Source organism: Taudactylus pleione, unplaced genomic scaffold (assembly GCF_031769625.1).
Source record: "Taudactylus pleione unplaced genomic scaffold, aTauple2 ptg000017l, whole genome shotgun sequence".
In the NCBI taxonomy this organism is placed as follows: Eukaryota; Metazoa; Chordata; class Amphibia; order Anura; family Myobatrachidae; genus Taudactylus; species Taudactylus pleione.
In genome coordinates, this window is record NW_028284419.1 from 9,015,581 (window position 1) to 9,159,759 (window position 144,179).

General features: G+C 43.5%; 2 protein-coding genes and 1 long non-coding RNA gene across 4 annotated transcripts; 2 read left to right on the plus strand and 1 right to left on the minus strand.

The window, feature by feature from the left end:
- Positions 1-50,195: 50,195 nt before the first annotated feature.
- Positions 50,196-72,318, minus strand: ITPA (inosine triphosphatase). 2 transcript variants are annotated; one of them, XM_088482180.1, is made up of 9 exons: positions 72,089-72,318; positions 69,174-69,231; positions 69,023-69,087; positions 68,241-68,314; positions 64,527-64,558; positions 55,168-55,283; positions 52,895-52,971; positions 50,675-50,796; positions 50,196-50,301 (listed from the first exon to the last, which is right to left on the minus strand). In XM_088482180.1, exons 1-8 carry the CDS (start codon positions 72,149-72,151, stop codon positions 50,691-50,693), a joined length of 591 nt encoding a protein of 196 aa, XP_088338306.1. In that variant the 5' UTR covers positions 72,152-72,318; the 3' UTR covers positions 50,196-50,301; positions 50,675-50,690. The 2 variants fall into 2 exon arrangements, with proteins under 2 accessions (XP_088338306.1, XP_088338307.1); XM_088482181.1 differs by lacking the exon at positions 50,196-50,301 and having other exon boundaries at positions 50,384-50,796.
- A 970-nt stretch (positions 72,319-73,288) lies between these two features.
- METTL13 (methyltransferase 13, eEF1A N-terminus and K55) lies at positions 73,289-106,293 on the plus strand. Its single transcript, XM_088482179.1, has 8 exons — positions 73,289-73,532; positions 75,039-75,792; positions 78,513-78,712; positions 79,579-79,774; positions 84,318-84,482; positions 86,178-86,390; positions 104,310-104,441; positions 105,651-106,293. Exons 1-8 carry the CDS (start codon positions 73,377-73,379, stop codon positions 105,923-105,925), a joined length of 2,091 nt encoding a protein of 696 aa, XP_088338305.1. The 5' UTR covers positions 73,289-73,376; the 3' UTR covers positions 105,926-106,293.
- On the plus strand, positions 90,918-92,160 carry LOC148540793 (uncharacterized). The gene is made up of 3 exons (XR_015880172.1): positions 90,918-91,009; positions 91,447-91,755; positions 92,057-92,160. It is a non-coding gene; the product is annotated as an uncharacterized LOC148540793 (long non-coding RNA).
- Positions 106,294-144,179: the final 37,886 nt, after the last annotated feature.

Here is a 144,179-nt window from a genome sequence, read left to right on the forward strand (position 1 = left end):
CGAAGTCTACTGCGCATGCGCAGGACATCGGGACAATAGTGAGGCAACTGGGACTTCAGAGAGGTAAGTATAAAAAAGTATGGGTGCAGGGTGTGTGGCGTGGGACCCCTTGGACCCAGGGGCCCGTGTGCACTGCATACCCTGCACCCATTATAAATATGTCCCTGTATCATTATGTCCATTTTTTTATAAGGGTACTGAGCAGAGTTTAAAGTGGTCCTAGAGAAGCGGTGGAACTTCCCCCCAAAGGGACAGCATGCGGCGTAGGTGTGCACAGAAAAAAGGGCGTGGTCTCAAAAGAGAGGGGCATGGTCACACAATAGTATTGCCAATTCAAATTACGCCGCACAGTAGCACAATCTTATCCACATTACACCGCACATAGTGTCCATTACAACTTATTGTTACAACTTAAAGTGGGTGTGCACTGCTACAACTGAGAGGCATCATAATACTTATTTACATGCAAATGTAAATAAGCCCCAAAGCAGTTAATACAATCTACTTGTTGATGAAAACACTCTGATACTTTTCAGAAAATGCATTTAGCTATAGGAATCATTGTGCCTGATTTTCGAAATCCGAACCTCCCCGAATCCCTCCGATCCGAGTCCAGTTTTCCCGCCACACTCGGTTCCTGGAACAAGGCAAAACGTCAGTATCCGGGCGTTGATTTCTCACAAGACCCGGACTTTGCACATTTTCGTGCCTCCCACCCGCCATCTTCACTCCAGTCCTGGAGAGGGTAGTAAAAGGACGTGTCTCTCTAGTGTCTGTGGGAAAATGGCGTGGCGACCTGCTCTGCTGTATCAGTCCAGTCCAGTGGTGCTGTGCTGCTGTAGCAGTCTGGGGGAGACCTGCTCTGCTGTATTAGTCTTTAGAATGTAAGATCTCACGAGCAGGGACCTCTTCCCTCATGAGCTTCTCTTTACATTTTCTTCTACTCTTTACTCCCCATTAGGGCACCCAACACGTGACTGCCAACTCCCGGCTGCTTACTGTGAGTGCTTTAATCGCTATTGCAGCAATGTATATAAATCGTGTCCTTGTCCTGCACAGTAATGTACTGTAAATTACTTGTTTCTTGTTCACCTATTAGTTCTATGTACTATGTAAGGCGCTGCAGAACACTTGTGGCACCATATAAATAAAGGATAATAATAATAATAGTCCAGTCCAGTGGTGCTATGCTGCTATATCAGTTTGGTGGTGACCTGCTCTGCTGTATCAGTCCAGTTCAGTGGTGCTGTGCTACTATATCGGTCTGAGGTGACCTTCTATACGGTATCGTTCCAGTCCAGTGGTGCTGTGCTGCTGTATCAGTCTGGGGGTGACCTGCTCTGCTGTATCAGTCCAGTCCAATCCAGTGGTGCTGTCCTGTGCTGTATATTCAGTCCAAATAATTTTACAGGGCTGCCCTGTGTGGTGTAGGGCTACGGTGCCCTGTGCTGTGTATTGACTCCTGTCTCAAAATAAAAAGGGGTGATTTAATTCCTCCAAATAATTTTTACACTAGTTATTTAATAAATCCAAATCATTTTTACAGGGGCTACCCTGTGTGGTGTAGGGGTACACTGCCCTGTGCTTTATGTATATTCATTCCAAATAAAAAGTGGTGATTTAATTCATCCAAATAATTTTTACAGGGTTTTTTTAATTCATCCAAATAATTATTACAGGGGCTGCCCTGTGCTGCCATATGTCCTGTATATATTCACTCGAAATAAAAAGGGGTGATTTAATTTATCCAAATAATATTTATAGGGGTTATTTAATTCATCCAAATAATATTTACAGGGGCTGCCCTGTGTGGTTTAGGGGTACGCTGCCCTGTGCCCTCTGCATATTCACTCCAAATAAAAAGAGGTAATTTAATTCATCCAAAAAATGTTTATAAGTATTATTTAATTATTCCAAATACATTTTACGGGGGCTGCCCTGTATGGTGTAGGTGTATGCTGCCATGTGCCCTGTGTATATTCACTAAAATAAAAAGGGTGATTTAATTAATCCAAATAATTTTACAGGTGCTACCCTGTGTGGTGTATGGATATGCTGCCCTTTGCCCTGTGTATATTCACTCCAAATAAAAATGGGTTATTTAACTCATCCAAATATTTTTTACAGGGGCTGCCCTGTGTGGTGTAGGGGTATGCTGCCCTGTGACCTGTGTATATTTACTCCAAATGAAAAGGGGTGATTTATTTCATCCAAATAATTTTTATAGGGGTTATTTAATTAATCCAAATAACTTTTAGAAGGGCTGTACTGTGTGTTGTAGGGATATGCTGCCATATGTCCTGTGTATATTTACTCCAAATAAAAAGGGGTGATTTATTTCAACCAAAAAATTGTTATAGAAGTTATTTAAATAATCCAAACATTTTTTACAAGGGCTGCATTGTGTTGTGTAGGGGTACGCTGCTCTTTGTCCTGTGTATATTCACTCAAAATAAAAAGGAGTGATTTAATTCATCCAAAAAAATGTTATATGGGTTATTTAATTCATCCAAATAATTTTTACAGGGACTGCCCTGTGTGGTGTAGGGGTTCACTGGCCTGTGCCCTGTGTATATTCATTCCAAAAAAGAAGTTATTTAATTAATCCAAATAACTTTTATAGGGACTGCCCTGTGTGGTGTAGGGGTATGCTTATCTATGTCCGGTGTATATTCACTTCAAATAAAAAGGGGTGATATAAATCATCCAAATCATTTTTACAGGGGTTATTTAATTAATCGAAATAATTTTTACAGGTGCTGCCCTGTGTGGTGTAGGGCTACACTGCCCTGTGCCCTGTGTATATTTGTTTCAAATAAAAAGGGGGGATTTATTTCATCCAAATAAATTTTATAGGGGCTGCCCTGTGTGGTGTAGGGATACACTGCCCTGTTCCCTGTGTATATTCACTCCAAAGAAAAAGGGGTGATTTATTCATCCAAATAATTTTGACAGTGTATATTCAATTCATCAAATAATTGTAACAGGGGTTATTTAATTAAACCAAATAATTTGTATAGGGGCTGCCCTGTGTGGTGTAGGGGTATGCTGTGCAGAGCTCTGTGTGTATTCACTCCAAATAAAAAGTGATTTAATTCATACAAATAATTTTTAGAGGGGCTGCCCTATGTGGTGTAGGGGTAGATTTTTTAAAATTAATTCAAATAATTTTTACATTGGTTATACAATTAATCCAAATAATTTTACAGGGGCTGCCCTGTCTGACATAGGTTTATGCTGCCCTATCCCCTTTGTATATTCACTGCAAATAAAAAGTGATTATTTAATTAATTGAAATAATTTTTATAGGGACTGCCCTGTCTTGTGTAGGGGTGCACTGCCCTGTCTATATTCACTCCAAAATGTAATTTAATAAATCCAAATAATTTTATAGGAGTTATTTAATTAATACAAATTAATTTTACATGGGCTGCCCTGTGTGGTATAGGGGTATGCTTCCCTGTGCCCTTTGTATATTCACTCTAAGTAAAAAGGGGTTACTTAATTCATCCAAATTTTTTATACAGGGGCTGCCCTGTGTGGTATATTGGTACATCACTGCCCTGTGCCCTCTGTATATTCACTCCAAAAAATGGGGTCATTTAATTCATCCAAATAATTTTATATGGTTTTTTTAATTCATCCAAATATTTTTTACAAGAGCTGCACTGTGAGGTATAGGGGTATGCTGCCCTGTGCCCTGTGTATATTAACTCAAAATAAATAGAGGTGATTTAATTCATCTAAGTAATTTTATAGGGGTTATTTAATTCATCCAAATAATTTTAGAGGGGTTGCCCTGTGTGGTGTAGGGGTATACTGCCCTATGCCCTGTTGATAATCACTCCAAATAAAAAGGGGTGATTTAATTAATCCAAATAATTTTTATAGGGGTTATTTAATTCATCCAAATAATTTTAACAGGGGTTATACAATTAATCCAAATATTTTTACAGGGGCGGCCCTGTGTGATGTAGGGGTTCGCTGCTCTGTCCACTGTGTAGTGTAGGGGAATGCTGCCCTGTGTCCTGTGTGTATTCACTCCAAACAAAAAGGGGTGATTTAATTAATCTAAATAATTTTAATAGGGGTTATTTAATTCATCCAAATAATTTTTTACAGGGGTTATAATATTATTTAAAATAATTTTACATGGGGCTGCCCTGTGTAGTATAGGGGTACGCTGCCCTGTGCCTTTTGTATATTTAATCCAAATAAAAAGTGGTTATTTAATTCATCCAAATAATTTTTTATAGGGGCTGCCCTATGTGGTATAGGGGTACGCTGCCCTGTGCCCTGTGTATTTTCACTATAAATAAAAAGGGGTGATTTAATTCATCCAAATAATTTTTACAGGCACTGCCCTGTGTGGTGTAGGGGTATGCTACCCCCTTTGTATATTCACACCAAATAAAAAGGGCTGATTTAGTTCATCTAAATAATTTTTACAGGGGTTATTTAATTCATCCAAATAATTTTTACTGGGGCTGCCCTGTCTGGTGTAGGGGTACGCTGCCCTGTTTCCTGTGTATATTCACTCCAAATAAAAAGGGGTGATATAATTCATCCAAACAATTTTTATAGGGGCTATTTAGTTCATCCAAGTCCTGTGTATATTCACTCCAAATAAAAAGGGGTGATTTACTTAATTCAAATAACTTTTACAGGGGTGATTTAATTTATCCAAATAATTTTTATAGGGGTTATTTAATTAATTCAAATAATTTTATAAGGGCTGCCCTGTGTGGTGTAGGGGTTTGCTGCCCTGTGCTCTATGTATATTCACTCTAAATAAAAATGGGTTATTTAATTCATCCCAATAATTTTTATAGGGGTTATTTAATTACTCCATATAATTTTACAGGGGCTGCCCTGTGTGGTGTAGGGGTATGCTGCCCTGTGTATATTTACTCCAAATAAAAAGGGGTTATTTTATTCATCCAAATAAGTTTTATAGGGGTTATTCAATTCATCTAAATAATTTTACAGGGGCTGCCCTGTGTGGTGTAGGGGGTTCACTGCCCTGTGCCCTGTGTATACTCACTCCAAATAAAAATGGGTTATTTAATTAATCCAAATAATTATTATAGGGGCCGCCCTGTGTGGTGTAAGTGTATGCTGCCCTGTGCCCTGTGTATATTGACTCCAAATAAAAAGGGGTTATGAAATTCATCCAAATAATTTTTACAAGAGCTGCCTTGTGTGGTATAGTGGTACGCTGCCCTGTGTATATTCACTCCAAATAAAAAGGGGTGATTTAATTAATCCAAATAATTTTCACAGGGGCTGCCCTCTGTATTGTAGCGTAAGGATACTGGATTTCAACCTCTATACGCACCTACCTATACCTTCTAAACCCTGCCTATAAACCTCTAAAATTGACGCTATTTGCGTACGCAGTCATACAGTAAAATAAAGACTTTAGACCTTGAACATGTGTTCCAAAGCACAAAGTATTATTCAAGTAAAGTACAGTCAGTTACACGCTGTGATCTAAGTACAATTTAGCGCAAAAAATTATACAGACCCAAGATACAGTCATACATACGCACGCACTCTGGACCAGATACCGGCATCAGCAAGAAACCTCCGTCAATCAGCAATCAGCAAGAAGACTAGCAACCCAGGATCAGAGCACACATATTTATAACCCCCCCAGAAATAGACAACACAATAGAGGAGTTTGTTGCTGATCCCATTAGTTCCCAGTGCGGGGCATTTGTTACAGGGCATTTAACAGGTTGATTCAAATGGCCACAGTCCAGCCTCCAACAGCTGGTTGCCTTCGTTTTCCCACCTCATGCAAATCTAGACTTTTGGTTTTACAAAGTACATTTTGGTTCTTTATGTCTTTACGGTCCATAAGTTGCGAACGCATGTTCCGATCTGCACACCGATGATACCGGAAAGCTGTGGATAAAGTGCGGATCAGTATAATATCAAACATGGCTTACTTATCACGTATTAAACCTTAGATACCAAAATAGTCTTTATTTCACGGCATTTGTAATAAATGAATAAAACTTGGATATTTTACTTTATAGCTATTGAACCTTTTGTGTAATTGTGTATTATGTAAGTATTAGGGATATGGGAAAAGACACTAGTTTGGTTTATTTGTTATGGGGTAGATGTGCACGCATGCAGCTAATAAACAGCGTTCGCATGTAGGATATTGTGCATTCGCTACTGTGCGTAATGTGCGGTGTTTATGCATGAGATTCTATTTATGGTGGATGTAACATTATATATATATATATATATATATATACATATACACACATATCTCATTCCTTACTAACAGTTTCAAACTGCAATGCAAATGTGCTATGGGCAGTGAGTTTCATTTCTCAAACAAGGTGGAGACCCCCAGCTGTGAAGCTGGGGCCATTCTGTCTGGGAGTGAGACTAAAAGGATTTAGGATTCAGACAAATTCAATTGTGTAGATCAATGTCTGGGTTATATTACAATTGCCACAACTATACTTGTCTATATACAGGAATTCCCAATTTGTATGTAAAACACTCACAGTATTCTGGTGTATTGTCTATTCTATTTACTTTTCTCAGGAGGCTGTTTTTCTAGTTGTTTTTTGGTATTTCTGTATTTCTCTATGCAAGGTTGTCCCCAGAATGGGCCTGTCATGGCTTCTAAAAAGATTATCAAAAACATTGCCATCTGTACTTAGCTCGTGAGTTGTAACTAAAAATGGCGCTGGTCACAAAATGGCGTCTTGCAGATTCTTATTTTTAAGATGGAGTCTAGCTGCCATTTGCAAAATGGCGTCGCACACGCTAATTTTTACGCTGATTCCGTCTCAGCCACTAATCCAGCTTCGACAAGGGGTATGCTGCCCTGTGCCCTGTGTATATTCACTCAAAAAAGGGGATAATTTTATTCATCCAAATAATTTTTATAGGGGTTATTTAATTCATCCAAATAATTTTTACAGTGGCTGCCCTATGTGGTGTAGGGGTATGCTACCCTGTGCCCTGTGTATATTCACTCAAAATAAAAAGGGATTATTTAATTCATCCAAATCATTTTTATAGGGGTTATTTATATAATCCAATTTTTTTTAAAGGGATTGCCCTTTGGGGTGTAGGGGTACGCTGCACTGTGCCCTGTGTATATTCACTCCAAATAAAAAGGTGTTATTTAATTCATCCAGATTGATCACTGACCATGCCCCTTTGAAGTGGATGTTAGAAAACAAAGACAGCAATGCGAGAATAACGAGGTGGTTCTTGGCATTACAAACCTTTAAATTCACAGTAGAACACAGGCCAGGAAGCCAGCTGGCTAATGCAGATGCTTTGTCACATGTCCATTGCGGTTGTTCCGCCCCACAGGTCGAAAGAAATGGGGGGGATATGTGATACAAGCACTGGAGAAGTGTGGAATGGCATCTCTATCTGTCCCAGATTCCTGTCCTATGTGTTTTAAAACCCCCAGGAGAAGTCTGTTGGACAAAGCAGACTAGAAATGCCGGCTTTTGTGAAAAGTCGGAATGGGGGTGTGGATGTGAGAGGGAGGGCTCCTTCCACAGGTCACTCTGGGTGTTGAGCCTTTCAGCCTGGTACTAGGTCATTAGGGCTTGCACCTGGAAATGGCTGTGATAAGCTAGGTTTACTTGTGGCTGAGTGTCTCATACATGGGAGAGCAGGCCCGTGGGTTAGCTTGCTCTGAGACACTGTTTGCTACAAACCAGGAGGTAAAGTGGACGTGAACTTATTTTAGTGTTTGGTTAGTGAGGGAATTTACTGTCTAGTTAGAGCCCAGACAGGCTAGGATTTATTTTATGTTTATTTGATTATTGATGTTGCACAATAAAAACTGGTGCCGCCAGCTTGCACGAAATCCACGACTGGAGTGCTATTTCCTGGCTGCTGTGTGTAAGGAGGTGTCCATCTACCCCAGGAGAGGGACCCTCTACCCAGATCATATCACTATATATATATATATATATACATATCCAGTACTGTGCAAAAGCTTTAGGCAGGTGTGGAAAAAAGCTGCAAAGTAAAAATGCTTTAACCACTTGCCTGGCATGGTCATATTAGATACGACCATACCAGACTGGGCTTTCCCTGACATGGTCGTATCTGATAAAACCAGTCAGAAAAGCTCTGTGGGCGGCTGCTAGAAAATCATATTCTAGCAGCTGCCAATCACAGAGGGACCTCCTGGTCTCTCTGCACACTGTCCCTCCTTGTGGACCGGCCAATCACTGCTAGCAGTGATCGATCAGTCCAGCGCCGGCGCACCCACCCCCAACGGCTGCCAAGGGGACAGAGCAGCCGCCGGGTAAATTGAAACAGCAGCGCTGATGGCGCTAGCAGCAGCCCGGCGGCTGCTGATGGGGCAGAGAAGGCAGCACTGATAGCTCTGTCCTTCTCTCCCTCCTCCGGAGAGCAGCAGCCCGGCGGCTGCTGACTGGGCAGAGAATGCAGCGCTGACAGCGCTGTCCTCCACTCCCTCCCCCTCTGGCTAACAGCAGCCCGGCGGCTGCTGACAGGACAGAGTAGGCAGTGCTGGGAGCGCTGTCCTTCTCTCCCTCCTCCAGAGAGCAGCATCTCAGTGGCTGCTGACAGGGCAGAGATGGCAGCGCTGATAGCGCTGTCCTTCTCGCCCTCCTCCTCTGGCTAGCAGCAGCCCGGCAGCTGATGGCAGAGCACAGCAGTCGCCGGGCAGAGAAAGACAGCACTATCAGCGCTGTCCTCTCTCTCCACCCCCGCTAGACAGAGTAGCTGCCGGGCAAATAATAGTAGCCGGACAAATAGAAGGTAGCGCTATCAAGGCTGACCTTTTCTCTGCCCCTCGGGACCTTTTCTCTGCTCCCCCGGGACTGAAAAGGGGGACTCATCAGTGGTCCCACTCAGTAAAGCTCCACAGGAGCTCCCCAGCGGCTGCAAATAGTAGAAGGAGCAGCCGCTAGCCAAAGAGCCAACCCCTCCGCTCCCTCCCCCATTTTTTCAAGCCCCACCCCCCATGATTAACAGCAAAGCCCTGACCTATATATATATATATATATATATATATATATATATGTGTATGTATATGTGTATATATATATATATATATATATGTATATGTATATATGTATATGTCAGGGCCGGACTGGCCGTCGGGCAGTTCTGGCAAATGCCAGAAGGGCCGATGCCACGATGGGCCGGTCCGGCTACTGAGATGCCCGGCGAGCATGTCTCCACACCACACAAAAATCCCTCCCAAAATGGCCGCAATGTAATGGCCGGAGGGAGAGGTGGGCTCTAGTGTCCATGAGGGAGGCGGAGCTATTGCTGGAGGTGGAGCTATTACTGGGTAATGCACATCACGGGTGCACCCACCTCGGTCACAAGAGCGCCGACTTTCCCCCGCGATCACAACAGCCCCCCCATATGATCACAAACAGCAGCTCCCCCGCGGGTGCCTGTCCCCGCAGTCACAACAGCCATGCCGTGCGATCACAACAGCCCCAGCCATGGGTACATCCCCCGCGATCACAACAGCCCCCACCCTCCGCGAACACAACAGCCCCCACCCTCCGCGATCACAACAGCTCCCCCGCGGGTGCCCGCCAATGTGATCACAACAGCCCCCCTCGCGGGCATTCCCCCCGTGCGATCACAACAGCCCCCCATCCACGTGATCACAACAGCCCCACACCCACCCCCCTGCGGGTGTTCCCCCTCCACGATCGCAAGAGCGCCCCCCCCCCCACGAGATCACAGAAGCACCCCACTCGATGACCACAGCAGCACCAACCTACAGGTAGGCGCTGATGTTAGAATCCCCTTACAGTGCTTAGTTGATTGTACAGTATATGTATATTTGTGTATATAGGTGTATGTGTATATATATATATATATATATATATATATGTGTGTGTGTGTGTGTGTATAGGTGTGTGTGTATGTGTATATATATATATATGTGTGTGTGTGTGTATATATATATATATATGTGTATGTATGTGTGTATATATATATATATATATGTATGTTTATGGATATATATATATATGTGTGTGTATATATACGTGTGTGTATATATATATATATATATATACTGTATTTATTGTTGTAAGTTATATGTATGATATACTATGTATTGTGAAAGAACCTCCGACTTAGGGGTATATACAATTAGCCGCAGGGTTTACCCCGCGACTAATTGTTGCACTGGTGGTGAGTCAATTAATGGGGACTCCACGCGCGGGTGTCCACGAGACCCCGCGCGCGAGTCCCCCGCTGTGGTGCTTTACCTCGCACCTCATGTAGGTGCGAGGTAACAGCTGCACAAAGCCGCCCTTGTCGGCCTCGCGCGCGTCAGAAAAACACTGTTTCCGCACTTCTCGCGGAAACAGTGTGTTCCCGCGAGCGAGGGCACATTTACCGGTGCGGGGAAAAAGCTATTTTATTGAATAGCTTAACCCCGCGCCGCGGGACTTTCGAGCCCCAATTACTCGCGGGAGAAGTCCGGGACTGGGGGGAAAAGAGAAAACCTGCCCGGGACCCGTCTGCAACCGCTGATTGGTTGCGAGTTAAAGTGGCCTCGATCCCGCGTGACCTGGAAAGAAACTCAGCTCAGTCAATATCGGCAGTCCAGCAGCTGCTGTTGTAGTGTCCTGACACACCGCTAGAAAAAGCGGTCGGTGCTGCCATATGCAGCCCGCTTTCCCCTTCTCTTGTGCCAAGAAAGAATGCGAACAGATAAAGAGTCATACGAAGCAACCTGACAGCCCTGAAGAGAGAAGATAAGGAGTGGGGGTAGTGCTGGAGTGAGACAGGGCACAAGGGCAGGATGGAGATGCTTGAGGTTAGACAGGACATGAGGGCAGTATGGTGGCACTTGAGGGAGATATGGCAGGATGCATGTGCTGGAGGGAGACAGGGTTTGAGGGCAGGATTGTGATGCTTGAGGTTAGACAGGGCATGAGGGCTGGATGGTGGCATTTGAGGGAGTTATGGCAGGATGGAGGTGCTGGAGATAGACATGGCATGAGAACTGGATAGTGCTGCTGGATGAAGACAGGGCATGAGGGCAGGATGGTGGCACTGGAAGGAGACAGGGTATGAGGGCAGGATGGTGGCACTGGAAGGAGACAGGGCATGAGGACAGGATGGTGGCACTGGAACGAGACAGGGCATGAGATCAGAATGGTGGCGCTTGATGGAAACAGGGCATTAGGGCAGGATGGTGGTGCTGGATGGAGACAGGGAATGAGGGCAGGATGGATGTGCTATAGGGAGACAGGGCATGAGGGCAGGATGGTGGAATTGGAGGGAGACAGGGCAGGATGGTGGCACTGCAGGAAGACGGGGCAGGAGGGTGGCGTCTGAGGGAGACAGGGCAGGATGGTGGCAGTGGAGGGACACAGGGCAGGATGATGGCAATGGAGGCTGGAGAGCCTCAGGGGGCAGGAGGTGACACGGGAATCATGAGTCTGGTTCAACTTCTGTTGTACGATGATAACATTGGATATATTTCTACACAAATATAGGCATCTTCCAGACCATGTGATCGTCTACATGAATATTGAATACCGGCTGAAAACACTATCTGTACATGTGTAAGGTGTACTTGTAATGGAATGGAGAGGAATGCTTCCAGAGTGACAAGAAATGGGCTGTGTGTCATGCTGACATGCCCCTTTGTGATGCATGACCACACCTATTTTTCTTGCGCGCCTTAGGCTCGCAATGATGTTACCGCGTTCGCGTGCTTACTACTTGCATCGCCCTCCTCTTCTAAATTTTCCATACCTCCACTTCAAAATTCCCACATATATATATATATATATATATATATATATATACATTAGGGGTTTGCACCGGCCACTTTTCGTGTTTTGGTTTTGGATCTGGATCTGTCTTCGTGTTTTGGATCTGGATTGGTTTTGCCAAAACCACCCTTCCGTGTTTTGGGTTCTGAGTTTTGTGTTTTGGATCTGTATTTTTTTGAAAAAAAGCATAAAAACAGCTTAAATCACAGAATTTGTGGGTTTGTCTGCTCCTATGCAATTATTAACCTCAATAACCTTCATTTCCACTCATTTCCAGTCTATTCTGAACACCTCACACCTCACAATATTGTTTTTATGGCCAAAAGATTGCACCGAGGTAGCTGGATGACTATGCTAAGCGACACGAGTGGGCGGCACAAACACGTGGCCCATCTAGGAGTGACACTGCAGTGGCAGACAGGATGGCAGTTTGAAAAACTAGGCCCCAAACAGTACATACTGCAAAGAAAAAAAAGAGGTGCAAGATGGAATTGTCCTTGGGCCCTCCCACCCACCCTTATGTTGTATAAACAGGACATGCACACTTTAACAAACCAATCATTTCAGCGCCAGGGTCTGCCACATGACTGTGGCTGAAATGATTGGTTCGTTTGGGCCCCCACAAAACAAGCTGGCAATTAATGTGTCCCTGCACAAACTGGCTCTACGGAGGCAAGATGTCGTCCTCATCCACCGATTCCTTGGATAAAACAGGAAAAAGGGATTTAGGTGTCCCTGGACTGCTTACGGTCTTAGCCAAAGTTTCTGAACTTGACAGTAACTTTTTATGAACACGCTGCAGGTGCTGTATAAGGGAGGATGTTCCTAGGTGGTTAACGTCCCTACCCCTACTTATTTCACCTTTACATATGGTACATATGGCAAGACAGTTGTTGTCCGGATTTGGATAGAAATATTGCCAGACCAAAGAGCTGGAATGTTTGGTCTTCTGCCCAGGCATGACCGTGATGGGCTTTTTCATCCCACGGACAACAACTGTCTCCCCCGGAGCCTGATTTAAACAAACCACATCACCATCAGAATCCTCCTCGCCAACTTCCTCCTCAGTGCCAGCTACACCAGTATCCTCATCCTGTTGTACTTCAACAGTGACATCTTCAATTTGCATATCAGCAAGTGGACTGTGGGTGCTCCTTTCAGCACTTGCAGGGGGCGTGCAAATGGTGGAAAGAGCCACCTCTTCCCGTCCAGTGCTGGGAAGGTCAGGCATCGCAACCGCCGCCACACTTGGACTCTTCTTGGGGATTTGTGATATCTTCTTAGAACGCACAGTTCTTCGCTGTGCTTTTGCCAGCTTAACTCGATTGATTTTTTTAGCGGGAGGAGGGCTTCCATCGTCATGTGAAGCTGAACCACTTGTCATGAACATAGGGAAAGACCTTAGCCGTTCCTTGCCACTCCGTGTCGTAAATGGCATATTGGCAAGTTTACGTTTCTCTTCAGATGATTTAAATGTTTTTTTCAAGGTCATTTTCCTGAACTTTGTCATTTGATATTGTATGTGCCCTCTACTATGACATTGGGCATCGGCCTTGGCAGACGACGTTGATGGCATGTTATCGTCTATGTCATGACTAGTGGCAGCAGCTTCAGCACTAGGAGGAAGTGGTTCTTGATCTTTCCCTATTTTATTTTTATCGGAGAAAGTTTGGTCCTCCATTTATGTTATATTGATATATACGTGCGGCTAAGGCGCACACAAACACAGAAAATAATTTTTTATTTTTGTTGGAGACTAGTGCACTTTGTGGGTTACACCACCCTTTAAGAAATGAGCCAGCCGGCCCTTTACTTATGGGACACAGGCGCACGCTTGGAGCTGCTCCTTTGTTGATGCACGTGCAGCTACAGCCCACACAATTCACAAACACAGAAAATATTTTTTTATTTTGTTTGGAGTGCCCTTTGGGGGTCACAGCACCCTTTAACGGACAAGCCAGCCGGCCTTTTACTTATGGGACACAGGCGACACGCTTGGCGCTGCTCCTTTGTTGATGCACGTGCAGCCACAGTGCACACAATTCACAAACACAGAATTTTTTTAAAATTTTGTTTGGAGTGCCCTTTGGGGGTTACAGCACCCTTTAACGGACAAGCCAGCCAGCCTTTTACTTATGGGACACAGGCGCACGTTTGGCACTACTTTGTTGATGCACGTGCGGCTACTGCGCACACAATTCACAAACACAAAAAAATATATATTTGTATTTTGTTTGGAGTGCCCTTTGGGGGTTACAACACCCTTTAACGGACAAGCCAGCCAGCCTTTTACTTATGGGACACAGGCGCACGCTTGGCACTACTTTTGTTGATGCACGTGCGGCTACTGCGCACACAATTCACAAATACAAAAAAATATATTTTTTTATTTTGTTTGGAGTGCCCTTTGGGGGTTACAGCACCCTTTAGCGGTCAATCCAGCCGGCCCTTTATTTATGGGACACAGGCACACACTTGGCACTACTTTGTTGATGCACGTGCGGCTACTGCGCACACAATTCACAAACACAAAAAAATATATTTTTTTATTTTGTTTGGAGTGCCCTTTGGGGGTTACAGCACCCTTTAACGGACAAGCCAGCCGGCCTTTTACTTATGGGACACAGGCGCACGCTTGGCGCTGCTCCTTTGTTGATGCAGCCACAGTGCACACAATTCACAAACACAGAAAAAATATTATTTTTTTTAGCACTTGGGGGGAGCACCCCTGACGGACAGAGCACCCCCTGGACAACACTACAGCACCCCTTTAGGACTGGGACACTGCACAGGACTTTGGAGTGGACACAGCCCCTATGGACAAATGACTGCACAACACAGTCCAGCCAGCCCCTATGGACTTTGAAGTAGTGGACACAGCCCCTATGGACAACAGCAGCACAGCGCAGCACAACACTACACTGCACTACACTACACTACAACACTACACTACACAGCCCAGCCAGCCCTAACTCCCACCCTCCCTCTTCACTGTCTACAGCCGAGTGAGAAAATGGCGCCGACGCGGGTACTTTATATAGGATCCAAAACCCGCGAGACCCGGAAGGCGGGATGATGACGTTTTGCCTCGATTTCAGATCCGAGTCAGGCGGGAAAAGTCGAGCCTGACTCGGATCGGGGGGGTTCGGATTTCAGAAATCCGTACCCGCTCACCCCTAATATATATATATATATATATATATATATATATATATATATATATATATATAAATTTTATATAGCAGTACCAAAGGTGCGGAACTCAGGGCCTGTCCACAGAAGAACTCCAACACAAAATAAAGTGGTTTCAACGTTTCAATCGTTTATGATTGTCATCAGGAAATATACAAATAATCAAATTCACCTTACCTTATACCTTCTCACCCAACATGTAAATGTGTGTGCGTCCCGAGCCAGGATGGAAACGCACAGAGATGACGTCAGCAATGCATCAGCACAAAATCTGGTAGATCACAAATGCTTTGCTAGGTTTAAACTATATGTGTCCATTTTTTACAGCGCTGTATTTGTTGTATCATGTTCCCATGGTAATGTTTTGTCTTTCACTGACGTGCACACCGCTGATGCGCTGCTGATGTCATCTCTGTGCGTCTCCACCCTTCTGAGCTGGCTCGGGACGCACACACATTCACATGCTGGGTGAATATGGGTGCGTCCCGAACAAGCTCAGAATATGCAGTATTCACTTATTGTATTATATTACATAGAGAATAATCAGAGACTTCATATCAACGTTTCGGTCTGATACATGACCTTTGTCAATATAACCACATAAGTGGACCAAACACACTATATGGGGGTATATAGTGTGTTTGGTCCACTTATGTTGTTATCTTGACAAAGGTCCGTGTACCGGAATGAAATGTTGACGCGAAGTCTCTGATTTTTCTCTATGTGATATAATACAATAAAAAAATTACAGAATATCGTATCGGACGGGCAGGACGATCCGACATGCCCGACCAGTCGATATTTTACCCTCGGTCACCCTACCTATGTAATGGTCATGAGACAGGGTGGCAAAAGTTCTAGTGATGGGCTGGAACTGGGATACAGGAGGATGGGTAAAAGGGAATCGGTATGAAATCCCGGTGCCGCATGGCCGGGAGTTCGATTCCCGGCAGCCCGACAAAACAGCAGAGCCCGGCAGCGGAAGCCCGACAGCGCTGGAAATCCCGATCGTCTGTAAGGTAAGTATGTACTATACTAATCTAACCCCCTAACCCTAACCCTCCTTTAGGGTGCCTAACCCTAACCCCCCCCCAAGTGCCCAACCCTAACCCCCCCTCTAAGTGCCTAACCCTAACCTCCACTTCCCCGCTGCCTAAGCCTAAGTCCCCCGGGGGGCTGCCTAACCCTACGTCCCCCCTGGGGGTGCCTAACCCTAACCTTCCCTCCCCCTAGCCTAACCCTAAGTCCCCCCCGGGTGCCCTAAACCTAACCCTCCCCCGCCCCACGGCTGTCCGCTCGTGGCGCCCGGCATCCCTTCGATCGGGATGCCGGGCGCCGGTCTCCCAGCGTCAGATGTGTCCTCCGGGTTCAGCACCAACTGCCCTAAGAATATTCCTACAGTGATCACTATCTAATCCTCTACAACTGCTAAGCCTGGGCATGGTCAATTGGGAAAATGCCTTCCCTTATGCTTGTTTGTGACCTACACCAATGAAGTGCCAGCTTTATATAACAGAACCAACCAAATACCAAATGTCTGACTATGGCAGATGTATGAATCCCCTGCAGGATGAGCTCTGTTGTATGTATTTTAATACAGAGAATGATGTATACTTGTATGTTGTTAATTATTAATGATTTTATTAATTATATTTATAAAAGCATAGACTAAGAAGTAGGAGGAGTCAGAAATAGTAAGAGGAGAGTCTATGCCTGGGGCCAGATGCTGACGCCAAGGTGGTCCTGTGTGTTCGTTAAATGCCAGAGCCTATTTTTAGTCCCAGTCCGGCCCTGGTATATATATATATATATATATATATATGTGTGTGTATATATATGTGTATATATGTATATATATGTATATATACACTGTACATATGTGTGTGTATGTTGATCTAATTCAATCATAAATAAACAACAATTTTGGAGCAGTTTTTTGGGAAAAAAATTGTCAGTTAAGTGGTTAAAAAATAGAAGTGTCAATAGTTTTTTTCTATCAATTTACAAAATGCAAAGTGAATGAACAGAAAATAAATGTAATCAATTGCAGCAGGACAACAACCCCAAGCATTCAGCCATTGTCATTAAGAACTATCTTCAGCGTAAAGAAGATCAAGGAGTCCTGTAAGTGATGATATGGCCCCCACAGAGCCCTGATCTCAACATCATCGAGTCTGTCTGGGATTACATGAAGAGACAGAAGGATTTGAGCAAGCCTACATCCACAGAAGATCTGTGGTTAGTTCTCCAAGATGTTTGGAACAACCTCCCTGCCAATCTTCTTCAAAAACTGTGTGCAAGGGTACCTAGAAAAATTGATGCTGTTGTGAAGGCAAAAGGGTGATCACACCAAATATTGATTTGAATTACAGTTTTCTTCTGTTCATTCACTTTGCATTTTGTTAATTGATAAAATAAAACTATTCAGTTCTATATTTGAATGCATTCTCACTTCGCAGCATTTTTCCACATCTGCCTAAAACTTTTGCACAGTACTGGATATGTATATATATATATATATATACACACAGTACCAGTCAAAAAAGTTTGGACACACCTTCTCGTTCAATGGTTTTTGTTTACTTAAATTATTTTCAACATCAAAGACATCAAAACTATGAAAGAACAACTATGGAATTATGTTGTAAACAAAAAAGTGTTAAACAAATCAAAATATATTTTATATTTTAGATTCCTCAAAGTAGCCCCCTTTTGCTTGGATGACAGCTTTGCATACTCTTTCCATTCTCTCAATCAGCTTCATGAGGTAGTCTCCTTGAATGGTTTTCCAACAGTATTGAAAGAGTTCCCAGAGGTGCTGAGCGCTTGTTGGCTGCTTTTCCTTCACTCTGCTGTCCAACTCATCCCAAACCAGCTCAATTGGGTTTAGGTCGGGTGATTGTGGAGGCCAGGTCATCTGACGCAGCACTCCATCACTTTCCTTCTTGGTCAAGTAGCCCTTACATAGCTTGGAGGTGTGTTTGGGGTCATTGTCTTGTTGAAAAACAAATGATGGTCCCAGTAAGCGCAAACCAGATGGGATGGCATGGCGCTGCAGAATGCTGTGGTAGCCATGCTGGTTAAGTGTGACCTGAATTTTGAATAAATCACCAACAGTGTCACCAGCAGAGCACCCCCAAACCATCACGCCTCCTCCTCCATGCTTCACAGTGGGAACCACACATGCAGAAACTATCCGCTCACCTTCTCTGCGTCTCACAAAGACAAACGGTTGGAACCAAAAATCTCAAATTTGGACTCATCAGACCAAAGTACAGATTTCCACTGGTCTACTGTCCATTCCTTGTGTTTCTTGGCCCAAACAATTCTCTTCTTCTTGTTGTTCATCCTCAGTAGTGGCTTCTTCGCAGCAATACAACCATACAGGCCTGATTCACGCAGTCTCCTCTGAACAGTTGATGTTGAGATTTGTCTGCTACTTGAACTATGTGAAGACTTTATGTGGTCTCTAATCTGAGGTGCTGTTTAGTAGCGGTTTCTGAGGCTGGTAACTCTAATGAACTTGTCCACTGCAGCAGAGGTAACTCTTAGTCTTACTTTCCTTGGTCGATCCTCATGAGAGTCAGTTTCATCATAGCGTTTGATGGTTTTTGCAACTGCACTTGAGGATACATTCGAAGTTCTTGAAATTTTCTGTATCGACTGACCTTCATGTCTTAAAGTAATGATGGACTGTCGTTTCTCTTTACTGAGTAGAGTGGTTGGTGCCATAATATGGATTACAACAGTAGTGCACAACATTAAATTAAAATTAATAAAACATTGAAAAAATTATGGCCGATAGTTACCTCAGACAGTAAACTAGGACTTGGCAACATTGCTTTGATGCCATGTTATACAAAAGGGAAAAATGTAAGTGATATTTTGGTTAAAATCAATTATAGTTCGAAACATCTTGTAGTCCCCACACATTTTTTACAAACGAAACAGATGAGTTGCTTTAGATGTGGCTGTGTGACCTGTAAATTTCTTATATCAGGGAGTGCCTTTAACCATCCCCACACTGGGAAAAGTTTTTCAATTCGCCATCATTGTAATAGTAACTGTTATTTACCAGATCATCTGCCCTTGTGGATTATTATATGTTGGCAAAACTCAAAGAAAATTTAAAGAGAGGATGGTGGTACACCACTCCTCTATTAAAGCAGCATTGTCGAGTAAAAATAGTGATCAACCTGTCGCTCTACATTTTCTTGACCATAACCATCCCTTAACTTCGCTCCGATATAGGATGATTGACTATATTCCCCCTCTGGTATGTGGTAGGGACAGAGGAAAAATGTTGCGTAAACATGAAGCTGAGTGGATTTATAGGTTGGATGTAATATCACCACGAGGGCTTAATGAAATCCTTTCCTTAGGATGCTTCCTGTGAAGGAGGCATGTGAGTTAATGTTTTTTCATATTTACAGCCTTAAGAAAACTATGTTGGAGTCTCCATCCTCTGATACACCATAGATCCCTGTGGGTTTCTTTGGATGGATTTCTGCTCCATATGTGTTGATAAACTAAAATATTTACTATTTAGGTAACCCTATATTGATTGAGTATGGTTAGTTTAGATTTCTTGGATCTGAGAACTTTGCCGATTATTATTGCCTATTAATCTGTAAGTGAGATATAGATGATAAATTTGATGTGGTGCATATTTACATTCTCTTATTTTAGCTAGTGTGCTGGTCTAAAGTGATATACTATGAGGATCTATTGTTGCGATTTAATATTGACATGCTGATCTATGGGTCTCTTTATTTGAAATGATTATGCAAATTTGCCGAAAAATAGGTTTTCTTTCCTATTACCGAGAGTATAATGTTTACTTAGGCTCAGTGAAAGTCAGCCTTTTGTGCTATATGTATCAATTTGTTTAGATTACATGTCTGTTTTATTGATTATGTATTGTAGCGTCCATATAGCAGTATGATGTTTATGGTTGCTAGGTGACGGGTGACTGTTCACGTGGTGTGTGCCGTATGCAGTGCGTCATTTGATGGCATCAGTGAAGTCATCGCCGGGTGCCCCGGCGGGGACGCCGGAATGAACATTTTCTTGCACATGGGGTTGTTTTGGTGAAGGGTGTATTTAAGGTAAGATATTATGTGTGTTTATTATATCCTGAAGACACTTTGATACAGTGAACTGAAACGTTGACATTACACCCTGAGTTTGATCGTTTTTCTGGAGAGCCAGAGTGCCGCATCTGTGGGGTTTGAATATATATATATATATATACATATATATATATATATATATATATATATATATATATATATTAGGGATGTGCAGGCTCGGATAGGTTCGAGTTTGCACGTGGAGTTCGGATTTTTCCCTCCAAAAAAATGGAACTCAGAAAGAGGCAAAACGTCATCTTACATGGACGAACATCATCATTCCTGGACTTTTGTGAAACTATGCAGTTAAATCACATCTTGTTTGTTTCATTTCAAAGCCATTGTGGTGGTGAATAGAGGCCAAAATATGAAAATTCTGTCAATGTCCCAATATTTATGGACCTGACTGTATATCATGCTGAAAACATTTCACTAAATTTAAGTGCAGGATTAGTCTGGATTTCCACAAGATCAGAGTTGGTCCAAAAATCTATATGGCATTGGCAATGTCATCCTCTGCATAGGAAGCAGCACCACTAACAATGTGACAATGTGTCCTTCACTTCAGAGTTGACTCATGACCTTAGTCATGGGCCAAGTTGGTCAACCAAATCTGCATGGTAGCAACAGTTGTCCTTTCCAAAACACGGTTGTATTAAGGCTTATACCATTCAGTTTATAGAAAATACTGTAGATTCCACCTTCCCCAGCTTTCATTTGCTGTCTTGTGTCTGGTTTGGGTATGGGATGCCGGCGCTCGGGATCCCAGCGGGGTTAGGGTACCGACACCTGTCCTAATCCTAACCCTACCACTAAACTTAACCCTCCCTCCTGGCAGCCTAAACTTAACCGTTCCCCCCCCCCCCCCCGGGGAATGCAGCCACCAAGGAAAGTCATTCAACCCCCCCCAGTGTGTATCCCTGGTGGCTGTAGAGTGCAGCAGCAGCCGGGGAATGCCTGGCAGCCCCCTAGTGTGTATACCTGGCAGCTATAGAGAGCAGTAGCCACCAGAGGGAACGCTTGCCTGCCTCCACTGTGCATATAGTGGTGCCTCTATCTTGGGAATGGCCATCGACCATCAATAGTTAACCATCGATAACAGAGAACAAAAGGTTCTCTGCCATTAATGGCAAACTAGGATACCATTTTTTCTTTGTCCGTCGGCATGGAACTTAGCCCCACCCGTTGGCGGCCTGTCCCCTACTCTGTTTGGCCTGCGGCCAGAGGCGTAACTAGGGTCTTTGGTGCCAGGGCAACATGAAGAATGGCGCCCCCCCACACACACTAACTAAACTATGTGCGCGCGCATATGGTGCGTGGCAAAAATGGGTGTAGTCACATACAAGGGGCGTGACCACTGAAAAAGGGGCATGCCAACAGTACACGCCACCCATTTCTTGTCACTCTGGGAACATTCCTTTCCATTCCTTATGCACCTTACCTACAGTATATGTTGGTTTATCACAATGTGGAACCTCAGAAGAAATGTATCCTCCCTGGGAAGACGGCGTCTTCAGTCGGTATTCACTATTCATGTAGGTCACATCGTCTGGAAGATGCCTGTTTGTGTAGGAATATTAACAAGGTCTTTATCATAATATAGCAGTCCAACCAGACTCATGCTCCCTGTGTAACTTCCTGCCCTCTTCGTCTGGCAGGCGTGCCAGTGTGTTTGAACGCCGGTGCAGGGGGGTGCATAAATTATCCATGCGATGCCATACGCAGCTTGAGCTCTTACAGCATGCAGGAAAGTTAGCAATTTAGTTGTAGGGTCCGACCCGCCTTAAATGTGTGAGTGGCTTCGATGTACTTTGAGGTCACCGATGTTCTGGCTGGATTGCAAGGTATTACGGATATGCGAGAGGAGAAGTGGGAGTCTACATGTTTTCAGTGAGAGTGCTTTGTGATTGAAATTATTAGCATACTTTTGCAGCAGAACTGCGTGCGCGATTGCTACCACGATCACAATAGCGATCCTTGCTGAATCAGGTCCACAGTTCCTAGGAGTACAAATCAGAGGAAAGATACAAGAAGATTCACAGTTTGGCCACATCTCCGTAGAGAAGCGACATCATTTCATTGAGATCAGGGCTTTATCTTCTCTGAATGATGTTGTCTACATTAGGGGTAATTCCATGGGCACAATGGAGAATGAGGTGTCTTCATTGGAATATGTTAGAGTACAACAGAAAGAAGCTTCCACTAAGAGGTGTCGTGAAATTGGGACAAGCAGCGAAAAGATCTCTATCCTGGTGGACAGACAAGGAATAAGAAATCAGAACGACTTTGCTTTCACAACCCCAATTTCTAATACTAATAAATAATCATAAACGACAGATGAAAGCTCTTCAGGATGAGGTGCTCACCTAGGGCAGCAAGTGAAACAAGGTTGTTGGTCCTTAAAAGAGAAGTCAAAGGCCCTCATTCAGAGGCGGTCGCAAGAAGCGATCGCTCTCTTTGAATGAGGACGGCCTCTTCTTTTTTTAGTGCGGCCTCCTGGTCGCTAGCTAAGCTGTCGGTTACCACCCACAGCTTAGCGACTGACCAGGGTGATGGTCGTGATGGTCAAGACCATCGCGACCATCGGGGCTTGCGACGATACGCTTAGGTTGGGTCTCGGCAACCGCAAGCCCCAGGGAGCTTCCTGCTCTGATCGAGCAGGAAGCTCCCCACTGACATCACTGCTGATGTCAGTGCGGCCGCCCACAAAACGGCAAGCGTTCCGTTAGGAACGCCTCCGTTTGTGTCGCCACCACCCCCGCCCCGCCTACAAAACGGGCCAAGCTGTTGATCAACATCGACAGCCGGCCCTTTTGTAGAGAGCTCCGGAGCGGCCGCTGCTCGTGCGCAGGACCAAAATATCGACCCGGGTGCGAGTGCGCAGCACTTGCGACCGGGTCTGAATGAGGTCCAATGTCTTCAAGCCTGAAACAAGAGCTGTTTGGAAGGCAATATACTAATTTCAAGATCAAGTAGAGGGAACACATCCTAGATTTTTCTCAGACAATGTAACAGTGGTGGCACACCTAAATCAGCAAGGTGGTACCAAGAGCCATGTTTTAATGAAAGAGACAGCAAGAATCGTGACATTGGCAGAAAAACATCTAAAGTCTTTGTCAGTTCATGTACCTAGGGAACCAAAGGCCCGATTCAGCAAGGAACGCACGGATGCAGACACACACACACCCGGCAGCTGCGAGAATATGCTAATGAATGCATACGCACGGCAATCACAGCACAAAGATGCAGATGCCCAGCACTACATAATGCCGCCCCCTTTACCGTCTACTAACGTCCGTACTGATGCGCAAGGCTGAGAAAACATTGTGAACATTGAGTAACATTGGAGCAGCTTGCAGACTAAGGGTAGACTTGACCCTGCCGCAGGAGTTGAGAAACTTCCTGCACGCAGAGGGACGCCAGGCTGCATCCATCGTCTTAGTGGCTAATTTATGCATGCCCCTGTAATGGGGTGTAAACGCACTGGCACGCTTGCATTCAGCTGACCACTTCCCGTATCCACCCACAAACGGCATTCACTGTCAATCACTTTTCCCTGGGTCTGCGTATTCACTGCGCTCGCTTTTGCGGATTCAGTGAGCAGTTCGCGCACGTGCACTGTGACACAGACGCAAGCGTAGACTGCAAACATCGGCTGATTGTGTGCCTTTGCATCCGTGCGTTCCTTGCTGAATCAGGCCCAAAATGGACTAGCAGATTTCCTCAGCAGGAGGAAGATTCTTCCGGGAAAATAAATAGAAGTATTTCAGCACATTGTGGACAAATTCGGTCTTCCAGAAATAAATCTGATGGCAACACACATGAACTTGACTGTGAAATGTTTCTTCTCCAGAAATTATCTACCAAGAGCAAGCAGTGTGGGCGTATTCTCAATGAGATGAATGTTCCAACCGGGATATGTGTTCCTACCTTTTCCCCTAATAGCTTGTATATTGAAGAAGATAAAAAAACAGTAGAAGTTGTGACAATTCTTCCATCCTGAACAAGCTTCGCAACAGCAATGAAGTTGGCAATCTAGGAACCAAGGATACTGCCAATCAGGCCAGATCTGCTGCATCAAGGGCCAATATTCCATCCAAATCTAACAAAATTTAGTTTGAGGACGTGTAGATTGAGAAGTTATTGAAGGGCAAAGGCCTGTCCGATCAAGTAATCAAAATCCTTGTGAATGGAAGGTAAAAGTTTCTTTACAGCCATATTATAAAGTATGGAGAAAATATATTGTCTGGATGGGATGCACTTCTAATAATATACGTATATGCTTCAGTACATACTTTCTCAAACCACTACACTTTGCATATTATGGGCATCCACTCTGGAGGTCATGTCCTGCAAGCAGCTCTTGCAGAATAAATAGCATTTACATCAGCATATACAGTATCTTGTAGTCCTGATTTATTTTTGTGCCTCCCTGTATTCTGCTTTGGTATATCCCACTGTGATGGCTTCCATGGGGGAGCGTACAAAAAAATAGCTAATTATTCTCACCGATAATTCCATTTCTTCAAAGATACCCCATGGCAGCCTATAGAATAACTCCCTCCCCCCCGTCGGCCATTGTGTTTTATTTTTTTACTGTGGGGACGAACCTAAGGATGGCATGTAATTGCAATCTTATTTTAATATATATTGTCCTATAGCAGTGTTGGCTAACCTTAACACTCCAGCTGTTGTGGAACTATATATCCCAGCATGCCCTGCCACAGTTTTAGCATGCCCTAATAGCAAAACTGTAGCAGTGCATGCTGGGTTATGTAGTTCCATAACAGCTGGAGTGTCAAGGTTAGCCAACACTGTCCTATAGGTTAATGGGGGGGTGTTGTAACTTGTTCTTGATCCAGGCGCCGTGTCTCCATGCTACGTCTGTGAGTGAGCATATAGCATTAAACAAGCCACCAAGATAATTGATCGCAGGCACCAGGTGTTCACATGGGTGATAAACCACAGGTCAGTCCAAAAGACCTAAAACTCATTTAAAGGCTTTTTATGTATATAATATTGCTCTGACTAGCAGATTACTCGGCACAATTGGTAGACAGAAGATATGTGCAGGCATCAGGTTCAATATTTCTGTATCCCGCACTATTTTCAGAGCGGTGTGTTGAGCTGTAATCCATTTGGAACATGATGTGAGAAAGTGCCCTTGTCATAACATGGCCTTAGATTACTCCCTACCTGCCCTGTATAGTCCTCTAATAGCTACAGTGTACAATACATACAAATAATTTTGGCAAAGGCAGTCATATTTTATTTCATGATACAAACATATATGTTTCATTTTATAATTGTCAGACAATACAAGATACAGAATTATACAGGTCTTGGCTGATCAATATAGTAACAACATGTAAATAATCTAAAATTGCATATCCCATCACAAATTCCTCAGGAGCAGGTTAGCAATAAGATGGGCCAAGAAAGTTCATATTTATTTAAATTCCATTATTGACTAAAGGGTCTATGTACTAAGCCTTTCAGAGAGATAAAGTGGATGGAGATAAAGTATCAACCAATCAGCTCCTGTCACTTTACAGTCTGTGTTTGAAAAATGTCAGTTAGGAGCTGATTGGTTTGTGTTTTATCTCTGTCCACTATATCCATCTTCAGGGCTTAGAACATAGGGCCTGATTCAGAGCCGTTCGCTATTTGCGGTCGTTCGTTCAAAAACAAGGGGTGGCTATTCAAATGATCCGTTCGCAAATTGCAGTCTGTTCACACCTCTAAGTCTGAACGAGCGAGCAAAACATACGCTCGTTTATTTGATAAAAACGCCCCCTGGCCGCTTGCACCATACGTCATGTCCGCTATTTATTAGATTAATCGAGTACATCGTACAGCGTATGAACTGCTCGCTATTCTTGTGGTTGGTTTTTTCAACCGCTATTATGCGAGCAGTTCTGAGTTAAAAAAAAACAAGTGACGTGGTCAATGACGCTGCTGTATTAATTATGCACTCCCTTAAAACGCCCGTTTTGACCTTTAAGCACGCCTGCGTTCGGATCTCCACTCCCCGTTTTCAAGCACCTTCCCCTGTTACCACCCACATACGCCTCATTCTGTCACTCAAAATAGCAGGCACTCGCTATATAGCGTACAAATGATTTTCGGCCGCACTGACTGGTTCGCGCATGCGTACTAAAAACCGTACGCATGCGCAGATGTGCGAACATCGCTCGGAACGAGTGTACTGCCGATAGCGAGTGGCTCTGAATGAGGGCCATAATCTCCTAATACTGAAAAAAATTGGATATGGAAGGAGTAAAACTGTGTGAGAGGAAACAACAGATATGATTGGAAATATGTCCTATTGCTGTACAAAAAAATATTTTAATGCATTCTGGTAAATAACATTTTATCTAGATATTTCCTATAATTCCCTCCCTGACTCAGCATGTGCTCACAATAACCAATATTTTGATTTTAAGAATAAAACACTTTTAATTATATTGCTTCTAGTCCCTTTTGTCATTTTTATATCCGGCCAGATGGTGAATTTTTATGTTACTGGACTGAGACTGGCAAACATTAGAGGAAATGTAGCATTGCCAGGGTCTTGGTGTTCTGCCTGGAAAATTACTCATGGACTTACAGAAATGTTATTTAGGATATATTTTGTTTTAGATCTTTCATAAGCCTTCATCACATACTTCACACCTTTTCAGTATCTTAGGATCGCAAACCAATGTGCTTGATAATACTGTTTTATTGTATACCCATGGCCTACAAACAGCCACTGTGTGGGCCCAATCAGAATTCATAGGAACTAGTGACATCACTGAGCCACCATGTATGTTTGTTATACAGAATTATACTTCTCGATTTTTAGAGATTTTGGGGGTGATAAATCTGTTATCCACATAAGACTCCATCTTATATGAAGATGGGGATCTGAGCCTGTAAAGATATTCATAAGCTTTGAATGTGTAAATATTACAAAGAATGATTTTACTAGTCTTTGAGTTTTAGAAGACCTTGGAATCAGCAGATGTGTTCTAGAAAGATAAGCTTATGAATAAAGACTGTGTATCCCTAACCCCCCCTAACACTCCCACATGTACAGATAGAATGCTAACAAAGACTGCTATAGTGAGATATAATATGTGAATATTCTGATATGTTGCAATTGTATGAATGCTGTGTTTTAAATTGTTGTCCACATGTAAATAGAACCAGAGAGAATCTTGAAGCCAAGTGTGGTGGTGGTGATTCTGTCTCCTGAGTCTCAGTAATAATTCGGGGATCTGACATACACTAATGAACTTAGGCTGGTGATTAATGACAATAGATTTCTTGTGATCTATCAGGGGTATATTTACTAAAGTTTGATTTAATTGGATTTGTGGTGTATTTGAATTTGATTTTCATTCGATTTTGCACATCAGAGATTTAAACAAATTATTGGTAAGAATGAACCTTTATGCGCAGTAAACCGATACTGAGCAGCTATATTACTTGATTCAGTGGGAGTATATAGCTGCACAGTATCTGTTTACTGCGCATAAAGGTTCATTCTTACCAATCATTTTTGTAAGTCTCTGATGTGCAAAATCGAATTCAAATACACCACATTGGGAATTTTCCATCCTTCAGGGCAGAGGTTTACTAAAGGCAAAATCGAATGTAAAATCGAATATAAAACCAAATCCCGTTTAAAATCAAACATCGTCAAAACATCAGTACTTTTACATAGCCAAACATAGGATCCCCTGATTTATTAACATTCATTTAGAAAATCGAATACAAATTCGAACTAAAAATCCCCCAAATAATAGACTAATAACACACAGGCGATTTGAGCTTGTAAACAGCATTCTATTGCTTGTAACTTAATTGTGCTCCTTTTAAAAGTGGACACAAGTATGTGTTACACTGTGTTAGTAAGAATAATGGCTAATCCAGGATATGCAATGCTGGAAACTTTGGTATACAAATCAAAACTTGACTAAGAGGACCCAGGAGCCTGAAGCAGAGGCACAATAGCAGCTTATTAAAGGTACTGTGGGGTCTATTTACTAAGCTTTGTTAGGAGGTAAAGTAATCAGAGGTAAGGTACCAGCCAATCAGCTCCTGTCATTTTTCAAACACAGCCTGTGACATGATGTAGGTAAAAGAAAGGGATGCACTAATCTATAGAGATCTAAAAGGAGTGGTTGCTGCTAGGGGTACATGAGGGCACTGCCAAACCTCATATAGTTAGACGTAGTAAATATAGGGTAGAGAACACCCAGCGCATACAACTCCTAAATTAAGCCCAATTATCAACAATATGTGGATATTAATCTGAAAATGCTGAATAATGTCATGAAAGGGGTATCAGTATTATCTTCAATTAGTACATAGTAACTGCGGTATTGCAATATGAAAATAGCGACACTTCAATAAAAATATTAATATATATAAATAAACACTCAAGAGTGATTCCTAAAAATATTCAATGTTTATTGATAAAAATAGATCAATAAACCACTAATTGTGGTATATAGAAAGACTCTAATATATGAGACTTATACCGGTATAAAACACAATCAGACAAACAAATAAACATCACATATATACATAGACACATATACACTTGGCACTGAATGTGCGCTCTGCAGAGTGATACACTGTGTGTGTAAGCGTTTTACTCACTCTGTAAACGTGATAGTTCCTGTGATAGATAAGCACACTGATATTGTAATTTCTCCAAAGCGAATAAAGAGTCAGTGCTTCAGTGAAAATGTGACTAATTTCCAGTGCTAACAGGTGATCGGATCTCGTGTGTTACAATGAGGCGGTGATTACCTTGGTCTTCCTGGTGCAGTCCGGATATATGCGGGTGCGATCTCTCTCCAACCGGAGTCCTTGTGAGTCCCGTGGGGCTGGAGTGTCTGCCAGCAGACTTCCTTGATGTGCCGCACTGAGAGCGTGGCTTCTCTTGCGGCTTGTAAGGGGATCGACTTCTCTGTAATCGACGCGTTTCGCCTAGATGGCTTCCTCAGGATAACAGATAGCAGTCTAGCCCACTGGGGCTCCTTTTAAACCATTCAAACCATCCTGCCTGTAAAGCGGTGGCCATTTTGTTTCAGGGAACCACTGCCCATAACATGAGTCATTTATTTATTGTGCTCATAGTGGCCATTTTAGCAAAGGGAAAATTGTAGCACTGTTGACAGAAGTATGCTTATCCATGTATACATAATACTGGACATGAACACCACAATGACATCAACATATAGATACATACACGGAAACAGAAAAATAGAATAAAGATAGAATAATAATAATAATGGAAAAATAAAAAATAAAAATAGAAATAGATAAATAAATAAAAATAAATAAAAATTAAAGTAAACTAAATTCCAACAATTGTATACTGCAGTTACCACAAACTATTCAATGAACATTAAGGTGTTGATTTTAATCACACCTTTTATTGTATCAATGGTATCATACTGAATAAAATTGACCATGGAGGAGGGTTTACAATATGACGACTGCCCCCAGTGTTTTCTTTTCTTAGGGGACAATTGCTTCTGCCTAATGTCTAGTAATAGTTGAATAAGTTATAAATAATATGCCCTTTGGGTCATTCTTGACTTTATGCTTTGTTTTTTAAAAGGGTTGATGTTTTATAGAAAAGGTGCGATCGCAATATCCAAGTTCAATCCCTTTGGGTTTAATGTACCCATTTCATAAATCATTTTGGTTTCTTCCTTACTTAGGAGGTTCTCCATATTACCTCCTCTCCATGGTGCTGTCACTTTTTTGAGGCCAGTAAATTGTAGATCTTGCGGGTTGCTATTACGTATTTCTTTGAAGTGAATCGGGATGCTATGGTTTTCTTTTTGATTTTTAATGTTACAGAGATGTTCCTGTACACGGACATGAAGTTTTCTTTTTGTTTTTCCGACATATTGAAGGCCGCATTGGGCATGTCAGCATATAGATCACACCTGTGGTCTGGCAACTAATACGGTCTTTAATGACGAATTCTTTCTTATTACTAAAGGAAGTAACTTTTTTTATTATTTGTGTGTGGTTCCATTTTGTTTTTTTGCATGCTGTGCAGATCCCGCATCTTGAAAATTCTGTGATGGTTGATTGCTTTTTAGGACATCCTTCCCTAAGGTGGCTACTAACTAACGACGATCTAATGGTGGGAGCTTTTCTATATACCATCCTAGGATGTTCCGGTAGGTATTTCTTCAGTTCTTCGTCCGCTCTAAGGATGTGCCAATGTTTTCTGATACTGTTTTCTAATAGAGTGTTTTGTGCTGAGTACTTTGATATGAAGAGGAGGTTTTCTGATTGCTCCTCTGGTTTTTCTTTATACTTTAGGAGATCTTCTCTATTGAGACTGTCAGCCTTCAATCTTTCTTGCTCCAGTCGTTGAGGGTCATATTTCTTATCTTTAAAATTGTTCAGTAATTCTTCTGATTGTACATCAAAATCTGCTTTCTTGGAACAATTTCGTCTAAGTCTTCTTAACTGGCCACCAGGGATGTTAGTTAACCTTTTCCTATGGTGGTTGCTTGTGGCCTCCAAGTAGCTGTTGCATTCAGTAGCTTTAATGAAAGTTTTGGTTTGTAGTTGGCCATCTTCAATGTATATGGTTAAGTCCAAGTAATTCACTGTGTCCGCACTAATTGTGCTCGTGAACTCCAAATTTGCTTTATTGTTGTTAATCGTCTGTATGAATTTCTCAAGATCATCTCTTGGCCCTTTCCAGATGATAATCACATCGTCGATGTACCTTGCCCATAGTTTTAGTTCTCTTCCATAGTGTTTACTCTTCCATATATTTTCATTTTCCCACTGTGATGGGAACAGATTCGCGTAGGACGGCGCAAATTTAGTTCCCATTGCCGTCCCTTTCCGCTGGACATAGAATGTGTCTCCATACCAAAAGAAGTTGTGTTGAAGAATGAACCTGATGGCCTCTATGATGAAATTAATTTGTAGTGGTTCGAAATTTGAGTCTTCTTCTAGTCTTTTTTTGACGTTGGTGCAGCCCATCTCGTGTTCAATGCACGTATATAATGCTTTGATGTCACAAGTGGCCAGGAGTAGATCTTCCTCCCAGGTGATATCTTTTAGTATGTTCAAAACATGAGTGGTGTCCCTGATATACCCTGGTTGACATCTTACCACAGGTTGTAGAAACTTGTCTACATATCCGGACAAGTTTGCCGTTAGTGATCCTACTCCTGCTATGATCGGTCTTCCTGGTGGTTTACTAATATCTTTATGCACATTTGGCAGATGGTAGTACACTGGGATAATTGGATCTTCTTTGTTAATGTATTGGTATTCTTTTGTAGTCAAAATCCCTGTTTCCAAGCCTTTCTTCAGTAATATTGTCAATTCTTTTTATATTCTATGGTTGGATCACTTTTAAGTGGTTCATACGTGGATTTATCTTGCAATTGATTCAAGGCTTCTTCATCATACGATTTCTTTTCCATAAGGACAATCCCTCCACCCTTGTCCGCTGGTTTAATAACCACATTGCTGTCATCTTTTAATATTTTAATTGCTTCTCTTTCCTTCTTAGTAATATTCCTTTTGTTTCTGCTGATTTGGGCTGTCATGTTTTCTATATCCTGTTCTACTAGTTTCTGGAAGGTTTTGATAAACGGTCCTTTTAGATGTTGCGGGTAAAAGGTAGATTTGGGCCGTAGTTCCGTATGTTTGAAGTTCAAATTTTCTTCCTCTTGTGCTTTGTTTGTACTGGTCGTTGATTTTTGATTAAAAAATTTCTTTAGGGTTAACTTCTGTACAAATTTATGCAAGTCTATGAACGTATTAAACTTATTCAATCTGTTTGCAGGTGCATGTTTTAAACCTTTCTGCAGGATGGTTTTCTCCGTATTACTCAGCTGGTGTTTACTTAAGTTGAATAAGCCTTTTGGTGTTTGCTCTTCTTTGGTTCCCTCCTGCGGTTGCTGTTCTTTCTTTTTAATATTCTTTCCTCCTCGCTTTACCCGCTTGAATCTGAACTTAGTCTTTTCTTTCTTTTCCCCTTGTTCTTCTGACTTTGTAAGTTTTTTGGAATTGCTCCAGTCTGTGAATGAGCTTCATTGTTGTTATGAATAAGGTCCAGAAAGGCGTCCATATATTCGTCTGCTTCGTCTTCCTCAATGTATGGTTGATGTTCTTTTTGTGTTAGATGACTGAGGTTTCTTCCATTAAGGCGATCCATGAGTGTATGTGCAGACAAACTTAATTCTTCTTCTACATTCTTCTTCCCTCGATTGAAGCTATTAATCAGTGTTTGTTCACTAGGGCATCTAGCTTCTTCTTCTGTATCCTTTCCGGGTGGTCTCCTCATCATGGGATTTCTCTCATAATGTTTCTCCCCCCTTGGGTGAGCGGTATATTTATAATTGCTGGAATGAAGAGAAATAGTAGAGTCCTTATTCTAGTGGAATCTTCCTCCTTTTGTATAGACTGGGCGTCGCTCTGTAGTAGATCGTTGAGGGTATCCATGGTGAGAGTACCTAGTAGATACTATAGGGGTTCTTATAGTCCGCTTTTCCGATTCTTCCATATGGGGAGGATATTGTATATGAGGCAGAGATGTTCTTTTCTCTGTCTTCCAGTTCCTGTAGTCGGTTTTGTAATCCTCCAGATCTCGTATAAACTTTCTTTTCTTTTGGTCTATGACCTCTTCCTCAATTTTTCTTAATTTATTATTTGCAAGCTGCTCCAGTTTCTTGAAGTCCTCCAATTTTCTTAGGGGTTCTATTCTTTTATTAATTTTTTCAATTTATATTTCCAAGTTTTTAATGGATTGTTCTCTATCCTCTATAATCAGCCTCATTAGGCCGAAGGAACATGAATCTAAAGTTTCATTCCACCTTGATATAAAATTTTAATTTTTTGAATGGAAAGTCGGTTTCTTAATGATTCTTAGACCCCTAGGGTGTAAGCGTTTTACTCACTCTGTAAACGTGATAGTTCCTGGGATAGATAAGCACACTGATATTGTAATTTCTCCAAAGCGAATAAAGAGTCAGTGCTTCAGTGAAAACGTGACTAAAAAGTGAGTAAAACGCTTACACACAGTGTATCACTCTGCAGAGCGCACATTCAGTGCCAAGTGTATATGTGTCTATGTATATATGTGATGTTTGTTTGTTTGATTGTGTTTTATACCGGTATTAGTCTCATATATTAGAGTCTTTCTATATACCACAATTAGTGGTTTATTGATCTATTTTTATCAATAAATATTGAATATTTTTAGGAATCACTCTTGAATGTTTATTTATATATATTAATATTTTTATTGAAGTGTCGCTATTTTCATATTGCAATACCGCAGTTACTATGTACTAATTGAAGATAATACTGATACCATTTTCATGACATTATTCAGCATTTTCAGATTAATATCCACATATTGTTGATATTTGGGCTTAATTTAGGAGTTGTATGCGCTGGGTGTTCCCTACCCTATATTTACTATGTCTAACTATATTAGGTTTGGCAGTGCCCTCATGTACCCATAGCAGCAACTACTCCTTTTAGATCTCTATAGATTAGCGTATCCCTTTCTTTTACCTACATCGTATTCCCGTTGCACCACCTTGGGATAGCAGCTTTTCTTTCCCACTTAAAGGAATTATACCATACAAAATAAAAATAAACTAAAAATACATTGTTTAGATTCAGTATAAACACAGGAACATTGCCCAAACCCCAATGGCTTTAAATCGTGAAGAAAGATATAGACATTTAGAGTCTTTTATTCCATGTTCTAAACAAACATATACGGAAAATGTATCAGAAGATAATTTCTGTACTATCTATTTAAATAAAGACTAGAAACTACCGAAATAAAACATTGGTGGGAAAGTACTACCCTAAGTAGATATTTAGAACAGAATATGATCCATAGAGGTCTAAGAATCATTAAGAAACCGACTTTCCATTCAAAAAATGAAAATTTTATATCAAGGTGGAATGAAACTTTAGATTCATGTTCCTTCGGCCTAATGAGGCTGATTATAGAGGATAGAGAACAATCCATTAAAAACTTAGAAATGGAAATTGAAAAAATGAATAAAAGAATAGAACCCCTAAGAAAATTGGAGGACTTCAAGAAACTGGAGCAGCTTACAAATAATAAATTAAGAAAAATTGAGGAAGAGGTCATAGACCAAAAGAAAAGAAAGTTTATACGAGATCTGGAGGATTACAAAACCGACTACAGGAACTGGAAGACCGAGAAAAGAACATCTCTACCTCATATACAATATCGTCCCCATATGGAAGAATCGAAAAAGCAGACTATAAGAACCCCTATAGTATCTACTAGGTACTCTCACCATGGATACCCTCAACGATCTACTACAGAGCGACGCCCAGTCTATACAAAAGGAGGAAGATTCCACCAGAATAAGGACTCTACTAATTCTCTTCATTCCAGCAATTATAAATATACCGCTCACCCAAGGGGGGAGAAACATCAACATTATGAAAGAAATCCCATGATGAGACCACCCAGAAAGGATACAGAAGAAGCTAGATACCCTAGTGAACAAACACTGATTAATAGCTTCAAACAAGGGAAGAAGAATGTAGAAGAAGAATTAAGTTTGTCTGCACATACACTCATGGATCGCCTTAATGGAAGAAACCTCAGTCATCTAACACAAAAAGAACATCAACCATACATTGAGGAAGACGAAGCAGGCGAATATATGGACGCCTTTCTGGACCTTATTCATAACAACAATGAAGCTCATTCACAGACTGGAGCGATTCCAAAAAACTTACAAAGTCAGAAGAACAAGGGGAAAAGAAAGAAAAGACTAAGTTCAGATTCAAGCGGGGAAAGCGAGGAGGAAAGAATATTAAAAAGAAAGAACAACAACCGCAGGAGGGAACCAAAGAAGAGCAAACACCAAAAGGCTTATTCAACTTAAGTAAACACCAGCTGAGTAATACGGAGAGAACCATCCTGCAGAAAGGTTTAAAATATGCACCTGCAAACAGATCGAATAAGTTTAATACGTTCATAGACTTGCATAAATTTGTACGGAAGTTAACCCTAAAGAAATTTTTTAATCAAAAATCAATGACCAGTACAAACAAAGCACAAGAGGAAGAAAATTTGAACTTCAAACATACGGAACTACGGCCCAAATCTACCTTTTACCCGCAACATCTAAAAGGACCGTTTATCAAAACCTTCCAGAAACTAGTAGAACAGGATATAGAAAACATGACAGCCCAAATCAGCAGAAACAAAAGGAATATTACTAAGAAGGAAAGAGAAGCAATTAAAATATTAAAAGATGACAAAATGTGGTTATTAAACCAGCGGACAAGGGTGGAGGGATTGTCCTAATGGACAAGAAATCATATGATGAAGAAGCTTTGAATCAATTGCAAGATAAATCCACGTATGAACCACTTAAAAGTGATCCAACCATAGAATATAAAAAGAATTGACAATATTACTGAAGAAAGGCTTGGAAACAGGGATTTTGACTACAAAAGAATACCAATACATTAACAAAGAAGATCCAATTATCCCAGTGTACTACCATCTGCCAAAAGTGCATAAAGATATTAGTAAACCACCAGGAAGACCGATCATAGCAGGAGTAGGATCACTAACGGCAAACTTGTCTGGATATGTAGACAAGTTTCTACAACCTGTGGTAAGATGTCAACCAGGGTATATCAGGGACACCACTCACGTTTTGAACATACTAAAAGATATCACCTGGGAGGAAGATCTACTCCTGGCCACTTGTGACATCAAAGCATTATATACATGCATTGAACACGAGATGGGCTGCACCAACGTCAAAAAAAGACTAGAAGAAGACTCAAATTTAGAACCACTACAAATTAATTTCATCATAGAGGCCATCAGGTTCATTCTTCAACACAACTTCTTTTGGTATGGAGACACATTCTATGTCCAGCGGAAAGGGACGGCAATGGGAACGAAATTTGCGCCGTCCTACGCGAATCTGTTCCCATCACAGTGGGAAAATGAAAATATATGGAAGAGTAAACACTATGGAAGAGAACTGAAACTATGGGCAAGGTACATTGACGATGTGATTATCATCTGGAAAGGGCCAAGAGATGATCTCGAAAAATTCATACAGTCGAATAACAACAATAAAGCAAATTTGGAGTTCACAAGCACAATTAGTGCGGACACAGTGAATTACTTGGACTTAACCATATACATTGAAGATGGCCAACTACAAACCAAAACCTTCATTAAAGCTACTGACTGCAACAGCTACTTGGAGGCCACAAGCAACCACCATAGGAAATGGTTAACTAACATCCCTGGTGGCCAGTTAAGAAGACTTAGACGAAATTGTTCCAAGAAAGCAGATTTTGATGTACAATCAGAAGAATTACTGAACAATTTTAAAGATAAGAAATATGACCCTCAACGTCTGGAGCAAGAAAGATTGAAGGCTGACAGTCTCAATAGAGAAGATCTCCTAAAGTATAAAGAAAAACCAGAGGAGCAATCAGAAAATCTCCTCTTCATATCAAATTACTCAGCACAAAGCACTCTATTAGAAAACAGTATCAGAAAACATTGGCACATCCTTAGAGCGGACGAAGAACTGAAGAAATACCTACCGGAACATCCTAGGATGGTATATAGAAAAGCTCCCACCATTAGATCGTCGTTAGTTAGTAGCCACCTTAAGGAAGGATGTAGTAAAAAGCAATCAACCATCACAGGATTTTCAAGATGCGGGATCTGCACAGCATGCAAAAAAACAAAATGGAACCACACACAAATAATAAAAAAAGTTACTTCCTTTAGTAATAAGAAAGAATTCGTCATTAAAGACCGTATTAGTTGCCAGACCACAGGTGTGATCTATATGCTGACATGCCCATGCGGCCTTCAATATGTCGGAAAAACAAAAAGAAAACTTCATGTCCGTGTACAGGAACATCTCTGTAACATTAAAAATCAAAAAGAAAACCATAGCATCCCGATTCACTTCAAAGAAATACATAATAGCAACCCGCAAGATCTACAATTTACTGGCCTCAAAAAAGTGACAGCACCATGGAGAGGAGGTAATATGGAGAACCTCCTAAGTAAGGAAGAAACCAAAATGATTTATGAAATGGGTACATTAAACCCAAAGGGATTGAACTTGGATATTGCAATCGCACCTTTTCTATAAAACATCCACCCTTTTAAAAAACAAAGCATAAAGTCAAGAATGACCCAAAGGGCATATTATTTATAACTTATTCAACTATTACTAGACATTAGGCAGAAGCAATTGTCCCCTAAGAAAAGAAACCCTGGGGGCAGTCGTCATATTGTAAACCCTCCTCCATGGTCAATTTTATTCAGTATGATACCATTGATACAATAAAAGGTGTGATTAAAATCAACACCTTAATTTTCATTGAATAGTTTGTGGTAACTGCAGTATACAATTGTTGGAATTTAGTTTACTTTAATTTTTATTTATTTATCTATTTCTATTTTTTATTTTTCCATTATTATTATTATTTTTATTCTATCTTTATTCTATTTTTCTGTTTCCGTGTATGTATCTATATGTTGATGTCATTGTGGTGTTCATGTCCAGTATTATGTATACATGGATAAGCATACTTCTGTCAACAGTGCTACAATTTTCCCTTTGCTAAAATGGCCACTATGAGCACAATAAATAAATGACTCATGTTATGGGCAATGGTTCCCTGAAACAAAATGGCCACCGCTTTACAGGCAGGATGGTTTGAATGGTTTAAAAGGAGCCCCAGTGGGCTAGACTGCTATCTGTTATCCTGAGGAAGCCATCTAGGCGAAACGCGTCGATTACAGAGAAGTCGATCCCCTTACAAGCCGCAAGAGAAGCCACGCTCTCAGTGCGGCACATCAAGGAAGTCTGCTGGCAGACACTCCAGCCCCACGGTACTCACAAGGACTCCGGTTGGAGAGAGATCGCACCCGCATATATCCGGACTGCACCAGGAAGACCAAGGTAATCACCGCCTCATTGTAACACACGAGATCCGATCACCTGTCAGCACTGGACATTAGTCATGTTTTCACTGAAGCACTGACTCTTTATTCGCTTTGGAGAAATTAGAATATCAGTGTGCTTATCTATCACAGGAACTATCACGTTTACAGAGTGAGTAAAACGCTTATACACACAGTGTATCACTCTGCAGAGCGCACATTCAGTGCCAAGTGTATATGTGTCTATGTATATATGTGATGTTTGTTTGTCTGATTGTGTTTTATACCGGTATTAGTCTCATATATTAGAGTCTTTCTATATACCACAATTAGTGGTTTATTGATCTATTTTTATCAATAAATATTGAATATTTTTAGGAATCACTCTTGAGTGTTTATTTTTATATATTAATATTTTTATTGAAGTGTCGCTATTTTCATATTGCAATACCGCAGTTACTATGTACTAATTGAAGATAATACTGATACCCCTTTCATGACATTATTCAGCATTTTCAGATTAATATCCACATATTGTTGATATTTGGGCTTAATTTAGGAGTTGTATGCGCTGGGTGTTCCCTACCCTATATTTACTACAGCCTGTGACATGGCAGTTTGGAGCTAATTGGTCTATTTCTGTTTACTTTACCTCCTAACAAAGCTTACAAAGGCCTAAGTTCTTCTGTGGGCTGTTAAATTTCAATGTTTTGTCAGCTGGCAAGGTCAAGATGTTTCACCTTAACCATTCCAACCTTATGATGCTGTATGACCTCGTCAAGACTCGGGCCAGACACTGGGCCTGATTCAGACCCGCTTGCAACCGCTATGCGCTCACAAGCGGTTCGATGGCCGTGCAGTGTGCACGCACGAGACCCAGAGCGAGCGAGCAATCACTCGCTCTGGGGCTCAGAACAAATCGGGGCGGCTGTCAATGTTGATCGACAGCTCGCCCCATTTTGTAGGCAGGGAGGGGGGTGGCTTGCCAAACAGAGGCATTCCCGAAGGAACGCCTGCCGTTTGAGGGCGGCCCTGCTGTCATCACTCATGATGTCAGTAGTTGAGCTTCCTGCTCTATTAGAGCAGGAAGCTCACTGGGGCTTGCGGGAACGAGACCCTAACACAAGGGTCTCGTCGCAAGCCTGACGGTCGCGACCATCACCTGGCCTCGCGCAAAAGCTGTGTGGTCACCAGGAGGCCGGATTGCACAAAAAAAAGGCCGCCCAGATTCAGAGCGAGTGCTCACAAAGAGCGTCCGGCTCTGAATCAGGGCCACTGCACGATCATGTGCTGTATCAGGCCTACACAAGCTTCTGTGTGCTCTGCATTTTTTTCTCTTTTCAGTCAGTGTCTGGGAGATCATCAGTAGCGATGAATCCAGGATGTACAATTTCAACCCCAAAACCAAACAGTCGGCCCAGTGGACCCCAATTAGAGGTGCCCCACCTCCGAAGTTCCGACATGAGTGCAGCGTGGCCTAACAGTTGGTGGCTGTTTTGCGGCCAAGACTGGTAATTTAGATACCGTATCAGTCGTACAGTACCACACCATCACGGGGCACTGGTTTGCCAACCAATGCTTGCCGCAAGTGCTGGAAGCAATTTTCAGGCGTCGTACAAAAACTTGCGCTTGTGATGCCCTTCTGCACCTGCCCACAAGTCCAGTAAAGTTGTGGATTTTCTGGGCCATGAACACATCCAAGAGCTTGGTTATCCACCGTAAAGTCCAGACCTGGCCCTCTGTGACTTCTTCATGTTCCCACAAATTAAGTGCAAATTGTGCGAGATTCGTTTTGAGTCACAGGAAGCTGCAGTGGAGACCTTCATCCAGCATGTAGAAGATATACCTGCGTCAGACTGCTCCAGCTGCTTCACCAAGTGGTTTAAGCGCATGCAACTTTACATAGACTCCTCTGGCGAATACTTTGAAGAAGTTTAATGTTCATTTCATTTGTAAATATAAAACTTTTTGTGCATCCGGAAACTTATTGCACACACCTCATATTTGGACCAATACATGTGAAAGTCTGGAATTCAATTTTCTTTTGGATTTTAAGTTCGATTTTGAAATGGACATTCAAAACTGAACCAAAAACCACTAGTCAAAATCGACCAACATTGAATTCAATTTTGAAATTGATTTCAAAATCGAATCTTAGTAAATGTGGGATTTTGACAGTGAAAACTAATCTCGATTTGATCCGATTTCAGACTATTTAAATCGACCAAAAAAAATAATAAATCGAATGCAAAAATCGAACCTTAGTAAATGTACCCCTTCAAATCAACACAGTCTGCACATGCAGCTACTTTTGCATGAAAACATTTTGTGACTCTACCCTTGGCATAGACCTGTAACCTCCCTATAAATATCCTTCCATTGCTGTGCACACCACCGGCATGTGAGCATAACCATGCTATTGTACAGATGACCTGACTCATGTCTTATGACCAGCTTTGTACAGTATACCAACCTAGCTTTCACCATTTGCAGCTGTATAAGAACTAGATTATTACACCTATATATACTCCATACACCTCTTCTGATATTTGCCTATATACGATTCAGTGCAGCAGAGAACTAAGAGTAGCTCAATCTAGATATTGGAAGTATAGAGATTTGGAGAAAATGCATAGTGACTGGAGCTTGCAAATTATTGTATCTCGGCTATGCTTTTACAATGAGAATTAAAAATATCTAAAACAGGTTGCAAAGACAATTCAAGATTATTATTATAAGAGGATGATAATAAATCTACAATATAACATTTCTAGAACAAGCGACTATAATTGATCAAACTTTTTGGTGACTTTCCACTTATTTCAATATTACCTGGGTTACTCGTACGTGTGTGGTATGTTAGGTCAACATAGACTACTTCTACTGACGAAACGCGTTGGGTACCTTATCTCTTGCCCTAAGAATTACTGAATCTTGACTCAGATAAGCTAACCTTTTTTTAATGCCTATATATCATGCGATGATACTTACCTTCTCCTTTTAATTTTAACTGTTTTTTAATTGCTTATTGAACTCATTGTTTACCTTGCTTGTTTTAAATCTGTATTAAATTTTGATGATTTTTATTTATATTTATTGACATTTATTGCACGGTCATTTTAATTCAGAATAACACTGTTTAGCACTTTATGCACTTCTAAGCACTTTATGTGACTATTTGCACATAATTTATATTTGCACATTTTATTAGCAGAGTTTGTCGCTCATAGTCAACCCTCCATTTGTCTTACAATTATTAGGTAGTATATCACCAGTACTATGTTCTGTTGACAAAGAGCTGATGCCCGATTATCAGTGTTGGGCTTCTCGCTAATTTTTACCAAAGGTGGTATTATAACTGTGGCTTTGATTTTTGTTACTGGCGCCAAATCCACAAAGAATTATTATATATATATATATATATATATATATATATATAGTTAGTCTGTTTGGGAAAAACAGACTAGAAATGTTGGCTTTAGAGAAAAGCCGGTTTGGGTCCTGGGGGTGTGGATGTGAGGAGAGGGAGGGCTCCATCCTCAGGCCATTCCAGGTTTTGGGCCTTTCAGCTTGGTAACAGGCTCATTAGGGCTTGCAGCTGGAAATGGCTAATATAAGCTGGGTTTGTTTGTGGCTCACACCTGGGAGAGCAGGCAGACTAGCCTGTTCAGAGACACTTGGTGATAATCCTTGTAAGTACTGTGCACGTGTTTTGTTGATGGTGAGGGCAATAGGCCCTACCATTATTATAGAGGGAATCTGCTGTGTAGCTAGTGCCCAGCTGGGCTAGGACTTTTATGTTTATGTTTTGTTTATGCTTTGCACAATAAATACTGGCGCTGACCAGTTTGTACGAGAATCCCAGACTTGTATCCTGTTTCTACGGCTGCTGTGTGTGTAAAGAGGGAGTCCATCTACCACATGAGAGGGACCCCTATCCCGACTGTGTCACAATATATGTATATAAATTCTAATATTCTTGAGCACAAATAAATTTGTTTTGAGATTATCCCATATAGTGTTTACTTAGCAACAGCACTTCTACATACCTGTTCATTAATGTAAATATCTAATCAACCAATCATAATACCAGAATGTGGAAGAGATGTTATCCAATTGGCTCACCATGGAATGATTGTTTGTATCAGACGGGGTAAATTTTGTATCTCAGATACTGCTGATCTCCTGAGATTTTCATGCACAACAGTCTTTAGAGTTTACAGAGAATGGTGTGCAAAACAAAAAATATCCAGCGAGTGTCAGTCCTGTACGCAAAAACATATTTTTAATGACAGAGGATAGTGGACAGATTGGTTCAAGCTAACAGGAAGGTAACAACCTGATTCAGAGATGGACGCTAACTGCATGCAATGCTGATGATCATGTAGTTGAGTGATTATTTGCTACTACGCACGCCCCAAAAAGTTCATAAAACCCCCAAAACACAAACATTACACACAGTGTACGCACAAATGCAGTTACGTAAGGTGCCACTGGTAACAACACTGGTGAGGAAAAACCATGGGCATTCCTAGGTTGTGGCCTGAAGTGAACGGAAAACAAAAAAGTCACGTGGGCATGTTATGGGGGGTGTGAGTGAAAGCAGCTGTGTACTCAAGATGCAAAGCCACAGAGGCCAGGTTTAGAAGGAGCTCAGATGGAGACATTGCACCTGCCATAGGCATGAGCACGTGCTGAATGTGCATGTGATGCTGCGCAGATGGTGGAGTGAATAACTGGTGATGTTGCAATGTGCAGCACCTCTGAAAGTGGCCACTTGCACATTCAGGTGCATGCTAGTACACATTCCCATATTAACACTGCTGCAACTCCACAAAGACACAGCTGCATTGGCATCCACCTCTGAAACTGAAACATCCATGAATTACAACAGTGGTATACAGAAAACATCTAACCATGATGTCTATTCCCTGCCTCCAGCTCTCTTCCTCCCCCGGTTTGAATCCCAGTGTAGCACCGGTCCGGTGTTTGCGAGGTTGCTCCTGTAGCTGATCTACTGTATAGGCTAGGCAGCAGGATCACAGATATGCAGAAAGAAATCTCTGAACATAATTTCCAACACTGTATAAGACCGTCTATTGAGTGGGGTGAAATGCGTTGGTTGGTCTGCTGCTTAAATACAGTGGAGGAAATCTCATGATGTTCTGAAATTCATTTCTGCACATCGGCGATCCTGCTGCATAGCATACCAACCAGTACCACACTGGGGTTGAAACCGGGTGAGGAAGAAGGCTGAAGGCTGGAAGCAGAGGAATTTCATCCTAGAGCAGTGAAGAATACGGAGCCGGAGGCCTTACCAGAAAAGCTGCATACACACACAACGATTTTTTGAACTTTCTGAGTCAAACGATGAACGATAATTGTTCATGCGCGTTCACGTTTGTAGTACAGTCAGACTTGTTAACTCAACGATTTTCATTAAGGGAATATGCAAAAATCGTTTGTAGTTCAAAAAATCGTTCATTACACTTTAAAAAAATCTGACAGAAAATTGTTTATAAAATCGTTGGTAACAAAATCGTTGTGTGTGTATGCAGCTAAAGACTTCATATCTAGCGGAATGCCACTAGTGCTACATTTAACTGTATTTACTCAGAATAGTTCCTGCCGCAGTAGAAGACTGCCACCAGTTTACAACAAAAATAAGTATAAACTGCAGGCTACAATATATAAAAGCACTTAAGGACAACACAGCCAGATACCCCTACCACAAGGTATACAAGTGTACCTAATAAAAATTGGCCACTGAATGTACGCAGCTCCATTAAGATTACTGCGTGTAAGCTTTACCTGTAAAAGCAATGCATTTACGTACTGTGACATAAGGGGATCATTTAATTATGTGCAATGGCCATGGAAGGGCTGATTAAAGGCACTACAAAACCATTATCTTTGCTCATTTTTGCTCACACTTGCTATTCTCCAAGATTGGTGTTTCACCGCACAGGTGCAGATCCGGCCAAGGGCTGGCTGGCAACTTTTAGCCTGGGGGGCAAATGCATGCAGGTGGCCCTGGCAGAGGAGCAGCGTGTAGCCAGAGTGTCCGCGGCACGTGCGTGCTACAGCGCCCCCCCCTCTCAAGTGTTCCAGGGAGGAGGGTCCATATGGAATTAATATAAAGTAAAAATAAAGATTAGGGGCAGCTCCTTGTAGTGGTGCCCATATGCAGTGCCCCAGGAGAGGACCCCCTTATGCAGGCCTCCAGTAGTGACCCCAGTAGTGATCCTCCTATGCAGTGCCCCTTATAGTGTCCCCAGTAGTGGTCCCCCCTGTGCAGTGCCCCTTGTGTCCCCAGTAGTAAGCCCCTTATATAGTGGCCCCAGTAGTGGTACCACCTGTGCAGTGCTCCTTGTGCCCCCAGTAGTCCCCCCCTTGTAGTGCTCCCAGTAGTAGTCCGGCCCCTTGTAGTGCCCCCAGTAGTAGCCCACCCCCTTGTAGTGCCTCCAGTAGTAGCCCACCCCCTTGTAGTTCCCCCAGTAGTAGCCCCCCCTTTTAGTGCCCCCAGTAGTGGTTTACCCCTTTTAGTGCCCCCAGTAGTGGTTTACCCCTTGTAGTGCCCCCAGTAGTAGTCCCCACCCCTTGTAGTGCCACTCAAAACAAACACACAGCTGCCGGCGGCTGTGTGTTAGTCACTGTGTAGCGCTGACCGAACTCCATCCGGTCAGCGCTACACGCGCGGTGCAGCCAGAGTCCCAGCATGCCCCCGGCCAGCCCGCTACTGGATCTGGCACATGCAGTGAAGTTCCAGTTATCCTCCATGGAGTTTGTCCCCCACATTTGGTATGGGGCCTGCAATGTCCCTTGAAATCTCACAATAATTACAATTGATCACTTTAACTTTGGTAAAAACAGCTAATTATAATGCTTTATAATATTTTTTCTTCTTCGTACTCCATGGCAGCCCTTAGAATGGTTTAAATAATTAAGTATAGACAGGTAGCTATAATGCATCTTTCTCTTCCCGTTTCTTACAGTGACTTCTCAAGTGGTCTTTGAAAAAAAAAAAATATATAACCTCTGAAACATGGTGGGAAACCTGAGGTGTCATAGAGCAGTTACTCTTTAAATACATCATGGCAGCCTTTACAATGAAGAAAAATAAATAAATTAAGCCACATATGCTGCCTAATCAAACATTTATTTAAGTGGCTCTGTGGAGAACATGAGTAGAGAAGTATCCGAATTAAAGTCCATCCAGCTGCCTTGCAAAGTTCTGTTATCAAGGCCTGCGCCCTCTTTGCCCAACAAGTTGCCATTGCTCATGTAAAGTGGGCACTTGCTAATTCTGGCACTTTATGTCTTCTTTTATTGCAAACCTGTATGAGAACTTCTCTAATTCATATATAAATGGCTTGTTTAAAAGTGGCATAATCTTACCAGGGTCCTACCGGAATCACAAATAATGTTTATCTATTCTTAAGACTTTTTGTTAAAAATAAAACATGCAGTTTCTGCTCTTTACTACCCACAGATTGTGGGTAAAATGATGGATAATCAGGCCCTGGGTTGATATGTAATTTAGATACAACCTTTGGTAAAATAGTTGTATTGGTCCTTTTTATCCTCATAGCAAAACGTATGGTGTAATGTTTAGCATAACTGCCTCACAACACTGATGTCTTTGGTTCGATTCATACCATGGTCCCTATTCTGTAAGTTTGTATGTTCTTCCCGTGTTTGTATAATTTCCTCTTGTAACTCTGGCTTCCTCCCACATTCCAAAAATATACTGGTAGGTGAATGGTCTCCCTAGTGTGTGTACAGCCATGGCCAAAAGATTTGAGAATGACAAGTATTGGTTTTTACAAAAGTTTGCTACTTTAGTGTTTTTAGACCTTTTTGTCAGATGTCACTATGGTATACTGAAGTAAAATTACAAGCATTTCATAAGTGTCAACGGCTTTTATGGACAATTACATTAAGTTTATGCAAAGAGTCAATATTTGCAGTGTTGACCCTTTTTTTTCAAGACCTCTGCAATTCACCCTGGCATGCTGTCAATCAACTTCTGGGCCATATACTGACTGATGGCCGCCCATTCTTGCCTAATCAATGCTTGGAGTTTGTGAGAATTTGTGGGTTTTTGTTTGACCACAAGTTCTCAATGGGATTAAGGTCTGGTGAGTTTCCTGGCCATGGACCCAAAATTTCCATGTTGTTCCCCGAGCAACTTAGTTATCACTTTTGCCTTATGGCAAGGTGCTCCATCATGCTGGAAAAGGCATTGTTAGTAACCAAACTGTTCTTGGATGGTTGGGAGAAGTTGCTCTTGGAGGATGATTTGAAACCATTTTTTATTCTTGGCTGTGTTCTTAGGCAAAATTGTGAGTGAGCCCACTCCCTTGGCTAAGAAGCAACCCCTTATGGCAAGGTGCTCCAAGTGGCTTGGGGAACAAAACGTAGAAATTTTGAGTCCATGGCAAGGAAACTCCCCAGACCTTAATCTCACTGAGAACTAGTTGTCAATCCTCAAGAGGCGGGTAGACAAATACCCAGAAATTCTGACAAACTCCAAGCATTGATTAGGCAAGAATGGGCGGCCATCAGTCAGTATGTGGCCCAGAAGTTGATTGACAGCATGCCAGGGCGAATTATAGAGGTCTTGAAAAAGAAGGGTCAACATTGCAAATATTGACTCTTTGCATAAACGTAATGCAATTGTCAATAAAAGCCTTTGACACTTATGAAATGCCTGTAATTTTACTTCAGTATACCATAGTAACACCTGACAAAAAGGTCTAAAAACACTGAAGCAGCAAACTTTGTGAAAACCAATACTTGTGTCATTCTTAAAACTATTGGCCATGGCTGTACATGTGTTAGGGTATATAGATTGTAAACTCCACTGCGAACTGGTATAAGGCACATTGCTAACTGCACATCCTATGATCCCCCACTTCTCACTCCTGCCAGTCAGCTTAGGCAGACAGCAGGCCACCCACTTCCTACTGCTAATGAGTAATCGGTTTACAATCACATTGCAAATATTGCAGACTGACCGCTTTAGCAATTCCAATTCACTCCAGTGTTTAACTGGGACCAATATATATTAACTCTCCCAACTTCTTATAGCTCTGCTGATTCTACTGTACAATGAGAAAACTACCAGTAGTACTAAACTACAAGATAACAATAACTTGGTCCCTCTCCTGGTCCTTGTGTGGGCGCAGGTGATAGACTGTTGGTCCAAAAAGTCTAGATCTAATTGGACTTACACACATTTACTTAATCAGTGACAGGTTCTGGGGAAATATGTGGGATTTACAGTATAACCCATTCTAGTCTTTTAAACATGGAATTTGTTTATTGGAATTGTAAAAAAAAAAAAAAAAAGAGCCATAGGGTCACATCAAAACAGTTGCAAATGGATACCAAATAGGAAAGAAGCAGTCTTCATCATTATTCGATCCTGGGCACCGTATTTCTCCACCTATTCATTAGCTTTAGATGTTAATGTTTGTATACATGCAATTTAGAAACTGTGGGGAGGTAGATTTTGAACAGTGCTGTCACAAGGCAACAATTCTTTTTATATAGTGGTGTATGTGTCATGTGGATACTGGATATGTATTCATACCCTCCAACATAACAAATGGTTAAAGGCGTACACTTCGTTATGTACAGATGTTTTACTCTACCCTGAACTGTGTACAGAGGGCCTAATTCAGCAGGGAATGCAAATGTGCTCACGCACTCGGTCAATGGTCTCACATGCATCACACTGCGCGTGCGCGTACCAACCAGCGCGATCAGGAAAAGGTACGCAGAGCAGGCGCAGCATGCACGCAGAACCCTCTAACAGTGATTGACAAGAAGTGCCGTTTGTGGTCGTGCGAACGCAGGTGTGCCAGTGCGTTGCAACGCTGTTGCAGAGGCGTGCATAAATTAGCCATTGCGAGACCCTCTGCAGCCTGAGCTCTCACTGCGTGCAGGAGATGTAGCAAAGTCTGCGGGAGGGTCAGATCAACCACTATTCCGCGTATGGGTCCGATGGTTCGCGATGTTTCCGCTTATCTTGTGGACTACTTAGGCTGTGAGAAATGGGAGGTGGGCGGCACTATGTTTTTCTGGGTGTCTGCATCCTGTGCTGCAGTTGCCGTGCGTATGCAGAGACACATGCAGCTGCCGAGTGTATGCGCACATTTGTGTTCCTTGCTGAATCAGGCCCAGAGAGCAAAGACTGTGGGCCTGATTCAGACCCGCTGGCAAGCGGGTCGATGTTGGCCAAGTGCGCATGTGCACGATGGAGGCGGCTCCATCGTGCACATGCGCGAGACCCGAATAATGACGGCCAAGCCGTCGTTATGGGTCTCGCACCAAAGGGGGCATGCTGTCGATGGTGATTGACAGCACGCCCCCTTTGGTGGGCGTGCCGGGGGCGTGGCTGCCCAGACGAGGCGTTCCCATGGGAACGCCTACCGTCTGGGCCAGCCCCACTGACATCACTAGTGATGTCAGTGGGAGTGCTTTTGGCTCTGATAGAGCCAAAAGCACTCCTGGGCTTGTGGCAGCGAGACCCTACCGCAGGGTCTCGTCGCAAGCCCGATGGTCGCAATGGTCTTGACCATCGCGAGCATTATTTTGGCCTCTCTCTATAGCTGTGGGTGGTCACCCACAGCTATGCTTAGGAGGCCACTCTTAAATTCAGAGGGACGGCCCTGATTCAGAGTGAGCGCTCTGTCAGAGCGTCCGGCTCTGAATCAGGGCCTGTAATTATTATCATCATTTATTTATATGGCCCCACAAGAGTTCTGCAGCGCCTTACAATGTACATAAACAAATAGGTGACAATACAATACAATGCAGGACTAGGACATGGATAATATACATTGTTACATTAGCAACCATAACACCCAGATAAGCAGCCGAGCATAAGCTACCAAGTGTTAGGTGCCCTAGTGGTGAGAAGTAGATGAAAGTAAAGTAGGGAGAAGCACAAGAGATTAGAGGGCCATGCTCGTAAGAGCTTACATTCTAAAAGAATACCCACAAAATTAATTATCCCATATATATATATATATATATATATATATATATATATATATATATAAATATATATATATCTATATATATATATATATATATATATATATATATAAATATAAAAGGGGGGGGGCTGCGGCATAAATCGAAGATACCTGCTGTGGTCCCTTTGCTTTCATTCGCAAAAGCAGCCGCCATAGGTTTCTATTAAAATATGAAATATTGTAATGTGTAATAGAGCCTGCTGTTTAATTAGGAAAAACTATATCAATAGCTACACAAAAACAACAGTTTTAAAAATATAACTGGTGGAGTATTTGAAAATTAATGCGTAAATGAAATAAAATTATATATTATATATATATATATATATATATATATATATGATAGATAGATAGAGAGAAAACACACACAGTGGGAAAGAAGTCTCCTGTACATCTCTGAAGGAGCTGTCTTTTAAAAAAAAAAATTAAAAAGTGGGGCGCTGAGAGTCCCTTTGCAGGCGCTAATTCAGGGGGTGGCGCTCTCATTGTGATTGTTCTCCCCCCCCCCACAGTCAGTTTCCCTGTGGTGGGCTGCTGACAGGTAAGAAGGAGGGGGGGGGGGGCGACATTGGACCGGGGCCCCCACCAATAAGCCCGAGTAATTAGTACCCGCTCCCCCGTCCCCGTCTTGCGCCCCTGTTGACACCACAACCTTCCTGCATCAGTTTATCAGGAGCCTCACATCACTATGCTCCTTATACAGTAGTATATGTACTTGGAGGCAAGTTCCATGAACCATGGCATGATCTTTGTGATTAAGGCTATAGATTTAAAGCAACAAAAATGTTAAAGGCAAAGCTGATCAGTTTGTAACCTCTCATTTGCCCCATTCCTCCCCCCAGGATATGAACACTGCCTATCCCAGGCTCTACCTGCCACAAGTAAAGCACAATCACCTCTTATTTCACTTTCTTTCTGCTGCGAATAATCTGATCTCTTAATAGATTAGCAACATTGTGCATGAGATGAGGACCAAATTGAATAGCCTCTTCTGGTCCTATTCAAACAAACACTAAAAGTTTATTTTTAAAAATATATAAAAAAATTATATAAAATACATATTTATTTAGAATTTTGTAAACATCAAGAACAGATCATAGGGGGATGGGACCAATTGTTTTAAATACCAGGTCATCATGGACTTCAGTCTGGAGAGGAGAAAAAAAGAAAACCACATGTACATAAAAATGCTGCACAATTAATGTATATACAAATGATAAAACAATAACATGGATGTAACAATTTTAATATGGTAACACTCATGAACAGAAACTAAAAATGTACTATAAAACACATAAATATACTTAATACAGACAAAAATATCACTACAATTACATGTTCTAAAGCTCCAGGTCTCTAATATCAGATCCAAGACAGATACTAATTGTCTATAGAGTTCATACCTAGCTACTCGGGTATGAAGTCACAGTTCAATTGCAGTGGTGCCTGCCTTATTAATCTGCAACCAATTTACTGACCACCTATATACTCCTTAGATTACAGGACAGATATGAATCACACCTCCGGTTCTGGCCTCTCAGACTTTAGTAGTACCATTCTGGATGAAGTAGTCGGACAATTCTTTCAGGGCTCTGTACCGATGAGAAATACTATTCTTCACTTCCTTTGGAAGCTCTGCATACCTGTACAAAAAGATTCATTTATTGTGGCATACACAGCAAATTCCAAACGGACACGAAATACATTCATATACTGTACTACCAATTCCTATTAAATGTTTATTTAATATTAAAGGAATGTAATTTTCAAAAGACGTAAGATACTGTATGTTAATCCTTATGCCTGCTAGGAATGATGAAAGTTGATGGAGACAAACCAAATGGTAAGTTGTATTACCGGAAGTAGGTGCTTGCACCAGATGTACAGTATATTCAAATTATATATATTATATATATATACATATACACACACACATATACACAGTCAGGTCCATAAATATTGGGACATTAACAGGATTTTCAGATTTTGGCCTCTATTCACCACCACAATGGCTTTGAAATGAAACGAACAGGATGTGCTTTAATTGCAGACTTTCAGATTTAATTTGAGGGTAATTACATCCAAATCAGGTGAACGGTGTAGGAATTACAACAGTTTCAATATGTGCCTCCCACTTTTTAAGGGACCAAAAGTAATGGGACTATCAACTCAAAAGCTATTTCATGGACAGGTGTGAGCTATTCCCTCGTTATTTCATTATCAATTAAGCAGGTAAAAGGTCTGGAGTTGATTCTAGGTGTGACATTTGCATTTGGAATCAGTTGCTGTTGACTCTCAATATGAGATCCAAAGAGCTGTCACTATCAGTGAAGCAAGCCATCATTAGGCTGAAAAATCAAAACAAACCCATCAGAGAGATAGCAAAAACATTAGGTGTGGCCAAATCAACTGTTTGGAACATTCTTAAAAAGAAAGAGCGCACCGGAGAGCTCAGCAACACCAAAAGACCCGGAAGACCACGGAAAACAACTGTGGTGGATGACAAAAGAATTATTTCCCTGGTGAAGAAAAACCCCTTCACAACAGTTGGCCAAATCAAGAACACTCTCCAGGAGGTAGATGTATATGTGTCAAAGTCAACAATCAAGAGAAGACTTCACAAGAGTGAATATAGAGGGTTCACCACAAGATGCAAACCATTGGTGAGCCACAAAAACAGGAAGAGCAGATTAGAGTTTGCCAAACAACATCTAAAAAAGCCATTACAGTTCTGGAACAACATCCTATGGACAGATGAGACAAAGATCAACTTGTACCAGAGTGATGGGAAGAGAAGAGAAGTAAAGGAACTGCTCATGATCCAAAACATACCACCTCATCAGTGAAGCGTGGTGGTAGTGTCATGGCGTGGGCATGTATGGCTGCCATCATCAATAAATACAATGGAACTGGTTCCCTTGTATTTATTGATGATGTGACTGCTGACAAAAGCAGCAGAATGAATTATGAAGTGTTTCGGGCAATATTATATGCTCATATTCAGTCAAATACTTCAGAACTCATTGGACGGCGCTTCACAGTGCAGATGAACAATGACCCGAAGCATACTGCAAAAGCAACCAAAGAGTTTTTTAAGGCTAAAAAGTGGAATGTTATGCAATGGCCAAGTCAACCCCCTGACCTGAATGCGATTGAGCATGGTGATGTCTATGCGTTCCAGACTTCAGGCTGTAATTGCCTGCAAAGGATTTGCAACAAAGTATTAAAAAGTGAAAGTTAGATTTAGGATTGTTTAGTTTGTCCCATTACTTCTCCCTGAACCTACGGAACATAGACCCGATCAAAGAAGCTGATCCATCACTGCAAATCTGGACCATTGAACCCACAGGGAAAGTGTCAGTGGGGCATTTAGATAGAAGGTTGGCTAGGCCTTGAATAAAGCATGTAGGCTTGCACTCATGGTCCATTTAAAATTCCCTCTGGACACTACGTTTTCTGAAATAAAGATTAGATACCCAAATAACTCTCCAGGTGTGTAATTTCCTCAGCACTGTAAGATTAAATTGGAAAACTGTCTATTCACTGTAAACACAAAAAATGGCATTTGATTTTAACCTTCAGTGCATTGATCAATGCTTATGTTTAAGAATTTACAGAGAAAAAACATTGTCACAGTTTGAGGCTCTCTCTCCCACACACATGATACATAGTAAAACAGTGACATAATGTGGCCACAGTGAATACTACACAATGTAGCTGCTCACGAACAGGATTACTTACGTCTGTTCAAAACCATCTGGCTGGAAACATGGGTCCCATCCAAAGTCCCGTGGCCCTCGTGGAGATACTATGTGCCCCTGTAAGTGACAACATATTTGCCATGACCACACAGAAGCTAGTTTCAAATTCCAGAAACAATTTATAACCAATAAAGACCGTTCAGGTTTGGTTATGTGCGTAAAGTAAACATCTGTTTGATATGAAGGCTATAAGAATTGTACTGCATTATGCGTGTGCTGGACTGTGGAGTGACACTGCAGGCCATTGACAGGTAAGGGAGGGGCGCGGACCAAGACCCCTCCATCAAGTCTGGGCAATTAGTACCCACTCCCCCTTCTTGGCACCTCTGCACGCAGGAAACTGAAGTGTAAGCAGTTCCATTTTATTCACAATATATTAGTGTTTGGATGAACCATTTCCTTTATTTAAAGTGTGAGTCCAACAGAGTGGACTGTCCAGGCCTTTTCTGCCAGTGTTTTTAAGAGGACCACCTGGACTCCCGAGTAATGGATGTGACCAAGATTGCTATTTTACAGCCAGGGCCGGCTCTAGGGGTCAGAGCACCCTGTGCGGCCCATCATATGGCTCCCTCTCATCGCGCGCAACTGAATTTGGGGGCGTGGCCCAATTATCATAGGCCACACCCCCTATGTGACGTTATTTGGAGGCGTGCCCGCATGGCACGCCTCCAAATAACGTCAGGCTGGGGGTAAAGCCCAGCAATCCGTCACTGGCTGGGCTTCCCCCAGCCCTCTTCCGTCAGTGAATGGATGGCGCGCGCATGCGCGCGGCATCCATTCACACTCCGGGGGTCCGGCACCGCCGCACAGCTGCGGCGGTGGGGGTCCCCGACCTCCCAATTAGACCACCCGCGGGCCACTTCGGCCCGCGGATGGAGCAGCGGGACAGTACTGTCCCGCTGAAATCGGGATGCTGGGGAAGGGTGCCGCCCTCTAGGGGTGGCGCCCTTGTGCGACCGCACTGGTCGAACACCCCTAGAGCCGGCCCTGTTTCCAGCAGTCACCCAGAGTCAGCTACTGTTCTCAAACAGGGCCAGATGTGATGATGATTTTTTTTTTCTGGGCCAGTCACTTCCTGTAAAGAGAATATGGGGTCTATTTAGTAAGCAGTGTTAGGAGACAGTGAAAAGTGATAAGAAAGTGATAAGGTGCCAGTTAATCAGCTCCCAACTGTCATCTCACAGGCAGTGTTTGAAAAATGACAGGTGGGAGCTGATTGGCTGGCACCTTATCACTTTTAACTCTGTCTCCTAACACTGCTTATTAAATAGACCCCTAAGGACAGGTAGGTGGAGTCCCTTTGGGAGGACAGGAGCCCCTTCAGATGTCACACATGACTAGAAAAGGTTTAAACAGCGAGTGACTGGCTATCACCCACCATCACCAAGAAATTAATTACATCAAGATCCCATTGTTCTCCCCTAGTATTGAGTCAAATACGGTGCCATGAAAACAGCAGAAGGAGAACTCATCTTGTCCCTGAGACATGACTACTCTCTTGTACATCCCCTCATTAAACTCTACCAATCAGGTGAGACCTTTTCCCAAGACCACCCTCTTGCTGATTTAGATAACTTGTATTAAGTAAATCTCTAATAAAGATAATGTAGTATCTTTATCTGTCTCCTGTCTGTGTGACTTAACCCAAAAGTCTTGGGATACACTCTGAGTTTAGGCTTTGACTCTCAGAGACCTCACAATGAGCTTGTCTTCCCAATCAAGTGCCTGGGTCGCATTGCCATCTTTGAGTCACTTGTATCACCAGTGCTTAGCAGTACAGCGTGAAATGCTATAACAGTATGTATACTGGGGCATATGGACCACTACACCAGAGCAGCTTTTACTGCACGACTGGCACTTGGAAGTTGATCACTGATCGCCTCTAATAAATACTCCCATAGTACATGCAAAAAGAAATCAAACCAAATGTGGGACAGGCGATGGACAAAGCATAATCGCCAATCCATTGCCTACACAACATTCATCATGAGAACTTGTGTGTACAATGAACAAATTTTACATACATATCAATTATCCCAAATCTGAGAGCTGGGTATTGCAGTGTTCACTATGGGCACGACTCTTATAGACCAATCATAGTGACTGAGCTCATTGAATACTGCAGAATAAAATATGGCATGTCTAGAGAACCATCAAAAAATTATGCAATATACAAAATGCTTTAATTATTTTTATTTTTTTTGGAGATTTCCTTTAACTACAGTACATGAGAATAACAGACATTACACATACCTGGGTTTTGCCTCTAAACAGAAGTACAGGCTCATCTGGATGTCCAGTGCTATAAGCAAATGTGCAGAGGGCATATGCAGACTTATCCTCAAATCCTGCCAGCATCTGATGCAAGCCTGTACAAGGAATTATACAGAAGGTGTAAAACATTGAGGTCTTCACTTTCCTACATTTCCAAATACACTTTCTGATTTGCAAAACTTATAGGTCTTTGTCCACTTTTTGACAGCACAAACTTCCCCTTTTTATACACACTACTGTTCAAAAGTTTGGGGTCACCCAGACTATTTCGTGTTTTACATGAAAACTGACTTTTATTTATCAAATGAGTTGTAAAATGAATAGAACTTGTTGAAGCCGGATGATTGGCAGATCTTAAAATTAATATCGAGTGACGTCATTTTAGGTTGCCTCTGACGACGCCATCTTGCGTAGTCAGCATGAAATCATGGTGTGTGATTCGAATATGCTATTATTAACATCGTGCAATCGCATTACCACTGCATAGTGTTTAAAACCCTATCATACCCCATACGCACGGATACACATATAAATATATATATTTAAAGACTTCATATTCAGCGATGACAGACTTGTCTTGTAGACATGTCTGTGACAAATAATCAAGAATACACAAAGATACTGTGAGTGTTTACTTCAAATATATACACAGTATGTCTGTGGCAATTGAAATTTAACACAGACACTGATATGCACAATTGAAGTGTCCTAATGTAGATTAATAAACAATTGCCAGACGTGTAGCTATTGTTAACAAATATCCAATGCTGATGTATTTTAGTTGTATGAGGAGAGCCTTTTGTTAAAATTATCAGATTGTTTTCCAAGGCTTGCTCCATCCATGAGCAGGTCAAAACTCCATTGTCCGTCATTCCTTTAGTCCAGACAGAAGTAAAAGAAATAATGACCAGTTTGAGGATGTATGTATGTGAATGCGTGTATGTATGTATATATGTGTATATGTACAGTTAAACAATCACATGGGTATCCACAATGCGTGCACACATCGATATACAGTTGCAATTATAAATAGAAACACACAGCGCACCTTTTTCCGCTGCATGAAAACACAAACGTACCACACATTAGCGAAACTACGCAATATTCTTACACTTACACACTTACATAAAAAGGTTCCCTAGCAGTAAGGTTAATATTCAAGGTTTATTCATTATTAATTATGTAATGAAGCGACTGTATTTAAGATCTCAGGTTTAGTACATGATAATTAAACTAGGGGTAGGGGGCTGGGGAAGCACTTCTGCACTAGGTTTAAGAAAAATATATATACTTGTGTAATGGCCCCAATTAGACAATTTGTGGTACATATGAAATCATTCTATGGGGGTGCTGCCAAGGACAATAAGTAGGAGTTTACAAAAAAAAAGAGAAGAAAAGGGTATTGTCTCTTTGTTGGCACACATAGAGGATAATTATATATAAAATATAACTTTATTAAATAAATTATTTTAAAAAGTTTTCCATCTTATTAGTGAAATATTCCAAGAAAAAATATAATAAAAACATTGAAACAAATGTGTCATCAATTGATATTAAATTATTAATAATTCATTTGTCTGTGTCCCTTTCAGTTATGTTTCTGAGTGAAGATTCTATTAAATGTTGTTGTCTCCAGTGTCATTAATCGTAACATATATTTATATAGTTGAAATCAATTAGCCCTGCATGTACCACCCACAATTGTAGCTATATATACTGTGTTGAAACTAAACCAAGATATAAATTCCATTGGTGATATTATGCTGCCATCTATTGATTATGGTATGCCATTACACCTTTATTTGTTAAATATAGAAAAGAAACCAGGTTGATTTAATGGGTGCTATATTATGCACAATGTCCTCTATGAGGGCCACATATTTGTATTCATGGAATATTGTCACATGGGAACATGTATCCAGTTCCTGATACAAATCTTAGTGTCCCCTATTGGGTTAAGAAATGAACAATCAACTGCAGCAATCATATAAATTAATAGGTTTGATAGTATCTAAGAAGTGTTATATTGAGAAGTGTTAATAACATATCAATCAAAAAGCATTAACAATTGTACTAAATGGTGTACATCACATATTAAACTTAAATTTATATGTAAGTATGTTATACCTCTATTGTGGTGTCTCCCATAAGGGTTATAAAGATTATATTTATATTATATTAACTCCTCTTATGGGGCTGCAAAATACATTAATGAGTTATAATGCTAATTCAAATGATATATAAACTATCAGTGACTCGAAGGAAGCTATAATAACTAGTATATAACATAATCAGCTTGATTAATAAGGGTTGTATCTTACAGCTCCCCCTATTGGGTTCTATTGAATTGCATCACATTTAGCTGGTTGAAATCACTTATTATAGCTCCCCCTATTGGATTACATCACACTTTGCTGATAGAATTGATTTATTACAGCTCCCTCTATTGGATTGCATCATAATTTACTGATAGAAATGTTATAAAATTTTAACTAATTAATATGCGGACATCTTAGTGCCCTAGTTGATATTATTGCTTAATATCATAAGCAATAATATCAACAAATATAAGAGTTCTCTTGTATAGCTATAGGGTTTATTTGTGCAGTAAGTTACTATGTTTGGTTTGTGCTCAGAATGTGGCACCCCCTGTTGGTTTTAATTATACCTAATACAATACAGTGCTATTGTTGTAGCTCCCTCTATATGGCTGCAAAATTGGTTTAATAAACTGTTAATCACTCAGACTAACATTACTGAGTGTCTAATGTGGGTTCCTCATGCCCGGCTGCAAGGTTTAAGTAGTAGTATTGGAGTAGATTATATATATTCACACTATTTGCTCAGAGTAACACTATAACATAGTATAAGTACTAGGAAAGCATGTTAATGCATGCCATTTTCTTCACTGTGATAATCACATTTGCTTATACACACAGTGGAGACACAACATAGGACACTATCAGCAGCAGGAGCTGCAAAACGCCGACGTACGTTTCACAAACTCATGAAACGCACCTGAAGCTGGGAACCAATGCATTCTGCTATGTGCAAGCACTTTTATTCTGGTTTATTGAATTGGCAGTAAAAAATTCAGTTCTCCTGGGCTGTGAGCTACATGGGGTAATGCTTAGCTACATTTAAATTGTGCTGTCCTCAGGTAAAAGGATTACTAATTTGCTAAAACTGGACATCCTGAAAAGTAATATTTTAAATGTAAACAGCCCTATAAATATACCAAAAAAGTCTAAGTGGTGCTCTAAACAGAGCAAGTGTCCCTTGGCTTATATAGCCCCAATGGTGCACATGTGGGAAATAGTATGCCCTTGATATGCGTTTATCCAGAATAGAGGAGTGTAGTGCCCCAAAATGTATAATTCCCAGTCTCTTTTCCAAAGTCCTGCTTATCCGCTCATCTCTGTATATGTCTGTACTGGATAATCTGTTGCAAAATGTCTATTGTAAAAACTTCACTGTGTTCCTGCTTTGGTGTGTGCACCCTTTGCTCCACTGTAAACACTCCACCTCAGCACATGAAGATATGCCCCACACGTGAAATCACAGCACCTCATGGGAGAACAAAACAGAATCAGCTTTCCTTTAAGGCAGTGTTTCCCAAACTCGGTCCTCAAGGCACACTAACAGTCTAGGTTTTAGTGATATCCATGCTTGAACACAGATAGTCAAATCAAAATAACTGCAGTACTAATTAAGACACTTGTGCTCAAGTATGGCTATCCTTAAAACCTGGACTGTTGGTGTGCCTTGAGAACAGTGGTTGGGAACCCCTGCTCTAAAGGGAAAGATGAGAAGAAATTTACTAGGCCAATGTGGTCCAGTTCTTTTATTGGTCTCAATGCTTCCTCGTTCACTTCTATGGTGGGAGCGAGTTGGTGGAAGGGGATTGATTACACCAATTGTAATTAGAAAAAATTGGTTTACGGATTCTAAAAATGTATATACTGGCTACAGGTAATTTACACAAGCTTATAATAGTATACAGCAGTTCAATGAACAAACTTAGTTGTTGGTAGAAGTGTCCCAACGAGTTTCATCACCATGTAACTTTCTCAGGGAAGTCAGTGAACTGCTGTTTCATATTATAAGCTTGGAGATCAACACAGTTTTGTTAGGAGTTCCTTGGCAGTGACCGGGGGAGGCATGACGGAGAGGTGGGGGAATTAGGCCCAACAGCATCGGACGTGTCGCTGTAAGGGACTGCCTCATAAGTTGCAGTTCCACTGGCACAGGCGGTCATGTTGCTCTAATTCCGAAGGTGTGGCTGATATCCGATGGATGGCGCATCTTTGTCTGCACATCCTCGGATTTGTACAATGCATCCAACCCCCTGTGTGTGTGACAATTTTACCTTATTGGGATACTATACTCATTTATCCTGGATAAACATTAATTCACGACATATTATATTTACAAAAGATCGATTTTTTTTTAAATTCATTAAAATCTGTGTGTTTCTGGTGCTAGATCACACATTTACTAATTCTTAAAAAAAAAAAAAAAAGAGTCTATATTTGATTGAGGCTTTAGCATCGATGTTGCTCAATTTTAAATTGATTAAAATCGACCTTTAGTAAATATACCCCTTACTATGTTTTAGGGATGAGCGGGTTCGGATTTCAGAAATCCGAGCCCCTAGGAACTGAAATCGAGGCAAAACGTCATCATCCCGCCTTCCGGATCTCGCGGGTTTTGGATCCTATAAAAGGTCCCCGCGTCGGTGCCATTTCTCACTCCGGCTGTGGACAGTAGAGTGGGAGTTAGGGCTGGCTGGGCTGGGCTGTGTTGTGCTGCTGGGCTGTGTCCACTCCAAAGTCCATATGGGCTGGCTGGGCTGTGTTGTGCTGCTGTTGTCCATAGGGGCTGGCAGGACTGTGTTGTGCAGTCAGTTATCCATAGGGGCTGTGTCCACTCCAAAAGTCTATAGGGGCTGGCTGGGCTGTGTTGTGCAGTGTCCCATAAAGGCTATAGTCCTAAAGGGGTGCTGTAGTGTTGTCCAGGGGGTGATCTGTCCATCAGGGGTGCTCCACCCAAGTGCAAAAAAAAATTTATTTCTGTGTTTGTGAATTGTGTGCACTGTAGCTGCACGTGCATCAACAAAGGAGCAGCTCCAAGTGTGCGCCTGTGTCATATGTAAAGGGCAGCATGGCTCGTCTGTGTAACCCCCAAAGTGCACTTAAAAAAAAATGTTAAAAAAATTATTTTCTGTGTTTTGAATTGTGTACTCTGTAGCCGCACGTGCATCAACAAAGGAGCCGCGCCAAGTGTGCGCCTGTGTCATAAATCAAGGGCCGGCTGGCTCGTCTGTTAAAGGGTGGTGTAACCCCCAAAGTGCGCTCCACAAAAAATAAACAATTCTTCTTTTCTGTGTTTGTGTGCGCCTTAGCCGCACGTATATAAAATAGGGAAAGATCAAGAACCACTTCCTCCTAGTGCTGAAGCTGCTGCCATTAGTCATAACAGACGATAAAATGCCATCAACGTCATCTGCCAAGGCCAATGCCCAATGTCATAGTAGAGGGCATATGAAATCCCAAATGACAAAGTTCAGGAAAATGACCTTAAAAAAAACAATTTAAATCATCTGAGGAGAAACGTAAAACTTGCCAATATGCCATTTACTAAACGGAGTGGCAAGGAACGGCTAAGGTCTTTCCCTATGTTCATGACTAGTGGTTCAGCTTCACATGATGATGGAAGCCCTCCTCCCGCTACAAAAATCAAATGAGTTAAGCTGGCAAAAGCACAGCAAAGAACTGTGCGTTCCAAGAAGATATCACAAATCCCCAAGGAGAGTCCAAGTGTGGCGGCGGTTGTGATGCCTGCCCTTCCCAACACTTGACAGGAAGAGGTGGCTCTTTCCACCATTTGCACGCCCTCTGCAAGTGCTGGAAGGAGCACCCACAGTCCACTTGCTGATATTCAAATTGAAGATGTCACTGTTGAAGTACAACAGGATGAGGATACTGGTGTAGCTGGCGCTGGAGGAGGAAGTTGACTAGGAGGATTCTGATGGTGATGTGGTTTGTTTAAATCAGGCTCCGGGGGAGACAGTTGTTGTCCGTGGGATGAAAAAGACCATCACGGTCATGCCTGGGCAGAAGACCAAACATTCCACCTCTTTGGTCTGGCAATATTTCTATCCAAATCCGGACAACAACGGTCTTGCCATATGTACCATATGTAAAGGTGGAATAAGTAGGGGTAGGGACGTTAACCACCTAGGAACATCCTCCCTTAAACGTCACCTGCAGCGCGTTCATAAAAAGTTACTGTCAAGTTAAGAAACTTTGGCTAAGACCGTAAGCAGTCCAGGGACACCTAAATCCCTTTGTCCTGTTGTATCCAAGCACCTGCAAACCACACCGTCAACTCCCTCCTTGTCAATTTTCTCCTTAGTCGGGATCGGAAGTAGTCCTGCAGGCCATGTCACTGGCATGACTAACTCTCCAATCCGGGATTCCTCCGGAGGATCCTGCATTGCTACGCCTACTGCTGCCGCTGCTGCTGGGAGTCGTTCATCATCCCAGAGACGAAGTAGGAACACCACTACTTTTACTAAACAATTGACCCTCCAACAGTACTTAGCGAGGAGGATGAAGTACGACAGCAGTCATCCTGAAGTAAAACATATAACTGAGGCCTTGACTGCTATGTTGGTGTAGACGTGCGTCTGGTATCCGCCATTAGTGCAGTGGGATTTAGCCAATTGATGGAGGTAGTGTCCCCGGTACCAAATCCCGTCTAGATTCCACTTGACTAGGCAGGCGATACTGAGACTGTACAGAGACGTCAGAAAAAGTGTCCTAAAAAATGCGGTTGTACCCAATGTCCACTTAACCACAGACATGTGGACAAGTGAAACAGGGCAGACTAAGGACTATATGACTGTGACAGCCCACTGGGTAGATGTATCACCTTACGCAGCAACAACAGCAGCAGCTCAGAACCGCCAGCTCGTTCCAAGGCAGGCTACGCTGTGTATCACCGGTTTCAGTAAGAGGCACACTGCCGACAGCCTCTTAGAGAAACTGAGGGAAATCATCGCCCAATGGCTTACCCCACTTAGACTCTCCTGGGGATTTGTGATATCTGACAACGCCACCAATATTGTGCGGGCATTACATCTGGGCAAATTCCAGCACGTCCCATGTTTTGCTCACACAATAAACTTGGTGGTGCAGAATTTTCTGAAAAGCGACAGGGGCGTGCAGGAGACGCTTTGGGTGGCCCGAAAAATTTCCGGCCACTTTCGCCATTCAGCGACTGCGTGCCGAAGACTGGAGCGCCAGCAAACACTCTTGAACCTGCCCCGCCATCACCTGAAACAAGAGGTTGTGACGCGGTGGAACTCAACCCTCTATATGCTTCAGAGGATGGAGGAGCAGCAAAAGGCCATACAAGCCTATACATCCACCTATGACATAGGCAAAGGAGGGGGTATGCAGTTGAGAATGATTTCCATGTTGTGCAAGGTTCTCCAGCCCTTCGAACTTGCCACACGTGAAGTCAGTTCAGACACTGCCAGCTTGAGTCAGGTCATTCCCCTCATCAGGCTTTTGCAGAAGCAGCTGGAGAAAGTGAAGGAGGAGCCAAGACGGAGCGATTCCGCTCGGCATGTGGGACTTGTGGATGAAGCCCTTCATTCGCTTTTCCAGGATTCCAGGGTGGTCAATCTGTTGAAATCAGACCACTACATTTTGGCCACCGAGCTCGATCCTAGGTTTAAAGCCTATGTGGTGTCTCTCTTTCCGGCCGATACAAGCCTGCAGAGGTGCAAAGACCTGCTGGTGAAAACACTGTCAGCTGAAGCGGAACGTGACACATCAGCAGCTCCTTCTTCATTTTCTCCCGCAACTGGGGCTGCCAGGAAAAAACTTGGGTATCCTAAGCAACCCGCTGGTGGTGATGCAGGGCAGGCAGGATCAAGTTTGGACATCTGGTCCGGACTGAAGGACCTGGCAACAATTTCTGACATGTCTACTGTCACTGTAAATGATACTGTCACCACTGACAGAATGGTGAAGGATTACATCGGTGACAGCATCCAAGTAGGCATGTCAGACATTCCGTACCTGTACTGGCAGGAAAAAGAGGCAATTTGGAGGCTCCTGTACAAACTGGCTCTATTGTAGTGGAGTTGCCCCCCCTCCAGTGTGTACTCCGAAAGAGTGTTTAGTGCTCCTGTGAACCTTGTCAGCGAAAGGTGTAGGAGGTTGCTTCCACAAAATGTGGAGAAGATGATGTTCATCAAAATGAATTATCAATTCTTCCAGGGAGACCAGCCTCCAGAACGTACAGAGGGACCTGTGGTGGTGGATTCCAGCGGGGACAAATTAATACTCTGTGAGGATGAGGATGTACACAACACTGAAGAGGGTGAGGAATCGGTGGATGAGGACAACATCTTGCCTCCGTAGAGGACCAGTTTGTGCAGGGACAGATTAATTGCCAGCTTGTTTTGTGGGGGCCCAAACGAACCAATCATTTCAGCTACAGTCGTGTGGCAGACCCTGGCGCTGAAATGAATGGTTTGTTAAAGTGTGCATGTCCTGTTTATACAACATAAGAGTGGGTCGGAGGGCCCAAGGACAATTCCATCTTGCACCTCTTTTTTTCTTTGCATTATGTACTGTTTGGGGCCTACTTTTTCAAACTGCCATCCTGTCTGCCACTGCAGTGTCACTCCTAGTGGGCGGCACAAACACGTGGCCCATCTCGTATCGCTTAGCATAGTCATCCAGCTACCTCGGTGCAACCTTTTGGCCTAAAAACAATATTGTGAGGTGTTCAGAATAGACTGGAAATGAGTGGAAATTAATGTTATTGAGGTTAATAATAGCATAGGAACAGAAAAACCCACAAATTCTTTGATTTTAGCTGTTTTTATGCTTTTTTCCAAACAAAATACGGATTCAAATCCCAGAACCCAAAACACGGAAGGGTGGTTTTGGCAAAACCAATCCAGATCCAAAAACATGAAGAAAGATTCAGATCCAAAACACAAAACAAGAAAAGTGGCCGGTGCACACCCCTACTTTGTTTAGAGAGCCACACAGACCTCTTTGTTACTTTGTTCTTTTATGATCAGGATGTTAACAGCACAACAGGGGATTACAATCCCACTCCTGAGATCTTTTATAGTCAATTACCGTTTTATTTAATTTTATCCCTAATAACATAAGCAACTAAGAAATTAACATTTTGACATTAAAGAAAATATTGTATCATTGTATTTGGTAATAAACAGGAAACAGCATCTCAATACATTGACTGCTAATGGTGTTAAGCTTTTAAATATCAAAATAAGCATACGGTACCTTCCGGTTTTATTTTATCAAGAAACCATTTTCTGCAACAGAGAAGAAAAAGAAATAAAGTAGCAAATGTAAACATATTAGCCAATACCCAAAGTAATTCAGAATTATTTATTTTTTTAAACGACCAAAAATATGCAGAAGATTTTGGTGATGAAACAGCGAACAAGTAATCTCTCCCTTTAATATGCATCATTCACAGGGGCCCTCAGTCAGGTAAACCATTTGTAGTAAAGCACATCCTAAAAACACTAATTGCACAGAGAACTGTGGTATGTTAGGTCGACCGTTCTCATGTCGACCTACATTAGGTCAACATGCTTAGCCTATCCCCAATGACATTCATCATGCCTACATGTCCCTGTTGGCCCAGCAGTTACTTACCTGGTCCCGGTAGCAGTAGCGTGTCCAGTGTCTTCTTCTGGGTCCCAGTGGTTATGTGAAAGTAATTTCCTGTGGCGATATCTGATGTACCAGCATGGTGGCAAGTATACCTGCCCTATCCCTAATCCATACCCCTGACCCTCCTCTAGTGCCTTAACCAACCCTTACCCACCCCACTCCTGCAGCTTAACCTACCACTGCAGCCTAACTCTAACCCTTCCTGTGCCACCTAACCGTTGGCATTCTGAGAACGTCAACATTTCACATTCGGAGGATGCTGATCTGGTGCCTGTCGACAAGTTGAACCATGTAGAAATTGTACCATCACTTTTTTTTTAATTGATGCCATAGTGATGAACAATGAAAACCGTGTATGAAAGCATAATTATTTTCGGTTCTTGCCATACATGAGTGGATGGTTTTAACCCCATTTCCACAACTATAGTTATACAGGATATATACTGTAAGCCCCTCTCATTGTGCAGATATCCATCCCCCTGATGAAGTCTTGACAGGGCGAAATGAATTGGAACGAGTGGCTGAACACCTCTATAAACTTGTCAGACTTGTTTTCTAACAGATAATCTGTTTTCGTTCTATTCTGATGTACCCATTAGTATTTGTCTGCTTTGTGGTGTTAAATAAAATTGTTTAGATAAATTACACTGCTGTCTCTTATATGAAGCAGACAATCACCTAGTCCATGAAAGTTACATTTACAGATGAGTCTAATTATTGTTGGTGCAGACTTATTTATGTGCACTAATCAGATAGATAGATGATGTACACAAGCACACTTCTACTGCTGGTAATACAATTCTGCTCCACTTTTTCTTCTTTTGAGCGCTCATTTATTTGTTCTCTTGAGAATGTATGTATGTATGTACAATATGTTTGTGTGATTATAATATATAAATCAATTTATTTATTTGCATGAATTTTCGTTTTTCATGCGATAAGCATACATGCTGCATCCTCTCTAAAGGGGAAAATACTGTAAATATCATCCAAGTGCATCTGTGCCACCATGGGCCTCTAGCAAAAATACTACCTTCTCAGTATATGTCGACAAATGTTAATAAAAACAATATATATATATATATATATATATATATATATATATATATATATTACAAAAAATAAATTAAATACTTAATTTAAGATATGTGAATATAGCAACTACAGATGTGTCCACATACATCTAGCCTCCTTGAGCATTAAATAGCCCTTCTAGTCGCACCATGACATGACTCGGTAGCGCAGAGCGTCTTTTCATGTGACTTTTACCTTAAAATGCATCTTATTTTCAAAGCAATATTAATAGGACGCACAAACAGTTTATGAAATGATATGTTGCATGCCTATATTCTATGTGTGACCGCGGGTGTATCTGCATGCGAAATGCTACGCTAGTGTCACAGTCGTTGACACTATAACGTAGAATTTTGTATGTAAATACAGTCGCACACAGAATATAGGCATGCCGCATATCATTTCAAATCAGCATAAGCTGTTTGTGTGTCCTATTCACATTACTTTGCGAATAAGATGCATTTCAAGGGAAAAGTTTGCATGAAAAGATGTTGGTGCTACAGAGTCGCACGGCGCTAACACATTATGTGTAATGTGGCTTGTAGCACACGGGGGATAGATGTATGTGGACACATCTGTAGTTTCAATGAAGGCCTGTGAAAAAAGACCAACCGAAGTAATCCAACCGATAAAAAACAAACAAGGAACTGCGCTAATAAAAATATAACTAGCACACACACACACACACACACACACACACGGTAGGAAAATATTGTATAGACATGTTTTAAAAATTCAATGTATACAAATTACATATAAAAAAAAAAAAAATTTGAAATACACAATGATCACAATAGTTATTAATTTTATGAATAACAACTGTAATAATTAATAAGGTCTCTAAATTTAGCACACAGCAGATGGTTATTTGTACATATGCAGGTTAGAATATTATCCACAAAGTCCCTATAATGGCATAAATGGGCTAGAAATTCAAGTTACTTATATAATGATGGTGTTCCCCAAAAGATTATACAGTTTGCTTGTAAATGCACTGTTCCAGATTAGCAAATGTAGCGTATATTACCAGAATGTGCTCCGGCTGCTTTCTGTATTCCCAAGTCAGGCAAGGTGGCCACCCAATCTGTAGTGCCTTACAGCCGCACCAAGTATTTCTCATACACAAGTATAGATAAAAGTTCTCCAATGCCAACAAGTGGCGTAATTCAGAGATGTACACAAACCCAATGGTTTACGTACATCTCCAATGGTGTGACATATGTGCATGCGCAGATCTTGTTCAAGATCGCTCACAGTGCCCTGGACGCCGCAGCCTGATGGACATGGTGCAGTCATTTGAGTGAGGCAACATGCAGCATTCCAGAAAACAGGGGCATGCAGAAGCCAATGGCTGCATCTTCGGATGCAGCTTCATTGGCTTCAGCAACATGAATTCCCATCATCCCGAGTAACCACAGGGTTATTCAGATAACAGATATTCACGCAGGTGATCTAACGCTGCTTCTGCACATGACATTATGACGTTGTGCAGTGGGGGCTGGGCCGCCAGAAATGGGAAGTGCAGCACTTCCCACAGTGTCCTGAAAACGCTCAAAGCAGCTACACAGATTTCATGGTGCGTGCCTGGCAGTGGGGCAGCGATGGTGCAGTCCACAAAGCCCTGCACTCTGTGCGGCAGAACCACTCACACAGCCCTAGTTATGGCCCTGATTCCATACATAACTGCGAAAACGTCCACTGATATGCTCCATCTTCTTTTTGCCTGGGCAGCTTTGCGATATCCAGCTGTCCTGGTGATGCCGTTACATCAGTTTTTCTGACCTGGAGCTGAAATGCGCATGTGAGCAAAGGACCAGTAATCCAATGGAACCCTCCCCGGGAAAGTTTAGCATAAAGTAGCCCACAGGGCTATAGCTAACACCGTCTATTGATAGCATTTGTTCGTGGGCACAAGCTCTGGAAAGTGACGTTTTCTGGAGCCTGATACACGCGGCCACATCGCAGACTCACAGAAACCTATATGGGGACGGCTTAGCCATGGGTCTGCTGCGGATCTTTTTCAAGCATATGGGGAAGTATATAGATGTGGTAATATTTCAGATAACTGCCATTTTTCAGAAGTTTTACCTCAACAAGCTTTTAATACATATCGCACAAAATATTTAAAGGGAACTATATAAAACTGAAATCATAAAACTTAAATGAAACTTGTCCTGCTGCCACTTACATTGTAATCTTTATACAATCATTAACCAAAATGTAATTTTATTCAACACTTACATATAAGGGCCAGGAAGACCACCCAGAGCATTAAAGCACAAACATGTGTCTTCAACTATAACTGGACCTTTAATCTAGGAATAGAAGAAAAAAAAAAAATCAGTATATATGAAAACTTAGGATTCTGCAAATAGCATTCCCCAAGTGAAAACTCCAGACCCTTTTCATGATACCTATCACACCATAATGTCCAACTGTTTTATGTATACTTCCCCCATCTACACCTCAAACCTGCCGTCACAGCAATGATCTGACAAGTCTGTAGACTTGTGTTTCTCTGCAGGTCTTTCGAATACACTTCAATGAGCTTTATTTGATGCAATACTTTACCTCATATTATAACTATTTTTAAATATGTAATAAGTATTACCATCGTCAGGCAAACATTATACATATATTAAAAAAACAGTGCACTTTTGTAGGGTTGTATTACATTGGAGGAAATACTGTAGCGTGTTTTTTAGATTATTATAACATTTTAATGAATGAAAAGGGATGGTGATGGGGACGGACGTCCTAAAGTATTTTATGGCAGATCCATAAACCTAGATACACTTTCATTTTCCCAGACAGTACCATAGTCCAGGAAGTGGTGGGCTTAGCTGACAAGCTGCTGCTGTGTAGTGAGAAATGAATGTTGGTGAATACTGTAGCTAGCACAGGTCCACTATTTTTGTGGCTAGTAAATGACCGTTAATAAAAGCAAATAGGTTGCTATGGTGACTGTTATTTCCTAATACCATTGTTTTGCTGCATTACAAACGTATCATTCCTTTGTATACCTGTGTGGCGGCTTCCTTACACTTCTGAATTGAAATGTCATCAGGTTCTCCCTGGTATTCTGGCACTGAATGGGAAAGAGAAGGAAACACACTGTGACAGGCAGGCACCATGCAACCTCGTACTAAAATGACAGATTAGAAAAATACTTACAGTCGATTTTCTTAGCAACTATTTTACATGGGAATTTATCACCAAGGATTTGAATGACCTGTGTAAGACAAATGTAAAACAAAAATACACTAGTTATGCAGTTGCTTGAAAGAAAAGACAATACAAAGCAAAAATAGTATAATATATATATATATATATATATATATATATATATATATCTATCTCTCTATAGTGAGAGATAAAGAGAGAGATAAAGAGAGAGAGAGCGTGCCGCTCACAGGTCTGGTAAAATGAAAGAATCAGACTGACAACTTTGTCTGCCTTGTTCAAAGTTGTCAGTGTGATTCTTTCATTTCACCAGACCTGTGAGTGCCGCCTCTCTTTTTCTGTTTATGTAAGCGGGTGTTCTGTTGAACTTCCAGGAAGGCACCAAGGCAAGTAATTGTGTTGCATCAATGTGGAGTGCCAGCTCATCTATCTATCGCTCTCTATAATATATACGTGAAAAAGCAATGCCTTTATCTTGCGCTAAACTAGACAACTGTAGAAAGCTGCACCCGTTAGTAGGAATCATACAATAATACACATACAAAAAACAGAGGGTGCTATACAGAAGAAATATCAAAATAGAAGTGATGAAACCACTGTTATGAACAATTTCCAGTACATCAATCACGACAATGCGTTATAATTATTGGTATGTAGTTTTTTTTATTGTTCTTACATATCTCCACTAACTCTGGGGGTCAGGATGCCGCTGTCAGTATTCTGACTGCCGGGATCCCGTACCCAACCCTTCCAATTAATAAGGATTATGCTACAAATTAATGGTTTACTGGAGGACCTCCAACATGAGACACCCCATAACTGACAAGCTGCTGCTGTGTAGTGGGAAATGTGACAGGGCTGCACTGTAGATAACGACTATCGTTTAGTGCCCCCCAGAGTGTACCTACCATCCACTCACGTCCACCATATCCCTCCCCCCAGCAAAATAATATATTATAGGAGCCTCATTCGTTATAGGAGGCTCCCATATTCATTAATATTCTAATATGTCAGAGCAGGAGAAAAGCCCAACTTAAAGTAAAAAAAAAAAACAGCAATGGAGAAATATAAATCTTGGTAAGTTTATGCTCTGTATTTTAATATATTATGATTTTTTATGTAAAAAAAAAAAAAAAAAAAATGAGCGGCAAGGAGTTCCAGTATAGAAGCACTAACGTGAGAACTACTGTGGGTGTCTGATGGCATTAAAGGGGCACGCAGAGGTGTCTGATGGCATAAACAGGGCACGTTGGGGTTTCGTTTTGCTGCTAAGATATTTCAACTGTAAATAATGGTGAATGTTTACACAATTGTGGCATATTTTCAAGGGAATCAGTATGATTAACCGGCAGACGGGATGCCGGCGGTCAGAAGACCAGCAGTGGCATCCCAATGGTGATTATCCCAACAGGGGCCGGTAAGTAGCCTAATCCTCCCCGCCCTAATGGTGCCTAACCCTAACCCCCCTTCTTCCCAAACCCTAACCCCCCCCCCCCCCCCCCTTCCCCGCAGCCTAACCCTCCCCGGTTGGTGCCTAACCCACCCAGGCTCCTAAACCTAACCCCCCCCATCCCTGACCTAACCCTTATACACAGACTTACCTTCGAGATGCCGGCGGTCGGGATGTATCCTGACATCCGGCATCCCGTCAGCCGGCATCTTGACTGGATCCCATTTTCAAGTCACTCATTATTATATTAATAGAATACTTTTATTAATCAAAATTATTTTGTATTTGATAAATATGTAATAGGTTTGCTGATACCATCTTCTTGCGTGGAAGCAGAGATTTAATTTTTGTTATTAGTGCCAGCACACTGGTTACATTTTATTACTGATAAACATTTATTCTAATGAAAAAGTTGTCATCCAGCACCTTCTTTCCACTTAATTAATGCTAGCAGTCACCTGTGTTATAATCCTTTTACACCGCCGGTTCGACCCGGGTTATTACAGTGTCAACCCAGGTCACGGCTCAGTGTAAAAGGGACCAGAGTTGGATTCCCGGGTCGAGTAACCTGGCAATCCAACCTGGGTAGAGAGCAGGGTCAGGAACAACCCGTGTAACCCTGCAGTATAATCGGTATAACCAGGGTCATTTGACCCGGGTTTCATTTCCAGAACGGGGAGATCTGGATTTCCCAGCACTTGGAGATGATGTAACCTCCAAGCACCGGCAGAAGAGTTCCGCTGCACATGGGTGCAGTGTGAACGACGCCATAACCCGGGTTGGTGCCACAGTGTTAAAGGGGTCTGCCCAGGTCTGACCTGCTTTGGAATCACAGTTAACTATAAATTATACCCCTTTCACATTGGTATGCCGGGTGGCACCCGGGACTTTGTTCACACGCCCATCCCAGGTGTGACCCAGCCGAGACTGGTGGCCCAACCAGGCACGAATGCCAGATCGATGACGCCACCACCATCACGTGGTGAGCCAGCCCTTAGAGAAGACATCATCTCCAAGCGCCAGTTCTTCCTATGCAGAGAACGGGACCTGGGTTACCCGTTCACACTGTCTTGCGTGCCGAGTTGAAGACGCGTTCAACCCTTCTCGTGACAAGGTTTGAAATACGGTATCTCCACCCAGCTTATTTCAACCTGTCCCTTTCACACTGCACAGTACCGGGGTTGCTGCACGTTCCAGTGCAATATCCTGGGTTATTGCTTGTAGTGTGAAAGGGGTATAACACAGGTCCTGTTGCTGATTAAAACCAGTTGAAATGCAGACTTGAAGTCAGCCAGCCTGTGTAATTTATAGGTGTCCCTGATTAAAGGGATAGTATAGCAACCCTAGCATAAAAATTGTTGCTCTGCTGTTGTTGGGACTTATAGTTCCACAATAGTTGCTCAGCCAAGTCCCATGTCCTCCCATAACTAGCAGCTGAGGCGGGGCAGCGCTCTACCTCTTCCAGCTTCTTGGCGTTCCCCGTCACAAACACGATGCTCCTGTTGCTCGCTGCAGCCATGTCAGATCCTTCTCGTGTTCTACACCAGGAAAGAGAGCATGGAGCCGGTTTCAGTCAGGCTCTACCACCGCCCCCAGCCCAACACGAACCATCCTAGCACCAATCAGGCTGCGGACGCTCCTCTGACTAGTCTCCTGATGACTCGGAAGCAGTGTGGCTGGGAGGCAGCAGGACATATGCAGAAATGATCTGTAGTGATCTCAGATTGCCGCCAGGTGGCGCCGTTACACCGAGACAATAATACACTTCCCTGCACTGTGGAATGCAAAAACCTTTACAGAAGCTGCAGGTCATTCAGAATGGTGCGATGGGAGCACAGGTACTGTAACCATGGCCAACAGAAATATTATGCATTTCAATTCTCTAGCACAGCAAAAAGTAGAAGGGGTAGGATCGAGTCTAAGCACAGAAGGTAGAGTCTTATTACACGGGATAACAATTGCTATAGTTTTTAAATAAAACCCACCTAGTTAAAGAGATATGTGATCTGATGGATTATCTCTGCATGTAATATAATTAAATATGTTGGTGGAGGTGATCCCAAGAGTAATTTAAGATATACAGAAAAAAATAAGAACTACTTATTACACAGTCAGTGCTCCATAGTATAGACTACTAGTCCTACTGGTTGTTAAAGGGTAGCAGCACCCACTCATGCACCCCTCTCTGCAGCAAGCATCTTGGTCAAGTACTAAGAGTAATTATGTTATCTGCAAAAATGATTATTACAGTAAAACAGTGCTCGGCATTGTATAGTGTAAGGTATTGCAGATAGGAATTAGATTTGCTCTGGATTGCGGATTACAATGTGCAGCGAGGAAACATTTACCCATTTACACATTTCAATATGAGTTATTTTTTTTGTTTGATTAAGTGATGTTGCTGTTTCCATAAGTTACAATATCCGTTTTAATAGAAGGTGTAATATTTATGGGGAAGACGAGTGGGAATGGCAGAGTAATGAGCAACATAACTTCTCCCTGACCCAAGTACCTTATTCCTCAGCTTCACTGTATCTGTCTCTCACCCATAAGCAGCATAGGGCCACCCACAGGTACTGCATGCCTCTATTACCAGCTCCCTCACCAATGAGAAGCGTCGCTGGGAAACCTTGGACCAATCAGAATGAGATCTGCGGATCACGCCTTCAGTTCCCCCCGGAAGTGCCTGAGCTGGGCCCCACGTGTTGTTGTGACAGGGACAGGGACAGGGTGGCTGCCGGGTGATGATGAGTCTGTTGCCCAGGAGCAGTAAGGAGTTCTCCTCCAGCGAGTACTGGGAGCAGTTCTTCCGGCGCCGGGGCGAGCAGGCCTTTGAGTGGTATGGAGGCTACCTGGAGCTGTGCGCAGTGCTGCATAAATATATTAAGCCGAAAGACAAGGTGAGTAGTGTGACATGCAGAACCCCTGCTCTGCCTGCGACCTCTTTCTCTTTGCTCCCTGGCTGGGATCTCTCTCTCTCTGCTTCCTGACTGGGATCTCTCTTTATGCTCCCTGACTGGGATCTCTCTCTCTGCTCCCTGACTGGGATCTCTCTCTCTGCTCCCTGACTGGGATCTCTCTCTCTGCTCCCTGACTGGGATCTCTCTTTATGCTCCCTGACTGGGATCTCTCTCTCTGCTCCCTGACTGGGATCTCTCTTTATGCTCCCTGACTGGGATCTCTCTTTATGCTCCCTGACTGGGATCTCTCTCTCTGCTCCCTGACTGGGATCTCTCTTTATGCTCCCTGACTGGGATCTCTCTTTATGCTCCCTGACTGGGATCTCTCTTTATGCTCCCTGACTGGGATCTCTCTTTATGCTCCCTGACTGGGATCTCTCTTTATGCTCCCTGACTGGGATCTCTCTCTCTGCTCCCTGACTGGGATCTCTCTTCTATGCTCCCTGAAAGGGATGTATCTTCCTGCTCCATGACTGGGATCTCTCTCTCTCTCCACTGGGATCTCTCTCTCCACTGGGATCTCTCTCTCTCCACTGGGATCTCTCTCTCTCCACTGGGATCTCTCTCTCTCCACTGGGATCTCTCTCTCTCCACTGGGATCTCTCTCTCTCTGTCTCCACTGGGATCTCTCTCTCTCTCTCCACTGGGATCTCTCTCTCTCTCCACTGGGATCTCTCTCTCTCTCCACTGGGATCTCTCTCTCTCCACTGGGATCTCTCTCTCTCTCTCCACTGGGATATCTCTCTCTCTCCACTGGGATATCTCTCTCTCTCCACTGGGATATCTCTCTCTCTCCACTGGGATATCTCTCTCTCTCCACTGGGATCTCGATCTCTCTCCACTGGGATCTCTATCTCTATCTCTCTTGACTGGGATCTCTCTCTCCTAGGTGCAGGGAATATGTGGTACTCCGTGCATTGTAGCATGTAGTCTAATCCTTTTCTTTCTTTAGAGAGTCGTGAGAACAGAGGTGATCCACTTTATCGCCTGTTTACCTTTTACTTCTTTCTACAATAATGCTTTGCACTGGAGTCCTCCCTCCCTTTTATTCGTAAGCTGCAGTCTTTTACACTCCCCTCCACCCTCCCCTTCTCTGATTCTCAACCAGTTTTGTGAGGACCTGACAAATGGCTCTTAGGAAATTGTTCCCTAGGTGGAATTGTGTTTTTAAGGAACTACTAGACTCCAAAATTGAAAATTTCCTTTATGGAACATGGAGAGGTGAAATATTGTTAGTTATCTTAATCTATTTCAGCACCACAGAAAGCTAATTCTACCAAAATGGTCATTTCACTAAAGCGGTCACTTGGATGCAACCTGTCCTTCCTAACAAGAAGTATGGGCGATAGAATGATGTTGTTTTTTTTTTTTTAAATGAATGTCTTTAGCTCAGTAATAACTATTGATATAATATTAATGCCAATAGTTATCTTTATTTTTTTACAGGTACTAGTGGTGGGCTGTGGTAACTCCGAACTGAGTGAACGTCTTTATGATGCTGGATGCCAAAACATAACAAATATTGATGTGAGTGAGGTGGTAATTCGTCAGATGAATGAGCGTAATCTCAATCAACGGTCCAATATGACATACCAACTGATGGATGCTACACAGACTACTTTCCCCGATTCTCACTTTCAGGCGGTGCTAGATAAGGGAACATTGGATGCAATACTAACTGATACCGATGAAGGCACTGTGGAAACCGCTAGAAAACTGTTGGTTGAAATCGGTCGTGTCCTGCAGGTTGGTGGACGCTATGTTTGTGTCTCCCTGGCCCAAGCTCATGTGTTGGAGAAGCTGGTCACACAATTTTCGCAAGGTGGGTGGATGATGCGGATTCACCAGGTCTCAGAAGGCAGCAGTAAGGAGTCTGGCAGCCAGTTTCCTCTGCCAGTGTTTGTGTTTGTGATGACCAAAGTCCGAGAGATGCCAGGTTTCCCCCAGGTCTTAGAAATTATGCCAGATGAGGAGGGTGTAAAGACTGTACGCTGCGGAAGTCCTAGTGAACTAATGGAATCTGTTAAGGAACGTCAGCGTTATGCTTTAATGCGAAACCGCCTAAACCAGAACCAAACTTCTCAGGAGGTGTCACTGGACTTGTGCGAAGGAGACACGGGGAAAACCCGTTACACATTTCACGTGGTGGACTGTCCAACAATCCGACTTTCTCACTCCAATCACTTTGCTATATTCATCAGTGAGTATCTTTTGTCCTGCTCTAGAATTTCTGTCTGTTTATGGCAGGGCCCCTTTGCTAGATGCAGTATTAATAAACTCTCTCCTTTTCAAGTTTGGTGGTCAGATGGAGGTGTTTGCCAACTGCAGAAAGCTTTATATATGGACTTGACACTTAGGGGTAAATTTACTAAAGTGAGAGGTTTTAGAAGAGATGTTGCCTATAGCAACCACTCAGATTCTAGCTATTATCTTCTAGAAGGTAGTTAAATGTTCAGTATAATCTGATTGGTTGCTATGGGTAACATCTCTTCTGAAACTCTCTTCTAGAAACTCTCACTTAAGTAAATTTACCCCCTACTTTCTTGCAACTTTTACTTTAGTACGTTCCTTTTCAGATTTGTCTCATAAGACAGATGTATTTTCCAGAGCCTTAGAATATGACACCACACTGTTCTCTTGATATGAGTGTAATAAATAGTCAGTGACTGTGTTATATACTAGGGGATGGTAAATAGACAATATGCCAGTAGATAACTTTACAATGCCAGTATGCCATCATATAATTTTTTTTTGTCTCCTGTATATGATGGCATACTGGCACTGTAAAGTTATGGAAAAAACATATGTACAGTCAGGTCCATAAATATTGGGACATTGACAGAATTTTCATATTTTGGCCACTATTCACCACCACAATGGCTTTGAAATGAAACAAACAAGATGTGCTTTAACTGCAGACTTTCAGATTTAATTTGAGGGTAATTACATCCAAATCAGGTGAACGGTGTAGGAATTACAACAGTTTCTATATGTGCCTCCCACTTTTTAAGGGGCCAAAAGTAATGGGACAAACTAAACAAACTAAATCTAACTTTCACTTTTTAATACTTTGTTGCAAATCCTTTGCAGGCAATTACAGCCTGAAGTCTGGAACGCATAGACATCACCAGATGCTGGGTTTCATCCCTGGTGATGCTCTGCCAGGCCTCTACTGCAAATGTCTTCAGTTCCTGCTTGTTCTTGGGGCATTTTCCCTTCAGTTTTGTCTTCATCAAGTGAAATGCATGCTCAATCGCATTCAGGTCAGGGGGTTGACTTGGCCATTGCGTAACATTCCACTTTTTAGCCTTAAAAAACTCTTTGGTTGCTTTTGCAGTATGCTTTGTCCATCTGCACTGTGAAGCGCCGTCCAATGAGTTCTGAAGCATTTGACTGAATATTAGCATATAATATTGCCTGAAACACTTCAGAATTCATTCTGCTGCTTTTGTCAGCAGTCACATCATCAATAAATACAAGGGAACCAGTTCCATTGGCAGCCATACATGCCCACGCCATGACACTACCACCACCATGCTTCACTGATGAGGTGGTATGTTTTGGATCATGAGCAGTTCCTTTCCTTCTCTTCTCTTCCCATCACTCTGGTACAAGTTGATCTTTGTCTCCTCTGTCCATAGGATGTTGTTCCAGAACTGTAATGGCTTTTTTAGATGTTGTTTGGCAAACTCTAATCTGGTCTTCCTGTTTTTGTGGCTCACCAATGGTTTACATCTTGTGGGGTGAACCCTCTATATTCACTCTTGTGAAGTCTTCTCTTGATTGTTGACTTTGACACATATACATCTACCTCCTGGAGAGTGTTCTTGATTTGGCCAACTGTTGTGAAGTGGTTTTTCTTCACAAAGGGAAATAATTATTTTGTCATCTACCACAGTTGTTTTCCGTGGTCTTCCGGGTCTTTTGGTGTTGCTGAGCTCTCCGTTGCGTTCTTTCTTTTTAAGAATGTTCCAAACAGTAGATTTGGCCACACCTAATGTTTTTGCTATCTCTCTGATGGGTTTGTTTTGATTTTTCAGCCTAATGATTGCTTGCTTCACTGATAGTGACAGCTCTTTGGATCTCATATTGAGAGTCGACAGCATCTGATTCAAAATGCAAATGTCACACCTAGAATCAACTCCAGACCTTTTACCTGCTTAATTGATAATGAAATAACGAGGGAATAGCCCACACCTGTCCATGAAATAGCTTTTGAGTTGATAGTCCCATTACTTTTGGCCCCTTAAAAAGTGGGAGGCACATATTGAAACTGTTGTAATTCCTACACCGTTCACCCGATTTTGATGTAATTACCCTCAAATTAAATCTGAAAGTCTGCAGTTAAAGCACATCTTGTTTGTTTCATTTCAAAACCATTGTGGTGGTGAATAGATGCCAAAATCTGAAAATTCTGTAAATGTCCCAATATTTATGGACCTGACTGTACATACATAGTCAGATGCCCAATTATCTCAACAAACAGATTATCCTAATTAGCCTAGCTCCCAATTTCTTTTAAAGATTGGTGTTCTACTGTGTATATATTAGATATAAATATACTGTAAATATTAGATATAAATATAAAGCCATTCTACTGTGTATATTTTAGATATAAATATATTTAGTAAAAGCTACAAAAGGTAATATGCATGTTAAAAATTTAAAGTCATACGGAGGTGGAAAACAGATTTGATTCCTGGTTTTAATCTTGTACAATGCAGTGAAAGCTAGTAGTCAGCTGTTTTGCTTATAACACATGATAGGATATTCTCATTCATCATAAGGGAAAGCATTTAGCAATAAACAATTGCAGTGAGTTACATGACCAAATTTTTAAAATCCCTTTTTTTTGCCAGAATAACCTGTTGTCATTAGTTCTCTTCATTTCCTATTTCACATTTTAATTCTATTTTTCAGTCCCTCAAGGTAGAGAAACAGAATGGCTTTTTGGGTTTGAGCCGGGACGGAGGCAGTTGGCAGGAAGTGTTGGATTCCGTCGTCTAATAATTGTGGCCTTGCATAGAGACCAACAGTATGAAAGTATGGAGACTATTCAATCAGAGTTGTCTGCCAAAGTTTTAGAACTAGCACCCCCGGGGTTACCAGATAACAAGCAGGTAAGAGTGAAATCCAATACTATTCTTGGTTTGGACTAGACATTATAGAGAATCCCACATTGGACCTTTACAGTATACTCAACATGTTCTCCAAATAAATACCCCAAACTGTCTATAGTGTGTAGTATTATGTATGTAAACAATGTGATCTGAACGGAGATGGATAGCAATCTGTTAGGCTGAACCTGAAGAGCTGTACGTCCAATTTTTGGATGTCCTCTTCAGCACTGTGTACCCTGCTGCTGACGCACCACCTGGGTGATTGTAATGAATATTGAGATTTGGCAGGGAGTAAATGCTGATGTTCATTCATGATGTCGACGTGGTCAGAATGTCAACAGCAGATTTTGGGTTAGGGTTAGTTAGGTGTATGGTAACCCGCATTGTCAATATGCTGACTGTCGAAATTCATAATGTCGACATTATGTCAGTGTTGATGTCGTGAATGTCAACATTTGATATTTCGACATTCTCAATGTCCACTTTATGTAGCACAACCATAATTTCCTACTCCCCCTCCCAAACAAAAAGTTTTGTGTTTTACCTTGAATGTGTTTCCAAGAGCCACTGGTAGCTGAAGCCAGACAGCCCAATCACAGACCAGTCTGATGAAATCTGTTTCAGTAACTAATATTAGCACATCAGAATGTGACATCAGGGGAGGTTTAGGGATCTCGACAGTATTAGCACAAGTTGCCAGATCTGGGTAAGGCTGAGGGAAAAGACTTCCGGTTTTTTGATGCCTACTCAGTATTACCTCTTGCAGGTCCATGCTATAGTAAAGCTCTAGCATTCTTTCTTTGAAAGGTAAAATTAGTTTTTTTGTGTTATTTAGCGTATTAAGATGGATAATTGTCTTTCCACAGATTCCATTTTTATCAGCCGGTGGAGACATTGGGACTCGGACAATCCAGAATCGTGGCAGGAGTGAACTGAGTGGGGAATATGTAGTGGAGGATGTACGTGGAGATGGGACCAGCTACTTCAGGCGTCTAATATTCCTCAGTAACCAAAATGTAGTACAGTCTGAGGCCAGGCTACTGCCGAGTACCACACACAGTGGTAAGAGCTGAGAGACGGGACATGAGTGTCTGGATCCTGGAGACATTATAGGGTAGGGTTGCTGAGTCCGCACTGATAACAGACAGGTGAAGAACAATTCTGTAGTTGAATACAATTGGCTTAGAAGTAATCTGAATAAGCAGAAATCTGTTACTATGAAACGAATAGGTGATAAAATTATATTTGGAGAAGGACAGCTAAAATATATATTTTGTTACGTTAAGTAAAGAGGAAATTGTACTGTCCAAACCTTATACAGTACGGCTCTATATACCCTTTCCATAGAGTGCCCATCTGCAGTATTTATTACATATTTTGTACATGTAACCTGTCTATATGCAACTTTGCTTCAAAATAAATTGGTTAGCGGGGGCAAATTATTGTGACCAGCATATATTAGATCAAATCTATCCATCACTTTGGGTCTTTCCATGGCTGCTTATAGTCAAAGTGTAAATTCCCATCAGTGGCAGCTGCTCCTTGTCCAAGTCCTCACCAGCCAGAGGTTTAAATTAAACATTATCCTTAAAACAAAGACAGGTGGGTGCTCATAGTGCACCACGGGCCTGATTCATCACGGATAGCAACAGCGTACACAGATCGGCTGATCAGCAGATGTGTACTGCTCATGCGTATGCACCGCAGTGCGCCTGCGTGAGTTGGCATTGCGATCGCCTACATAGATAGAAAGCCGTCGCAGAGTGATGGGGGTGGTGACGGGGGAGTGGTTGGAGAAACGCAGACGTGCCTGTCCGTTTGAACGCTGTTTTCTGGGCGTGCATAAATTAGCCAGACCTGTTGTATTTGTGAGTGAGGGGCAGATTTTACTCGATGGTACCGATGTGTACGCAGGTCTGAGAGGCCTTACGAATGTGCAAAAGCGGTATTGGGTGTCTCTGTGCTGGCTTTGCGATTGCAAACAGCATATTTTCACAGCAGGTCTGCGTGCGTAATCGTAGCTGGGATCGCAATAGTGTTCCATAGTGAATCAGGCCCCACATTAATATGGTTCTTAGAATACTTTAAAAAAACAGCCAAATGCGCACTTAACTTTTATAAATCGGTTATCTGAACTCTCCGGGTTTGTGTATCTTGTTGCTCTCTCACATGAGCAGTCAACCAAATCCCTGGTGTCCGCTTAGTTAATAATAACGAAGAAAGAAATGCTCCACTAGTGCAATACATTTTTAAAAATGTTTAAATTTTATTACATATCTAATAATCTGCTCACCATAGACAAGCAGTTGATGAGCTTATCAAACAATGCCAAATCAGCAAAACCTCTCTAGGATTGGCCTCCAGCAAACGCTGTCCCAGGTGCAAATCGCCATGATAAGCCTTATTACATTCACCAACCAATGACAGGTGGCGCATGGGAGGCCACCCGATGCGTTTCATTTTAGCGGTTTCATCAGCGCTTTCATTCTTTATAAAAGTGTTCATTTGTCTGTTTTTTTATAGTATGCTGAGTACCGTATTAATATGGTGCTCTACAAGCGCCCACCTGCCATATATCCATATATTTTCTTTTATACATATGGTTAATGTTAGGGCACCTCTTTATTGTTATCATCGTTTATTTATATTGCGCCACAAGTGTTCTGCAGCGCCTTACAAAGTACATAAACAAAAAAGTGACTTACAGTACAATAGAATACAGGACAAGGACATGTATAATATACATTGCTACATTGGTGACCATAACACCCAAATAAGCAACAGAGCATAAGCAACCAAGTGTTAGGTGCCCTAGTGGGGAGTAAGAAGTAGATGAAAATAAAGTAAGGAGAAGCACAAGAGGGTAGAGGGCCCTGCCCGCAAGAGTTTACATTCTAAAGGGGAGGAGCAGACAAACAGGTTTGACAGATGGGGTAGACAGGGAGGAAGGAGCATGTAGCAGCAAGTTAGGATGAGAACTGGAAGGCTTTGATGAAGTAGTGGGTCTTCAGAGTCCGTTTGAAGGATTATAGAGAGGTGGAGAGTCTGATGGGGAGTTCCAAAGGTGGGGAGCAACACGGGCAAAATCTTGGAGGTGGAAGGAAGTAATCAGTTGGCATGAGAGGGGGTGTGCATTGTTGAATGAAGAGGGTGGACAGGAGAGTGAAGTGAGATGTGGTCAGAGACGTAAATGGGAGAGGAATGGGTGAGGGCTTTGCAAGCGAGTGTGATAACCTTGAATTGTGTTCTGAAGGGGAAGGTGAGCCAGTGGAGGGATTGTAGGAGAGGGGAGGCAGATGTAGAGCATTTGGAGAGAAAGATGAGTCGAGCAGCAGCATTGAGGACAGACTGGAGAGGAGAGAGATGGGAGTTGGGGAGGCCAGATAGGAGGAGGTTACAGTAGTCCAATCTGGAGATGACCAGTGAGTGTATTAGGGTCTTAGTAGCATCCTGGGTGAGAAAGGGGTCTGATCCTGGAAATATTTTTGAGATGGAAATGACAGGACTGAGAGGCTCTGGATATGTGGTTTGAAGGAGAGGATGGAGTCCAGGATAACGCCAAGACAGTGCACTTTGGAGCTAGAGGAGATAGTTGTGCCATCAATTGATAAAGAAATAGTGGGAAGGGAGGTTATGTGGGAGAGTGGGAAGATGATCAGCTCAGTCTTAAACATATTAAGTTTAAGAAATCGCTGGGACATCCAGGAAGAGATAGCAGAGAGACAGTTGGAGATACGAGTGAGGAGAGAGGGGAAGAAGTCAGGGGAGGAAAGGTAGATCTGAGTATCATCAGCATAGAGATGATAATGGAGGTCAAAAGAGGTGATGAGTTCACCTAGAGAGGATGTATAGAGGGAGAATAGGAGTGGTCCAAAAACAGAACCTTGTGGAACACATACTGTAAGAGGATGTGGTGGGGAAGAGGAGTCATGAGAGGAGATAGAGAAGGATCGGTCAGAGAAGGCAGGAGGACAGCCAGGAGAGGGCAGTGTCACGTAGACCAAGGGAGTGAAGGATTTGCAGCAGGAGAGGGCGGTCCACGGTTTCGAAAGCAGCAGAGAGGTTAAGGAGCAGAGAATAGTAGTGGCACTTGGAATTGACAGCAAGGAGGTTGTTGCTGACTTTCATGAGGGCAGTTTCAGTGGAGTGGAGAGAACGTAGGCCAGACTGAAAAGGGTGAAGGAGGGAGTGGGAGGAAAGAAAGGTGGCAAGGCGGTTGTAAACAATATGCTCAAGAAGTTTGGAGGCAAAAGGGAGGAGAGAGATGGGTCTGTAGTTGGCGAGAGTGTTAGGATCAAGGGTAGGTTTTTTAAGAATGGGGGAGACAAGGGCATGTTTAAATGCAGAAGGGACAGTGCCAGATGAGAGGGAGAGATTGTGGAGGTGGGCAAGATGGGAACAGGCACTAGGAGAGAGGTAGCGGAGGAGACCTGAAGGGATAGGGTCAAGGGGGGAGGACCAGATGAGGGCCATTACTTCCTCTCCATATACAGAGGAGATAAAGGTCCTGTCTATTAAAAACTATGGTGGTTAGCATTGTAAAGTGAAGTAACAAATAATTTAAATATAGAAATTAGTGCACAATGAACAGCAAATACTGGGTGTAAGCAAATAGAAGGAAGCTGTAAAAGATTAAATACCTTACCTGGAACGTCACCCATGGGGCTTTAGTAGAGGTGACTGCTTTGTTTTCCCATAATGTTCTGTACTGTCATCATATACGACACTGACACTTTCAGAAAGCTAGTAAGGGGAGCTCGATATGCAGTCGTTGTCAACAGTCAAAAGGTCGACAATATAATGTTGACTGCCGTAATGTCAACATGGTTGAAATGTTACCACAGTCAAAATGTTGACAATAGAAATTTTAGGGTTAAGCTGAAATTGGGTGGCGACACTATGTACCTGACTACATTATGGCATCTATATAATGAATGTGGACATTATGGCGTCTGTATTATGAATGTGGGCATTATGGCATCTATATAATGAATGTGGACATTATGGTGTCTATAATATGAATGTGGACATTATGGCATCTGTATTATGAATGTGGACATTATGGTGTCTGTACTGTGAATGTGGACATTATGGTGTCTGTACTATGAATGTCGACATTATGGCGCCTGTATTATGAATGTGGACATTATGGTGTCTATAATATGAATGTGGACATTATGGCACCTGTATTATGAATGTGGACATTATGGTGTCTATAATATGAATGTGGACATTATGGCGCCTGTATTAATGTGGACATTATGGTGTCTATAATATGATTGTGGACATTATGGTGTCTGTAATATGAATGTGGACATTATGGTGTCTATAATATAAATGTGGACAAAACATAAGGAACCTGGGGAGCTGAAATTCCAGTGAGGGTGGGGAATCAGATGTAGAACTAATATGAGACGGTCTTTGTTGACAATTTCTCTCTCTGTAAAAAAAAGTAATTTATGCATTTTTAACACCGTTTATGCAGAATCTGTACATGCCCTAGTTGTGTACTGTGTGGCTTGGCAAGGCATGGGGAATATACACAGCTTTTACAATTGTACACCCTTATGGACACTTTTTAAGTTACAGTTTTCTTTTATATTAGGACAGAAAAAGAAGAAAAAAGACCGGAAGAGACAGCAGGAAAAGTCGGATGGCAGAGTGGAGCCTCCAAGCACACATGTGATTGACAAGAGCTACTTGTGCTGTGAACATCATAAAGTAATGATTTCAGGACTAGCGCTACTTCACCAACCAGGAGTACTCCCAGGTAGTACGTTCACATTTCTTAGCACAAGTACCCTATGGTAAAACCAAGTGGCCTGAAATTAGTGATGTTTGTGTTAATTATGAGAAGACTGTCCTACATTGCAATTATGTGTAGGTGAAAATAAAGCTGTTTTCAGGGTTCCCTCCTGCTACCTATTTAAACTCTGCTGCAGTTGGCTATGAGCTAGGTTTATGTCAGGCATGCACCTGGGTAACATTACACCCAACCTGTCAAAAACACAAGAAAATTTTTTGTTAACATTTGTTTTGGTAGCGAAAAACGAATTCGCTATTCGGTTTGATTGCAACAAAAATAGCAACCTCTATAGCAGTGGTTCCCAAACTCAGACCTCAAGGCAGCCTTACAGTCCAGGTATTCGGGATATCTATGCTTGAGCACAGGTGGCTTAATTAGTACCTCATTCACTTTGATTTAACCAACTGTGTTCAAGCATGGATATCCTTAAAACCTGGACGGTTGGGGTGCCTTGAGGACCAAGTTTGGTAACCACTGCTCTATATTGTTCCTTCACTTGGATGAATGAAAGTTTGTAAATATGCACGCAAAATCCTCCGATTACATGCGTGATCAGTGACAAAAGCACCTATTGGCCTCAGCGCTGAATTCTAGGTAGCCAATCAGGTATCTAATGTGAGTGACATTCATCATCAGCATGGATTTGCATTAGCCCCCATGCAAGTGATAAGGCTACTGATGGGAATATATTTGTTTCTATGCTGGTTCTGGGCCTGATTCAGACCCGGTCGCAAGCGCTGAGCGCTTGCAGTAGGGTCGATGGTGGCCCAGAGCGCATGCGCGATACCCAAATAGCGACGGGCAATCCGTCGCTCCGGGTCTCGTACAAAAGGGGGCGTGCTGTCGATGTTGAGTGACAGCACGCCCCCTTTGGTGGGCGGGCCGGGGGAGTGACTGCCCAAACGGAGGTGTTACCATGTGAACGCCTCCGTTTGGGGGCGGCCCCACTGACATCACAAGTGATGTCAGTGGGAGAGATTTCGGTTCTGTTAGAGCCGAAATCTCTCTGGGGCTTGCGGCACCGAGACCCTACCACAAGGGTCTCGTCGCAAGCCCGATGGTCGGGATGGTCTTGACCATCGCGATTATCTTCCTGGCCGCTCGCTATAGCTGTGGGTGGTCACCCACAGCTATGCGAGCGGCCAGGAGGCCGTTCTAAAAAAAAAATAGCCCGGTCCTGATTCAGAGCGAGCGCTCTGTCAGAGCGTCCGGCTCTGAATCAGGGCCTCTGCCTCTATCAGCATGCCTGCATTACTGTGTACAATGTACTGCATCTGCATTTGCATGTCCTCCTCTTCAAGCGCAACTACCAAATCTGAATACAAACATAGGCATACAGCTTTTGTTTGTGGCTATACACCGAGCATATGTAATTTATGATGCGCAAATAGGCATATGGTCAGCTCTGGATCACCCTCCGTGTACACTTATTTTGAATAAGCGGAGGACAGAGTTCACCATTTATCTTACTTTGTGTCAATCAATACTGTTCTCTTTAATATAAATGTTTAACACCATATTGTGGTAGTAGGGAACTAGAAGAAGAGCAGTATAACACAAATGTGGCATATATAGTATGTCTCTATTTGGGAGTTTTAATATGTTCCAAATATTTTTGTTAATGTTCAGTCTTTCATTAATGATTATATTCTATTACAGGCCACCGCATATCGGTTTTGATAGTAGGGCTGGGTGGAGGCAGTTTATCACTCTTCATCCATGACTATTTTCTGGGCTCACAAGTGGAAGCTGTTGAAATTGATCCCTCTGTATTGGACGTGGCATGTCTTTGGTTTGGCTTCTTTCAAGATGAGCGCATGAAGGTACACCTTGCTGATGGCCTAGTTCATATAAATGACCTGGCGGACAAAGGTAAGTATTCTGTTATTCTGGAAAGGTTTCTGTTTGCATCAGTTTACTAGCATTACATTTATTGCAAGTCTGTCACTGTGCAAACTTCTACTCTCCTTTCCAGCATCAATATGAAGCTGTAAATATTGTCGTCTGTATAACTGAGGCGTGGTTTAGTGTTACATGGAGGTGGACGTAACTCTGCTTATACTTTACTTAAAATTTAGACTGTTTTCTTTTTAATATAATTTTTCTTCTTCAGGGTCCATAGGAGGATCCTCATGGATACCATGGGGTGTGTGTGGTTGGAGTGATCCAGGCACCAAACAGTTAAGCTTTTAGTGCTGAATAGGATCAGTCGCACCTTTGATAACAGGAGGACCTCTTTAGCAGTCCCAGGCTTTTAATTTTATGACTTATTTTATTTTTACTACAGCGCAAGCAGCGCTAGGCGTCCTACTGGACGCCTGTGCTGCTGCTCCATCTACATCCGCCTGCGCTGCCACATTGGTAACTGGTCCAGTGATTTCGGCGGCGCCACAGGGGACCCAGGACTGCAGCGGAGATGCAGGTATAGGTATATCTTTATACTTTCTGTGGTTTAAATCCAAGGTGCAATAAGAAATAGGTTGATTCTCAGGTCCAGTGTGTATATCTTAGACAAACTCCTTCTGTATCCTTAACATGTTTCTCCTCACATGGTGGCTTTCTCAAAAAGGCAGAGAGAGCCTCCATGTTTGTCTAAGATATACACTGAACCTGAGAATCAACCTGTTTCTTATTGCACCTTGGATTTAAACCACAGAAAGTGCAGACATTCCATTTGAGGGTGAGAATACAAGTGCCAGACTTGGGACTCCGCTGCTCTGTTTGCCCCTCACCTGATTACAATTATTATGGAAGCCATTATTAGAGGGTGCATGCTGTGTATCTGAGAGCGAATACCCAGTCGCTGTATTAAGAACATTGTTGTTCCACTGCAATTTATTGCGAATATGGACCCTGCTCTCATTACTTTGTTGGAGACACTGGGCAACTGCTGGAATACGCTGGGTCTCCTGACAGAGAGGTGCACAGTTTGTCTGGTGCGTACGGATGATCTGGACGCGTCAGCTCACTCACACATACAGCCTAATTAGTGAGGAGCTGGATCATTTCCTGTATTATACTAATCCAGGATTGTGATTATATGAAATCCACTCAGGACACACTTCTAAAAGATCCTTTTTATAGAATATCACTAGATCTTTAATACAGTAACGTATTAACTGCTGCAACATTGTCTGCTACAATATAGAATCATTGTGGCTACATAAATATCAACTTTCCATAATTTGAAACAACACAGGCACCTATTTGTTTAGTACCGTGTGGAATCAGGATATATAGGCCATCTTTTAGGCCCCTGCTGAGATTCATTTTACTGTTTGGATATTTAATCTGTACATGTGAATGTTTTTTTAGGATATGTGTATTTTGTATTTTTATTGTGATTAAAATAGGTTATTAATCCTTATTTCCTTGTGTCTGATGAGCGCCACCTCACACCATTTATTTGTTCTGATTTGATAGAGAGAAGATTGGCATAGCTTCTTGTGTAGGTGTGCAGCTCTGCTGAAGCTGCTGGTCTTAGAGGGTTTGGGTCCAGTCTCCCTGTATGCCTCTCCCCAGGGGCCAGGTTATATAGTGCTCAAATCCTACCAACCTATGTGCTTGTGTAGTTGATTCAGAGCCCATTGTAATTATATTTATATGCATTGTATGTGACTTGTGCTAGCTCTGCTGTGGTGATACACTTTAACTTTCTGACTGTCCGTTATTCCTACCACTGGTGTTTCTCCTTAATCCTCAAATACCAGGTGTGTAGGGGTTCAATAGTACTTCACATTTGCTTGTACTTGTGAAGGCTGTCACTTTGCATTGTTAGCTTTACACTTATTGTGTGCTATGTACTGCCTATGTCTTCTGTATATAAGGATAAACATGAGGCTGAGGCCCCTGTGCTGATTTCATGCAAATCCTGTCTTACTGGCTTGTCCCTTCAGGATTCTATACAGGATGGTTTGTATACTAATTGTTATAGATTTACTCACCAGTTCACATTACCAGCCCCGGTATATGAGCCACCCTGGGTGTCGTCCTTATCCCAGGTTACGAGGCAGCTAGTGGATCGTTTATCAACTCCCATGCTGCCTCCTACTATGGGGTATGCATAGCTGTTACAACCTATAATGTCTGTACACCCTGTGCAGTCTCCTTGGATGGATGTTTATGCCCATCTGAATATGGCTCAAACATCTGCCGCCTCTAAGCAAAAGTTACAGGCGGGCAGACCATTAGCCACCAAAGCACATAGGCGGACTCTATTTTCCTCTCAGTCCACCCAGCTTTCGGATTCGGACAAATCATCTGAGGAGGCAGATGACGCACTAGGTTCTCTCTGTTACTGCTTTAGTGAGGGCTGTTAAATCAATCCTGAATATAGAGGATGATGAACCGGCCCCTAAACCTAAAACCCCGTAGTTTAAACTTCAGAAGGTAGTTAAGGCTGAATTCCCTCAATCCGAACAGCTCACTGAGGTCATGGGAGAAGCTTGGGGTACTCCAAGCGATTCCATGTCCCAAAAAGACTAGCATCTTTTTACCCTCTCCCTACTAAGTGTCACAACCCGTAATAGAGACCCCAGAATCAGACCCCGGCACTTACCGCTCAGGACGCTGCGGCGTGGTACTCTGCTTCTCTGGTCTCTCCCTCCGCTCCCCGCTGGCTCCTGCATTCTGCCCGTGGTCGCTAGTCCGGCGTCTCACACGTGGGTTCAGCCGCGGGTCTCCGGTCCATGGGCGCTGCCATCTTGGATTGCCCATGTGACTCGATCTCCTCCAATGAACTTGCTTCTCCTCCTCTCCCTGCACTTCCTATAAAAGGATCTCCACTGCTCTCACTAGTTGCCAGTGCAATAAGTCTCTTAGTTTAACTAGTGAGTCTCCTCATTGTGCTCCCTAAAGGTAATTTCTACCTTCTAGTGACTATTGCTCTAAACTGCTCCCTAGCCCGCTCCAAGTAGCCTCCATGCTACCATCGTTCACCTCACGGCTCCCTAGCCGCTCCAAGTAGCCTCCGTGCTACCATCGTTCACCTCACGGCTCCCAGCCACTCCGAGTAGCTTCTGTGCTACCATCGTTCACGGCTCTCTAGCCGCTCCAAGTAGCTTCCGTGCTAACGTCGTTCACCTCACGGCTCCCTAGCCGCTCCAAGTAGCTTCCGTGCTACCGTCGTTCACCTCACGGCTCCCTAGCGGCTCCGAATAGCTTCCGTGCTACCATCGTTCAACCTCACAGCTCATAGCCGCATCAAGCCACTGTCCACCGTACGGCTCCTAGCCGCATCAAGTAGCTCCCGTGCTACCACCAATCACCCTACGGTTCCCAGCTGCACCGAGTACCTCCATCGTCCTTCTCCTGGCATCCTAATTGCACTCAGCGGTTCCTAAGTTGCCATCTTTTCCTCAGCACCATCGCGACAACATCTGCACAATCCTGTGCTGTTAAGATTCTCTATTTACTATCCTCACTCTCCCGTAGTTCCTTCTGGCCTAGTATACCTTTTCATGCATAGGAACTTTATCAAACCTAGTCTCCTCCAGAGAGCATCTGAGTTGAATAGAATTAGTTCAAGACCCAGCCCGGGAACACAGTCTCAAGAATCCACATCCGTGACACTAAGGCCCTCATTCAGACCCACTCGCAAGCGGGCGCACGTACGTTAGGCGTACGTACAAAAATATTTAAATTCAATGGCTCGCTCGTATTTTCGTTCGCATCTAAAATTCCTCCCAAAACTCTGACGACCCCTCCTCTAACTAACGAGCGTACGAAATAGCGAGCGTACATCCCCGAAATGGCTTGAAAGGAACGCACGCACAAGTATAAACAGGAAGTGGCCTTGTCAGATGTCGATTACCTGCTCCTTTATTCTGCCTACCTCCATCAATCGTATCATGCCAATCAATGTATCAATTAGCTTAATTGTTTGTTTTTTTCAACACAATGCAAGAAACTTTACTCTTGTCCGTGTTTGTGTTTACCCGCAGAATACGTACGGATGAAACATTCGCTTTTATTGTTCAAAAAACATGTGAACCACAATTAAACAATTGTACTATTGCTGTGGATCCCCGCATATTTCCCTGGGTTCATTTCTTTATTTAAATTTGCTTACGCATGTCACTGCATCAAGCCTATCATAACTCTCCAGAGATTTCTGGCCCTGTCGAACACATGACTCATACACTAACCAATAAAATTGCTCCTGTTAATTTCCAAAATACATTAGCCAATCAGAAAATTTTTACACACTTTATCAAAAATGATTTTTAAGAAAAACACCATTGCCATCATGAGAGCCTCCGCATTCACCAGGCGCGAGCTGCTGGTGCTTACGGAGGTCATGGATCGCCGGATCACCAGCCAGCCTCAACCCATGACCAACCGGCAGAAGCGCTCCGCGTATGCGGAGGCACGGTCCCGCCTGCGGTCCTTCGGCTCACGCCGCAACATCGGGCAGCTGGAGCGCAGGTGGTCCGACCTGCAACGGCGAACGCCCCGCTTGCTGGCATGCTTTCGCATGCAGATCCTGGCAAGTAAGTGTTATGTATTGTGGTTTTAATGTTTGTGTTTGTGGGGCAAACTGCGTGTGCATGTTTTCCTGTCTGTTCTATTTATTATTTGTACTCATCTGCGTGTGCATGTTTTCCTGTCTGTTCTATTTATTATTTGTACTCATATCTGCGTATGCATGTTTTCCTGTCTGTTCTATTTATTATTTGTACTCATATCTGCGTGTGCATGTTTTCCTGTCTGTTCTATTTATTATTTGTACTCATATCTGCGTGTGCATGTTTTCCTGTCTGTTCTATTTATTATTTGTACTCATATCTGCGTGTGCATGTTTCCCCTCTATTTCTGATTTATTAATTCTACTGCTATTTGGCTTATTTGTTGTTTTTTTTTATTTTTTTTTAGTTTGGTTGCCCGGATTTGTCCATAAACTAAACGCAATTTCTTTGACATATTTTAGGGGGACAGGCAAGACTCCGCCGTCACCGTCCGTCCAGACGGCGTTCCCGGCCACTATCCCCAACCCCCAGCCAACACTCCACCCCAAATCTTTCCCCTATTCCCCACTCCTCCCCATCCTTCCCAGACCCTCTCCCGGAAATGTCGGGCCTCCTTCCCCTCCGTCCCACTTCCCCCTCTCCTCCACCCACCCCTCTTCCAATTACCCCCTCCCCGGAGTCCATCATAACTCCTCCCCATTCTTTGGGTAATGACGGATCCTCCGAGGAGGATCATGGAGGTTTTCCCGGAGCTCCCGTTTTGTCTCCCGGTATGTTTTTTTTTTTTTTTTTTTTAAAGCACAAACTGTTTGTATGTAATCATGTGTCGTGCCTTTCTTCGTGTTTTTGTGGCTTGACTTTTGGTGATTGTGAAGGTTTGCCTTTACCTCTTCCTGGTGATTTAAACATACACATATCATACCTGTGGGAATTTGTACCTAGGCCTTGTATTTTTGCCAGCCCCCCCTTTTTTTTTTTTGGTTTGGGTTTAGGAGTGATTTGGTTGTGTTTTTTTTTTTTTATGTGGATTCCCTATTGTTGTATTAACCCACACACTTTTCTCACCCACAGAGGAACAGAGGCGTCGGCAAGAGGTGGCGGATGTTGTGGGGCAGATGCGCCAACATGTCATCGGCATTCTGGTGGCCCTCGACCGGCTGTCTGGCCTCCTTCGGCAGTAGTTTTTTTATTTTTGTTATATTTTCCAATTAAATTTATTAAGACAAATATACGTTGTGGCTCATTTTTAAAAACCCAAACCAAGATAGTTTAGCATGACATAAGTAGACTGTTCCTGCAAGGATTTCCCTTTTTTAAAAGTTAGATTGTGTTTTGTCTTTGTATGTCAAACAGACACAAGAAACACATAACAGTAACAATGTCATTTCCCTTTTTGGGTGTAGTGTCAATTACATATTTCTACATTTTCCAGGTTCCTACTTGGTGCGCAAGCTGCTTAGGCCAATCTTACAAATCCCAAGGTTGGGCCAGGCTTCCTTTTGGTGTGGATTGGGAAGCTGAAAACATATTTCAGTTTAGCTCAACTGGCGTCAGTACTGGTTTACCCCTTAGTCAAATGTAACTTGTGTTAACCTGGTTACACTTGCTGTTAACGTCCCAAAAAAGGAAGACCATTTCACTCTCCAAACATTTATTCACAACATAACAGAGAAAACAAAGTGGTCACTCCCAAAAAAAAAACACAGTGATAAATTCAAATACAACACATACCAAGAAATAATTAAATAAAAACACAAAATCAAGAACTGGTTGACGAAGGACCATGCCAACATGATTCCACAAACATGGCGTTGCGATATGGGTTCCAGACTATATGCCCAAAAGGACCAGATCCAGGTTTGGTAAGGGTAGCAGGAAGTAGTGAGCGTTGGAGTGCCAAAGATTATGTGAACAAACAGAAGATGGTGAGAAAAAATAAATAAATTAGATGTTCGCAAACAAACACAAACACATTAGGTATAAACACTGGAGTTTTGTTCAAACTTACCTAAAAAATCTGGCCACCACATCATCGCGTATGGCCCCCCCACATACTGACCTTCGACCAACCTCGGGGGGGCCATCCTGAGGTAAGGCATCCTCTGGCTGCATTGGGACACCACTCCTTATGGCAATGTTGTGAAATATCCCACACAGGACCACAATTTTAGACACCATATCCGGCACATACATGAGCTCGCCACCAGAGCGGTGGAGGCATCTGAATCGGCCTTTTAAAAGGCCGATACAGCGCTCCACCACTTGCCTGGTGGCTGTAAGTGCGGAATTATACGCACTTTGTGGCCCTGGTGTGGGAGCCAAATAAGGAGTGAGCAGCCAGGACATGCAAGGGTATCCACTGTCTCCTGTGAACAAAAATAGACCACATCAGGAACACTGTGTATGAAGCTTAACATTGTTATGTACTAAAGGTCTCCACTTACCCAGAAGCCACGCATCACCAGCTTGTAGGTTGGTTAATTTGTGCCATATCCCTGATTGCCGGATGACGAAGGAGTCATGTGCACTTCCTGGTAATTTTGCATTCAGGGACAGGATCTGGAGGGAGGCATCACATACCACCATTACATTCAGGGAGTGATAGTGTTTCCTGTTTCTAAATATTGCCTCCAGCCGTGCTGGAGGCTGAAGTGGTATGTGAGTACCATCCACAACCCCTATGATGTGTGGGAAGCCAGCTATTTGGTAAAAATTGGCCTTGGCCACACTAAGGGCACCCATATCCAAAGGCATTTTAATAAAATGATGGAGGTGCTTGAAAAGTGCCTCCATCACTGCCCTCAGGATCCGGGAAAAGGAGGATTGGGAGATGCCCGCCACTATTCCCACCGTTGTTTGAAACGATCCTGAGGCACAGAAATGTAACACCGCCATAAATTGCGTCAGTGGTGGTATTGCTGTTGGACTGTCAATTTGCCGCTCAAGATCACTTTCTATTAATGAGAGAGTGTCTATGATGATTTTGGGAGGTAGACGGTGGCGTCTTAAAACCTCATCATCGGGCATTCCAAAAAGGGTGACACGTGTTCGAAATATCTGGGGCCTTGCATGCCTACGATGCCTACGCCTGGGACGAGTTTGAGGTTGGTCGTCTTCCGGGAGCAGGGCCAGAACAATTCGCCCCAGATCTACCTGAAATTCAAAGTTTACAATGTAAGGCTTTTGAGCCACCCCAAAAGTAACAAAAAACAACTTAGCTTTCTGATACCATCCATAGCTGCTTACATGCCGGGGTATTGTCATGATACGTATAAACTGTAAAAAAGCCAAAAATGAGACATCAAAAATTTAGAGGGTGAATTTTTGTTTTTCAAATTGTTGCAAGCCAACACAGAAAATAGCCGAAACACACATTTGGCCATCGATGAAAACGACATTGCACACCGTACATCAAATAGGGTTCAAATGGACCCCAAAAATGGAAAAGGGAAAAGCAAAACTGGTTTACATGATGAATAAGCCGCCAAAAATGCGTTAATTAGTTCGCAAATGCAAGTCACTACACCAACAGTCAAAAATGCGGTAATTAATTCGCAAATGCAAGTCACTACACCAACAGTCAAAAATGCGGTAATTAATTCGCAAATGCAAGTCACTACACCAACAGTCAAAAATGCGGTAATTAATTCGCAAATGCAAGTCACTACACCAACAGTCAAAAATGCGGTAATTAATTCGCAAATGCAAGTCACTACACCAACAGTCAAAAATGCGGTAATTAATTCGCAAATGCAAGTCACTACACCAACAGTCAAAAATGCGGTAATTAATTCGCAAATGCAAGTCACTACACCAACAGTCAAAAATGCGGTAATTAGTTCGCAAATGCAAGACAAAAAATGGACTTACCCAACTCGAATATATAAGATTTCCAAAAAAAAGGTCTTTGGGTCCGAAAGCCAAAACAAACTAAAAAAGATGAAATTAGTGTTAAAAAAATTAGCTAACCAAAAAACAGAAGTAGACACCAATTGGCCACAAATTAGACTGCACAAAACTTACCAAATCAGGAAAGGATGTGGAAAAAAGGAAAAAAATGCGAACGGAAAAACAAAAGAACTGTAGCAAAACCAAACAAAAAACCAACTCTGCCAAATCCTCCAACCGCAAACAACCAAATCCAAACAACTTAACCGCCAACAATCCAACAACCCCACCTCGACTCCACACACACCAAGCCATAAATAGTGTTTATTTTCCCGCACAAATTAAGGATGAATCATAGGGACGCACAATCAATGATGCGGCCGCAAACAAAGGACGCATGTATAAATACGTCACGAAATCACATTGAATTTCTGGTTGATTTCATTCTGGAAGCAGAAACATGGCTTCAGACCAGGGAAACAATGGCCAAAAATCCGGCGGTAAGGCCTTCATGCATTTTGTCTCCATGATTATTTTAAAACAAATATATTGGTCAAGTTGTGAAGTGGCTAAATCTGCATATTTACCCAAATAGGTGAGGAGGATGACATGGAAGAGACTGCTGGCCCCAGTCAACCCGCCAAAGCTGCCAAAAAAAAAAGGCAGCCACATTTCACAAGCAAGGAGATGGAGGTTTTGATCCAGAAGTGCGTTGACATCCTGCCCCAGGCAGCCAGGAATATGAGCCAAAGCCAGAAGTGGAGAATGTGGGAGGAGGTCGCCGTTGCTGTCAATAGGGTGGGTGATTATGTCCGTCTAGCCCGGGATGTCAAACGGCGGTAAGTAAACACTTTCCCATCCTATAAACAAACCCCATTGTAAAAAAAAGGATAATGGTTCCAATTTCATTCCACAGATGGGCAGACTTCAAATATCGTCTCAAGCAAAAACTTGCCGACAGGGCTAGGCATGCAAGGGGGACAGGTGGGGGTCCCACCCCTGTGTCATTGGAGTTGACAGACTTAGAAGAGCTGGCACAGGGGTGTGTGCAGGCTGTGGAGGTGTTTGGCGTGTCCAACATGGATACGGACATGCCAGACTTTGCGGCTCCTCATGTTGGCCAAGGTAAGTCTTGTGATGTCACCAACTCTGAAATGCTATTGTGCCAATATGTAGATTCTAATGTGAGTCTTTTCGCAATTTTCCTAACAGAGACAGAGGCGGATGAGTCTGCTCCAGAGGGGAGCCTTGGCCGCAGAATTTCTGCTGGCTCTGCAGGGGAGGAACCAGTACATCCGGCTGAGGACCCTGCAGAAGCCAGTCCAGGGCGTGCCCCCTCGCAGGCAGTGGGCCTCCTCACAGAACTCAATTTTAAATCGGATTGCCATACGGAGATTCTGCAGAGGATGGACGCCAGTCTGATACGGGTGGCTGAGGCCCTGGAGCAAAATGCTGCGGCCAACGTGACCATTGGTCAGGCCCTGGCGGAAAATACCAGGGCCAACATCCGCATCGCCGATGCCCTGGAGCAGCTCGTTCGCCAGCACATGGTGGAGCCGACCTCCCTTCCTGCCGGAACATCCGGATCCTCCACCTCTGGCACAACATCAGCCAATCCTCCAAATGTGCCTAGCCCTGTGCCTAGTCCAGAGGCCACAACATCTGCCTCTGGACAGGCCAGCCCGATGGCATCCCGGACCCGGTCTGGCGCCCACCCTCACCCAGCCAAACGGGCGAGAAAACGGTGACAGCAATGGCGACTTTTCCCACACTCCTTCTGTGCTTGGCTCATATTCCTTTCTGGTCAAAACTTCCCTCTCCTTTCTTGTGAAATGTTTTTACATTTTGTATTTACGCTTATGTTAGCAGTTATGGTTTTTTTTTTTTTTGAACAAATATCTTTGCCACAAAAAAAGGCAACAAAATATTAGGCCAATTTGTTTGTGTTTAAACAATAAATTAAAAACAAAAAAATGAGATTGTATTGTGACATTATTGTACAAATGGGTTACATTTAATCCTGGCCCTAAAGGCAAAAACTGACCCTCTTAAAAAAAAAAAAAGGCCTCTTTAAGGAACGTTTAAAAAATCACATAGCGATGCAAATTCCACAGTAAACCAAAAAAAAGGGGAGCTAATTAAAAGATGATGACATTATTGTTACAATAGGCCATAACCAACAAATTGTGGCCAAAATAAAACCCCAAAAATGTACGCTAATTGATTGTGTAATCATGACATTAGCAGCTCTGATTTCCACCTGCGTACGCTTTTGTGCTATCCCAATAAACTGCTTTCCAAACACATACCAAGCCGGTTTTCAATCCAACACTAATTACTTTACTGACCAGCCGCGATTAATCGCAGCACCATCGTTGAGTCCCGGGACGGAGGAGAAGGCCATCGCCAATGTGGTCGACTAATCCTGACCCTAAGCTGTGCGAGCATTTTGAAGGGAAAGCGGATGTTCCAGTGACGTATGAGACGGTCCGAACACATTTGACGTTCGCATCTGCTAATGTATGTACGCCCCAAAAACGCCTCGCCACGCCTGCGTTTTTTCATCTCCACCCCCGTCAACACCCAAAAACGCCCTGTTCTGTCAATCACATTTGACATGTCACTTCCTGTACGCTATTTTAGGAACGAGAGAAAAAAAACTCGCAATCTGCCGTACGCACATGCGCAGTGTAACACCGACGCATGCGCGGTTAGTCAACATCGGAACGCAACGAGCGTACTGTTGTTAACGTGCGGCTCTGAATGAGGGCCTAAGGTGTGTAATAAGTTGTAAGTCCCTCCCACTGTTGATTCGCATGTTGCACGCTTAGTTATAAACTCTACGCTACCATTACCGTCTACATCCTCTCTTAAGGAAACCACGTATAGAAAGTTAGAATGTCAGTCTACTCACTTTCTGGCGCTATCACTAGGCCAGCTATGGCTGCGGCTTGGGTGGCTAAGGTAGGATGGGCAGGGGCACTGGAAGAGAGCCTGCCATTAGACGCTACCAGGGAACAACTGGCCTATATCTCCCGTATTCAGGAAGCGGCTCTTATTTGGGAGAAGCTGTGTTGGATACTGGACCTCTTTGCCTCTCAGGCATCTGCGGCTTCGGTAGTCGCACGCCGGGTCCTTTGGCTACGGTCCTGGAAGGCGGACCTGGGATCCAAGAAGGCACTCGAATCCTTACCCTTCTCTGGAGACATGCCGTTCGGTGAAAAATTGGACAAGATTGTGGCTACAGTGGCATCCTCTACATCTGCCTTTCTGCCATCAGCAATTGTCTCTAAGACTAGGCTGTCCTATTATCGGTCCTTTCACCCCCAGGGTAAAGCAAGAGGACAGTCTTTTCCCAGGCTGTCCAAGACCACCAAACCGTGAGTCAAGCAGCCTTGGTCGGCCAGACGTCCAGTTTCTAAGCCTGACGACAAACCTCTGGGGGATCCCACGATGGGAGGCCGACTTCTTCAATATTCCGACTCTTGGTGTCAAACAACAACAGACGCCTGGGTCCAAGAAGTGGTCTCTCGGGTACGCCCTCACTTTCTTGAGGCGTCCTCCCTAGCAATTTTTTTGTACAGGTCTCCCATCAGACCCTGTCCAAAGCCCTGGCCTTCCAGGAGGCCAGTCACTCCCTGCTGCATTCAGGGGTGATTAATACCGGTTCCTTCGGCTCAGAGAGGAACTGGTTTTTATTCCACTCTCTTTTTGATTCAGAAGCCGATGGGTCTGATCAGTCTATTCTGAATCTCAAACCCCTCAACAAATTTATCAGAGTGCCCAAGTTTTGCATGGAAACTTTACGATCAATTGTCCTGGCAATGGAGCCTCAGGATTTCATGGTTTCTCTGGACATTCAGGATGCATGCCTGCATGTACCGTATATACTCGAGTATAAGTCGACCCGAATATAAGCCAAGGTACCTACTTTTACCCAACAAAACTGGGAAAACTTACTGACTCGAGTATAAGCCTAGTGTGGGAAATGGCAGCAGCTGGTAGTGCCCCCAGTAGTAATTCCCCCTGGTTGTGCCCCCAGTAGTAATTCCCCCTGGTTGTGCCCCCAGTAGTAATTCCCCCTGGTTGTGCCCCCAGTAGTAATCCCTCCTGGTAGTGCCCCCAGTGGTAATCCCCCCTTTCAGTGCCTCCAGTAGTAATCCCCCCCTGGTAGTAGCCCCAGTAGTAATCCCCCCTTTTAGTGCCCCCTGTAGTAATCCCCCACTGGTAGTGCCCTCTGTAGTAATCCTCCCCTGGTAGTTCCCCCAGTGGTAATCCCCCCTTTTAGTGCCCCCTGTAGTAATCCCCCCTTTTAGTGCCCTCTGTAGTAATCCCTCCTGGTAGTGCCCCCAGTGGTAATCCCCCCTTTCAGTGCCTCCAGTAGTAATCCCCCCCTGGTAGTAGCCCCAGTAGTAATCCCCCCTTTTAGTGCCCCCTGTAGTAATCCCCCACTGGTAGTGCCCTCTGTAGTAATCCTCCCCTGGTAGTTCCCCCAGTGGTAATCCCCCCTTTTAGTGCCCCCTGTAGTAATCCCCCCTTTTAGTGCCCTCTGTAGTAATCCCCCCCTGGTAGTGCCCCCTGTAGTAATCCCCCCCTTGTAGTTCCCCCAGTGGTAATCCCCCCTTTTAGTGCCCCCTGATAATGCCCCCTGGTAGTGCCCCCTGTAGTCACCGCCCCCTGGTAGTGCCCCCTGTAGTCCCCCCCCCCCCTAGTAGAGAGAGACGTGAAAAGAATAAATAAAAAATAAACACTTACCTTAAACTCCCGCTCCTGGTCCCGCCGCTGTACGCTCCTCCGGCCGCTTTGCATGGGAGAGACGTCGTCATGACGACGTGTCTCCCATCACCCACTGCGGGAGCCGGAAGATGGCTCCCGCAGTGGGAGCAGCAGCTGCCGCTGAGAGTCTGACAGACTCTCAGCGGCTGCTGATTACACCAAACACGCAGCTGCCGGCTCCGGCGGCTGTGTGTTTGGCAGTGTGTAGCGCTGACCGAACTCCGTCCGGTCAGCGCTACACTTGACTCGAGTATAAGCCGAGGGGGTACTTTTTCAGCACATTTTTTGTGCTGAAAAACTCGGCTTATACTCGAGTATATACGGTACCTATTACTCCAACCCACCTGCGGTTCCTATGGTTTGCTGTTCTGCAGCAACATTACCAGTTTCGGGCACTACCCTTTGGTCTGTCAACAGCCCCTTGGGTCATAATCAAAATAATGGTGGTTATGGCAGCACACCTCAAAGAATCCTGCCATACCTAGACAACCTCTTAATCTTGGCACACTCACCGGTTATGTTACTATACAATCTACAGCTGACCGTGGACTGCCTGCAAATACACGGCTATATCATTAATTGAAAAAAGTCCTCCTTTTCTCCGACACAGCGTATGATACATCTGGGGGCACTCCTAGATTCTCGAATACAGAGGATCTTTCTACCAGCAGACAAGATTTTGAAACCTACAATTTGCGTGTGCGCAGCTTGTTCCACAATTGGAGGGTATCCATTCACTCATTCGATAAGATGGAATACACCCAGTTCCACTCCAGGCCTCTGCAACAACTGATTCTCTCTCGGTGGAACGAACAGCATCATTTGATCTGGTCCCAGACGATCCTCCTCTCCGGAGGTTCAGCTTTCCCTCTCATGGTGGCTACAGACACCCCTACTGGATTCCAGATTGGGAACTTCAAACGACAAATGCCAGCCTTCGCGGATGGGTCGCGGTAGTCTGTTGTCATTCCTTTCAGGGACAGTGGACAGCAGTGTACAGAGCACTCACTCAGGCGCAGGATCTCCTCCACGGCAGGCCAGTCCAGATCCAGTCCAACAACGCAACTGCAGAAGCCTACCTCAACCATCAGGGAGGCACGCAAAGTCGAACAGCCATGTGGGAAGTGGCAAACATTCTTGTCTGGGCCGAAGGTCATCTCCCAGCAATCTCGGCAGTATTCATTCCAGGAGTCCTCAACTGGGAAGCGGACTTACTAAGCTGTCAGGACATTAACGCCGGTGAGTGGGCTCTCCACCCGGATGTCTTTCAACTCCTGGTGGATAAATGGGGCCTGCCAGATGTAGACCTCATGGCCTCACGTCACAACCACAAGGTCCCCAGGTATGAGTCCAGGACCAGAGACCCCTCAGCCACCTCCGTGGACGCTCTCGCAGTGAGGTGGGACTTGAATCTTGCATACCTCTTTCCTCTGATCTCCCTGCTTCTGAGGGTGCTTTGAAAGTTCAAGCAAGAAGGTGGTACGGTGATACTAATAGCCCCAGGTCTGGCCCAGGCAATATTGGTTCGCCGACCTACGGAGTCTCTCCATAGGCACTCAGTTTCCACTGCCTCTACGGCAGGATCTACTAGCACAGGGTCCTTGCTGGCACCTGAACCTACCTCTTCTGTCTTTGATGGTGTGGTTCTTGAGTCATGCCTCTTAAGAGCCAAAGGTTTCTCTCACTCTGTGGTCCAGACAATGCTCAGGGCACGTAAGCCTGCCTCAGCCTGTATCTATTACACTCTTACTTTCATTGGTGCTCCCCCAGAGCCTGCAGTTTTTAGGGTCTCCCAGGTGCTTGCCTTTCTCCAGGCTGGGTTAGGCCTTGATCTCCGTCTGGCCTCCCTTAGAGTTCAGGTTTCTGCTCCGTCAATCTGGTTCCAGCAAAGGATTGCTCCACTACCTGATGTGAAAACATTCTTTCAGGGTGTCCTCCGCATTCAACCTTCTTTGTTATTTTTGTCTCTCCGTTAGCTCCCGGTGATTTGTCCTTTTGTTCTCAGGACTCTACAGGGCTCTGTCTGATTTAGCAGCGCTCTCCTGTCGCTCCCCATTTTTGTTCTTTCATCCAGACAGAGCTGTCTTCCGTACCAGGGCTGGATAACTCCCTAAAGTGGTATCCCGGTTCAATTTGAATGAAGAGATTGTGGTTCCGGCCTTCCAGTCCTCGGATCTTTCTGAAGGTGAACCTTCCTTGGATGTGGTTCATGCTCTTCAGATCTACGTGGATCGTACGAATTCCTTGAAGAAATCAGATTCTCTTTTTTTGTTGTATAGCTTTCACAAGCGAAGCTGGACAGCTAATAAATGGACTCTGGCTCGATGGCTTCGTATAATACACAAGAATATATAGGATTTCAGTCTAGCGCTGTCAGAAAACGTAAAGGAAAGACTCTTACATCAAAAAACTCTGATGAGGTATTCAAAACATGAGGTATTCCCAAGGTTCAATATATTTCAATTTCTTATCTTCATCACTTCATAGTTAGACTCTCAAAGAAAGAAGGAACAAAAAATAGTGCAATATGATGCTTCTGACGAAGGATATCTATATCCGAAACGCGTTAAGCAAGTGGGACGGTGACCAGAGGGACGTTGAGATTGGGAGAACGGTGTATCCTGTAAAGCAGTGTTCGGTATCCGGAACCGCTAACACTGCATCTCATTCCATCTAAGGATCCTACCGGTATTTCACTCACAACTGACCCTGAGATTGCATCCAATAGGTGATGCCATATGATTGTATTGTATTTGTCATATGTGAGTGCATTTATTTGGAATAAAAATTGTGTTTTATATGTGGAACATATTGCACTATTTTTTGTTCCTTCTTTCTTTGAGAGTCTAACTATGAAGTGATGAAGATAAGAAATTGAATTATATTGAACCTTGGGAATACCTCATGTTTTGAATACCTCATCAGAGTTATTTGATGTAAGAGTCTTTCCTTTACGTTTTCTGACAGCGCTGGACTGAAATCCTATATATTCTTGTGTATTGTCTGTTATTAAGAGGCGTGTAGGGAGTCTCTATAGGTATCAGTGACTGCAGCGTCGATTGCGCAGACTTCAGAACCATCTTTTGTATACACTCGATGGCTTCGTATGACAATCTTTCAGGCCTACATGCAAGTTGATCTTCCTGTTCCAAACAGGGTTACAGCTCATTCTACTCGGTCTGTGGGACACTCGTGGGTGGTTCGACGTGGCGCCTCTGCTGAGCAATTGTGCAAGGCGGCCACGTGGTCTTCCGTCCACACCTTTTTCAGGTTTTACGCCTTTGATTCCTTTGCCTCTCTGGATGCTTCCTTTGGGCGTCATATTCTCCTTTCTGCTCAGAAGCGTCCCCACCCTTAGGGAAACTGCTATGGGACATCCCCATGGTATCTCTGGGGATCCTCCTATGGACCCTGAATAAGAAATTAAGAGTTATAGTAGACTTACCTTTGTTAACTCTATTTCTTCAAAGTCCATAGGATCCACAGGGTGACACACCTGGCTTCAATGGGTATTTTTCTCTCTTGATCACTGATTCCTTCATCTTCAGGGAGAGTGTTTCTTGAGAGTAATGTTCTTCCTTCTCTTTCCAGCTCCTACCATAGGCTTGTTTACAAAACTGTCTACCTGTGGCTGGGGGCGGGGTATATGTGGAGGAGGACCAATGCATCCTGGGACCTAAAGCTTAATTGTTTGGTGCCTGGATCCCTCCAACCACACACACCCCATGGTATCCCTGTGGATCCTATGGACTTCGAAGAAATAGAAGTAGAGTTGCCAAAGTTAAATCTACCATAACGCTTTTTTTTTTTTTTTTGTATTAAAACATGTAGAGGTAGATGTACTAAGCCTTGGAGAGAGATAAAGGCCCTCATTCAAACCCGCTTGCAAGCACTATGCGCTCGCAAGCGGGTCGATGGTCGCGCATGTGCAAGCCCCGTAGCGAGTGAGACATTCACTCGCTCTGGGGTTCGCTACAAACGGGACGGCGACAGCTCATCCCGTTTTGTAGGCGGGGTGGCTGGACAAACGGAGGCGTTCCTTAAGGAACTCCTGCCGTTTGTGGGCGGCCCTACTGACATCACCAGTGATGTCAGTAGTGAGCTTCTGGCTCTGTTAGAGCCGGAAGCTCACTGGAGCTTGCGGAAGACGAGACCCTACCACAAGGGTCTTGTCGCAAGCCCGATGGTCGCGACCATCACCTGGCCGCTCGCAAAAGCTGTGGGTGGTCACCCACAGCTTAGCGAGCGGCCAGGAGGCCGGCTTTTAAAAAAGAAAAAGCGTCCGCCCTCATTCAGAGCGAGCACTCGCTTTTTGCGAACGGCTCTGAATGAGGGCCAAAGTACCAACCAATCAGCTCCTAACTCATTTTTCAAACACAGCCTGTAAACGGACAGTTAGGAGCTGTTTGGATAGTACTTTATCTCCATCCACTTTATCTCTCTCCAAGGCTTAGTACATCTCTCCCATAGTGTTACAAATGTATACATTTAATTGTAGCTTGCAAATAAAGATTAAATAACAATATAAAGTTTATAGGATGCCAACAACTTTATTAAAATGTGAGTGCTATTCTGTCACCTCCCATTTGTGAATTTTATATTACAGCTCATATTAGAGCCCAAACTTGATCTCTAAGTGTATTATTACTCTTCTTCCCAGGAGGTGCTTCATATGATGTGGTGATGTTCGATGTGGACAGCAAAGACCTTAGCCTTGGCATGAGCTGCCCACCCCCAGCTTTTGTAGAGAAAACATTTCTTCAAAATGTCAGGAAGATCCTAAAAGATGATGGTAAGGAGCCTAATATCTGTGTAGCTGTGATTCTCTTTTAAAGCAGCTCTACCAGATGTTGTGACTTTTTCACTACCCACCATTCACCTGGGCGTGCTTTTTCCTTTAGGCACAATGGTTTGTCTGACAGACTTGGTCGAAAACAGGGGCTTAATGATTCTGTGCATAGGGCGCTGCCATCAGGCAGTACACCTCTAAGGGGTCTAAGGCGCTGTGACAATTTGTATGTTTTGTTTACAATGAACAGCCCATAGCAGCCGATTCACATGTTTGGGTGGGGGTGGGGGGAGGCTGCCTATGGTGGTGCAGGGGGGGGTGTATTCCTTTCTAATCACAAGTAACTTTATCAGGAGCATAACCATGTCATAACCATATGTTTGTGGTAATGGGACAGTTTCCATATTTTCTCTTCAGTGGTGACATATATAATAGGCCTAATTTATAATTGAGAAGATCCATCTAGAATGTGCAATTTTGTTCCTTTGAAAAACCATGGTGCACTGCAGGGGGGGGCAAATTTAAAAAAGGACAGATTAATAGATGGCGTGGAGTGTGCCTTAGCTAAGTTCTAACGTGGAAAATAGTCAAGACGACGATGTCCTCCACTTCAAGTTCATTCTCTTATCCTATTGTCCTGCTCTCATTTGCAGAACAGTCCTATTTCAAGGCCCTCATCCTTCACCAGGTCTCTAACCCATGTCTCCTCTTTGCTACCTCTCCCACCTCAGTGCCCCCCTCTTTCATCTGTGCACTTGACTTTGCCACCCACATTACCTCCAAGGTAGAGTCCATTCGTCACAAGTTCTCAACTTTTCAGGCTCCACTTCACTCATCATTGCTTACTGATCTACAACAATTACTGGCCATATACATCTCTAAAATATCCGGCCAAAGAGAATCAGTACACATCACTGTGAGCACTATAAATAAACTAAAAAATATTCTATAAATAGAAGAGAAGCTGACAAATATAGTGGCTATACGATATCCTGGCGGTGACCATCCCGACGGTCACAGTACCAGCAGCGGTACCCAACTGACAAAATGCAGATGAATTTTGGTGAATTTTCTAACCCTAACCTTCGGCAGCCTAACCCTAATACCGTCGGGATTCTGCTGCTGGTACTGTGATCATTGGGATATTTGTCTAGATGCAGTCCATGACCTTATATAAACTTGTGTTTTCATTCTGTCTCATTGTTCTTCCAGGAGTCTTCATTCTGAACTTGGTGTGTCGTGACCCTGTGTTGAAGGGAAAGGTGATAAATGATATTCATGAGGTTTTCCCTTTGATTTATACACAAAACATTGAGGATGAAGTGAACGAAATCCTGTTTTGTCGCTGTATTCCTGAGCTGAGACGTACCCTTGTGGATTTAAAGGAGTCTGCAAGAAGCTTAGAGAAGCAGATCAAGAGACCTGGGATCCTCTGGGATGAAACCTATGTTCTGGCTGACATGTTTAAATCGGTGCATATAGTCTGACATTGCATCTGTACAGCCTCTTCAGTGGCCTACTTAGAAAATGAAAACACTGGAGACATTCTATAGACAATATTCATTTTTATCACAGAAAGACAGAAATGTGTGTTATGGGTAGTAATTCACATACTAAATAAAATAAAAAATAAAACGTTCTCGATTTGTTTATATATATAATATTCTAGCTGAAGTAACCGGTGTTGCCTGGCTTTAAATCTTTAAGAAGTAAAATTTTATTATGTGATGTCATCCAAATTCATCCAGTTGAAAGCCCAGAACAGGCTCCCTGGGTCACAGTTCTGTCCAGCGCACCCTGCCGTGTGGTCCGACCAGACCCCAAACACTCCATTAGGCATCCCAGACCAATTGCCACTCCTCTGTGAACAGGCTCCCCGGGTCAAAGTTCTGCCCAGCGTAAACCAATGGGAAGTCTGACCGGGGCCTCAACCTCCTAGTATTATGTCTTCGTGGACCCAGTGTTACCACTCGGTGAAGTTTTCATGCAAATCCATCCAGTGGAAGGCCCAGAACAGGCTCCCTGGGTCAAAAGTCTGCCCAGCGTACACCAGCAGAAGATCTGACCGGGACCCTAACCCCCCCCCCCCCCTAAAACTTGTCCAGGGTCCAACTGGACCACCTCGCGTTGGTTTCATCCCAATCATTGCTGGGGGTTGTCCGAATGCATAACCAGACAGACAAACAGACCAATGAGTTTATATATAAGACTAATATATATAAAGAGCCATGATCTGGCACTCATGAGGTCGCAGCATAAATCAGCCGGGTGCCCTCCACAGTAAACCTCACTGCTGAGGTAATCTGTAAATAAACTCCACAAGGCGGCACTCCGTAGTAAGAAAGACTCCAGTCACTATAGCTCATAGTGCAATGTTTCAGTGCTTTAATGCGAGCTTTTGTCAAGCCAGCATAATATGTAAAGCAAAGGTTTCACTATCTCAGTCATGCTAAAAAAAACTCTGTATTTTTAATAATTCCGTATTTCGGAATATTTGGATATGGGAGACTTAACCTGTGTAATATTAGAGATGTGCGCCAAGCCCCATGTTTTGGTTTTGTTTTTGGATCTGTATCTCCCCTGGTTTTGGATCTGGATCTTTTTCCTTGGTGTTTTTGTTTTTAGGTTTTGGAACTGTATTTTTTCCCAAAAATGATATAAACAGCTAAATCCACATAATTTGGGCCTATTTTTGTTCCTACAGTATTATTAACCTTAATAACAATCATTTTCAGGCATTTCCTTTGCATTTTTAACCACCTCACAGCTCACAATATTGATTTCACAATTTTTCACCAATATAGGTCAAAGGCTGCAGCGAGCTGGCAGGCTAAAGTAAGCAACAAAGCAGCGGCACAAACGCACTGCAGTTTAAAAAAATATAGGACATCTATGAAACATTGCCACATGGCAGACAGGATGACAGTTTAATAAACTATAATAATGTCAGTCGGCAATGCCCCAAATCGTGCAAGATGGAATTGTCCCTCCCACCCACTCTTATGTGGGATATTGAAAAGGACATGCACAGATATTTAAAAAGGACATGTACAGTTTAACAAACTAAGCACTTTAACGACTAGGACTGACACTTTCGTGGCTGAACTCCTTGGTTTCTTTGAGCCTTCACAAAACATTTTTTGGAAGGACTACCTTCAATTAGTGGTGGAGATTGCATGTGTTGGTCCAAACTGCTGGTAGCTGATTCTGGACTGCTTGTTATTAATTAACAAAGTATTATAATTTTGTTAACCAAATTGCATGAACTCGCTGCAAATGATGTAACAGGGAGGAGGTGTCTAGATGGTTAACATCCCTTCCTCTGCTAACTTTGGCTTTACAAATGGCTTGGCAAAGGTCCAAATTTGGGTGGAAATAATTCCACACAATGGAAGTGGATTTTTGGTCCTTTGCCCAGACATGGCAACAATGGGATTTTTCCCACCATGGGCAACAACTGTTGTCCGATTTACAGTTTGTACACAAACATCTTCCGCAGCAACGTTATCATCAACATCCTCATCATCCTTGTTATCGCCAACTATGTAAATATCCTCCTCATCCTCCTGGTGCATGCTTGAAAAAAATCACAAAGGACAGATCTCCCGGTAAGAGCTTTCCTTAGCTATAGAAGCATTTCCGCGTTTAGGACCCGGGAGTCCTTCTGCACATGCCTCTATATATCATATTTTGAAAATTGGTGCATATGCGATAAGCAACCAAACCTCTGAAAAAGTAATTTTCAGAGGTTTGATCACAAAATCTGCTTTGATGCATCCCCGCATTGAATCTGTCAGTATGATACTGTATAGATTAGAATGGGGACGTGTGGCTCAGTATGATGTCAGGATGGTAATAAAAGAGGTTACAAGAGTCAATGGAGAACATGACAATTGAGTGGACTTCATGTTTCATACCATACTAATTCAAAAAGGAATGTTACAATGCTTTGAAGTGACAGCTGTCGTATATTCATTGTGTATGTTATGTCAATTTGGGAACATTTGATAGTGATCTCTAGATGACACCATGGCATATTCATAAAGTTATATGTACATTAAGATGTTATTGCTTTAATTTTTTTACCCTGATCAAATCATTAAATAGTTGCTTATTACATACAGTTAGATAATTTAGGTGCCAAACAGTGGTTGCACAGTTACTCATTCCGGGTGGGATGCAGCAACGAGAGAAATGCAGTCACACCCCGAAAATGCAGGTTTACCTGCATTTCTCATATGCAATGTATTCCGGGACTTTGGTAACATCATCTTCTGATAGCGTTACACTATGGAAGCCTATGGGCTTCTATTCGGAGAGTGCTGCGAGAGGGATCCAATCGGATCCCTCCCAGCATCCCCTACGGCGCATGTGTCCTTCTGTACATGCGCAGAATGACACCAGGCCCGGAAGTCCCTCATTCGCAAACTAGAGCTTTTTCCAGAAGAGCTGTCCATTGTCATTTTCTTCATGCATACCAGCGTAATAAACGCCGGCATGCATACGTCATGCATCCCGACCTCTATGAGCAGGGCAGTTGGGCATTATAACAGTGTTTGTGTACTGACAAGACCACCTATATGTCTGACCTCTGTTGTCAATGACAGGCCAGGAAGGAGGTCACACAGAGACCCTGATTAAGAGCCGCTCGCTCTGAATCAGGGCCGGGCTATTTTTTTTTAACGGCCTCCTGGCCGCTCGCATAGCTGTGGGTGACCACCCACAGCTATAGCGAGCGGCCAGGAAGATGGTCGTGATGGTCAAGACCATCGCGACCATCGGGCTTGCGACGAGACCCTTGTGGTAGGGTCTCGTTGCCGCAAGCCCCAGAGAGATTTCAGCTCTAACAGCCAAAATCTCTCCCACTGACATCACTCGTGATGTCAGTGGGGCCAGCCCCAGACGGAGGCGTTCACATGGGAATGCCTCCGTTTGGGCAGCCACACCCCCGGCCCGCCCACCAAAGGGGGCGTGCTGTCACTCAACATCGACAGCATGCCCCCTTTGTTGCGAGACCCGGAGCGACGGAGTGCCCATCGCTATCCGGGTCTCGCACATGCGCACGACGGAGCCGGCTCTGTCGTGCGCATGTGCACTGGCTCACCATCGACCCGGTTGCGAGCGCATAGCACTCGCAACCGGGTCTGAATCAGGCCCAGAGTCCCATGATCATTACACATGGCATAAAACATGAATGAAGTGTGCTCAGTACTGAAATGCTATGTAATAAGAATTCCCATGACATCATCATGTGACAATTCATGGCTTGCCATGCAGGTGGAAGTCCACTCTTAAGCTGGGTACACAGAGGCGTCACTATGGTTGGTGTCACCCGGTGTTGTAGCTCATGGTGTCACCCCCCCCCACATGGGCCTTGTATCACACCACACGGAATCCTTAGTGCTGTTTTTGTACTATCACTAAATATATGTTAAATCTATGGGCAGCAAGAGTTTCCATTTGCAGATGGACAAGCACTCGCATTACCTCTATGGAATGCCCCTTATTCAATTCCCCCAGTAGTAGTGCCCCTTATGCAATGCCCCTATAGTTGTGCCCATTATGCAGTTCCCCCTGTAGTAGTGCCCCTTTATGCAATGCCTTCTGTAGATGTGCCCAATATGCTGTACCCCCAGTAGAGCCCCATATGCTGTACCCCCAGTAGTGCCCCTTACACAGTTCCCCCAGTAGCGCTCATTATACTTTACCACCAGTAGCACTCCTTATTCAGTGGGCCCAGTAATGCCCCTTATGTTGTGCCCCCAGTAGTGCCCCTTATACAGCATCCCCAGTAGTGCGTCTTATACATTTCTCCTTATACAGTGCCCCCAGAAGCGCCTCTAATGCAGTACGCCCAGCAATGCCCCTTATGCTGTGCCCCCAGTAGCGCCTCTTATGCAGTGCCCCAGCAATGCCCCTTAAGCTGTGCCCCCAGTAGTGCCCTTATACAGTGCCCACAGTATTGCCTCTCTTATGCAGTGCCCCCAGAAATGCCCCTTCAGCTGTTGCCCCAGTAGCACCTTATGCAGTGCCCCTTAAGCTGTACCTGGTGTGCCCCCAGTAGTGCCCTTATACAGTGCCCCCAGCAATGCCCCTTAAGCTGTGCCCCCAGTAGTGCCCTTATACAGTGCCCCCAGTATTGCCTCCCTTATGCAGTGCCCCCAGCAATGCTCCTTAAGCTGTGCCCCCAGTAGTGCCCTTATACAGTGCCTTCTGTATTGCCTCTCTTATGCAGTGGCTGTGCCCTCAGCAATGCCCCTTAAGCTGTGCCCCCAGTAGCGCCTCTTATGCAGTGCCGGGTGTGCTCCCAGTAGTGCCCTTATACAGTGCCCCCAGCAATGTCCCTTAAGCTGTGCTTCCAGCGCCCCTTATGCAGTGGCCCCGGTCCCCAGTAATCCCCCTTATGCTGTGCCCCCTCTGTGCAGTGAGTCAGTACTTACCTCTGGGTGTGTCCGGGTGGGGTGCTCACTTGTCTTGAGTCCTTCTTTTGTTCTTGACAGGCAGCACGCTCAGAGGCACCTAGTCCCTCCTCCTTCTCCATCAGGCTGAGCGGCTCCCAGAAGAACAAGCGGAGCCAGCGTGCGCGATGACGTCATCGCGGCCGGCGTCCATAACCACACACAGGCACAGAGAGATTCTCTGTGTCTGTGTGTGGCTCTGGACGCCGGCCGCGGTGAGAGAATGTGCAGCTCACCCCGGCAGCGGCGGGCAGAGCAGAGAGGACCAGCGTGTGGCAGGACTGACCTGCATACACATTAAAAAGTGTCTCCTCCGGCTCCAGCAGCATGGTCGGCGGTGGTGCCGTGGGTGTGCGGCCCGCGGGTGTGACATGCTGCTCTTCTTGGAGTCACCCCCTTGAAGGGTGACACCCAGTGCGGGCCGCACCCCCCTAGTGACGCCACTGTGGGTACACACTAGGGCCCTGATTCAGAGCTGGACGCTCTGAAAGAGCGCTCGCTCTGAATCAAGGCGTTTTTTTTTTTTTCTTGGTGCGGCCTTTGTGCTGCTCGCAGCTATTGCGAGCGGCCAGGTGATGGTCGCGATGGTCTCGACCATCACGACAATCGGGGCTTGCGACGAGACCCTTGCGGTAGGGTCTCGTTCCCGCATGCCCCAGTGAGCTTCTGGCTCTTAATAGAGCCGGAAGCTCACCACTGACATTACTCGTGATGTCAGTGGGGCCGCCCCCCAAACGGCAGGCGTTCCGTCGGAAACACCTCAGTTTGTCAGCCATCGCCCCTGCTCGCCTCCAAAACTGTGCAAGCTGTCAATCAAAATTGACAGCCGCCCCCTTTTGGTGCGAGACCCGGAGCGACGGAGCACCCGTCGCTAGCCGGGTGTCACGCATGCGCACGTCGGAGCTGGCTCCGGCGTGCGCATGCGTAGTGGCTAAACATCAACCCGCTCGCGAGCGCATAGCGCTTGCAAGCGGGTCTGAATCAGGCCCTAGATGATGTGTGTACCCAGCGACGGCAGATGTGACAGCCCGATATATCTTTCCCCCGCCGCATCCAGAAGCATGGTGTCATCCACCGGATCCTCAGATTGGCCTGTAGGCAGATCTGAAGATACGATGAATGACTAATGGGAGCACATAATAGTGCATACACACTGGACGATGTGGACGTTTTGTCATTCTGATTCACCTCAAAACAACAAATTGTCTAATATATGGTGTGTACCCAGCCTTACTTGCATGGAAGACTTCAATCAGTTATCGTAACACATTACAAATAAATCCCGTCAATCAGATCTGTAAATGCTGAATATAGGAAACTGTCTAGGCGTGGTGTCAGCAGCAAATTCAATATACCACCTTGTGGGGAGGGGTCCCTGGTGAATACTTGTACCACGCTAGACTCTGTGCACCATGGGTGAGTTGCATCAGCTACACCCTTGTGGATTTGTGACAACATATCAGAAGCATGCTTTATTTTGCTCAGCAAGGCCAAGACATTTCTAGTGTACAACTTTCTGCTTTGGAATGAGAATTATTTCACTATACGTAGTATTATTCTACCAAAGTTTCATATACACCTTATACACACAGCCTGAAGGTAATTTTATAATATTTTTAATAATTTGTGCCTTAGATAAAGTTTGTGTACATTGAACCAGCAAAAATCAAAGGTTTCATTCTCAGTCATGGCAAAATTATTCCGTATTTCGGAATATTTGGATATGGGAGACTCAACCTGTGTGTGTATGTATGTGTGTGTGTGTGTGTATATATATATATATATATATATATATAGTCAGGTGCATAAATATTGGGACATTGACATAATTTTCATATTTTGGCCTCTATTCACCACCACAATGGCTTTGAAATGAAACAAACAAGATGTGCTTTAATTGCAGACTTTCAATTTTAATTTGAGGGTAATTACATCCAAATCAGGTGAATGGTGTAGGAATTACAACGGTGTGCCTCCCACTTTTTAAGGGGCCAAAAGTAATGGGACTATCAACTCAAAAGCTATTTCATGGTCATGTGTGGGCTATTCTCTCGTTATTTCATTATCTATTAAGCAGGTAAAAGGTCTGGAGTTGATTCTAGGTGTGACATTTGCATTTGGAATCAGTTGCTGTCGACTCTCAATATGAGATCCAAAGAGCTGTCACTATCAGTGAAGCAAGCCATCATTAGAATGAAAAATCAAAACAAACCCAACAGAGAGATAGCAAAAACATTAGGTGTGGCCAAATTAACTATTTGGAACATTCTTAAAAAGAAAGAACGCACCGGAGAGCTCAGCCACACCAAAAGGCCCGGATGAGCACGGAAAACAACTGTGGTGGATGACAGAAAAATTATTTCCCTGGTGAAGAAAAACCCCTTCACAACAGTTGGCCAAATCAAGAACACTCTCCAGGAGGAGAAGTAAATGGAAACTTGGCGCCTTCTAGCAAATATCTCCATTCCTTCAACGCCAACTTTACAGCTAGTAGTTCTTGCTCACCTATGGTGTAGTTCCTTTCGGCAGGTGAGAATTTTTTAGAAAAGAACCCACACGGATGGACTCGGTTGTCCTCATAACGTTGAGACAAGACTGCCCCCACAGCTTCAGATGATGCATCTACTTCCAACAAAAAAGGCCTGTCCAGATCTGGTTGTCGAAGAACTGGTGCTGAGATGAAGGCCTGTTTTAGAAGATGAAAGGCAGACTCTGCCTCAGGTGACCATTGGGCAGGATTAGCACCTTTGCGGGTCAAGGCTGTAATGGGGGCCAGCAGTGTATAAAATCCCTTAATGAAGCGTCTATAATAATTGGCGAAGCCCAACAATCTCTGGATGGCCTTCAGTGTCTGAGGTCGGGTCCAATCCAGAATTGCTTGTACCTTCTTGGGGTCCATTTCTAAACTGGAGCCAGATATTACATAGCCGAGAAAAGGTACACTGGGCACTCCAAAGACGCACTTCTCCAGTTTGCAGTAAAGGTGGTTTTCTCTCAAACGGGTCAGAACTTCTTTAACATGTTCTTGATGTTTAGCCACAGAGGGTGAAAAAATCAGTATGTCATCCAGATAGACAACAACCGAAACATATAACAGATCCCGGAAAATCTCATTAACGAAACTTTGAAAGACAGCAGGGGCGTTACACAATCCAAAAGGCATTACTAAATACTCGAAATGTCCATCTCTGGTATTAAAAGCGGTCTTCCATTCATCGCCAGCTCGGATACGAATGAGGTTGTAAGCCCCTCTTAGATCTAATTTAGAAAAAATGACAGAGCCCTTGACCCTATCAAACAACTCAGTAATCAGGGGAAGAGGGTATCGATTCTTTACAGTAATGTCATTAAGGCCTCGATAATCGATACATGGTCTTAGACCACCGTCCTTCTTGCCAACGAAGAAAAACCCAGCTCCGGCAGGTGAAGTAGAGGGGCGAATGAACCCCTTTGCCAGGTTGTCCCGGATGTACTCGGTCATGGCTTGAGTCTCAGGCAAGGACAGTGGATAGGTACGACCGCGAGGTGGTATCTTATCAGGTATCAATTCAATTGGACAGTCCCATTCCCTATGAGGGGGTAAGATATTTGCTTGTTGTTCAGAGAAAACGTCGGCGAACATCTGATATTCCTTGGGAATGGCAGAAGAAACTAATGGAACTGTCTTTCTCACAGGTCGAATTTTTGGAAGACAGGATTTCTGACAGTCCATACCCCATGACAGAATCTGCATAGAACTCCAATCAATCCTGGCATTATGTTGACGTAACCAGGGTAGACCAAGAACAATTTCTTGAGAGGCCTTTGATATCACAAGGAATTTTAAAGACTCAGAATGAAGTGCCCCAATTCGGACCAATACTGGTTGAGTCTCTTTGGTGACTATCCCGTTAGTTAGAGGGCATCCGTCTATTGAGGTCAGAGAGATAGCATGGTTGAGAGACAAACAAGGAATCTGAAATTTATCTATGAAACTAGACGTTATGAAATTTCCGGCTGCTCCTGAGTCGAGTAGAGCAGTAGCAAAGACAGGTTTGGGTTTAAGATCCAAGGCTAGGGTAATCGTGAAATCTTTAATTTTTGGAGACGGGTTCATAACTCCTAACTTGATGTCTCCAGGGTCAGTTAAGATTTGGCATTTCCCGGTTTACAGGGGCAGGAGATCAGCAGGTGACCGGACTCTCCGCAGTACAGACAGAGGTTCTTTTGCATTCTTCTCTGACGTTCTTCTTTGGAGAGGTGTGTATGATTCACCTGCATAGGCTCCTCTTCAGTAGGAGAAGGAATGGGATGGGTAGAAATGGAAGGGGTAAATGACCTTTGCCGGTCAGTTCTGTTTTTTTCAGCCTGACGTTCCCTGAAGCGTAGGTCAACTTTGATACACAACGAAATCATGTCGTTCAGATTAGTAGGAAGCTCTCGAGTGACTAGATCATCCTTTAGTCGGTCTGACAACCCATGCCAGAAGGCCGAGGTGAGGGCTTCCTCATTCCATTTGAGCTCTGATGCTAAAATTTGAAATTGCACGGCATATTGACTGACAGGACGGACCCCTTGTCTCAGTGTCATGATGTTTGATGATGCTGATACAGTACGCCCAGGTTCATCGAAAATCCTCCTGAAGGATGACACAAAGCCTGCGTAATTATCCAGCAGCGGATCTGAGCGCTCCCAGAGTGGGGAAGCCCATTCCAAGGCCTAGCCGGATAACAGAGAGACTATATAAGCCACTTTAGTTCTTGCAGTTAGAAAGTTGTCAGGCTGCAGGGTAAAATGTATGTCACACTGATTTAGGAAACCTCGGCAGAGTTTAGGATTGCCGTCAAATTTATTTGGTAAAGGAAGATGTAAGCGGGGAGATGATCTGCCTCCTGTATTCCCAGACGCTGATGCGGATGTAGATGCTGGTACTTCAGGGGTAGAAAAGGAAGTTTGCAAACTATCCTGTCACTTGGACATCTCTTGCAGAAATTGAGCCATCTGATGCTGCATGTTTTCCAGATTTTCTAAACGACCAGAAATGCACCGGATCAAATCCACTCCTGACTCCTGATCCGTGGCCAGCTCCATGGGGCCAGTGCAAACTGTGATGTTCTGGGTTGTTTGTGGACCCGGGGTGGTAGCAGGAGCGATCACAGAAGCAGATTTGAAAATAAAACTAGGATTTTTAGTAAGTGCTTGAGTAGACATATAATGGCAGTAAATAAAAGTCCAGGAATATATAAATGTGCACAAGAGTTCTGTGGTGGGAGTAAAAGGGTTAATGTCCAAGTAGAAACAATTAGAGCTGTCCAGGTGTGCAGGTAGTGAAACTGAAAATAATCAAATCAGGTATGCAGGGAGTGAACTGAAAATAAACAAGCCAGGTATACAAGTAGTGAACTGAAGCACAGGATGTCAGCAGGCTCAGGTATGGGCAAGGGTGATGGAGGAAGCAGGGTAGTCCAGTGGGAGCTAGGAGCTGACAGGCAGACTGGCAGACAGCGAATTTACAGGAACAGGAAAGCACAGAGAACTCCCTCTCAGCTAGGCTGAGATACACGTTGCACTGGCAAAGAGGGAAGGCACTGACCCTTCCTAAATACCCCATGCCGTGCTGTTACTGGCCGGAGGGAACATGTGATTCACCAGGATTGGCCAGCCGGATCACCTGGCCAGAAGGCAAGATGGCGGCGCCCATGCCAAACGGAATGGAGACGCCACCAGGCCTTACCAGCGCAGAGTGACAACAGGCCCGCACAACAACGCGCGCAGCCAAAGCCCCCCGCCAGACACCAGCTCCGTCACCAAACAGCTCGTGCCACAATGACCTCACAGGTAACACTCGCCTAGCGCCATGCTGAAATACCCTGGCCGTGACAAACTGCTCATGATCCAAAACATACCACCTCATCAGTGAAGCATGGTGGTGGTAGTGTCATGGCGTGGACATGTATGGCTGCCAATGGAACTGGTTCCCTTGTATTTATTGATGATGTGACTGCTGACAAAAGCAGCAGAATGAATTCTGAAGTGTTTTGGGCAATATTATATGCTCATATTCAGTCAAATGCTTCAGAACTCATTGGACGGCGCTGCACAGTGCAGATGGACAATGACCCGAAGCATACTGCAAAAGCAACCAAAGAGTTTTTTAAGGCTAAAAAGTGGAATGTTATGCAATGGCCAAGTCTATCCCCTGACCTGAATCCGATTGAGCATGCATTTCACTTGATGAAGACAAAACTGAAGGGAAATTGCCCCAAGAACAAGCAGGAACTGAAGACATTTGCAGTAGAGGCCTGGCAGAGCATCACCAGGGATGAAACCCAGCGTCTGGTGATGTCTATGCATTCCAGACTTCAGGCTGTAATTGCCTGCAAATGATTTGCAAGAAAGTATTAAAAAGTGAAAGTTTGATTTAGGATTGTTTAGTTTGTCCCATTACTTTTGGCCCCTTAAAAAGTGGGAGGCACATATAGAAACCATTGTAATTCCTACACCGTTCACCTGATTTGGATGTAATTACCCTCAAATTAAATCTGAAAGTCTGCAGTTAAAGCACATCTTGTTTGTTTCATTTCAAAGCCATTGTGGTGGTGAATAGAGGCCAAAATATGAAAATTTTGTCAGTGTCCCAATATTTATGCACCTGACTGTATGTACAAATTTATAACAGCTACATAATGGGGGTAAGGTGTCTTCAGGGAGATTGCTAGATTCTTCAGGGAGTCAAGGAGACTGTTACTATTTCAGGGAGTCTCCCTGACAATCCGGAAGAGTTGGCAAGTATGCTAAAAACTCATAATAATTAGCTATATAACTTCTCGAGAGGTCGGAAAATAAAATTGATCCATACAGTTAACGTGCAAATCATCAGAAGGAACCAGGTCCCATGGAGCAGTTTATGTGGTAGATACTGTATTTGTGAGCCTGGCAATTTAATGTTTTCCTGGTGTGTGGGAGACAAGAGGCTCTTACCAGTCACTGATAGAGACCAGAGCTGGACAGATAAGACATCATGATTTTCAATAAGAGGCATACAACAATTTATCTAAAAAGTAAAAGAAAATGCAAGTTCGGTATATTCATGTCATGTACTGAAGTTCCGGGGACTAATGAACTGTAATGCTAGCATCATATGTTTATTGCATCCCAGTGGCCTTGGAAAATAAGCCAGTCGTATATTGCAGTTTTTTTGTAAATTGTTTGGTTCCTATTTTTCTGTGATCCTAGTTGTAGCTACTAGGACCAGGGTATGCAGTCGGGATGCCGACGGTCGAAATGCCGGGTGCGGACAGCCACATTTGGGGGAGGGTTAGGTTTCAGGGCTCCCGGGGGGACATAGGGTTAGGCACCCCCTCTGGGAGGGTTAGGGTAGGGAAGGGGGGGGTTAGCATTAGGCACCCCCGGGAGGAGAGGATAGGGTTAGGCACCCCCCCCCGGGAGTCTTAGGTTTAGGGTGTGGGGAAGGGGGGGTTAGGGTTTGGCACCCCTAAAGGAGTGTTAGGGGGGGACAGGGTTAGCAATAGTCAAAATACTTACCTTCAGGATTTTCAGGACTGCCGGTCTTCCGCTGTCGGGATTTCAACCATCGGACATAGGTCCGGCGGTCATTCATACCGATCCCAGCCAGACAGAGTCTAATAAGCAGCACTGTCATTGTCTGACATACAAAGCATATACTGTATATATATTTCTACTCAGACTTGGCACCACGACCAGCTTATTGTAATAGTGGGGACCAGGGCCGGACTGGCCATCGGGCACTTCTGGCAAATGCCAGAAGGGCCGATGGCCAAATGGGCCGCTTTGGCTGAGCACAGGCTCACCCGGCCGTACAACCTCCCGGGCGGCGCCTTGCTCAGTAAACAGATTGCATGAATGCGCGGCCGCGTCATGACGCAGTGACGTCATCACGCTGCGTCATGACGCGGCCGCGCGTTCCTGAAATCTTCTTGCTGAGCAAGGCGAGGTACAGGAGGTTGTACTGCCATGACCAGGGCCGTTTCTAGGGGCAGGCGCGCTCCGCCCTTTCGCCGGGTCCGACTCAGCGCTGTCTCCCAGCCTCAACTTCGCATGCGCACGGCGCGCAACCAATAGCCGCCTTCCCTCCTGTCCTCCTGGGTGCACAGCAGGGAGATGTGCTGCGCTGCGCATGTGCTTGTTGCAGCTTCACCAGGTAACTACACCTCCACGGGGGAAGCAGGGGGAAGGGGGGGTGCAAGTAGCATGTGTAAATAATGCCAGTTGTGCGGGGTGAAGTGCAGCCTGCAGCAGGATGCTGGGGCCTGGGGGGGGTTGCACACGCAGCATGTGCTATGTCCTTTGGGGGTGTGTGTGCAGCATGTGCTATGTCATTTGGGGAGGGGTGCAGCATGTGCTATGTCATTTGGGGGTGTGTGTGCAGCATGTGCTATGTCATTTGGGGAGGGGTGCAGCATGTGCTATGTCATTCGGGGAGGGGTGCAGCATGTGCTATGTCATTTGGGGGGGGTGCAGCATGTGCTATGTCAGTTGGGGGGTGTGCAGCATGTGCTATGTCAGTTGGGGGGTGTGCAGCATGTGCTATGTCAGTTGGGGGTGTGCAGCATGTGCTATGTCAGTTGGGGGGTGTGCAGCATGTGCTATGTCAGTTGGGGGTGTGCAGCGTGTGCTATGTCAGTTGGGGGGTGTACAGCATGTGCGTTGGGGTGTGTGCAGCATGTGCTATGTCAGTTGGGGTTTGTGCAGCATGTACTATGTCAGTTGGGGGGTGTACAGCATGTGCTATGTCAATTGGGGGTGTGCAGCATGTGCTATGTCAGTTGGGGGGTGTACAGCGGCTGACATTCTGTCATCTTTCGAGACCATGCTCCCTTACTGTGATACCACTCTCCCTCACGATGAGGCCACGCCCACTCCGCAATATTACTGCTTCTCGGGGGTGGGGGCGTATTTTGACTGCTCGCACTGGGAGCCTCAGACCCTAGAAACTGCCCTGGCCGCAACCAAACCCCATGGGATTGAGGTCAGTGGGAAGGAATCTGGGGCAGCGCTATGCAGTCTGCTGCCCGGGAGGCGGAGGCGCACGAGGAGTACATGCAATTCAGAGGAGCCGCACTTCCGGGTTCCGGGCATCAGCTACAGTACAGCAGGACGCTACTTCACGGGGGACTGCATATGGTGAGTAGGTAAAACCTCTGCACACCAAAACTGCATCAGGTATCTCTGCCATCTCCGCCATTAATTTTCTTCTGTCTCTCTCTCATCTCACCTTATTCCTCCTCCTCTTATTCTCTCTCCTATCTTCCCTGATTTCTTCTCTCTTTTTTCTGTTTCCCCCTATTCCCTTCGCATCTCTCCCTATTCCTAAACTCTGCTGCCTGCCCTTATTCCTCCTGTCTCCATTCTCCCCCTATTCCTACCCTCTATCTCCCATCTCCCCCTATTCCTCCTCTCTCGCCCAGCTCCTCCTCTTTCTCCAATGGGCTAAATTCAATTCAGCATGTTGTTAGGTTGGAGAATGCCCTTCTCCTGTGCCTCGCGCCTTAAACAAGGTGTTTATTAGCAAGAACGGGCATTCTCTGACTATACTTCCCGGCGCGATGCTGTTTCTGCCGCGCAAAGGATTGTTGGATTTTTGCTTGCGTCCCAGGAGGGATGCAAGAAGAAATCCTTAGTCGGGCTTAGTGGCGCAATGGATTAAATAGCTGCGGGAGCTATTGAATTGAATCGAGCCCAATGTCTCTCCTGTCTCCCCCTATTCCTTCTCTCTCTTTCCCAGGTTTCCCTCTTTCTCCTATAAATGCCCCTCCCGTCTCCCTCTCTCGTCTCCCTCTCTCTCTCCCTCTCCCCCTCCCCCTCTCTCATATCTCTGTTCCCCTCTCCTATCTGTCTCCCCCTCACTCTCCCCTCTAGTATCTCTGTGACCCTATCCCCCTTCCATCTCCCTCTCCACCTCCCGTTTCCCTCTCCGCCTCTCCCCCCTTCCTGTCTCATTCTCCCCTTCTCCTGTCTCTGTCTCCCCTTCTCCCGTCTGTCTCCCCCTCTACCGCCTCCCCCACCTCCCCCTCTTCCGTCTCACTCTCCCCCTCCCGTCTCTCTCTCCCCCTCTCCCCCTTCCCTCCCCCCTTCCTCTCCCCCCCTTCCTCTCTCCCTCTCCCCCTCTCCCATCTTTGTCTCCCTCTCTCCCTCTTCCCCTCTCCCGTCTGTCTCCCTCTCCATCTTTCCCGTCTCCCCTCCATCTCTCCCATCTCCCCCTCTCCTATGTCCCCCCCTTTTCCTCTTCTCTCTCCCAGCTTCCCCTTTTTTCTATGTCTCTCTCATCTCCCCCTATTCCTCTTCTCTCTCCCAGCTTCCCCTTTCTTCTATGTCTCTCTCGTCTCCCCCTATTCCTCTTCTCTCTCCCAGCTTCCCCTTTTTTCTATGTCTCTCTCGTCTCCCCCTATTCCTCTTCTCTCTCCTAGCTTCCCCTTTCTTCTATGTCTCTCTTGTCTCCCCCTATTCCTCATCTCTCTCCCAGCTTCCCCTTTCTTCTATGTCTCTCTTGTCTCCCCCTATTCCTCTTCTCTCTCCCAGCTTCCCCTTTCTTCTCTCTCCTGTCTCCCCCTATTCCTCTTCTCTCTCCCAGCTTCCCCTTTCTTCTATGTCTCTCCTTTCTCCCTCTATTCCTCCTCGCTCTCTCGTCTTTCCCTATTCCTTCCTACTCTCACCCAGCTCCCTTCTCCTATGTCTTTCCCGGCCTCCCTAATTCCTTCTCTCTCTCTCCCAGCTTCCCCTATTCCTTCTCTCTCTCCCAGCTCACCCTATTTCTACTATGTCTCTCTAGCTTCCCCAGTTCCTCCTCCCTTTCTCTCGGCTCAACCTCTTCCTTCACTCTCTCGCGGCTCTCCCTATTTCTTCTCTCTCTTCCTAATCCCCATATTTCTCCTATGTCTCTCCTGGCTCCCCATATTCTCTCTCTCTACCCCAGTTCCTCCTATTCCTCCTCTCTCATGGCTCTACCTAATGCTCCTATGTTGGGTCCCCTCTTTCCTTCTCTCTCACCAGCTGCCCAAATTCCTCCTCTTTTTCTCCTGGCTCCTCCCTTTCCTCCTCTCTTTTTCCTGTCTCTCTATTCCTTTTAGTATGTTGCTATTTCAAACCTGCAGATCCATGTAGTATTAATATTAATTGTATACAATATATTGTTTATTATATTTCTATTTTATAATATTTATGTGCAAATATTCATATATGTGTATGTGAATAAGGGACACTATTGTGTGACATAACGTGAAAAAGGGACACTACTGTGTGACGTAACGTGACTATGGGGCACTACCGTGTGACGTAATGTGAAAAAGGGACACTACTGTGTGACGTAACGTGAAATATTAGGTGGCTACGCCCCTTCCCAGCAAAACTAAGCCTGATTTTTTTTGCGCGTGCCTTCGGCACGTGCTCTCCCTGCTTCCCCTATGGTTGGCGGCACAAACGCTCTTTTGTTAAAATGTGTAGTTGTGGCTCTGCTTTGGTGTGCACAGAGGTGTCCTCTGCATTCAGCACCCCTGCCCTAAAAAAGTCCTACAGTGACCACTATCTAATCTTCTACAACTGCTAAACTATCGCTTGGGAAAATGCTTTCCCCTTTCTTTGTATATGACCTACACCAGTGAAGTGCCAGCTTTACCTATAGATATCTGTCCAATCTGTCTGGTGGGAAAGAAAATCTGGTCCATTTTCCAGCATCTGGGAGCAAATTTCTATTGTTATTTGCTCACACACATTCCCAGATTTTCTGTCCCACTATACGAATTGGACAGATATATCTATAGGTGTCTGCACAACTTAACAGAACCAACACAATACCAAATGTTTGACTCCCATGTAGGATGTGCTCTGTTGTATGTATTTTAATAGATAATGATGTGTACTTGTCTGTTGTTCTAATATTAATTACATTTGTAAGAGCATAGACTAAGAAGTGGGAGGGGTCAGGAATAGTTAGGGGAGGAGTCTATGCCAGGAGACAGATGCTGACGCGAGGTGGGCCTGTGTGCTCTTTAAATGCCAGGGCCTATTTTTAGTCCCAGTCCGGCTCTGGTGGGGACCAACAGCACAAAGTCCAATCTCTGTACCCTGCAACGAATATATTAAGAGTAGGACTGGGGCTAAAATTCCTACTTAAAGAATTGTCAGGTTGTCATCCTAGCTCTTCTAGCAACTTTTGGTGAACAATTCCAGGGGCAAATGCAGGATTTCTAGAGGGGGGGTTTCCAGTTTTGCAGCAATACCTGTTCTGATGGATTAGTATCATTAAAACAATGCTTATTCTTTGAATAAAGCTTTTTTTAAAGAATGGAGTTTTTTTTATTTTTTTTTATGTTTTTCCAGGACTATTTATTTAGTCCAACACTCCAAACATGTACTGGTTGGTTATTTGGCTGCTGACAAAAAATTAAGCCGACTTTGAGTATGTGTCCCTATGATATGGAATATAGGGCCTGATTCAGCTTGGATCACAAGTCTGTGGATGCACGCACCCGGTCGATGTTTGCGTTCTGCGCATGCGTATGCAGCATACGAACGCAGCGTATACGCAGGGCCATCAAGAAATGATTGACAGGAAATGCCGTTTGGGGGTGCAGAGGGGAGTGGTCGAAAGAATGCAGGCATGCCTATGCGTTAGAACGCCGTTACAGGGGCGTGCATAATTAATCCACTGCGACTGCATACTCAGCCAGAGGTCTAGATGGCAACAGGAAGTTTTGCAGTTTGTGAGTCAGGTCAGCGCTCAACCACAACTGTACGTATGGGTCTGATGTTGCTTGATGTTCCCGTCGTTTTCGCTGACTTGCGGTTGTATGTAATGGGAGGTGGGTGGTTTTATAAGCTGGTGGGCAACTTTATATCGTGAGGCGGTCATATTGTGAACGCATTAATTTGCATAATTTTGCAGCTAGCTGGTACATGCGATTGTAGACTTGCAATCCAAGCTGAATCAGGCCCATAGAGTGGGTGTATCTATAAGATGTGCAGGGTGTACACGGGCCCTTAGGTTAAGTGGAACAACACCGTACACCCTGCACCCCAGAAAAAGGTTCTATTGTACCTAGGCCCACACTAATTTTCCAGTGATTTCTTCAAAATTATTGCTTCTGTGCCATATTTATGAAATCACTTGAAATATGGGGCATGTGAAAAAGATAGCGAGGACCCTGGTACTGTGTTAAAGTCATTGTTATTTCCAGGACATAGGGCAGTGCCATATTTCAGGGGCACATGGACCCTTCATTTTTTTTAAATGCCACTGCTTGTAGCGCTAGCAGAAATTACTGTAATTTTCTAAGCAAATTATTTAATTTTATTTCAGTTGTAAATAAGAAACCAAAAGATGGAGATGACAGGCATCAAATAAAGTGCAAAAACAAATGTTAATGGGTTTGTAACAAAAATTTAAAGGGACAATTTCATGTAAATTCTGTAAATGTCTCTTTAAAACTGTTCAACCCTCTGCCTAGCAACCGACGCTGCCAACTGGCACTCTAGAGGTGTTTGTGATGTCACAAGTAGAGGCCAGAGGCTGGTTATGAGCCAATGGGATGTGTGTTCTAGAGCTGTTTAGAAGCAGGAGAGTCAGGTTGGTTTTTCTTAAAGTCTCTACTTTCTATATAGTTTATCTATATTGAAGGGAATTATGACTATAAAGCTTTATTTTAACACCTGATGTAAAGTTACATCAGGTCTATGAGTATGGCAAGGGTAATCACCCTTTTTGAGTTGGCAAATTTGGCCACTGAAACACCTCAAATTGGAGTAGAAAATTGCAGGGCTCTGCAAACCCTACTTCATGCCATACTCCAACACTTGGATATAAAAGATGTGAAGATCAAAATTCCAGAGGAGATCTGGAATATGGACAAGGCCCCGGATGGGTTGGCTATGTATGAGGAAAAGAGAACTAAACTACAGCATGAAGACATCACTACTGTGGAAGATCAGTGTCTTATGGAGATACATCAGGACACACTGTATAAGGTAAAGAAAACCAATGGTGTACTTACCAATATTATAGCCAAGCCACCCTGCACTTCAACTAAAATTATTGGTGTCAGTTTGCTGGGAGAAGCCTGGTGAGGGCTAATCCAGGTATAAGGTAAATAACCTGGAGCCAGAGAAAAAATCTACCTTTAAACCCCCTCCACCCATAGCCTAGTCACATGATGTATACATCATTTATCAGTGACCTGAATTACCGACAGTATTATAGTGTAGCTAACTGTCACATTCATATACTGTACATGTAATTAACATTTGAGTGTTGGGTGATTATTTAAAGCAGGGGTGTATCTATAATGTGCGGTGCACACATGGCCTCCAGGTTCCACACTCCCTGCACCCATATTACTTAAAACTTACCTCTCTGAGGTCCCGCGCCAGTTGTCAGTGCTGTACAAAAAGTCGGAAAAATAGCAGCCGCGGTCATGTTTCCGGCGTTTTGCGCATGCGCCGTAGACTGCGGGCACACTCTAGTGCCCAGAGTCTACTAATGCTCCGGTGGCTGGCCAGCCGCGTTAGTCGCCCCTGATTTAAAGCTATACATTCCCTGCATTGCCATGTATGTATATATGTTTGTATGTTTGTATGTATGTATGTATGTATGACCCTTGCAATCCTCATAAGAATCTTCTATTTTGCATACCTTGTTTGAGATGCTTTGCATGTAATGTGTCTAAGGTAATGCAGGGTTACCATCTGTATATAGTTATACCATGTTTTTCTTCTGGTGTAAATGCCTGGGGAGTTTGCTTTCAGACCTGTACTCCTGGATGTTTATAAGCACAGTTGTTCTGCTGAAATCAGGATGGTGGGGAGACCACAGTTATTCAGGTGAAGAAACTTTTGAACAATGATATTTGGGTCAATACTACTGGTTAGTTAGAGAATGACATGGTCATTGATCACAATAAGCCAAGATGTGGAGTATAATGCTGCGATTCACAGGTCTATGGGGAGGGGACAGGGCCAATATGACAACATTTTTATAGGAATTGCATAATTTTGGTCCTGACCCCTCTTCATAGACCTGTCATACTCCAATCACCAGCCAGCATACATCCTCCCTCTGGGCTAGTCCCGGAAATGAGAGAAAAATAAGTATGCTTTACCCATGTACAGTATCGGACTGGGGCATGAAGGGCCCACCGGAAGAATACAGTGATAGGGGCTCCCACTTAGGGGTGTGACCAGCCTTCAGAGGGGGTGTGGCTAACCATTAGAGAGTGCATGGTCTGGGCCCCATTAAAAAAAATAAAATAAATAAATATATATATATTATATATATATATATATATATATATATTAAAAACTGCTAGTGCATGCATGATAATATACCAGTATAATAACAGCAATGCATTGTAGAAAATACACCATACTCCTGTCCAATATAAGGTAACATATGTATAATTCAAGTGCACAGTCTGGAACCTGATCCCTTAAGGAGGGGGTGGGCCTTCAGGCAGTGGGTCCCACAGGGGGTTTCTCATGTACCCCTGTTGGCCAGTCCGACCCTGCCCATCTACCCCATCTACCTTATATGTTCTATATTTAATGCATGGGCATAACTACCATAGGTGCAAGGGGGGCAGCTGCTATGGGGTCCAGAGCTTAGGGGGGGCCATCTTCCTTGTTAAAGTTGCATGGGTTATATAAATTTTTCACCATTGGGTGGTACATAGGGGCCCTTATGAACTTTTGCTATTGGGCCTTCAAATAACTAGTTACGTCCCTGGTTTGATGTACCTTTACCCATCTACCTTGTATGTCCTATATAATGTACATACATTCTGTTAACCCTACTGTATTGTGGCGCCCTACACACAAACATAGACTAAAAGAAGAAGAAGGGGGTGAAATTGTGCTACACCTTGTCCATGTACATACCCTGGATCTCATTCAGACCCGCTCGCAAGCGCTATGCGCTCGCAAGCGGGTCAATGGTTGTGCATTGCACACGCGCGGTGTGCGCAAGCCCTGTAGCGAGTGAGAAATTCACTTGCTCCGGGGCTCGCTACAAACTGGGCAGCTGTCGATGTGGATCGACAGCTCGTCCTGTTTTGTAGGCGGGGTGGGGTGGTGGCTGGACAAACGGAGGCGTTCCTGAAGGAACGCCTGCCGTTTGTGGGCGGCCCTACTGACATCACCAGTGATGTCAGTAGTGAGCTTCCGGCTCTATTAGAGCCAGAAGCTCACTGGGGTTTGCGCAGATGAGACCCTACCACAAGGGTTTCGTCGCAAGCCCGATGGTCATGACCATCACCTGGCCGCTCGCAAAAGCTGTGGGTGGTCACCCACAGCTTAGCGAGTGGCCAGGAGGCCGGCTTTTAAAAAAAAAGCGGCCGCCCTCATTCAGAGCGAGCGCCTCTGAATGAGGTCCACTGTGTAAATGACATACTACAGACTATTTAGGTACTATATTGTGTTTAAAGAGAAATATGCATAATAATCCAATACCATAAAAAGTAAAGCATAGCAATTTATTGTGTGCATAGTTTGTATATAGGTGAGAGATTTACATGGGAGCTGGCAAAATGCTTGTCAGAAATAAGCATTCGCACAATACAGTTCTCTTTGTGTACAAAGCATTAACTAAATTATGCCTAGGAATCACTTGCATCTGTGTCTACGGTTAATGTGGACCCACAAGATGTATGCAGCAACAGTCCAACAACTGACCACCATGTGTTATTGCATTATAAACTGTTTCCAGCATGTAGAATATCCACACTTGGTTGATCATCCATATGAAAAAAACAAAACACCCCTACAGTGACATAACATGTCCATACATGCCTACCCTCCCGGTTTTCGCCGGAGGCTCCCGATTTTTCGGGTAACCCCCCGCACCCCCGGAAGGGTAGGCATTTCTCCCGCATTCTGCCCACTTCCTAGTGAAGTGGGCACAGTGAGGAGAATACCCACGGCGATCGCGGGTCTCCGTGTAGGGGGCGGGCTTTAACATGATTCTACATGAATCATGTCATTTGGCCCCGCCCCTATGCAAATTCTAGCCTATCGCGGCAATTTTACAGTGAGGGGGCGGGGCTTAATTACGTGAATCATCAGGCCCCGCCCCCATCACCCCCCTCCTGCTTCTCTTACCCGGGCATCTCCCGGGAAGAGATCTGTAAAGGTAGGCAACTCTGATAAAACAAAAATTTATTTATCCTAATAATAACTACTGTTCAGTACAATAATAGAGTAATACAAAATAATGTTACTAGGACTATTCCTTAGTGTAGAACATGACAAAAGGCAGTGTAAGGTAGGAGAAAGAAGCCAGCTGACATGTACAGTATAAGGAATGACAGACAGTGAAACTAATTGTAAGATCCGGGAAAGAGTAAAATCAGGGGATGTAATATGGGGTTCAACTGTACAAGAAAAAATTAATTGGGTAAAGTAGTTAGACACCTCCACTGCCCCCTGCAGTTGGTTCCAATGCTGGTTTCTCTCTGCACACCCAGCTACACATGAGGAAGCACAGTGAGGCACCTGCAATGGCGTCCCTACCTGTGTTGACACACGGTGTGGGGAGGCTTGTGGTGCACACAGCGAAGCCTGTATAAAGGGAGAGGGGCCTCGCAGGGAGGGGGCATGTCCTCTCTGGCCGAACCCTTGTTTTGTCACTCCAGGGGTCCAGGAGGTGCGGACTGCCCCCGGGACCACTTTGTGTGCAGTGCCGGCTCACTCACTGTGTCAGGAGCCGAGTGTTGCACATAATGCTACAGTGCACCACCTGGCTCCTGTCACTAAGTCGACGGCCTGCACCACCTTTGTGACACCTCTGGGCATAGGGTGCAATACACTGCTCTGTGGTATGGATCTAGTAACAAAGACATCTGAAGGTAAGAAAGGCACCGGTCTTTTATTATATATTGACTATTCTATTATATAGTGATCACAGACTGTACATAGAGGATTTTTAGCAATAGGTCAGTCTCTCTACTGGTGGAAAGGTGCATTAGGAGTGGTTGGAGCTGATAGGACGGAAGATGGTGTCTCAGAGTATATGTAATGTTATGTAAAGGATGATATGTAGAAAGGAGCAGATTTGTGAATAACTGTAAAGTAAACTTACCTTGTAAATAACAGTAAATAATAAGTACTCTTGAGAGTGACTTAACTAAAGTCACTGGAGAGAGAGAGAAAGAAACAACATACAGTAGCTGTGTTAAAGAAACAACAGGTAGGTAAGTAAGTCACTAAGAAAAACTTATAAAACATTTTGGCCACTATGGAGCAAGAGAAAGAAAGATAGAAGATAGATAAAATAAAGAGGCACTTATGTAAGGTTAGACACATAGGGATATATTTACTATTTACTAAAGTGTGGGTTTTTATAAGTGGAGATATTGCCCATAGCAACAAATCAGATTATCTAGAACCTTCCATATAAATAGCTAGAATCTGATTGGTTGCTTTGGGCAACATCTCCACTTCTAAAGACTTGCACTTTAGTAAATACACCCCATATTGCGCCAAAGATCTAGAAGTAAAATGCATCAGAATAAAAGGCACATTTTCCATAGGTTGCACAGATGGACAAAACTAAAAGCTCCCTCCAGCTTCCATGGGAATCATATGAGCCCTTTTTACACCATGAGAGAATACTATGGGACTTATTTATCATTCTTTATTTTTTTACTAAAATAATGTGAAAATGGGTGTTTTCACACCCATTTCACATTATTTTAGCATCACCTAAATGTACTAAGGGGCAATTGGAGTAGAATTTGTAAAATTCTATTATGAGCACTAATTGTCACATTCTTTTAGTAAGCAGATCACATTTCCCATACTTGTAATGTAAACATATATATTACATTGTCACAAATTAATTCTCAATTAAGAGCCCCCCAAAATAATGAAACTATTGATGAGCTATAATTATTTAAAGATGTTATTACGGTTGCAATAATGTTTAAAAGCAATATTTAAATGATGCAGGCAATAATATAATATTTTTATAATGTTTAGGTTAATTGGGGCCATATTAATTAATGATAGTAGCACAAAATATAATACGAATTTGTGGCGCTACAAGTGCTAGTATAGATATACTTCTATCCTTATTAAGATACAAATGAAGTCACCACATTGGCCAGGAATGACAGCTGATATAAACAAAATAAAATGACACAAACTGGTGCTGCCAGTAATATTCTGTATCCTAGCAGGGGCTGAAGATAGCAGTGGTGGGCTTGGGTGATGGGGGAGATAGGGGATGTAGAAAGCAGTGGTGGGCTTGGGTGATGGGGGAGATGTGGCCATATCTTGGGGGCATGGCAACATCAGTTTAAAATAAAATTGTGCATCAGCATTGAGGGGAGCATTCTCCCACCTGCAGAGCTGGGCTGGGCTCCTGCTGGGCCCCTTAGGCAAGCTTGGGTCTCTGAGACAAGCCTAGGCCATGGTAATTAGTATCTAACCTCTACTCATCTTGAAACCCCTATACCCTACATATGAGAACTTCATGTTCTTTCTTATATCTTCATGTAGATAATTCAGACAAAACTCTGATAAATATTACTCACCAGAAAACAGTGAGATAAAATCACAATGAAAAGATTTCACTGCAAATTACAGGCACTTTGTCCAGCTGAAGATGCATCAAATTTTGTATGTTAAACACTTTTTTTATCATCCTTACATATAAAGGTGACCATACATCGTCGCGATGCAGGGATGCGATCGGAAATTCCGATCGCCCGCCATCAATGTTCAGTGATCCGTCGCCGTATCGCTGACATTTGACATGTTAAATGTCCCCTATTTGACGATCGCGATAATTTTTTTATCGCGACCGTCAAATCGGGTTGCAGCATCGCGGGATCGCGGCATTCCATCGCTGATGTATGTGGCCCATTAGTTATTGCAGAGATCTTCTCAATAACCTGAGACTGCGGCCGCGACCAAGCCCCATGGCAGTGGGAAACTGGGCGGGGGGAGCATTATCCAGACAGTCTGCTGTCAAGGAGGCGGAGGCGCTCGAGGAGCTGAGGCAGAATACATGCCATTCAGAGGAGCTGAGGCAGAATACATGCCATTCAGAGGAGCTGAGGCAGAATACATGCCATTCAGAGGAGCTGAGGCAGAATACATGCCATTCAGAGGAGCTGAGGCAAAATACATGCCATTCAGAGGAGCTGAGGCAGAATACATGCCATTCAGAGGAGCTGAGGCAGAATACATGCCATTCAGAGGAGCTGAGGCAGAATACATGCCATTCAGAGGAGCTGAGGCAGAATACATGCCATTCAGAGGAGCTGAACTTTCAGGTTCTAATGCTGCTAATGAAACCCGGGCATTGCAGCAGGACACTGCTTTACCCTCCAAAACTACATGAGGTATGTCTCTCTGCCATCTCAGCAATTAATTTCCTTCTGTCTCTCTCATCTCACCTTATTCCTCCTCCTCTTACTCTCTCTTCCATCTCCCCTGATTTCTTCTCTCTCTCTTTTCTGTTTCCCCCTATTCCCCTCTCATCTCCCCCTATTCCTAAACTCTGCTGCCTGCTCTTATTTCTCCTGTCTCCATTCTCCCCCTATTCCTGCCCTCTATCTCCCATCTCCTCCTATTCCTCCTCTCTCTCCCAGCTCCCCCTCTTTCTCCTATGGGCTCGATTCAATTCAACGTCAATTGAATAGCACTGGGAATGAGCTCCCAGAGCTATACAATTCTGTGCATTGTTAGGTCGGAGAATGCCCTTCTACCGCCCATCGCGTATTAAACAGGGTGCTTAGTCATGAGAATAGGCATTCTCTGGCTATACTTCCCAGCACGATGATGTTTCTGTCGTGCTAAGGGCAGAAAACAGCATTGCATCTGGACTTTTGTTGGATTTTTGCTTGCATCCCAGGAGGGATGCGAGAAGAAACCCTTAGTCAGGCTTAGCAGCGCGCTGAATTGAATATCTCCAGGAACTCAATCCCAGCGCTATTCAATTCGCGTTGAACTGAATCGAGCCCAATGTCTCTCCTGGCTTGATTTATTCCTTCTCCGAGCTTCACCTCTTTCTCCTGTGTCTCTCCGGTCTCCCCTTATTCCTACCCTCTATCTCCCAGCTTCCCTTCTTTCTCCTATGTCTCTCCCGTCTCCCCCTATTCCTCCTCTCTCTCCCAGCTTCCCCTCTTTCTCCTATGTCTCTCCTTGCTTCCCCCTCTTCCTTCTCTCTCTCCCAGTTTCCAATCTTTCTCCTATGTCTTTCCCGTCTCCCCCTATTCCTACCCTCTATCTTCCAACTTCCCCTCTTTCTCCTATGTCTCTCCTGGCTTCCCCTCTTCCTTCTCTCTCTCCCTCTCTCTCTCTCTGTTTCCCAGCTTCCCCTCTTTCTCCTATGTCTCTCCCGTCTCCTCCTATTCCTCTTCTTCCAGCTTCCCCACTTTCTCCTATGTCTCTCCGGGCTTCCACAATTTATTCTCTCTCTCTCCCAGCGCCCCCTATTTCTCCTATGTCTCTCCCATCTCCCCCTATTCCTCATCTCTCTCCCAGTTTCCCCTCTTTCTCCTATGTCTCTCCCATCTCCCCCTATTCCTACCCTCTATCTTCCAACTTCCCCTCTTTCTCCTATGTCTCTCCTGGCTTCCCCTCTTCCTTCTCTCTCTCTCTCTCTCTCTCTCTGTTTCCCAGCTTCCCCTCTTTCTCCTATGTCTCTCCCGTCTCCTCCTATTCCTCTTCTTCCAGCTTCCCCACTTTCTCCTATGTCTCTCCGGGCTTCCACAATTTATTCTCTCTCTCTCCCAACGCCCCCTATTTCTCCTATGTCTCTCCCGTCTCCCCCTATTCCTACCCTCTATCTCCCAGCTTCCCCTCTTTCTCCTATGTCTCTCCCATCTCCCCCTATTCCTCATCTCTCTCCCAGCTTCCCCTCTTTCTCCTATGTCTCTCCCATCTCCCCCTATTCCTACCCTCTATCTTCCAACTTCCCCTCTTTCTCCTATGTCTCTCCTGGCTTCCCCTCTTCTTTCTCTCTCTCTCTCTCTCTCTGTTTCCCAGCTCCCCCTCTTTCTCCTATGTCTCTCCTGTCTCCCCCTATTCCTCCTCTCTCTCCCAGCTTCCGCTCTTTCTCCTATGTCTCTCCCATCTCCCCCTATTCCTCATCTCTCTCCCAGCTTCTCCTCTTTCTCCTATTTCTCTCCCATCTCCCCGCATTCCTCTTACCTCTCCCAGGTTCCCCTTTATCTCCTATGTCTCTCCCGGCTTTCCATATTCCTTTTCTCTCTCTCTCTCTCTCTCTCTCTCTCTCTCTCTCTCTTTCTCTCTCTCCCAACTCCCCCTATTTCTCCTATGTTTCTCCCTGCTTCTCCTATTCCTTATCTCTCTCACCCAGCTTCCCCTCTTTCTCCTTTGTCTCTCCCGTCTCACCCTATTCCTACCCTCTTCCTCCAATGTATCTCCTGACTTCCCCTCTTCCTTCTCTCTTTCTCTCTCCAAGCTTCCCTCTTTCTCCTATGTCTCTCCCGTCTCCCCCTATTCCTCCTCTCCCAGCTTCCCCTCTTTCTCCTATGTCTCTCCCGGCTTCCACAATTTCTTCTCTCTCCCAGGTTCCCTTTTATCTCCTATGTCTCCCCCGGCTTCCCCTATTCTTTCTCTCTCTCTCCCAGCTCCCCCTATTTCTCCTATGTCTCTCCCATCTCCCCGTATTCCTCTTCTCTCTCCCAGGTTCCCTTCTTTCTCCTATGTCTCCCCCAGCTTACCCTATTCCTTCTCTCTCTCCCAGCTTCCCCTATTTCTCCTATGTCTCTCCCGTCTCCCCCTATTTCTACCCTCTTCCTCATATGTATCTCCTGGCTTCCACAATTTATTCCCTCTCCCAGGTTCCCCTTTATCTCCTATGTCTCCCCGGCTTCCCCTATTCCTTCTCTCTCTCTCCCAGCTCCCCCTCTTTCTCCTGTGTCTCTCCTGGCTTCCCCTCTTCCTTCTCTCTCTCTCCAAAAATACAATAGTTTCAGAGCTTGACTGTGGAAGCGCTTGCCATCTTCAGATGACATTTGTTCCTGCACCCTGCTCCTTCCCTATGGGAAGGAATCCTGGGTTGTGAAAAGGGATAATTTCGGATCCCTTGCCACTGCCCGGCACCTTCCACCAGATGCCGGGGATTTGTGTGCCTGCATGAACCCCAATTAGAATGTTAATAAATGGGGTATTGGGGCCGGGTGGCCCCCGATAATTAAATAAGTGAATATCTTCTATAAGTTTTGAAACATGCTTGTGTAATGTGTTCATTAGCATGAAATGTGCTATTTCCAGTCCATTTTCACAATACAAAATAATCTAATTTACCAAATATTTCTGACTGTATATGCTGTAGTTAGGGCTGGCATTATATGGAGTAACATTATAATAGTTTGCATTTCAAAATTGGGTGATATAGTTTCCTCTCCTTCTCTTTTAGCAGGATTCCCAAACTATTGGGGAGAATGATAAAAATGCTGTAAACACAGGACTCGGACTCCAGGGAAGTACAGGTAATACTTGTCTAGTGCACTTACACAAATATTGTAAAATAAAATTTGAGTTTATATATAGCAAAACTGCTAAAGTTATTCATTAGCATCATGAAAGCCGTGACCATACTTTGTTTATGCTACTAAAGATGGAAATCCCAGCTGAATTACACATCTGTAAGACATACTGGCCGACTATCGGCTGCTCATTACGGGAGGGAGCAGCCAGATCGGCAGGGCAGGGGCGTGGCCAGCAAAGGGGGGTATGGCTGGGCGGGCAGATGTAATTTGCGGGCGTGACGGGGGGCAAGGCCACGCGATCACATAATTTTTGCCCCGCCCCCGCTACACAATGCCGATAAAACAGGCATCGTGAAGCAGGGGGTGGGGCCAAAATGACTCGATTCAGCGTGAATCACATCACTGCCCCCCCACTGCTGCGGGGGTTTAACGGGTATTTGTGGGGGGGCCGGGGGGGGATAGGCGGCAGTCGGGAGGCTTGCCTGCCTATACGGGGGGATGGGAGCTGTACCCATTTATCGAGAGGCTCCCGGCCGAATCGGAAGGGTAGGCAACCCTGCTGTGAAACAATATCTTGTTATAAAAGAATGAGGCTATATGTAATTGCGCAAAAACCTGCAGCCCCTGTGTACACAGAAAAGAGTCTCACTAGGCTCTCAAACAACAACAAAACAGTAATAAAATTCTGCCACAGGATGGCGCTGGATATCACAAAAAAATTAAAGTTTTTATACTTATTCCTTTTTTCTAATGAGAAATTGAACCCAGTCTCCTGTTTTGTCAGTTCTCAGTTAGTCATAATGAATTCCATATGGTACATAGAAGAAAACACATAATACAAACAAACTCTTAGTACATAAATAATATACTAAGTAGCAAATCAGTCCATATAATATTTGTTGTAAGATGGAGATCTGGATATGGTTCAATGGATGCGTACCAAGACTCACATGTCTAGATGCGAGTATAAGCTTATCAGGGTATCTTTAGCTGTTCAGAAGAACCACTTTGCCAATAATATGGGAAAATGTATGTATGTGGAAGGAGGTACTTCGTACCTAACTTACATCCAGCAAATGCTGTAGGTACTCATCAAGGTTTCTTTATATATGTGTTCAAAGTTCTCCCTCGGCTTCATATAACACAAAGATCCATCCTCATAAATAAAAGAAGAATGGAGTGTATAGCCAAGGTATCGTTTATTGAGATAAAAGAACACAATACAAACAAATATAAAAGAAAATGATGACCTGGTAGGTGGAAATAGTAGAGTCCGGAATCTACTATCTTCTCCAGTGTCAATAGGTAAAACAGTCTCACAGCAAATCCCGTACCAACGCTTTTCGATCCTCCTGTGTGGATCTTTTTCAAGGTATGTGGGATTCTGCTGTGAATAAGGTCCTTAAATACACCCTTCCATTAATTAACCAAATAAACCTGGGAAAACCCCATCCAAATGTGTTTAAATAACTCCGCTCTCGATATAAATGGCATCTATTACATAATTCACATCCCCGGGTTCCTTCTCCCTTATAGGGTCATATCCGGTGACAACACTTCCGGTGACTGCGTTGCTGTAGTAACGTGGCACATGTTCCATAGCTTACATTCCCAGGCTCCTTCCTCCTAAGCGGGGTCATGTCCGGCGGCAACACTTCCGGTAACAGCGTTGCCACGACAACATCCCCCACGCGACACTGCGTTCAAACTGAAGCGGCAGTCTCCAACACCCAGCCGGAACTGCCGTCTGCCGCCTCTGTGTACTCCGGAGTTTGGAGCATGTCACACTGCCAGAAAGAGCAGAGATGATGGCCTAGATCCACCATAAACTTCCGGTCAAAACAACAGAGGAAATCAGTAATGAGTTCAAATGTCCTCCATAGAGGCAGCCATATTGAAGCCCTATGAAACAACGATTAAGTCTGAAAAAACAGCAGTAAAATATGATATATATACACATTTGTGCAAAACGATCATGATATTTAAGAATAAATAAATAGGATAAAATATAAATATAGTAGCATGAAATATTAAAACCAAGAACTGCATATGGGACATACTTTAAAAATATATAATACAGACAGTAATAGATAGTAAATTGCACATCTAAAAAACCAATATGTTAAACGATCTTATAAAAACCATTTTATCTCAAAATCTTGATTAAGACCATTAGGGGCCAAGATTTTATAATTTTAGATCATTTTCATTTCCTCTTTGCTAACATCTTAGTAATGTCATTATCTCTAACTATAAAAAAGTTCTTTCTTATGAAGGAGAATGAAGATTCAGAACAATTAAATGAGCCTAACTTGAGGTCGAGATTTTGTCCTAAATCCATTTTTTTCCCTTCACATGTAAAAGGGAGTTTTATTGATGCATTCACTACACAAGTGTTAGAAGATCTAAAAGAAATTAACTCTAAGAAAATTAGATTCAATTTGAATCGGGGTGAAAGAGCGGCCCTTAAAGAACTTGGTAAAAATGATCAATTGATCATAAAGCCTGCCGATAAGGGTGGGGTCATCGTCCTGATGAACACCGAAGATTATGAGAATGAAGTACTATGACAACTTAATGATGTCCATACCTGCAAAAAACTCAGGAAGGACCCTACAAGTAGTTTTTTAAAGGAGTTAAAATCTTTGGTGGATTTATATACTGAGAAGGGAGTTTTAAGTAGTATGGAATTGAGATTTTTGTCCATAGAAAAACCCGTAGTTCCAGTAATCTATATACTACCAAAAATTCACAAGGACCCCATTCATCCACCAGGCTGACCCATTGTATCTGGAATCAGTTCCATCATGGCAAACTTATCTGAGTTCATCGATTTCCATTTACAACCGTTAGTATTACTCAACAAATCTCATCTTAAGGACACAAGATTTTTTTAATAAGATTGAGAATTTAAATTGGAAAGAATATTATATTATGGTTAGTGCAGACGTCAGCTCACTCTACACCATAATTAATCATGAACAGGGAATGGAAGATGTGAAATTAACATTACAAAGTTCAGATACAGATGGTGAACTACAGGAGTTTTTAATGAAAGGTATTAATTTTATTTTAAAACATAATTATTTCCTTTTTAAAGATGATTTTTATCTACAGGAAGTTGGAACTGCAATGGGCACTAGGTTTGCCCCTAGTTATGCGAACATTTTTATGGGTGTGTGGGAAGATTTGAATATTTGGAACCACAACCCACAAGGGGCAAACCTAGTGCTCTGGTGCCGATTTATAGATGACATATTTTTTATTTGGCAGGGAGAAAAAGCTCTTTTAGAAAATTTTTGTAATAGGCTTAATGAAAATGATTGAAACATAAAATTAACTTTTGATATTCAAACAAAGAGTATTAATTTTCTGGATGTCACTGTTTATCTGGAAGATGGGAAACTTTTAACTAAAACATATCATAAACCCACTGATTCATCCTCTTATATACAAGCGGGAAGTTGTCACCACTCTCAGTGGCTCACCTCCATACCTGGTGGTGAGTTTAAAAGAATAAGAAGGAACTGTTCCAAGTTGGACGTTTTCAACGAACAAGCAAATAGAATGAAGGATGCATTTGTGGAGAGTGGCTATAAAGAAGAAGATGTCTTAGAAGCCCTTAAGACAACAGCAGATATAGATAGAAGAGAATTATTAAAGACCAAACCTAGAAAAGTGAAGGATGATAAATTTCAGTGGGCTTTTATTACAGATTTTAACTCCCAACATCGAGAAATGGAAAAAGTTTTTAAAAAGCACTGGTCAATTTTACAAAGAGACCCCATTTTGGGAAGTATCATTCCATCTAAACCAGTCCATATTTACAGAAGAGCACCGAACTTAAAGACAAAGTTGGTCAGAAGTGCGCATCTGAAATCCGAAAGACCACCACCGACCCATAAATCGGTGGGTTTTCACAGATGCGGATTATGCTTAGGCTGTAGAAATATTAAAAAGACTGGTAAAGAAAAAAAGATCACCAATATTGAAATAAATGGCCAAATGTTTGAGGTTACAGACTTCATTACATGCAACTCAAAAAATATAGTGTATGCCATTGAATGTTATTGTGGATTGTTTTATATAGGGCGTACTACAAGGAATCTTAAAACACGCATTGGAGAACATCTCCGTAATATTAAGAAGGGATTAGAATCCTACTCCCTATCATCCCATTTTAAAAAGATACATCGGTGTTCCACAGATGACATAAAAAACTTTTATGGATTGAAGTTAATCAGAGGCTCAGTTAGAGATAATGACATTACTAAGATGTTAGCAAAGGAGGAAATGAAAATGATCTATAATTATAAAATCTTGGCCCCTAATGGTCTTAATCAAGATTTTGAGATAAAATGGTTTTTATAAGATCGTTTAGCATATTGGTTTTTTAGATATGCAATTTACTATCTATTACTGTCTGTATTATATGTTTTTAAAGTATGTCCCATATGCAGTTCTTGGTTTTAATATTTCATGCTGCTATATTTATATTTTATCCTATTTATTTATTCTTAAATATCATGATCGTTTTGCACAAATGTGTATATATATCATATTTTACTGCTGTTTTTTCAGACATAATCGTTGTTTCATAGGTCTTCAATATGGCTGTCTCTATGGAGGACATTTGAACTCATTACTGATTTCCTCTGTTGTTTTGACCGGAAGTTTATGGTGGATCTAGGCCATCATCTCTGCTCTTCCTGGCAGTGTGACATGCTCCAAACTCCGGAGTACACAGAGGCGGCAGACGGCAGTTCCGGCTGGGTGTTGGAGACTGCCGCTTCAGTTTGAACGCAGTGTCACGTGGGGGATGTTGTCGTGGCAACGCTGTTACCAGAAGTGTTGCCGCCGGACATGACCCCGCTTAGGAGGAAGGAGCCTGGGAATGTAAACTATGGAACATGTGCCACGTTACTACAGCAACGTGGTCACCGGAAGTGTTGTCACCGGATATGACCCTATAAGGGAGAAGGAACCCGGGGATGTGAATTATGTAATAGATGCCATTTATATCGAGAGCGGAGTTATTTAAACACATTTGGATGGGGTTTTCTCACGTTTAATTGGTTAATTAATGGAAGGGTGTATTTAAGGACGTTATTCACAGCAGAATCCCACACACCTTGAAAAAGATCCACACAGGAGGATCGAAACGCGTTGGTACGGGATTTGCTGTGAGACTGTTTTACCTATTGACACTGGAGAAGATAGTAGATTCCGGACTCTACTATTTCCACCTACCAGGTCATCATATTCTTTTTTATTTGTTTGTATTGTGTTCTTTTATCTCAATAAACGATACCTTGGCTATACACTCCATTCTTCTTTTATTTATGAGGATGGATCTTTGTGTTATATGAAGCCGAGGGAGAACATTGAACACATATATAAAGAAACCTTGATGAGTACCTACAGCATTTGCTGGATGTAAGTTAGGTACGAAGTACCTCCTTCCACATACATACATTTTCCCATATTATTGGCAAAGTGGTTCTTCTGAACAGCTAAAGATACCCTGATAAGCTTATACTCGCATCTAGACATGTGAGTCTTGGTACGCATCCATTGAACCATATCCAGATCTCCATCTTACAACAAATATTATATGGACTGATTTGCTACTTAGTATATTATTTATGTACTTAGAGTTTGTTTGTATTATGTGTTTTCCTCTATGTACCATATGGATTTCATTATGACTAACTGAGAACTGACAAAACAGGAGACTGGGTTCAATTTCTCATTAGAAAAAAGGAATAAGTATAAAAACTTTCTTTCATTTTTTTGTGATATCCAGCGCCATCCTGTGGCAGAATTTTATTACTGTAATATCTTGTTATAGTGTAAGGTAACCTGTCTCACCTTTTCTTCATTGACTGAATAGCTATATTTAGTAAAGAAATTATTTAGAAGTCAGCCACTAATGAAAGACTCACCTACATACCAGGTCACTGATTTGGATGCAGCAACTTTGTTTGCCCACTTTTTTTGTTTGCACTTTGCACAGCAATTATTACACGTGTTGTAAATGTACTAAGATGTCATATTGCTCAAATTGATGATTTTAGGGCCTGATTTAGAGTCTTTACACAAAGTTGCTGTGCAAATAAATGCTAATGGCCGCAGGAGGTGTCTGAAGGAAAAAGACGCCTCCTGCCAGCATCTCAAATTCGATGCCTGTACCCGAAGATGCAGGATCGCATCAACATTGCAACCGTCTGTACACGATTAGCCCTAATAAAACAGTTTGTGGTACTTATGTTCGCACAATTGCCTTCAATTAGAGTCTTTGCAAACGTGGTGAAGAATGGCATAAACCAGTATGTTTAGGTGAAAATAAGTGGTCCTGTCAAATTTAGGATACCTGAAAATGGGTGCAAGCATCTTTTAATGTCTCTAATGTGAACTTTTCAATAAAGAGAAATTCCACCCCCAAAAATGCATCTGCAATCCTCAAAACACTTGACCCCTTCTTAGGGCACCCCAGAACCTTATTTCGCTAGTTTGCAAACTTGTCCCCGCACTTTGCACTTTTTCTACCCCAAATTCAAAGTACTTTTTTTGGGGTGTTATTAAGTTTTTTTTTAGAATTTTTGGACGCAGTTGTCCATTGGGGGGCTGACCCAAGGGTTCTGAGTGGTTTCCCCACCTTTGCACCCCCAAGCAAAAATGTAGCACTTCTATTCTCCACCTATTCAGAAGCAAATCCTTTTCGTCTTTTACATTGTATTGTCTTTTCGCATACACGAAAAGCGGATGCAATTAAATACAGCGATACTATTCCGACAGCCTAAAAGTCGCAATAGGCGATACTTTTTTGCAGATCTTGGCTTTTTGCTTCTAATTGAATACGGGCCTTAGCCTGGGAACCACTTATACCCCTTTCACATTAGTATGCCGGGTCCTACACTGGACTTTGTGTTTACGCACCATTCCCAAGTTTTACCTGGCTGAGACCCCTTTCAGACTGGTGGCACGACCCGGCACTCATGACAACACCGCCATCATGTAGTGAGTCAGAGTTTGGAGATTAGATCATCTCCAAGTGCCGATTCTTCCTATGTAGTGAACGGGACCTGGCTCACACTGCACTGTGAACCGGGTTTTTGTGACCAATGTTGAAATGTCAGGTCTCTCGACCTGGCTTATTTTAACCTATCACTTTTACACTGCACAGTAACCAGGCTTGCTGCATGTTCACGTGCAGTTATTGCTTGTAGTTTGAAACGGTATTAGTCTTCCAGGAACACCTGATGTTTGTAATCCTGAATCCTCGTAAACCAAGAGTAAGTAACTTATAATGTGACTGACATCCTCAGTCTTGTCGTAGCACCATCCATCCTCTATAGTCAGATAATGGAAGAGAGTTTGCAAATTTTATTTGAAATCTCAAAACTTACATTTTAAAATAATTTGGATTTAAAACATCAGCATGGCTTATATATTAATTCTTCATAATAAACTAGTTCTGATCTTCCAATAAGCTCCTAATTGTCAGACTACTAGTCTCCTAAAAAAAAAATTTGTCTGGTTAAACAAATGGTTGTTAATAGTATTCATTTTACATTTCTGCTAATTATTTTTATCTAAATTCCATAGGAAATTATCATCTAAAATGTACTCAGGGATCTGAGACATTGGTGCCTCCAATTAGCAAGATTCTTCCTCAGCCACCAAAGAGTCCAAAGCCCACCAGACGCACCTCAGGTATCTTACTTAGGCACTGATATTTTAGATACAGATATTTTAAGAAACTTGGAGCTAAGTGGATAGCAATTAGATAAATGGGTGTTTACATGTGAGAGGCATACAATGTATATGTAACAGGCAAAGTGGGAAATCCGGCATTGTGGTTGATGATTAGGCATTGTGCACAATCCCTGTGATGCGTTAGGAAAAGTAATAAATGATCTTCATTACCTAATGTATGGTATGGTAGGCAATGTGGTTAATGGATTAGCTAATTTGCCTAGGCAATATGAATAATTGTAAATACCTACTTAGCCTGGGTACCACTTATATTCCTTGCACATCAGTATGCCAGGTCGCACACAGGATTTTGTGTTTACGCGCCCATCCTGGGTACGACCCAGCTGAGACACCTTTCAGTCTTATGGCCTGACCCGGCACTAACGCCAAGTTGATGACATCATCACCATCGTGTAGTGAGTCAGTGCTTGGAGGTGAGATCATCTCCAAGAGCCGATACTTCCTATGAAGTGAACGGGACCTGGGTCGCATCGCCTCGGGTTACCCAATCATTTTGCACCATGAGCCGTGTTCTTGTGATCAAGGTTGAAATGCCAGGTCTCTCGAACAGGATTATTCAACCTGTCACTTTCACACTGCACAGTAACCAGGCTTGCTGCGTGTTTACATGCAAAAACCCGGGTTATGGCTTGTAGTTTGAAAAGGGGTAATCATCTTCCAGGAGCACCTTATGACGTTTGTTATCCTAAATCCTCTTAAACCAAAAGTAGCTTATAATGTGACTGACATCCTCAGTCTTGTCGTAGCACCATCCATCTTCAATAGTCAGACAGTGGAAGAGAGTTTGCAAATTTTATTTGAAATCTCAAAAGTTACATTTTAAAATTATCTGGATTTAAAACATCAGCATGGTTTATATATTAATTCTTCATAATAAACTAGTTCTGATCTTCCAATAAGCTCCTAATTGTCAGACTAATAGGGCCAAATGTAATAGGGTGAGAGTTTAGAAAAGTGAGAGTTTCTGACACTTTTTAAACTTTGCCAATGTAATAGAGTCCAAAAACAAAGTAACAGAGCGAACTTGCATGTTTTTTTAGACTTAGAAAACTCTCACGAATTAAAATCTCATCCAGATGTTTTCCCATTTTGAAGATAAATCTCGACCAATGTGAGAGTTTACTGCTAAACTCTCACATTTTCTAAACTCTCACCCTATTACATTTGGCCCCTAGTCTCCTAAAAAAAATTGGGCTGGTTAAACAAATGGTTGTTAACAATATTAATGTTAAATCTTTGTTAATTATTTTTATCTAAATTCCATAGGAAATTATCATCTAAAATGTACTCAGGGATCTGAGACATTGGTGCCTCCAATTATTAGCAGGATTCTTCCTCAGCCACCAAAGAGTCCAAATCCCACCAGATGCACCTCAGGTATCTTATTTATGCACTGATATTTTAGATACAGATATTTTAAGAAACTTGGAGCTAAGTGGATAGCAATTAGATAAATGGGTGTTAACACGTGAGAGGCATAAAATGTATTTGTAACAGGTAAAGTGGGAAATCCGGCATTGTGGATCATGATTAGGCATTGTGCACAATCCCTGTGATGCGTTAGGAAAAGTAGGAAATGATCTTCATTTCCTAATGTATGGTATGGTAGGCAATGTGGTTAATGGATTAGCTAATTTTCCTAGGAAATATGAAAAATTGTAAATACCTACTTAGCCTGTGAACCACTTATACCCCTTTCACATCGTTATGCCGAGTTGCACACAGGATTTTGAGTTTACGCTCCCATCCTGGGTACGACTCGGCTAAGACCCCTTTTAGACTAGCGGCCTGACCCGGCACTAATGCCAAGTCGATTATGTCACCGCCATCGTGTCGTGAGTCAGCGCTTGGAGATGAGATCATCACCAAGTGCCTGTACTTCCTATGCAGTGAACGGGACCTGGGTCACATCGCCCCAGGTTACCAGTTCACTTTGCACCACGAGCCGTGTTGTTGTGACCAAGGTTGAAATGCCAGGTCTCTCAACCTGGCTTATTTCAACCTGTCACTTTCACACTGCACAGTAACCAGGG

Bases quoted from the DNA above. Each gene is read 5' to 3' on its own strand.
- ITPA (XM_088482180.1), bottom strand. From the start codon at position 72,151: ATGGCTGCAGCGAGCAACAGGAGCATCGTGTTTGTGACGGGGAACGCC. The intron at 69,088-69,173 runs GTAAGTATTTTT...TTTCCCATTCAG, and splicing joins AGTTGCTAAGAAAATCGACT to TGCCAGAATACCAGGGAGAA. The intron at 52,972-55,167 runs GTATGTGTAATG...TGTCACTTACAG, and splicing joins TGTTTAGAGGCAAAACCCAG to GGGCACATAGTATCTCCACG.
- METTL13 (XM_088482179.1), top strand. From the start codon at position 73,377: ATGATGAGTCTGTTGCCCAGGAGCAGTAAGGAGTTCTCCTCCAGCGAG. The intron at 73,533-75,038 runs GTGAGTAGTGTG...ATTTTTTTACAG, and splicing joins ATATTAAGCCGAAAGACAAG to GTACTAGTGGTGGGCTGTGG. The intron at 79,775-84,317 runs GTAAGAGCTGAG...CTTTTATATTAG, and splicing joins GCCGAGTACCACACACAGTG to GACAGAAAAAGAAGAAAAAA.